Raw genomic sequence first — 144,179 nt, forward strand, 5'->3', positions numbered from 1 at the left:
GAGAGACAGAGAGACAGAGACAGAGACAGAGACAGAGAATCTTAAGTAGGCTCCATGCTCAGCACAGAGCCAGACACGGGGCTTGATCCCATGAGCTTTCCCATTTTGGTCTTCTTCAAACTTGTTTTTCCTTTGCTCTTCCATATGACTTTATGGATCATCTTGTCAAGTATACAAAAAAAAAAATCATTTGGCATTTTGATTGGGATTGTTTTGAATTTATTAACTAATTTGGAGAGAACTGGAATTTTTTATAATATTTAATTTTTTTAATTATTTATTGATATTGTACAGGAATATAAATTCTTTTTATACTAATCTTGTATCTAGTAACATGCTGATATCTTATACTCACTCCAATAGCTTGTTTGTATTTTTTCTTAGATTCTATAAATGCAGTAATATTCCTATCAGTAGTGATACTTTTGTTTTTGTTTTCTTTTCCAATCCTCAAGGCTTTTCTTTTCTTCTCTTTAGTGCTCTGGTTGGGATCTTCAAATAGTGACTGGATGGAAACAGTGATAATGGGCAGCTTTTTTATTCCTGATATTAGAAGGGATAATTCCAAACTTTCACCAGTAAATATAATGTTTGCTACAAGTTTCTGACAGATATATTTATTCAATTAAGATAATTCTCCCTAGAGGTGCCTGGGTGGCTCATTTGGTTTGGCATCCAACTCTTGGTTTTGGCTCAGGTCATGCTCTTGCAGTCATGGGATCAAGACCAACATAGATTCTCCATAGAGCATGGATTCTCTCCCTCACTCTTCTCTCTCTCTCCCTCTCTCTGCCCCTCTCCTGCCCATGCATACTCTCTCTCTCTCTCTGTCTGTCTCTTAAAATAAATAAATAAACATTAAAAAAAGAAATACCCCTACTCAATACCAAAACAATAAAATCCCCAATAACCCAATTAAAAAATGGGCAAAGATTTGAATAGATATTTCTCCAAAGAAGAAATACAAACAGCTAGCAGGTATATGAAAAGGTGTTCAACATCACCAATCATCAGGGAAATACAAATAAAAACCATAAGGAGATATCATCTCACACCTATTAGGATAGCTGTTATTAAAGAATCAAAGGTAACAAGTGTTGGCAAGGATGTTGAGAAATTGGAACCCACCATACACTGTTGGTGGAAATATGAAGATGCAACCACATGGAAAACACTATGGAAGTGCCCCAGTTACTCAAAAACTTAGAAGTGGAACTACCACACGATCCAGCAATCCCACTCCTGGGAGCATCCAGAAGAAATGAAATCAGGATCTCAAAGAGATCCATGTACTCCCACATTCATTCTAGCATTATTCACAACAGCCAACATATGGAACAACCCAAATGTCTATTGACAGAAGAATGGATAAATAAAATGTGGTATATACATACAGAGGCACATTATCCAGCCTTAAAAAAGAAGTAGATCCTACAATTTGCAGCAACATAAATGGACCTGGAAGATATTATACTAAGTGAATAAGTCAGTCACAGCAGGACAAATAGTCCCATGATTCTACTCATATAGAAAACAGAAAGGCACCTGGGTGGCTCAGTCAGTTGAGCGTCCAACTTCAGCTCTGGCCATGATCTTGCAGGCCGTGGGTTTGAGCCCCGCGTCTGGCTCTGTTCCGACAGCTCGGAGCCTGGAGCCTACTTCAGATTCTGTGTCTCCCTCTCTCTCTGCCCCTCCCCTGTTCACGCTCTGTCTCTCTCAAAATAATAAACATTAAAAATTTTTTTTTTTTAAGAAAATAGAATGGTGGTTTCCAGGAGATGGAGGAAAAGGGAAATGAGATGTTCAATGAGCATAATATTACACTTATATGAAATGCTGAAGTTCTGGAGATCTGTTTACAACATAGTTTTTATAGTTAACAGTATGGTCTCGTGCACTTAAAAACTTGCTAAGAGGGAAGATCTCATGTTGCGTTTTTACCACACACACAGAAAAACAGCAAAGGGACTCAAGGAAACTTTTGGAGGTGATGGATATGTATATTACCATGATTGTGGTGCTATCAGAAGTGAACGTTTATGTCCAAACTCATAAAATTATATAAATATGTGCAGCTTTTTGGTATATTTATTACATATACTTCAATAAAGCTGTAAAACTAACTTTTTTTAAATGTCAGGCTCAAGTAACAGTGAAAGGGTATGTTCTTGCCTTTACCAAGGAGAATCTGGGATGAGATTTCCATTCCAAAATTGTTCCCTGAAATGGAAAATCTACATTTGCTAGATCAAATAGTGCCCAATATTCAGAATAATTTCCAGTTTTGTGACATAAATATATACAAAATAAAATTCCTTACTATTTGTATTTCCTGTTTTTTTTAATATGAAAGAGTATCCTATTTTAACAAAAGATTTTTCTGCCTCTATTAAGATAATTATGTGCTTTTTCCTTTGCTCTTTCCCTTTTCAATTTGTTAATCTGGTAAATTATAGTAATAGATTTTCCTAACATTAAACAATCCTTGCTTTCCTGGGATAAACCCAATAGCGTATTATTTTCATTAAGTCACTGATTTTGCTGAATTTTATCAGAATTTATACCTTTATATTTAGAAGTAAGGTTGGCAGGAAGCAAAAGCAAAAATGAACTACTGGGACTCGATCAAGATAAAAAGCTTCTGCACAGCAAAGAAACAATCAAGAAAACTAAAAGCAGCCTATGGAATGGAAGAAGATATTTGCAAATGACACATCAGATTAAGGGTTAGTATCCAAAACTGATAAAGAACTTTTCGAACTCAACACCCAAAAAACAAACAATACGCTTAAGAAATTGGCAAGAGACATGAATAAACATTTTTCTAAAGAAGACATCCAGATGTCCAAAGGATACATGAAAAGATGCTCAACATCACTCATCATCAGGGAAATAAAAATCCAAGCCACAATGAGATACGACCTCACACCAGTCAGAATGGCTAACATTAACAACTCAGGCAACAACAGATGTTGGCCAGGATATGAAAAAAGAGGAACCCTCTTGCACTGCTGGTGGGAATGCAAACTGGTGCAGCCACTCTGGAAAACAGTACAGAGGCTCCTCAAATAATAGGAATACCTATGACCCAGCAATTGCACTACTAGGTATTTACCCAAAGGATACAGAAATGCTGATTCAAAGGGGCACATGCACACCAATGTTTATAGCAGCACTATCAACAATAGCCAAAGTATGGAAAGAGCTCAGGTGTCCATCGACTGAAGAATGGATAAAGAAGATGTGGTGTATACATACAGTGGAATATTACTCAGCCATCAAAAAGAATGAAATCTTGTCTTTTGCAATGATGTGGATAGAGCTAGAGTGTATTATGCTAACTGAAATAAGTCAGTCGGAGAAAGACACATACCATATGATTTTACTCATATGTGGAATTTAAGAAACAAAACAGATGAATAGAGGGGAAGGGGGAAATAAAAAGAGACAGAAGCAAACCATAAGAGACTCTTAACTATAAAGAACAAACTGAGGGTTGATGGAGGGGAGGTGGGCAGGGGGATGGGCTAAATGGGCAATGGGTATTAATGAGGGTACTTGTGATGAGCACTGGATATTATATGTAAGTGATGAATCATTCAATTCTACTTCTGAAACTGATATTACACTATATATTAACTAACTAGAGTTTAAATAAAAATTTTAAACAACAACAACAACAACAACAAAAGAAATAGAAGTAAGGTTGGCTTACAATTTTCCCTATTATCCTTGTCTTATTTTGGATTCAGGTTTGTTCCAGTCTAATAAAATGAGTTTTAAGGTACTGTTTATTTTCATGCTCTATTTATATTCTCTGGACTGTTCATAGAAGATTGGGATTATATGTTCTTATAAATTTGGTAAAATTTGCCTGTAAGAAACTATATCTTAATTCATAATGTAAGTAGATTTAGTCACTGATTTAATGTCTTTCAAGGTCATAGGATTTTTTTTTAATTTTAATGTTTATTTATTTACTTTTGAGAGAGAGAGAGCACAATGGTGGAAGGACCAGAGGGAGAGAGGGAGACACAGAATCCAAAGCAGGATCCAGGCTCTGAGCTGTCAGCACAGAGCCCAATGCTGGGCTCAAACCCATGAACCACAAGATCATACATGACCTGAGCTGAAGTCACTGACTCAGTCAATCGACAGAGCCACCCAGACACCCCAAGGTCATTGGACTTAGGTCATTTATTTCCTCTTGAGTCAGTTTTAATTAATTATAGTTTTCTAGAAAATTGACCATTTTGCATATTTCAAATTAATTGACCTAAAGCTGTATGTGATTGTCCCTTGTTACCTGTTTTATTTTTTTTATTTTTTTTTTTTTATGAAATTTATTGACAAATTGGTTTCCATACAATACCCAGTGCTCATCCCAAAAGGTGCCCTCCTCAATACCCATCACCCACCCCCTCCTCCCTCCCACCCCCCATCAACCCTCAGTTTGTTCTCAGTTTTTAAGTCTCTTATGCTTTGGCTCTCTCCCATTCTAACCTCTTTTTTTTTTTTTTTCCTTCCCCTCCCCCATGGGTTCCTGTGAAGTTTCTCAGGATCCACATAAGAGTGAAACCATATGGTATCTGTCTTTCTCTGTATGGCTTATTTCACTTAGCATCACACTCTCCAGTTCCATCCACGTTGCTACGAAAGGCCATATTTCATTTTTTCTCATTGCCACGTAATATTCCATTGTGTATATAAACCACAATTTCTTTATCCATTCATCAGTTGATGGACATTTAGGCTCTTTCCATAATTTGGCTATTGTTGAGAGTGCTGCTATGAACATTGGGGTACACGTGGCCCTATGCATCAGTGCTCCTGTATCCCTTGGATAAATTCCTAGCAGTGCTATTGCTGGGTCATAGGGTAGGTCTATTTTTAATTTTCTGAGGAACCTCCACACTGCTTTCCAGAGCGGCTGCACCAATTTGCATTCCCACCAACAGTGCAAGAGGGTTCCCGTTTCTCCACATCCTCTCCAGCATCTATAGTCTCCGGATTTGTTCATTTTGGCCACTCTGACTGGCGTGAGGTGATACCTGAGTGTGGTTTTGATTTGTATTTCCCTGATAAGGAGCGACGCTGAACATCTTTTCATGTGCCTGTTGGCCATCCGGATGTCTTCTTTAGAGAAGTGTCTATTCATGTTTTCTGCCCATTTCTTCACTGGGTTATTTGTTTTTCGGGTGTGGAGTTTGGTGAGCTCTTTATAGATTTTGGATACTAGCCCTTTGTCCGATATGTCATTTGCGAATATCTTTTCCCATTCCGTTGGTTGCCTTTTAGTTTTGTTGGTTGTTTCCTTGGCTGTGCAGAAGCTTTTTATCTTCATAAGGTCCCAGTAATTCACTTTTGCTTTTAATTCCCTTGCCTTTGGGGATGTGTCGAGTAAGAGATTGCTACGGCTGAGGTCAGAGAGGTCTTTTCCTGCTTTCTCCTCTAAGGTTTTGATGGTTTCCTGTCTCACATTTAGGTCCTTTATCCATTTTGAGTTTATTTTTGTGAATGGTGTGAGAAAGTGGTCTAGTTTCAACCTTCTGCATGTTGCTGTCCAGTTCTCCCAGCACCATTTGTTAAAGAGGCTGTCTTTTTTCCATTGGATGTTCTTTCCTGCTTTGTCAAAGATGAGTTGGCCATACGTTTGTGGGTCTAGTTCTGGGGTTTCTATTCTATTCCATTGGTCTATGTGTCTGTTTTGGTGCCAATACCATGCTGTCTTGATGATGACAGCTTTGTAGTAGAGGCTAAAGTCTGGGATTGTGATGCCTCCTGCTTTGGTCTTCTTCTTCAAAATTCCTTTGGCTATTCGGGGCCTTTTGTGGTTCCATATGAATTTTAGGATTGCTTGTTCTAGTTTCGAGAAGAGTGCTGGTGCACCTTGTTACCTGTTTTAATTTCCATTATATTTGTGGTTATGTTGCTTTTCAATTCCTAATTTCAATATTGTTTTGAGTATCTTTTGAATGTAATACCATGCTGAGACTGGCCACCAGGAAGCCCAGTTTTAAATGAGTTGTAATGGCCCATTTCTACAATAGCCCAGAGTTTGAAGTAGGAATAGAAATAGAAAGACCACTAGAACTATTCCCCAACAACTTTTGTCTACTGTCCCTAATTCCTTCCTGTGAAACCACATAACCTCAAATGCATGCTTATATATACTCCTTAGAAATTTGTACTGTTGCATAAATGCAAAGTGGTGGTGATCTATTTCCTCTAATTGCTCAGTCCATTCAAAGAACAGAAGACAATGACATATCTCTCCTGAAATATATCTTCTGCAGCTTAAGTATCCTCAGTCTTTCTAATAGTTACTCACATATCTTGGATCACAAGCCCTTTGTTATCCTCCCCCCACCCCTTCTAGTGATCCATCCCAGTGTACCAACCTGCTAAACTGAATCCTTTACCCCAGGTATGGTCTGACCTACACAAGTAGGATGGGTCCTTACTGTGCTTCCTAAAATACACTGATGTTCTGCTCACTCCATCACACCACTGACTCGTGTTAATTTTGCAGTCAACCAAACATTTGGGGTTTTTTCACACAGGCTGTTGAGGAATCTTTATTCCCAAGTAATATAGGAGCAAAACTCCATTATGTAACTCCTTAGCTGACTGACTTACAAAGAGAATTTAAAGATGTCTGGGCTATGAGCAAGCATCCTTGTAAGTGAGGATGGAAGGGCTAGCAGACGGTCCTGTCCTCCTGTCCTCAGCCATCTAGGGGAAGAGCCCTTCCTTTATAAAGGAAGGCATGTCACCTGGGTCATACTATAGTACAATTGCCAAGAGCAGGGAGGGAAAAAGAATTGTCATTTGTTGAGGACCTACTGGGGACCAAATCTACGTTAGGGGCTTTACATCTGTTATCTAAACTTTAGTCCTCATAACAACACCGAGTCAAGGTGTAAAGGGGTAAATAAATGAATGCCAGATAAAAATGTCCCCAGTTTATTTATGAGGGACCAAGACTCAGAGTATGACTTGCCCCAAAGGATAAAGCTAAAAAGCAACGGAGCCTTATTTGACTCTAGAATTTAATTTCTTCTCCACTGCCAGGCAGGACTGGATAAATGTGGGTGGAGATATCAAGCAGCAGGCATCAAGGGCACTTGCGTGATGTTTTATAGTTTAGTGAAGGACTTTCACCTACATTAATGCTTTTAAGTTGATCTTCATAACATCCTCATGTGGGAGGCAAAGCAGATGATACAATCTTTATTTTACAAGTAAAGATATTAGCTCTCAGAGAATCAAGTGACCTACAGAAGGTCACCCAGCTAACCAATGAGGTTGCAGGGCAGATCTTAACCCGAGCCTCTCTGTTAGCAAGCGCCTGGGAAGCACCCCTCCTGGCGGCTGGAATAGGGCAAGGAGGCCATGGGGGGGCTGGGGCACATGCTCATGACAGATGTGGATGTGGGAAAGGGAACAGCTCGAAACCCTAACCTTACCAAGAAAATGTAATGCTCTGTTATTATTTTGAGGCTTCAGGAGTCACAGGAGAAGGAAATCCTGGACTAATGGCCAAGAAGCAGAGCAGCCTAGGACAGATAACATCGCTGTTTCTTCCACAGCAAAGGCAAGGTCGCCTTTTACTACCAACAGCATTGGTGTGTTAGCTCCTTGTGGAGAACAGGACCATGAGCTGGTGAAACTACTGACCTTCATTTAATTTCTTCAGCAAAGCTAGAATCTTAAAATAATAATAATAATAATAATAATAATAATTATTATTATTATTATAATGAAAAACAAAACAAAACCTCAAAATGAATCCAATGTGTTCATTTCACAATCCACTGAAGACATGTAGATTTAACATCAATCAAGTATCCACAGAACATTTGGTTTAACCAGTTACTTAAACTCCACTTAAGTTAAGCACTGTCTTATTCAAGCACTCAAAACGGAGGCTTTGCCAGTTCATTGGCAATTTGCCTGCTGGTAACTGGTTTCCACATGATCCCGACTGAAACCAAATTCCCCCCAGCTGGGAGATTCTCGTTTTCTCTAGGCCACCAATTCACGTCTATTGTCCTTTCTCAAGCCTGGCTGAGAAACTGTGCTCCTGGAGCCCCTAAATTACTCAGGAGAGTCTACCCGCCCTGAACATGCAAGCTGGCACTCTTTACCTGTCTACAGATGGTGGACAATCGAAAGTTCCTGAGAGTTTTGTTTCTCAAGCCAAAACGTTCAAAAATTGAGGAGAGGACACTGAGCATTTTTTTTCTAGTCCTTTCCAAGCCTCACTGTGGCTCAAGTTCACCCAAGAATATACAGATACCTGGACTACTGTCAGAAAGGACTCTGCTACGGAGAAATGTGTTAAGCTATATTGTGAGGACGTCATATCCACACAACAGCAAAATACAAGCTGTAGAAAAATGAGATGAAGGGAGAGCTTATAGATTCCAAGAGACTTAAGAGGTATGACAACCAATGTGACGTTAGAACTCAGTTGATTCCCATTTCAAACAAACACGAGGTGAAAACAACAAACAAAAAAACAGAAGAAAATTTGGAACACTTGGAAGACAACTGAAAATTTGAACATCAGTTGGGTGTATGACAACATCAAGGACTTACTGCTATTTCTGTTTGAATGTAATAATGGTATTGTGGTTTAAAAAAAAACAGTTTACATCTGGTAGAGAAATGTACTGAAATATTTTGATAATATTTGAGAATAATGTGATGATAAAATGATATGATGTTTAGAATTTGCTTCAAAAAGGAGGCGTAAATAGAAACAGAGAGGAAGCAAGGCTGGCCTTTAGTTGATAATTATTGCATCTGGGTGTTAGGTTCATGGGGGTAAGTGGGGTTCATTATGCCGTTTTGGTCTACTTTCAGAACATTTGTGAAAATTTCCATAAGAAAATTTAAATCTCCCTAGGTTCGCAAACTGTTGTATTTCTCCCCCCACCAACCTTAACACACTCATGTGCATACTCATACATATCAACCACCTGTTCCAGTGTGAACTCAAGGTTTATTCCCCAGAGAAGAAGAAAAAGAAAGTGGGAGTAGAGCACTTTTGTACTGTGTACAAATACAAACAAGTTTCAGAGTTTCTCATGAGTTGTACTAGTTCTAGACTGAGGCATGTAGAAGAACTGTTACTAACATCAAATCAGTCTAGTTACTTTTAGTAAAAGACTAAAAGACTAGTTCCCTAACCTTTTAAATTAAAGCAATTTGTTTCTTTCTTCATAAACTTCCCCTGCCTGCAGTTCATGAGGTTTATGTGTTTGTGTATGTGTGCAAAGGGCCACCATGTACATTCGTGCAGGTTGTGCATAGCACAAGGGCTTCACATCTAAGGGGGCACCCTTCAAGTTGTCAACACTGTACATTTGCATTTTTATGATGATAACTGTCTTGCAAGTGGAAATAAAATGTCTTGTTCTAACAAGACGAGTGTTTAATTAACTTTCCAACAGACGGAAGCAAATGTGGTCTGAAGATACAGGCTCCTTTTCTAATTATGGACTTACCATCTGGAGTAGCAGTGGACCTGATCTGCCTAACTACCTGAGTTTGAATTCCCTCCCCCAAAACCACTCACTGACTTTATTATAATCTTCATAAGTTACTTAATAGCCCAGAGCTCAAGTTTCTTCATCTGTAAAATGGGATTGTAAAATTGAGAGCATTGGTCAAAGCCCTAAATGTATACGAAACAGTTGCCTGGCAAATCATAAGCCTTCAACCAGTGTTAGAGATTAGCTATTATCATAGCTACTCGTACACATCTAATTTGGGGGGGGGGGGGGGGGGGAGCGTGCATGTGTGTGTTGTGTCGTTTATAAATTCATTGAATAAATTATTGCAATGGACTTCAAAAAGACTATATCCACTAATTCAGACTATTTTAAAAACAGAACATCTTTTCGTAACCAAGTTTTGAAGGATGTGGCAAAGCTCAAGGTCCAGGTAAGCAGCAGGGGTGTATCAGCCTTCCTGCACACAGGAGCTATGTGCATATGCTGATCAAGAGCTCTGTGACCAAATATTCTGGGGTTTTTCCATCCTAACTACTTGGCCAGGAAGTCTGTAATGGGAAAAGATCCAGTGGGAGTTGCCAGCCACAAAGGGGTATTACCCCACAGGCAGAATAGAGTCAAAACGTTTCAAGAGGTTAAAAGTCTATTTTTAAAAGGAAAGAACACAGAGTATGCCTTTAACTTGGTGTTAAAAATAAACTCAGCTGCCTCCTTTACACTTCCCACCCCCTCCCCCTGTCCTCCCATACCCTGCGATGCCCATAGGGAAGAAAGACTGCTAGTGTTTCATTTTGTTTTTTCGCATGAGTTTTTCTTTTTCTTTTCTTTTTTTTTCATCTTTGGCCAAACATGAGCTACTTGGTGTTCAGTTCACAAAACAAGTTGCATTCTCTCTCAAAATTTCCTCAGGGATCCCCAGGAAGTAGGTTGGATTATAATTTAGAATTAACCCATGTCAGGGACTAAGGAAAAAATCCACACTGAGATAAACAAAATGGATCCCTGCCAGCTTTCTCCCATGCCTGCGAAGTGTCTGCAGGGGAGGTCATTCAGGCAAGACGGCCTTTCACAGAATGCTATTTAATATCGGGGTTTAAGCACAGGCTTTTCCTGAGGCATGGTTACCCATAGAAACACGGCTTTGCTGAGTTGCTTTCAATAAATTCCATTAAACAACCACAAAAATCCTATAGATCAGATGTGCCAGTCTTTGTTCACACACACAAAAAAAGCTAATCTGTAGAGCCGAGAAGCTGCTGTCTGGAGTGAATAATCTTGATTTCTTAATGTATGTAGATGGTAGCGGGATTTCAAGACCCCCCCAGTGGGAGGCAAAGATGTTGAAGAATAAAGAGGCACAGGTCTGTGCACAGTCCTGCTACTTCACTGGGGTGGGGGAGAGATGAAGGGTCACTGGGAACTTGTTTACTTAAAAAGAGCTTTTTTAAATGTCTATTTATTTATTTTGAGAGAGAAAAAGGATGTGTGCATGCGGGGGAGGGGCAGAGAGAGGGAGACACAGAATCCAAAGCAGGCTCCAGATTCTGAGCTGTCACCACAGAGCCCAATGCAGGGCTCGAACCCACAAACCGTGGGATCATGACCTGAGCTGAAGTCGGACACTTAACCAACTGAGCCACCCAAGCGGCCCAAAAGATTTTTTAAAAAAGAGACCGCCCTGGGGCGCCTGGGTGGCGCAGTCGGTTAGGCGTCCGACTTCAGCCAGGTCACGATCTCGCGGTCCGTGAGTTCGAGCCCCGCGTCAGGCTCTGGGCTGATGGCTCGGAGCCTGGAGCCTGTTTCCGATTCTGTGTCTCCCTCTCTCTCTGCCCCTCCCCCGTTCATGCTCTGTCTCTCTCTGTCCCAAAAATAAATAAACGTTGAAAAAAAAAAAATTAAAAAAAAAAAAAAAAAAAGAGACAGCCCTTAGTTAACATAAGATAAGGGAGAAAGCAACAGAATTCATTTTAAGAAATAAAGTTCTAGTCTCAGGTCAGCCTCTGACTTGAAATGTGACCTCAGTCAAGCCATTCATTTTCCTACAGTTTCCTTTCAGAACTATTCTTTAATAGGAATATGTAATTGTTAAATTATATGTAATTGACAAAAACGAAATATTGCATCAAAGCACTTAAACAAGTTTAAAATCTCGTTCAGATTTAATGAAGTGATTTTTAATGAAGTGCATGTCTAGAAAGGTAGAAGGGAAATTTCTTCAATAAAGGTTGAGGTCTGGCCAATGGTCCATTTTTCATGAAAAGAAAACACTCTAGTATATATTGGGGACACTAGCACCTAACCGAATATGCCTTGAAAATGGAATAAAGGCAAAATGATGGGTTCCTAGCTGGCAAGGATCAGCTTCTGGGGCACTCTGAAGTTGTGGCAAGTTCCATATGTATATGCAACTATTTTTCAAATGTATATAGATTGGTTGTGATTAAAAAGATATAATTGATAAATTATAAATTCCTTAATTTTATTTCTGTATATGTGTTAATAAAAACTCATTTTAAAACATTAGCAAAATCAAGTAAATTTTCAGCATGTGTTTTTTCATTGTTTTTCAGCACTGACCATTGTGGATTTATTTGTATTAATCTGTACTAATTAATTTGTATTAAATTGTATTTATTTGTATTAATCTACTTGCTCAAATGATTTCCTTTCCTTGATCTATACTGTATACCGTGTTTAAATTTTACAAAATCAAATGCCAAAACACAATAAGTGTAATGGATAGGAATGTGCATAGCAAGCCAGTACTAAAACATTAGGACTGCCTCATCTCTGGTCCTTACCATTTCAGCAAACACTCCTTCCTGGTCACTCGCTATCATTTCTGATGACTCAATTATTGTTGAAATGTGTATCTGATTTTTTTGGGGGGGTCATTTGTGTATTTTTTATTGAGATATAATTGACATATAACATTGTATTAGTTTTAGGAGTACAACATAATGAGATTTGATGCTTGTATATCCTATGAAATGATCACCACAATAAGTTTAGTTAACATCCATCACCTCACATAATTACACATTTTTTTCTTATGATGAGAACTTTTAAGATCTACTTCCTTGGCAACTTACAAATATATAGTCCACTATCATTAACCCTCGTTGCCATGCTGCACATTACAGTCCCAGAACTTAATTTCTCTTATAACTGGAAGTTTGTGCCTTGCGACCACCTTCATCCATTTCACCTGCCCCCCACTCCCTGCCTCCAGCAACCACTCAACGTATATTTCTTGATCAATCAATTCTAAATTACAACTTCTCTCAGCTAGGAATCCTGAAACTTAATATTTAAGTTTTTGCCTTAAAAAGGCCTCTGCTACATGAGTTCATTAAGAAAGCAATGGGACAATGATGCTTGTCAGTAACTCAAAGAACTGCACTAAAACAAGGGGAAGAATCAAGTCTACAATAAAAACGTTTGAGTCAGTATCTATTTATTTGTGTTGTTCCAGGAAGGACTGAGGGTGGCTTATGAAGATGCATACAATTAAGCAAGATGCAATCTACTACAATATAAATGAGGAGGGAAAAAGACCAAGAAAATAGGATAGAAAGCGCATGGCAGTGGTGAAGTGAGGACATAAAAGGCGTGCCTTGAAATTCTAGGTGCTTCTAAGCACTGAGCAGTTTGACTCTCCCTTTGTACACAGCGAAAGGGAAAAGGGAACCATTATCAGACACCTAATTCATACTGCTTCTTAAACAAATACACACTGGCTTCTCACAAGAAGACTGACTCTTTCAGCTGGCAAGATGAGAGAAAATTCAGGAAGGACAGCATCCCCAAAGCATACTGTTGCAAAGGATCAAACGCCGAGTTTAGCCAAAACTCGAGTCAGTAATTAATCCAGTACGGCTCTTCCAACATTTGGCGTAAATTACTTTGCCTTCCTAAACAGGCAGAAAAGAGTGATTTGCTTCCATTTCATACACCAAGTCAATTACACAGATAAAAATAGAAATAACGTGTCCTAGCAAGTGTAATTCTCTGTCCCATCTTACGTCCAGATGTGCTTCCAAATTAGGATCTTTCAGTGCTCTCTAGAACTCTCCCATGGTGACCTTTTACCCCATTTTATTTTCTCTTACATTGTCCTGTGGCAATTTCCCCCATTGTAACTGTTAGCCTTGGCACCCCTGGAGCCCTCAGCGAGGTAGAAAAACAGATGGCCTGTAGGAGCAGGCAGTCAGGAGAAGACAGCACAGAACTAGATGAAATGGCCAAGCTGGGACTCTCGGGGATACATTGTGGAGACAGTGTCCAATCAGTTTCTGAAGAGAGGCTGTGCCTGCAGCCCATGACTGGACTGGTCAGCTCACTGCTGACTGAGAAGTCCAGAAACAAGTCTGGGAACATCCCCTCTCCCTGGGCACCAGCAAACTCATGAAGCAGGTGAGTACCTTCTAGGCACCGGGCACTGAGCTAGAGCTAGGGAAAGACAGGCGCAAGGTACAGACTGAGCCACCGCCTTGAGGTTAGCTCGTCTATTATACAGGAATTTCAATATGGTAGTTACACACACCTGCTCTGGATCGAGGTCCTGAATCCTACTTCCATTTTTGCTGTGTCACCCAGGACAAGTCAAATTCCTGGGGCTTCAGTTTTAGCATCTGTGGAATGGAGACAGCAACTACATTATAGTGAAAACGCTTGGAACAGTAGTGGGCATAGCTTCCACCCCCAGACCACTGCCTCCTCCTGAGATCCCTGTCTCTGCAAGAGTGACCAAAATTGACTGTGTATGTGTTATTCCAGGCACTGTTCAAAGTATGTGACATATTTGAATTCATTTAATCTTTTTCATAGCCTTATACAGAGGGTACTATTATCCACATTTTATACATCGGAGGCAGAGGGATTCAGTGCCTTGCCTAAGGTTCTCAGAGAGGCAAGACATACTAGTCATTAAGGGTGCACACTCTGGGAACAAACTACCTGGGCTCTAGCTAGAAGTCGTGCGACCTTGGGCTAATTACTTCACTTCTCTGGGTCTGCCTCCTGCCTGTTTGCTCTCAACCCAGTCCCCATCTTCCCTGTGACTTCTGAGAACGACATTTCTGCCATCGAGTGTCGGGTTAGCTAGGCCAACGGGATGTAGTGGTAGAGCTTAACACGTAAAGAGGAGAGAAATGTCAAGGCGTTTCGTCCCCTCTCTGGGGTGGCCGCTCTGGAAGTGGCCGCATCTCCTCCTGGGCTCCAATTCCTGTTGGGCAGCCCCAGAACCTCAGCTCTGGTGACATCCCCTCCACGCCAGCCACCCCACCCCCACCCCTGTAACTTGCAAAAGCAGCTTCCTACTGTTGCTCATTCCCAGGTTGCCTTGCCGCCCGTCCTCTGCCTTTTGTGTTCTTGCCATACCCTCGTAGTAGAGCCCTGTATCAAGTTTCCTCTGGTGAGCTACTAGAGTAGCATCATTTTCCTGGTGGACTATGACAGACACATTTTGTACTTCCACTTCTTCATCTGCTAAATGCTAATTGTACCTACCTCACAGGGTTGCTGTGAAATTTAACAAGTGAATATATTTGAAGTACTCAGAACAGAACCAGCACAAAGCAAGTAGCAGCTATTCTGGAACACGCAGCCAAGGCACCAAATTCCCTTTAGGCTCTTAGGGAGGCGATCCTGAAGCTTAAAGGATGAGAAGCAGCAAACGAGGTAAAGCAAAAGGTAAAAGTGTTTCAGGCAAAGGGATTGGACAACCCGTGGCCAAGGAGTAACAGGGAGCAGGTGCCCTTCTAAGAATCAGGAAAGGAAAGAGATTCAGAAACACTGGAGCTTGTGGACAGCACAAGGTGAGAGGAGAGTCCGGAAAGAATGATGCTGGAAAGGAGAACGGGGCCAAATCGTGCCTTTTTCGTAATGTTAAGGGTGTTAAATTAATTTTAAAAAGGAGGCCTTTAGACAGAAGTGGCTCTAAATGCCAGGGTGACTGACATAAGCAAACCAAAATCTAAGCCTGTAAATGCCTCCAAGTTAAGAAAGCGAAACTTAAGGGTAACCAATTACAAACAAGCTTATAACTAGGCTTAAAGTTACAGCCAATCAAATAATTTCCTTTCTTGGCTTCTACATCCACTCTATGTAAGTCTTTCCCCTGGCTCCTGTTAAGGAAGCGCTCCTAACCACTTCCAGTTTGGGATTCTATTCCAATTAGAACAGATTTTTGCTCAAATAAACTTGAAAAACTTTTAATATGCCTCAGTTTATTTCTTAACAACTTGGACCCGAGGACAACAGGAAACCATTGGAGCATTTTAATTATCAGAGTGAATTTACACAGTGAATTTACAATTTAGAGAGATTTCTTTGGTTGTAATGTCAGCAGTATATGGGGTGGGAAGCAGAAAAGAGATGAAGGCAGGAAGAGCTGTTGGGAGCCCATTGTGTGTATCCAGTTAGGGGGCAATCGCTTGGACTCAGTGGTGACAGTGAAGTTATTCAGGAGGTAAGAGTGATGGGATGGGCATTGGATTGGAAGAGGCAGCCCAGGGAGAAGAGGGATCAAAAATGATGACCGGGTTTCTGACCTGGGTGAATGCAAACAGCAAGTAGCACAGCAGAGTTGTTCAAAAGATGGGCTCTGGCTTACACAGCTTGCAGCCAAACCCTAGCTCTACCTACAGCTAGCTGTTGAACCTGTGGCAAGGCACCGTATCACTCTGTGCTTCAGATGTGTGGAATGGGGAAAATATCTGTACCCTCTGTACCAGGTTTTCGAAAAGGTGAAATGAGGTAAAGCATGTCAGATGCTTGGAACAGAGCCGGTAATATCATGAGCACCATGAATCCCCATCACTATTAGAGATGAGGATCTCAGGAGAAGGCACAATCTCAGGGGTGGGAGCATCATGAATTCAGATCACTCAGTACTGACTATGAGACATCTATGGAACCAGAGAAAGAGCTCTGGTCTGCACATAAAGTGAGCACAGATAGGTTTATAGGGCACACCCCGGGGAATGTCAACATTTAAGTGACAGTTTCAGGAAGTGGTTTATAATAAGAAATATATATTTGGCCATTGTCCCGTTCCTGACAGACCTCCTAAAACCCTTCAAATTTCCTGTGATGAGAGCCATCAAGGTGTCTTTTGTGATGTTAATAGTGACAGTTGGAAAGCACCTAAGGGTGGGGGCTGGTTTCCAGTGGAACCAACAGTATAATTTGAAGGTTAGAACTTTCATTCCTACCTCTCCCCAATCCTGACCTCTTGGGGGGGGGGGGGCGTGGTGTGCGGGCTGAATGTGAATCAGTCACCAGCGATCAATGATTTAATCAATCATGCCTGGGTAATGAAGCCTCCATAAAAGCCCAAAAGGACAGGGTTTGAGAGAACTGAACCCTTTCCTATAGGGTCTGGCACTGTCTGCAAGTACATGATGTCAGAATTGAATTGAATTGTAGGACATCTAGTTGGGGTCAGAGAACTGCTTGGAAGCATGGGGGCAAAAAATCCACCCACTGGAATTGGAATCAAGAGTCATAGAGGCCCAGGAGGAAAGCAGAGAAAAGCCGGCAGAGAAATAGGAGGGGAGCCAGCAGTGGCTGCAGTCCAGTTGTGAGCAGAAAACAAAGACCCCATAAAAATAGCAGGAGCCGGGCCTGAGAATTACTGGTGTAACTTGGGGTCTGCACTTATCATCCTCTCCAACCAGGGGTCATAGGACATGGTAGCAAGAAGTGTGTCTCAGCTGACCTGTGAATGAGCAAACACCAGACGTCCACCCATGTCTGATCTTCTGTGCTGACCTTGGTGACTGGAAATGACACAACCCAATTTTTCTGGCAACTCCACTGAACCCCTGATCTTTTCCTTCATGTGACAAATCACACAGCAGATATTTCTTCTGAGTACAGATAGCTGCTCTGATTGAGAACAAGCATGAATTTGGTTATCTGCCTTCTCCTGTACATAAGGCCATTTATAGGTTCCTCATCTCCCTTCCAAGGTCCAAATAAACCTTCGAGTAATTGTAGCCTCAGACTTTTGTCTTGTTTTGTTAAAGACTCTGATTCCAGAAGGTTGTTCATCTGCTATGTTTATTAAAATCCCAAGACCTGGTCCAAGGCCTCGCTCCCAGGATTCTGATGACAATGCCAGCATTCTGTTCACCCAGAAGAGGTCTTTGCCAGAGGGCACCAGGAGGATTACTCTGATTCCATGCAGAAAGCTTGTGAAATGGCTTTCTATTCTGTCCAGCACAAGCAAGGGGAGTTGTTATTTTTATAAATGTCAGCAGAGCTTTCCACTATATAGTTTTGGGAGATGGTGATAAAACAAAGAGTACTTTTCTCTTGAATTCTGCTACCCCCAAACTTTCATTAACACTCAACTGATTTTAGGAAAGTTCAGCATTAAGCTTTCCACAGCACTTTGGCACAGTAGTACCTGTACATTTGGGATAACACAATAATTTCTTACTTTAGAAAAAAAAGAATTACTCTGGCAAAATGAACCTTTTAGCTGAGGATGGACTGGTTCCATTTTTCATTCTTCCATTCTCAAGGTTAATTGGGCTGCTGAGCTCTCCCAAGCTGCAAAGGAGGTACTAACCAGCATCCAAACCAGCTTGGAAGGGACATGGAGAGAAACCAGAACTAAGGCTGGCCAGTCTGAAAACTAGTAAATGTTATCAAGTTAACAACTTCCCATTCATCAATAGGTACCCAATAAAAAGGGAATATGCATGAGTTTTTTTAAAAGCTTCACAAAAAATAAGGTGTATTAGCATAATTGACTTTACTATGCAGCAGTAATATAAATGGCAATCCACTCTTGTGGAATATTTGTGTTGAAATTAGGACATGGTAGCACATTCAAACACAAGAGCTAATGGAAGCTCTAAATATAGATTATATTCCATCTGGCTGACAAGAGCCTGCCTCAACACATTAACCAGAGGACCAAACCAGAGAAGGGAAATAGCTCTCAAAAATGCAAAAGAGAAAAGAGATTCACTTGGAATTTTATCTGGTAAAATATCAAGTCACAGAATCAAGTCATCTGTTTCATGGACTATTTTTATAACTCAGATGTTAATTTTGATGCTGCCTTTAGATGCATAAAAAGAGATTCTTCTCCCTTTAAACTTGAAAGAGTTTTGTTGAAGTAGGTACCTCACAGCTCATAAATGGCATTCAGTTGTTGAAAATAATTTTGACGATTAGGCTTTGACATTCCTTACATTTGCACAATAAACAGAGCTGCTGTTTCTTTTCTTCCAAAGCCATTTTAAACGTTCGCCCATGGGGACCATGTCCCCTTAGCATTTTGCAAGAGTTATGCTTTGCACTAACCAAACAACAAACTTTTGTTTACATAACAAAATTATTTTTTCCAGTTTCAGCTCTGCTTATTAACAACTTAAAGTAGGTATTCTCAAGCCAACATTTCCTCTTTGTTTATGGTTGGAGATCTTGACCCATATGACAAAACAAAATCCACTGAGGAGCACAGAAAAGTACCAGCACACAGAAATGTGTCTTTATAACAATCCCACGGCACACAAGCCATCGTGATAGCCAATGTACTCATAGAAAGTCAACAATGGCTATTTGCAGTTGATCCAGTCCCTCTATTGAGGAGGTTTTTGTGCCATAAATAGATCAGAGAGTCTTGCAAAATGTGTATTTATGGTTAAGCTTTTATGCATTTCAGAATTTGTTTGGAATATTGAGGCATACTATCCTGAGTGTGTTGTTTTCTTTTTGTGCAAACTCTGCTGAAAAACAAGAACAGTGAACAGGATGAAGAAAATGTAATCCAGGCCCTGGGTTGATAGAGAAGATCACCTCTGGGCTTGAGGCCAGTGGGGTTTTAGTTCCCCTTGCTGGGATCTCCAGAGAAACTAACTCCCAAATATTAATCAGACACTGCCCCCTCCCCGCTTTAAAGCTTCCAATGGTTCCTAATCACTCTGAAATAAAACTTCTGACCCTGGCCAACAAAACCCTACACAATCTAGCCACTTCTCAGACTTTACCAGCCCTGCTATGAGCTGAATTGTGTCCCCCCAAATTTATATATTGAAGTCCTAACCCCCAGTACCTCAGAAATTGTGATTGGTTTGGAGATAGGGTATTTAAAGAAGTAATTAAGGTAAAATGGGGTGATATGAGTGGGCCTTGATCCAGTGTGACTGGTGTCCTTACAAGGAGAAGAGATTAGACACGGGCAGGGATAGAGGAAAGACCATGTGAAGACAGTGGGAGAAGGCAGCCATCTAAAAGGAAGTGAGAGAGGCCCGAGAAGAAATAAAACCTGCTGACACCTTGATCTTGCACTTCTAGCCTTCAGAACCTTGAGAATATAAATTTCTGTTACTTAAGCCACTCAGGCTGTGGTCGTTACAGCTGCCCTAACAAACAAATACAAGCCCATTCCCTCTCCACTCCTCCTCTGAGGATTTGCCTCCTTTCTGTTTCTTTCCATATGCCTGACTCGTTCCCACCACAGGTCCTCTGCACTAGCTGTGTGGTCCATCCAATATCTGCATGGCTCTTTTTTGTTTTTCAGGTCTCAAATATCACATCTTCAAAGACTAGATAATGTAGAGTGGTTCCCCTGACCTGACTTTCTTATCTTCTGTACCCCCCAATTAGCTCCCTGAGGACAGACATTATGTCTCTCTTGTTCACGACATTATCCCCCAGTCTTAGAACAGAGCTCGTCACTTGGTAGGAAACTCAGGAAATACTTTTTTAATAAGTGAATTAACAACCAAACTTTTTGTTAAGTCACTAAAATCAATTAATTGACATGAAAGGCCTGCCACAAGGTAAAGATAACAGAATTGGTTGGGGCAAATTGAACTGAACTGAATGGAATTGAATCAGGTAAATGAATACCAACCAATCTATAGAATTTGATCTTTAAAATTTCATCTTAACTCTCTGTGATCTAGTCTTGACAATGAAGTCTCTGTCTCTCAAAAATAAAGCAAAGAGGGATCTATTAAGAGAGAAGACTATCTGAAGATAGTTCCCTCTGGAGAGGACAATTAGAAGAAAGGGTGTCCAAGGAAGATAACTATCCACTGTGTTCCCTCTTGATCTGTTCAAAACTTTAGCCAGTGCATATATAACCTTTAGAAAGAAGCTTTACAAAAGACAAAACTAAGGGTCACCGAAGCTCAGTCAGTTAGGTGACACACTCTTGGTTTGGGCTCAGGTCATGATCTCATGGTTGGTGAGCTTGAGCCCTGGGCTGGACTCTGCAGCTGTCAGCACAGAGCCTGCTTGGGATTCTCTCTCTCCCCCTTTCTGTCTGTCCCTACCCCATGTGCTCTGTCTCTCTCTCAAAATTAATAAATAAACTAAAAAAAAAAAAAAAAGATAAAGTTAAGAGTTGAGTAATTACTTGCCTTAAGGATGTCAATGAAATGCTGGCCATTTCCCCATCTGTCCCAAGCACACCATCATTCCTAGTTTCTCCCCTTTGTTCCTGTTGATAAGGCTGGGACGACCCTCCCACCCCCCAATGTCTTCCACAAGCTCTCCTGTCAACTGTACATTCCTGTAGTAGGTAGATCACTTTGAATTATGATTGTTTGCTTAACACATTTGTCTTAGCCTGACCTTCATGAAGGTGGAGACTGGTCTTACTCATGTTAGTAATCACACAAGATTCAGCCCATCAAAGGGCTCTGGGGACACTTGTCGACGGAGTAAATGGAGAGTACTGCTCTTCCCCAAAGACTGCAGCTGACCCATCCAGCTCTCATCCGTGCTCTCCTGCACACCTCTGGATTCTTAGTATCTGCTCCTCCAGCTCCATAGAGCATATCAAGAAGGGCAAAAGAGAGCCCTCAGCCTAATAAACACTTCACCAGAGGCCCAAGTTGAGATGCATTCTACTTACCTGTCTTAATCCAAAAGGAAAAAAATAAAGTGGCAGAGCCCTGTTAAGGCTTTAAAAAAAAAAAGAGATATAATTCACATACCATAAAATTCATTATTTTAAGGTTGTAATTCAGGAGTATTTAGTATAGTCTTATTGTGCGGCCATCATCACTATATAATTCCAGAATATTTCCATCACCCCAAAATGGAGCCCATAGCCATTAGCAGTTCCTCCCCATTTCTCCTCTCCCATTAGGCCCTGGCAACTACTACTCTACTTTTTATCTCCATGGATTCGCCTATTCTGGACATTTCATATAAATATAGTCATACAGTGTGCAGCCCTTTGTCTCTGACTTCTTTTATTTAGCATAATGCTTTCAAGGCCCATTTGTGTCATAGCATGTGTCAATACATCATTCCTTTTTATGGTTGAATAATATTCCATTGTGTGGGTACATTTGTTTTTCTTTTCCTCAGTTGATGAACATTTGGGTTGTTACCACTTTTTGTCTATCATAAATAACGTTGCTATGAACACCCATGTACAAGTTTTTGTATGAACATATGTTTTAAATTATCTTAGACTATATATCTGGGAGTGGAATATTCTGGGTTATAAACACGCATAATAACTTTGTTTTTAACTTACTGAGGAATCGCCAAAGTGTTTCCACAGCAGCTGCACCATTTGACGCTCCCGCCAGCAATATAGGAGGGCAAGGCATTTTCTCTTAGAGATTAGATAATCCCAAAGGAAGGACATTGTCCTTTATAGACTGCCCAAGGTCAAAAGAGAGAGACAAGAGATGTTTTATTAGGGAGGAAGGTGTTTTATTAGGGGAATGAATGGCTCACAAAGTCCTGCTGACTCATTTTCAGGCAACTTTACCATGGCCTTATAGTTCACATTGAAACTATCTGCTCAATCTTAACACGAAGTGCCTGGGTGTCTACAGCACCTTTGTTCCAAGCAGCATAGCACCTTGGAGACATCATTTAATATGTGCAGTTTTGTTTCCTATTCAGCAGGGAGAGACAGGTCTTCCTTTGCCCACTTAGCTTTATTTCTGGGAATAAGCTTTTCAAGACGTAGGAAGTTCAGCCTTGCTTTAAGCCATCAAGCTGCTTGAATGGATATCATCCATTATTTCGGAATTTTTATTCAAACTTTAGGTTAAGGCAAATTTTATATGTCTAATGGCTTTGGGAAGTTAAAAAGACATAAGAGGTTCTGTGTGTGTGTGTGTGTGTGTGTGTGTGTGTGTGCATATGTGTATGCATATGTGTGCCTGTGTGTGTGGGCACCACAGAATGAGGGGTACATGCTGTCCATCAGTAACTATCAACTAACAGAAGCCACAACCTACCCTGTGTATGGCAGCCAGAACCTACCGTCACACGGCAGATACTAAGTTTCTGTGCCTCCTTGAAAGAAAGCAACACTGACTGTGAATAAAAAAAGATTTTAGGGGTGCCTGGGTGGCTCAGTCGGTTGAGCGTCCGGCTTCCGCTCAGGTCATGATCTCGTGGTTTGTGGGTTCAAGCCCCGCATCGGGCTGTGTGCTGACAGCTCGGAGCCCGGAGCCTGTTTCAGATTCTGTGTTTCCCTCTCTCTCTCTGACCCTCCCCCATTCATGCTCTGTCTCTCTCTGTCTCTCAAAAATAAATACGTGTAAAAAAAAATTTTTTTAAAAAGAATCTGAATCTAAGGTTTATATGCATGCAACTTATGAATGGAGTAACAACAAATGGAAGAAATATATTTACAAATGAAAGTGAACCTACATTTACTTCGCTAAAATTGATTTTTTTTCCTCTCATCACAGTTTTCTCTATCACACTACTCAACTTCCCTGAAAGAATCAGCACAAAGGTAAAAACACAACAAAACTCCCTCCCTGTTCATAAAACTCCTGTCCTGACTCCCAGTCCACACCCTAAATAAACAGGCAAGACTGCCCATGTCCTAAGTGGATATCTCCCAAAGGCCTTGAACCTAAAGAGAACCTGCTTCCAAGGAGAGGCCATTCCATCCACCCAACTTCCTCGGGCCCCACAGCTCCTCTCTAACGACAGGCAGCCACAGTGGCTCAGCTGATCTCGGCAGGTGCAACAGCAGAGAGAGGGGAACAGAGGTTAAGAGGGGAGCCAGGAGGGCGAGGTAGCAGATGAGGCCAGCTGTCAATCAGCTGTCACTCAACAGCCTGCCCAGCGCTGCTCTCCTGCCTGAGGCTGTGGGGAAGTGTTCTGAGTGGTGTTCCAGGATAGCTCCCTTCCGGCGTGCCAGCAGAGGCAGAGGCATCCTGTGAGATAAGCTCTGAAACGCAGAGGAGAAAGAAAAACTACAGGAGCAGAGTAGGCTGGACCCTCCCCATCACATCTCTAAGCCTCCACTTCTCCAGCCCTAAAGCAGAGGTGGGTCAACATGACATCTGAGAGAATACATGTAAGAGCGTTGCTACTAAATGAATGAAAAACTCACTAACTCAAAGTTAGAGGTTTGAAGGCTTGAGGTTCTGTCAGCACCACCTGGAGCACCTGTCGGAACGCAGACCACAGGCTTCACCCCCAGAGGTTCCATTCATTAGGGTAAGGCCTGCAAATTTGCATTTCTACCTTCCCAGGCAGGGGATGTTGCTGCAGCTGGTCAGGGACCACACCGTGAGAACCATATAAAAGCATAGTGCTAAATGTCAGCTAGTGTTATAACGGGTGATCACACGGTATGTCCATACTGAGTGGTAAGAAGGAAACAAAGTCACTGTCCAGAAAAAGGAAGAAAATAATAAAACATATATAAATACAAAACATATAGTGCTACGTTGACAGTACTCAAGTACTGCAGTTTAGTCTTTCAAGCCAGAAAGACTAGGAATTAATCAGACAGACATTTTTGACCAACCCCCGTCCTCCAACTTAACAGAAGCAGACCAAGCCCCCCAGTCTGGGCCTGGAGCCCCACTCTCCTACCAAAGGGAGAGGAATCTGAGGGAAATGCTTCTCTCCAAGTCTCAGTCCGGGGGCCGCAACCTTGAACTCAACCACCCTCTTCCCTTCCAGATGTCAGAGGGAGAAGCCTCTCAAGGCAGAGGGTACCCTGGAACCCATTTCCTCCTCTTCCATGTTCTTTGCCTTCTTGCCTGGGGAGCTAAGAAGCTGGGCTGAGTGCAAAGTGACTTTCACTGCAAAGCTCACCAGACCCTGATAACAAGGTCATGAAAACCTACACAAACTACTTAATGCATGTGGGACTTGTGCATGTGGTACAGCACATCCCGTGTTGGAAGCGATACTTTTCTGTTGCTGGTAATCCCTCTTTTGACCTTGGAGCTCACCGAACAGCTCAAATCAGGTGGTATTTATATGTGGAACATGTGACATATTATGCCCTTTGGCTTAGTGACCCACACAGGAACCAAATGGAAGCCAGACTAGACATCAACGTTGTTCACACAAAGCAAATTGTTCAAATAAATTCCACTTAAAGAATGGTGATTTGGGGGAAGTGAAAGGATTCTCCCTAGATTTGTTTACTGTGAAGTAGAAGGGAAGAGCTTCTTTACTGGTTTGAAATGACATCTGATAAAATTACATGGAAGGTGATGAAACATCATCCTCTGAGCAATGAATGGTTCTGATCCAGTTCAGTACCTCCTCCTCTCTCTTGCCACCTTCCCATTTTACCCACTAAAGAGCTTCTCATATGAAAGGCTAAGAAAACCAACCGATATAAAGTACAGTTGAAACTGAGTGCTAAAAACTTATCCATAATTAAGCTAGGCAATTGCCTCCTGAAAATTAATTGGGACCAACTCTGAGCATACAATTTGTAAAATCTATAAAGTTATAAAGTTAAAAATCTATGAAGTTATAAAATGTCCAATATCTCATTTTTCTATGTCCCTCCATCCAATTTCCTCTCAAACATCTGCCTCCCTCTCTCTCTGTCTCTCCCTCCCTCTCCTTCTCTCTGAGTCTCCTGCCTTCTCTCTCACTATATGTATTTCATAAACCTGTTTGCAAGAAAGGAAAGAATCCTGGGTTAGTCATTCACACTTTAGTGTGAATTAAGTCAGTGAGTCAACTCTCACAGGAATGAGGTTTCAAGCCATAGCTCTAATTGTGGAATGACTGTTTTGAACCCCTTTAAGGATATTTCATGGAACAGCTAAATTTGGGGAAGAGGAGAGGAACTGCTCAAATCTGCCTGTGCATAAAGGCAGCCCTGAGTCCAGTTTTGAGAAATGAGAGCCTTTAGCTCACTCCAAACTGAAAGTGAATTCAGATTAATTCACAGACATTGAGTGATAGTTACCATTTGTCCTTTGGGGATTTATTGGTTTCAAACCCTTCTCTTCTCTAGGCTTCAGAAACATCATTTCTTTTGTTTTTTTTTTAAGTTTATTTATTTTTATTTTGAGAGAAAGAGAGAGAGAAAGAAAAAGAGAAAGGAGGGGCAGAGAGAGAAGGAGAGAGAAAGAATCCCAAGCAGGCTCCATGCCATCAGAGATGAGCCTGATGCGAGGCTTGAACTTACAAACCGTGAGATCATGACTGGAGCTGAAACCAAGTCTGACGCTTAACTGACTGAGCCACCCAGGTGCCCCGAAACATCATTTCTGATGGCCCGTGTCAGCCTGGTAGGATCTATTCTCACTCGACACCTGGTCTCTCTACTCCAGAAGCCCTTTCCACCAGCAAGTTTTTTTTTTAAAAGACCCAACATGAGCTGCTTGGGCCAAATGTGGCTGCGAATCCTTCAACAAATGTTCTGCTCTGGTGAGCATGACCCTCAGAGTAGAAAGTTGATAGTGCTCTGACATATGGCTGGTCCCCTGGAGTTTCTCACTCTTCCCTCAGCCGGAAGAACTTCAAAACTCTGAGCCAGTGGAAAGTTCAGTTTGTTCCAAGCAGGAGAGACAAGTGTGCTCCCAAAATGAGTACTGGCATTTGGAAATACCCGAGGGTATTATAAATATAATCTTTCTGAGGTGTGAGTGTGTGTCAGAGAGAAAGAGATAGAGAGAGAGAGTGTGTGTGTGTGTGTGTGTGTGTGTGTGTGTATGTGATGACAGAAAAGGGTGCGAGCACAGGCCCAAGGCCAACAAGTATCAGTGTCAAGAACATGAGGTCAGGCATAGAGAAGAATGTCCACTATGTGCTCAACACTAAATTCAGAATTTTCTACTGCTTCTTCCCTGTAGAAGTGGGGGAAAGGGAATGAGGGAGGAGGAGAAAAAATGAGGGAAGGAAATAGAGAGAGAAGCAGAGACAAGATGGAGAAAGAGACATGAGTAGGGATGAGGAGAGAGAGGAATAGGAAGTATGGAGTTTTGCCTGACGTAGAACAAAAGGCCTGGACTGAGAGAGGCACTGGGTGGCTCAGTCGGTTGAGCGTCCGACCCTTGATTTTGGCTCAGGTCATGATCTCACAGTTTGTGAGTTTGAGCCCCACATGGGGCTCCTCTCTGACAGTGCAGAGCCTGCTTAGGATTCTCTCCCCCTCTCTCTGCTCCTCCCCTGCTCTCTCTCAAAATAAATAATTTTTTTTAAAAAAGGCCTAGACTAAGAGAGAGAGAGTCAGAATGAAGGACTGCTGATCAATCACAGGTCCCGCCACCAGTTACAAGTGAGTTATTCTGCCTTTATTGCTTTGCCAACTATCAGCTTTCATATCCAAATGGTCCGCCTCTCCCATAATGCTATGCCAAAGCTAATCCACCATCCACAAGGCATTCTATTTCCTGCCAGAGACGGGCTTGTTCGGGTGGGTCTTAGTCCCTTCTGTGTCTCTGGAAATGCTGCCAGTCTCTGGGGCTGAGGCATAGAGTGAAGGGAGGTGAAGTGATCTTGACCTTACAAGAGAGCCCCTATGACCTTCACTGCTCTTTAACGAACTGAGCTGACCGGCACAGGGGCACTTAATCCTTTATGTGCCATGGCTCCCAGTGGCAAGCTGGTAAAGCCTATAGACAACTTCTCAGAATAATGTTTTAAATACATAAAATTACAAAAGAAAACAATTATACTCTTATGGTCATCAAATATTTAAGTAATGTACCAGAGTAATATGTGTACTCCTTTAGCAATGCTTTATTTCTAAAAAAAAAAAAAAATTTTTTAAGGTTTATTCTTGAGGCAGAGAGTATGAGCAGGAGAGGGCCAGAGAGAGAGGGAGACAGAGAATTCAAAGTAGGCTTGGCACTGACAGCAGAGAGCCCCACGTGGGGCTCAAACTCACGAACCGTGAGATTATGACCCGAGCCCAAGTTGGATACTCAGCTGTCCAAGCCACCCAGGCACCCCAATCAATGCTTTACATACTAAGACCTGATGAAGGGTCAAAAAGCTACTGTCATTTCAAACAGTGATGGGATGGGGCGCCCGGGTGGCTCAGTCGGTTAAGCGTCCGACTTCGGCTCAGGTCATGATCTCATGGTTTGTGAGTTTGAGCCCCACATCGGGCTCTGTGCTGACAGCTCGGAGCCTGGAGCCTGCTTCGGATTCTGTGTTTCTTCCTCTCTGCCTCTCCCCCGCTCATGCTCTGTCTCTCTCTGTCTCTCAATAATAAATAAAAACAGTAAAAAAAAAAAAAAAAAATTAAAAACAAGAAAAAAACAGAGTGATGGGAGATGTTTTGAGATGTCTGCAATAACTATCAGGTTATGTGAAAAGATCTGTGATTTCAATGGCGACAAAGTCACAGTGCTAATACCACTGCAGTCAAGTTGCCTGCACTCTTACCAGAAGGAAAAGCTAGATTTCAAAGAAAGGTTAAATAAAATAGAGATATGATTTCTTCCCGTTCAAATTCATGAACCAGAATAAAGGAAATAAAGGAGTGTCTGATGATAATAGTAACAGGAACTATACTAACAAAGCACCATCTCCTACAAGAACAACAGCAGACACGGCTGCCATGTATGGAGACTCTTCTCTTTACTAGGCTCTGGGATAAGTGCTTTCTGCATTTCATTTCCCTTCATTCTCACTCTGAGGAAGGCATCATTTTGCCCACTTAACAGATGAGGAAACTGAGGCTTAGGGATTTTAGGGAACTTGTCCAGGATCACAAGTGATAAGCAGCCAAGAATGGGAGTCAGGCTGTGGCTGTCTGTCAGCCAAGCCCACATTCACCAACAGTCCTTGAGAAAAAGGGGTGTGGAGGTGGGGAAAGAGAGAGAGATGAATGCCCAGAAGCACTGCTTCCTTTTTCTCATCCATACATAGTTCCTGTTGGTGTGTAATGGGGAGATAGGTGCCAGAGAGGATAGGAGCCTGTCGATCATGGACACCATCAAAAATCTTCTCAAAAACACTAAAAAGGAAGGGCTACGAAGGAGGACCAGCTCTATAAAGTCTCTATAAATAATACAGCATGGTAATGGCACATGAATAGACAGACAGATCACCTGAACCTGGGTGGGCCCTACTCTCCATGCAGCCACCAACGTGATTCATAAGCAGGTACTACCCCTGACTGAATCACACACACTGGTGTCTCCATAAGAAGACTCTGCCAGGTTTGAGGGAGGAAGGAGAACTAATTTTTCAAAATGCTGTTCAAACAGGATCTGTTTCTGTTTAGGTCATCAGGTAAGACTTGCACATCAATCAGTAAGTCACAAGACCAGACTAAGCTTAATTTAATGCAACCCAGGATTGTATTGGCTTTCTTCATGGTCACATTACATAGGTGACTCAAACTGGATTGATTTTCAAGTATAATCTCTCCACCTTTGTTGTACATATTACGGCTAAGCCAAGTCACATCCTGACAGTGTGCCATTGGTGTTTTGGACGCAAATACAGTATCTTTCATTTATCCCCATTAAATTTAACTCTATGGCCATGTCATATCATGCAAACCCTTGGCTGTCCATTTTTGCTTTTTGGTTTTTTGATTTTGTTATTAATGAGCATATCCTGGTGAACACTGCTTCTTCTCCTTCACTAGTATTTCAAAAATCTCTTTTATTTATTTATTTATTTATTTATTTATTTATTTATTTATTCATTTATTTATTTTAATGTTTATTTATTTTTGAGAGAAACAGACACAGAGTGTGAGTGGGGCAGGGGCAGAGAGAAAGAGAGACGGAATCTGGAGCAGGTCAGCACAGAGCCTGACGTGGGCCTCGAACTCACAAACTGCGAGATCATGACCTGAGACGAAGTCAGTCGCCCAACCAACTGAGCCACCCAGGCGCTCCTCAACAATCTGTTCTAGAACCTGATGTGAGATAACCAGGAAACTACACAGCTTGCAGAATTTGCTTTCTTTCTTCTTAAAAAACCAGATGGGCATTTGCCTATCTTTCATCTTCTCTCCCACATCCACAATTTGTCATAATTCTCTCAACTCTGGAATGTCATTTCTTTAGGCCAACAAAATGGACAGGTTTGAACACCTGCACTTTCACTCATCTTAAATGTCTGTTACCTTTTTATCAGTGCTTGTTCGATCCTTTTCAGTTCAAGGATCATTCTACTTTGTGTATTCAATGTATGTGGGATACTGACTATGTTCTAGGCACTGAAAATTCAAAGAAAAATATGTTCCCTGACTTTTGGGAAGCTTTCAGCTTATTGGAGAAAACGAAAGTACAAATTGATAAACAATAATATGTGGTAATTAGAAGTCAAAACAGGTTATATTATAAAGAGAATCTATTGACTCCTGGAACTGTAAAGTCTTGTCATGTAACAGGACATGCTTCAGGCATGGTTTGATTAGGGCTCCACTAGTGGTTTGCTGGAAAGTGTGTACAACAACTAATTGACTCTCTGGAGAACAAAGCCTTGACTTACAGTGCTTGCCGATTTCCATGTTGTAAATACCCCCACCATGGCCTATTTCAAGCTAAGAGTATAAAATCACGAAACACAGAATTGGAAAGAGAGGTGCACAATCACCTGTGGCCTGATGATTGATGTAGCTCCAGTCCACTATTACCACCCTCATTTCTCTACAAGTTTCTCCATTCTTCCATGGTCTATATGCTGGTTTTGTCCTGATGATGCAACCAGCAGCTGAGCTATACACTTTATTCTGGCATCTAATGGAGAACATGCTTCTCTACCCTTAAGTACCAAAAAATTCCTGAGATACCTGAAATAATCACTGTACCCAAAGAACACTCCCAACTGGGCTGGCCTTGAGCAATGTGTTTAAAAAAGTAATAGTAACTGCTTTGCAAGGCTCTCCATTTCACCTACCAAGTGCTCCTTGTTGGATAGAATTGGCACCAAAATCATGTCTTCTAGAAGGTGAAATTATCAGTAGGACGAGAAAATAGCTTATTCACATTTGTCCATTTTAGTGGCTACACCAACCAGATTTTCCTTTCAGGACTGAAACTCCCATCCTCCATCGCTGGGATGGGTGATTGTTGATGGTTCATAAGTGAGTTCCTCTACAGGCATTGCTCTAGCCAATAGGAGCTGCCTGCCCCTTTTGGGAAGAAACTGCTGGTCAATGGGCAGGTACAAAAGCCTCGCCCTGCCTCAATTCAGACCTCTCTGAAGGGATATCCCAGCTCCAGAGCTCCCCTGGAGGATCAGATGAGGCCTTTACTGCAACCGCACAGCAGGTCAACTTTCCCTACTGCTCCATTGGATTTCCCTCTCTGTTAACGTCCTTCCCATGAGCCTTCCCCACTAACTCTCTTGCATGCAAATCTCTGTGTCTATTTCCAGGCAACATCATTGCAATGCCCATCCCTGAACCAGTCACTGGGTTGTTTTAGACAAATCAAGTCTCATCACTGAAGCTGGAGGTGGGGTCAGTCCCACTGACATTCCATGCTTGCCCCACTGTCGCGGGAGGGGGGGAGGATTTGGATGGACAGCACTATCTGTGTCACAATACAACATGCTGAGTGATGTAAAAGACACACAAACAATATCCAAGTCCAATAACTGTTGTACTGTAGGTGCTAAGAAAAAGGAAAGCAGCCCCTGACACCCACAAATAATCACAGTTAGACCCCAATAGAATTACAAGCTGGTCTGACACTCATAGCCAGGCCATCTTGTTCTCCGGTTGGACATAAATAATCTCATAGTACACCAACCTCAGATAAACTTACTCTGAACCATGATAAAGAACAACAAAACAAGTTCACAGTAAATTTGTAATTTGTAAATTTTTACAAATTTGTAATTTATAATTTTGTCTATGCCAAGACAAAAACAAGGTCACTGTGCCACCCATAAAACACCAAAGCATAGAACTGCCCTTTGCTCTTTGGTGGTTCCCAATCTAGAGAAGATTTTTGAGTTAATAGACCCTCCCCAAATCACCCAACCAAAGCCCAAATCTTAAAAGTTCTCTGTGACACTCTGTTATGCCCCATGGAGTATGTTTTCCCTCCATCAATGAGTAATAAACCTACCTTGTCTCATTGTTGGTGTGTTCTTGGTGGTCTTTGGCTGAAGGGCACTGACAGTATTCAATCAGCATGTGGGGATGAGTAAGTCCTATTTCAGGGGAGCCTTCACAGAGGAGGTGAACTTTGAGCTGGTTCTTGAATGATGATTGGGCTTTTCCAGGCAAGCAGGGTCAGAAAGAAACCTTTCCCAGGCAAAGGTTGGCAGTACAAAAACGAGGATGAGGAGTCCACGTGGGTGGGATATGGGGTGAACTGGGAGGGTACTGGGACCAAATGTGCAGATCCTTGTAGGTCCACTTAATCCTGTCAACAAAGAGGACAGAAGTTGGAGGTAAAGAGCTCTAAATTTGAAATCTGGTTGAAAGAATAATTACCTGAGTAACCATAATTTTTTTTTCCTAGCCCTTTTTCCTTTTTTTTTTTTTTTTTTAATATGGAGTGGGGTAGGAAGAGAGGGAAAGACACTTGATTTTATTAAATCAAAATTGCATATTTTGAGTTTCTCCAGTTTTCTTAATCTTAAATTTAAGGCATATGTCTGGCAACACCAAGCCCTTTACTCCCTAGTTATCATGAATTCTGAGAAGATCTAAAAAATTGGGGCCAGTGGTGTAAGTCCTGGTATGAATCCAAAAGCCAAGAACCAGGAGCACAAATGTCTGAGGGCAGGAGAAGGTGGAGGTCTCAGCTCAACAGAAGAGCAAATTTGCCCTTGCTTTTCGCTCTATGAGGGCACTCAATGGATTGGATGATGCCCATTTGCATTGGGTAAAGTGATCTTATTCAGTCTCCTGATTCAAATGCTAATCTCTTCCAGAGACACTTTCACAGATACAACCAAAAAATAATGTTTTACCAGCTATCTAGACACCTTTTAGCCCAGTCAAGTTGGCATATAAAATTAATCATCACCCCTTGGTAACTGGTTGTAAGAGTACAGTTCTATATAAATGTTTGTTAATTACAGGTCTTTAGAAAATGACAGGTTTCTGATAAACTGAAGCAGACTGAAATGCCCCCAGTTTTATAAGTCCTCCCTGGTGCTACCCTGGATCACAATTATAGAGAATTTTGTGTATATTTGGGAAATCCATGTTTTCATATTTTTACTACATGTGTATTGATAAATCATTTAAGTATTATTTTGTGCTTTTAGACATAAGTAGTATCACAATGTGTATCATTTTGTGATGTCTTTTTTTAACTCAGTATTATGTTTTGGGGTCCAGACTTTTTGTTAATATATGCAGAACTCTTAGTGCCAGTAAACATGTGAGTATTAACCATTATTTTCATAATTATTAATATGAGGCTTTATATCATTCCTTGTAATCACTTTATAGTAATGAGCACTTTATTATACTACATTTTATTTATTCATTCTTCTATTGGTGAATATTTAGGTTATTTCCAATTTTCTGCAATTATAAACAAACAATACCCCATAGAATATCCTTAAGCAAGTCATGTTCATGTGTTCAAGAGTTTGTACTTACTTAAAATGGGTTGTAAAGAGAATGTATTTTAAGTTTTGTTAGCTATTGTCAAAGTGCTCCCCAAAATGTCTGTAACCATTGGTTTTCATAATCAATGTATGAGAATCCCTACTTTTCTAGATCTTTGCCAAACACTGTGTCAGATTTTTCAATCTGTTCACTAATTTTTTTAGTTCCTGTTCACTAATAAGTGAGACGGAACTTTTTTTCCCTACATTTATCGACCATTTAGACCCTTAACCTTTTCCAGGGTCACAGAACTCCTTGAAAATCTCCCTTAGAAAAACACACCTGTGGGGCACCTGGGTGGCTCAGTTGGTTGAGCGGCTGACTTCGGGTCAGGTCATGATCTCACGGTTATGAGTTCAAGCCCCGCATCAGGCTCTGTGCTGACAGCTCAGAGCCAGGTGCCTGTTTTGGATTCTGTCTCCCTCTCTCTCTGACCCTCCTCCACTCACGCTTTGTCTCACTGTCTCTGAAAAATGAATAAACTTAAAAGAATTTTTTTTTAAGAAAAAGAAAACCACACCTGTGCACCTGCACCATACTTTGTATACATATTGAGGGGCTTCATAAAGCCCTTAAAGACCATCCATGAACTCCTCAGAGCAGAGACTCTCCAACTGTTAATGGATATAAGAACCATCTGGGAAGTTTGTTGAAAAGAAGATTCCCATGACCCATCTTCAGGGATCCTGACTCAGGGTGTCTGGGTAGAGCCCAAAGGGTAGTTGCAGGTGATAATTATAAGAAAGACAGTTTTAAGGGTTCCTGGACTCCAAGTAAGAAATCCTATTTCCGCTTTCCAAAATTTTCCTTTTCCCATAGCTATGAAACAAAGGATAGTCACTAAGCTTAATATTCAAACTCTAACTTGCCTTCACACTGACGTTGTTTCTACTTTTAAATCCAGAGTTACTACTGCAGGCACACTTTGTGCCTTTCATCAAGTTGGCTAGGAGGGTGCGTGAAAGGATGAAGAAACAGGATTACATGTGATGCAAAGAAAAACACAAGGAAGGGGAAAAAATTAAGAAATTCTAAGCTATGCCAACAATGCTACATAAAAAGCATCTCCCTACTAAATATGAACAGCTTGTGTTTGGAATGGCTTGTGTACTAATTTTAATACATGAGCAAGCTCATTTTTTCTCTGTTAGATACTTTCTTTTAAATTTATTCTTGTTGCTGTTGTTGTTGTTGTTGTTAGATACTTTAAAGATCCTCTTGTGAAAAGAAGGAAATAAATAGTTTCCTCCCAGATCTAAATTCACGTATGTGACTATTGTAAGAGGAAGAAAATTGATCTCCTCAACTGCAAATAAGACATATTCTGTTTAAAAACCTAGTACTTAGGAAGCCATGAACCAAAGAGCTTGCAGTGCATTTTCAGAGCAGTTAAGCATCTTTTTGGTATGAAGATGATTTTACATTGATACATTTCTCCCCTTTCTTTTTCAGGCCAGCAGTTTTCAATAGAGAGTTAATCCTTGTTTTTAACTAAGTCACACGCAAATGCATTCCTCACTGAGCTGTTCAAAGGCCACCATCCTCTTGAACCTTCGGTGTAATTCAGTTTGGCAAATGATTCCAGGAACAAGAATTAGGATCCGGTTCTAGGACTTTAGAATGACTCACTAGTTAACTTTGGTCTAGTAACAATAGAAAAATGACCGTTGCTCTATCTATGAAACTGGGACAGTGATGCCAGCTGCTTGTCTCACACAAAGGGATGAAGGAGGGCCAGGCTTGTGAGATAACAGGCATCATGTGGGTGGGAAAGAGGAGGGTGCCAAGAAAGAGTCAGAAGACCACAAAGGAGGCAACCTGACACAGAACTGAAGGAAAGCTATGAGTAGGGTGTTCTATAAACAATGGGGAAAGCTAAATGAAGTCAAATCCCATCCCTTGTCCTTCTGGAGACTAGCTTTCTACTTTCATTGGTAATTCATTGGGTTCAGAGTAAAAATGATGGCCCAGGCTTTCTGAAACTTTCTGAGCTCATTATCTTGTTCATTTGGCAATATATTACTTCTCATATTATATAGATTTTCCAGTCTAGACTGTATGCTTATTAAACATGATAATTGTGATTGATATATAAGTGTACATATGTGTGTGCGTGTGTGTGTGTGTGTGTGTGTGTGCACGCACGCACATGCACACATTCAAAGTAAAATGCCTGGAACTCTCAATATAAATACTGTGTATGTTCAGTGAATGAATTCTTACATACAGAGTAAAACAATACACACACGCACACACATCAGCATTTCCCCCCAGGATTCAAGCCAGCAAAAAAAGAGCAATGGTGAGGGGGAGGTGTTGAGGAGACACTTCTACTTTCATATTCATTCCTGCCTGTATTATTTATGATCTAGATACAACTGCAGTTAATGGAGACTGAGTAGTCATGACTTAAACAAAATAGAATTATATTTCTCTCTAATATAATGTGGCTGCCCCATAGTGTCCAAACTCAAGTTCCTTCCACCTTTCTTAGGGTGTTATTCTCATCTGCATGGTCCAGGTAGCTCACCACAACATCCACATCCTGGCTCAGTTGGAAAAGAAAGGAGAGCACATCTTTCCTTGCAAGAACACATCTCTTCACAGCCCTTTGGCTAGAACTTAGTCACATGATCACATGCCTAGCTGCAAGGGAGTTTGGGAAATGTAGTCCATATTCTGGGTAGCCAAAAGTCCAACTAACAATCAGTGTCCTCTAACGAAAAAGAAGGGAGAAATGAATATTGAGACAATCAGCCATCTCTGTCACACTGTCCAGCATTAAAAAAACAAAAGTAATAAAGATGTGGATTTCCCAAAGTTGCTAGAAAAAAAGCTCCAATGGACTCAGAAGTAGCGGGCACTTGCTGGTATCATGAGTGTACTAATCTACATACAGTCATTCCAGATGTTCATTCAGGGAAAAGATCATTCTCAACTTTGCATATTTGCCTTTGAAAAGCCTGATCCTTCTTGTATTAATTTCTGCTACTTTCCAACTTCCTTTCCTATGTCAGCTTTGGGTTTTTATACTACAGATAAAATTTTATGGTTTTTGACCTCTAGGACAGTAAAAGCCCACTTTGATTACTGTGCATACAAGACTAGAAGTGAATGCATTTGGTGTGAAATCAGGGACCTGACTACATTCAACTTGAAAAATAAGGACAAAAAGCCAGTGAGCATGTTCAGAGTGGGGATGATCAGACAATTGACTAGTCATAAAAATTAAAGCAACCATATAATAGTTAAAATCTAAGGAGCTCCCCTCTTTTTGCTAGATGGGATGCTGCCTGATTCCTGGATTGCTTAATAAAAAAAATTAGATTTTCAAATAAAAAAAATGTTTAAAATCTATTGAAGACTTACTTTCTGCCAAGTGCTTTATCTGCATTATCTTATTTAGGATGCTAAAAGAAAAAAAAAAAAAGAGTTGGGGAGGGTGGTACTACGACTATCTTCATTTTCAGCTGAGGAAACTGAGCTTGAGTGAGTAATTTGCCCATACTACCCAGCTACCAAGTGGCAGAGCCTGGACTTGAACTCAAGAAGTTAGCACTAGTATTGGTACCTTTAACCACTGGCTATATGCTGCCATGCTGGTGGCATGGAGGACTGTGAGCATTGTCCCAGCAGCCTTCCTGCCGACAGTCACATGCATAGCTATTGACCCCATCAATCACTCTATCTGCAAGCATGATGGTGGGGGACATAAACAAGAGAACAAAAATCCCAACCTTCAGGATTTAAAGTTGTCTTAGAAAATTAAAGCCTCAGGGCACCAGGGTGGCTCAATCCTTAAGCATCTGACTTTGCCTCAGGTCATGATCTCACAGTTTGTGAGTTCGAGTCCCACATCGGGTGAGCTTGAGCCCTGCACTGGGTGAGCTTGAGCCCAGCTTTGGGTGAGCTCGAGCCCTGCTTTGAGTAAACATGAGCTGGGCTTTGGGTGAGCCTGCTTTTCTCTCTCTCTCTCTCCTTCTTTTCCTCTCTGCCCCTCACTAACTTGCGCCCTCTCTCTCTCAAAAAGAAGAAGAAGAAGAAGAAGAAGAAGAAGAAGAAAATTAAAGTCTTTTTACGATGAAAAAATTTCAGAAAAACTTTAAATATATTAAAAATAGTTCTACAGGGGCACCTGGGTGGCTCAGTCCCTTAAGCAACCGACTTCGGCTAGGGTCATGATCTCGCGGTTCATGAGTTTGAGCCCCACATTGGGTTCTGTGCTGATAGTTCAGAGCCTGGAGCCTGCTTCGGATACTGTCTATCCCTCTCTCTCTGCTCTTCCCCACTCACACACACACACACACACTCTCTCTCTCTCTCTCAAATAAATTAACATTAAAAAATAGTTCTACATTTGATAATTTTCTTCTGTGATGATTAGCATTCATAAAATCTAAGCTATTCCAGATGACAGATCTACAAACTACTCTTTTGTAGCCTTTGTTACTATTGTAACTCACCACATATTAAATCTACCTCACTGGTGGAGCGTGGACTCCAGGAAGACGTGTCCCTGGCTTTATTCCCAAATGCAGAACAGAAAGTGTGTCCAATAATTATTTATTGAGTGAATCAATGTTTTCCTTCAATATAGCCCTTTAGTATTATTTGCAACCTATTAGAAATAGTTAATATAGGGGTGCCTAGGTGGCTCAGTCAATTAAGCAACCAACTCTTGATTTTGGCTGATGTCATGATCTCATGATTCATGGGTTCAAGCTCCATGTCTGGCTTTGTGCTGACAGCACAGAGCCTGCCTGGGATTCTTTCTCTCCCTCTCTCTCTGCCCCTCCCCTGCTCACTCTCTCTCTCAAAAGTAAATAAACATTAAAAAAAGAAATAGTTAATATATTATAATTATATTATTAGATGTTGCTGTGCTTCAAAATTTGATACTAAGAACTTGCACTATAAAAAGTTTTGCTTAATCCATGTTAACTTATCACAGGAATTTAATATCCCACTGACTTGTGTGTGCCTGTGTTCCCTGTGGAATTTCATTTCTATTAATAAGTTTGTTTACTGGACTACTTTTTGTCCCCAACATTTTGTGTGGTTGGTTTTAAATTTGACACCAGTGGATAGGAAGGAGTCAAGTCATTAAGATCTCAAACTGCTTCAGAACATGGTAATTAAGCTCTAAGAAGAATGACCCCAGGACCCATCTGTCCTTAATGAATCCATTCTTGAAAGGAAATTCTTTCTCCTAGTTCTATCAATTTCTCCCAGAAATTCCAGGTATAAATTCCTCAATTATTTTTACCCTGGAATTCTTATTCTTCATCACCTAGGCAGACAAGATTCCTACTAAATTTACACAGATGCTTAACGGGCCATATGCCTGCTGAAAACTGAAAGGACTTTACCTCCTAGGATCTTTTTAATGGTTGCCCCCTCAAATGCATGTTTGTTTTACTACTTCCTTTTCTGAACAAGCCTTCTCTCCACATCCATCTCCTACTCCAGATTTTCAGCTGCAGGACTGTAAAGAACAGAGGCTTTCCCAGGTGAGAATTGGCCAATGGTTCAAATCTATGATGTGAGCCCTTAGTCCCTGAAAGGATAAAAGCCCCAGTGTCTGTGAGGCTGGATAGAGGGCTCCTCAATGAGCATTCCCGGGAAGTAACTATGCAGATGGGCTAGCTGGTTTTCTCCCACAAACTTTTCTCCCCCAACTTTTTATTTTGCAAATTGTCAAACCTTTAGAAAAGTTGAAGGAACAGTTCATGGATACCTATGAACCTTTCATATAGGTTAAATAGTTAGTATTTTCCATGTTCCAAATATTTTCTTTCTCTTTATACATTTACCTATGGATATAGATGTACACTTTTACATCCTATTTGGTGGAACCATTTGAAATTGCAGAAATTGGGTGCCTGAGTGGCTCAGTCGGTTGAGCATCCGACCTCGGCTCAGGTCGTGATCCTACAGTTTGTGGGTTCAAGCTCTGCACTGGGCTCCGTGCTGATGTGTCCTCTCCCTCTCTCTCTGCCCCTCCCCTGTTTGCACTGTCTCTCTAAAATTAATAAACATTAAACAATTTTTAAGAAATTTCAGAAACTATAATATTTTACCCCTAAATATTTATATGTGTATTACCTGAAAAAAACAAGTATGTTCTCCTACATAGCCACACTACCATTGTCATACCCAAGAAACTTATCATAAAGTGAATAACATTTTATAATATATAGTCCATAGTCAAATTTCTCCAGTTGTCCCATAATATGTTTTATAGTTGGGTTTCTTTCTTTCTTTCTTTCCTTTTCTTGTATTTCTTTTTCTTTCCTTTCTTTCTTTTCTTTATTTCTCTTTCTTTCTTTTTCTTTTCTATCCTTCCTTCTTTCTTCCTTTCTTTCCTCTTTCTTTTTTTCTTTCCTTTCTTTTTCTTTTTCTTTCCTTTTCTTTTTCTTTTTTTTCCTTCTTTCTTCCTTCCTTCCTTTCCTTCTTTACTTCTTTCTTTTCTTTCTCTTTCTTTCTTTCTTTCTTTCTTCCTTTCTTTCGTTCTTTCCTTATTCCTTTCCTTCTCTCTTTCAGGTGGAGGGCTCTCTATACTCATTCAAGGTGCAGGCATTGCATCTGGTTATATATTTATTAGTCTCTTTTAATCTAACTTTACATACTTCCAATCCTGACCTTTTGGTTTCACTTTGTTTTTCAAGTTTTTTGCAGAGTCCAGGGTAGTTAGATGTCTTGTAGAATGTGCCATATTCTGAATTAATCTGATTGTTTCCTTGTGATTCAATTCCACTTAAGCAATTTTGACAAGAATAATACTTTGTGATGCTATTCCCATGAACTTTGAACAAACTCCAGAACAAGGATTTTATCAAGGCCTGAGTGATCAGATTCAAAAGAGTAAGAAAAAAAAAAGAGATTTAATATATACTGCTTTTAGCAGAAGGGTGAGATGTCCAAAGCAAAATGAAAGAACGGGTATCCAAGATTCATGTCCAAGATTATTATTAACTTCTATATATTTGAAAGGAGCCCTTGTCATGTCAAATCTAACAACCTTTGTGAAATAATCAGAATTGAGATTTGTGCAGGGTCAACCTCTGCCCTAGCAAAGTGGGTAATTACTAATTTGGTGCAATTTCAGGAATGCAGGAGGCCACTCTGTCTCACTCAACTACACTGCCTCTATTGTGTGAGTAATGATTACCATCTACTATTATTAATCATCAAAGCTCTTTAATGAATAGCTACTAAATGTCAGGCCTTATGCTTAGTGTTTTATTGATCTGTATCTTACAACAACCCAGTGGCAGAAATTATTATTCCCATGTTATAGATGGGAAACTGAGGCCTAGAGATGCAACTTCATCAAGGGTCCAAGCAGCACACTTGAGATGTTAATCAAAATCTTCCTCACAAACTCAAGTTCCATAATTCTGTTTTACCTGGTACTCTTCTATTCACCAGTCTCACCTCATTCACCAAATAGCTTTGTCTTCTTTCTCTAGATCATACACTGCACTGAGCATCCAATAATAGCATTTTATGCCAATAGGTCCTCCTAGAAATTAAACTATTTTTTTTTAATTTTTAAAATTTTATTTGAGAGAGAGAGCATGTGAACAGGGGAAAGGGATGAAGGGAGAGAGAGAGAATCTTAAGTAGGCTCCGTGCTCCATGCTCGGCTCCCCTCCCATGACTCTGGGATCATGACCTGAACTGAAATCAAGAGTCAGAGGCTCAGCCGACTGAGCCACCCAGGTGCTCCTGGAAATTAAACTATTATCATTTGTGCCATGCCTACTTTGTGCTAGGCTTCTCACTGAAGGCTCCTCACATGTTTCCCCTCCCCAAGAACCACATAAAGAAGGTATATTTTAAGACTGTCCCACGGTCACCAAGCGTGTAAATGGTAGAGTGGAGACCTAACCCATATCTGACTACAGGCCGGAGCTCCCAAACAAGGCATTTTTATGCCTGGCTATAGGAATAACCTGGCAACCCTGAAAACACAATGACACACAGACTTGCAAGTAGTAGGAAAGGCCAAAACACTGAATCACCGAACTCTAAACTCCTCTACCCCCATGCTGCAACCCCAAAGGAGGTTCCCCAGGACATTCCCTGAAATGGGCCACTGGCTCTTGTGAGCAAATCACCACACAAGACTCCTCCCCTACAGAAAAAAGGTTGGTCCTCCTGTATTCAGCAAGGAACAGGAGCCAAAATACCACTAATGGGAAGAACACACACACACACACACACACACACACTCTCACTCTCTCTCTCTCTCTCTCTCTCTCTCTCTCTCTCACATCTCTATTTGTAATTCCTCCTACACAAATTCTTTGAGATGATTGGGTCTAATAAAAGAAAATATTTCCCTGCAGCTATAGAGAGCAAATGTCCCAAACTAAAACTCAGAATACAGTCTGACTACGATTGCTATACCTATAACAAAGATCTCCCAAGAAACAAACGAACAAATAAACAAAAAATCAGCCAAATGCATCCAACCTATTCTCCAGCCCTTTTATTGGGCAGGAAGTCCAGAAGACCAGGTTGGAGTTATCTCCTGGGGTGTCTGCCTTACTATGTCCTCATCTTTTGACAGCTGTGCCTCATCCATGACCAACCTACCTACCACAGCTGATGGGACCAGTTGTCCCTGTTAGGGAACATTCCCAGAGACTAGAATTCAGGAACTCCTGTGCCTTCCCTTGAGGTTCTAGAACTGATAAGAAATGAAAAGTCAACCTTGGCAGGGAAGAGTGGGAACAAGAAAGCAGGCTCACTGAAAGAGACTGGCACCACCCAAAGGGACTTGTCCCAGCCACAACTCTCAATTTGCCCTTAACACTGCCAAGTGATCCTACCACACATCCCTGGCCTATTTGCCTCTCCATTCCCAAAATGCACATTCTCCCCTCTTCAAACATTAGTCCTCCCATGCCCGCCTACTTCTCATTTGAGCCCTTAAATACATTCGCTATGATGGTCTCACAGACTTCACTTTCACAGTCATGCTGCTCCCCCCTTATTCCCATGAACCTATAGTAATTATTGCCCTTCTTTAAAAAATGAAAATCCTTCCTCTTCCACAATCCTTTTCCAGCCACCACGTCGGTTCCCCTTCAAAGCAAAGGATGTCTCTATTTACTGTCTACACTTTTGAAAAATTTTTAATCTTCTATTCTCTTTTCAGTCCATTGTAGTCATGTTTCCTTCTCAATCATCCCATGAAAGCTGAGAAAGGTCTCAACAGGTTTACTAATGAGTGACCTCTGATTTTGCCAAATCTAAGGATCACCCTCCTAGTTTTCTCTTGAGCTGTCTGCAGCATTCAACAAAGATGAGCGTTACCTCCTTTGCAAGATTTACATGGCCCTCCTTTCTCCTAGATTTCCTTCTACTTTGCTGCCTCCTTTTCCATCTGCTTTACTGAATCTACCTTCTTTTGTTCTGCAAATGTCAAGGAAAGAAGAGTGAGGGAGGAAAGGAAGGAAAGCAAATACAATGGTACATTACAGAGCTGGCTTCTGCTTGGGATCAAGCATGACTGATTGCTCTAACTCCCTGGACCATCTTCCAAGAGGCCACATGAGTGAATGCATCTCAGGACTGGCTCCAAAGAGAGAAAGAGGGAATAATTTATCCACTGGCTCCCATTCCCCCTTGACCAAAGCTTGACTCCATGAGGCGTTAATTCTTCCTCACTTCCCAGTTGCTTTTATACAGTCACTAAGCAGGCTGGCTTCAATACGGAATCCCCTGGGAAACAGGGCTTTTACTTTGTCAGGTGGCACCTACAAAAAGCCAGTGGGAGCCCACACAGAACCAGCAACAGAGATAGAACAAATAAGCAAAGGCTTTTGGGTCAGGTGAGTCTGAAAGTGGCTGAAGTAGCTCATAAGACGTGTCTTATACAATATGTCCATCCTTTTGGCATGATTCCACACTTGCCCACTGGACATTTCCATGTGAATGTCTAATGTTAAGCTTAACATGCTCAAAAGAGAACTTTTCCTCCCTTCGCACTCAAACATGCTCCTCCTATGCCTTCACTTTTTTGGCCAATAGCATCTTAATCCAACCAGTCGCTAAGCTAAAAATCAGAGTTACCATTGGATCTTCTCATTTCCTCACCACCCCCCTACCAGTAGGTCCTGTTGGCTCTAGCTACAAAATATATCCCCAATCCACTCACTTCTCTGTGTCCACACTACAGCCAACCTGCCACAGCCAGAGTGGGCCTTTTTTTTTCTTTTTTACATTTCATTATTTAAAAAAAAAAAAAAAACTTCAAACATATACAAAAGTAGAAATAATAGTAAATCAAACCCCAATTCAACAAGCATCCAATCATGGCCAATCCTGTTTCATCTCTAATTTTTTTTTATGTTTGTTTATTTATTTTTGAAAGAGAGAGAGCAGGGAAAGGGCAGAGAGAGAGGGAGAGAGAGAATCCCAAGCAGGCTTCATGCTGCCAGCGCAAAGCCCAATGTGGGGCTTGAACTGACAACTAACTGCAAGATCATGACCTGAGCTGAAATGAAAAGCCAGCAGCTTAACCAACTGAGCCACCCAGGAACCCCTATCTCTAATTTTAAGGAAAATCTCAGATGTCATATCATTTGATATACAATGATATGGTTTTACATAAGTTTGCATCTCTTCAAAATAGGAACCTTAAAAGAAATAACTACAGAGGCACCTGGGTGGCTCAGTTGGTGGTTCGTGAGTTCGAGACCCACATGGGGCTCTGTGCTGTCAGCTTCAGATCCTCTGTCTCCCTCTCTCTCTGCCCCTCCCCCACTTGTGTGTGTGTGTGTGTGTGTGTGTGTGTGTGTGTGTTCTCTCTCAAAAATAAACATTCTTAAAATATCTTTTAAAAAAAATAAAGAAAAGAAAAAAAATAACTACATCAAAGAAAGATCAATAAAAATGCCAACAATTTTTTTTAAAACTCTAACTATATAACATTACAGGATGCTCTTTAGAAAGGTAAAGCAGGTTGTGTCACTTCCTTGCTGAAAACCTTTCAGCGGCTTCCCATCATGCTTTGTATAAACAAAGCCAAACTCTTTACTAATGCCCAGAAGGTTTGACCTCACATGACCCCTGCCAATGTCTCTGGTCCCCTTTCCAGCCAGGTTCTCTCCGTCCACTGCATGCTAACCACACTGGCCTTCTTTGTGTTCTGCAAATGCTCCATGCCTGTTCCTCCCTGAGAGCCCTTAGTTGATCTCTCTGCCTAGAAGGCTCATCCCTGTCATCTTCCTACACTTGGCTCCTTCTTGTCATTCAGGTCTCAGCTTACATAGAACTCCTCTTGTCACCAGTCTCAAGTAGCCACGCAGTCATTACAACATAACCCTCTTCTAATTCTCTCCATAGTCCTTTGCCCATGACATTTCTGGTGTGCCTTGGACAGGTTTACACTTATTGTCAACTGAGACTATTAATAGTACCCCGTTGGATCTCAGATGTGGGCAAGCAATTTATGGTCACTGGAATTATAAGAATCTTTTACAGTAAAACCTTGGATTGTTAGTAACTTGTTCTGTGAGTGTTCTGCAAGACAAGCAAACATTTCTAATAAATTTTAACTTGATAAATGAGCGATGTCTTGCAATACGAGTAGTACGTGACAACAAATGTCATATGATCACAAGCTAAGCCAAAGGTTCTTCCCCCCCCACCCCATCCCTCCCTGTGGGATTTTGGGTGATTGTCTCCCATGCTTGGATGCTCCGTCTCAGGCCATGGTGTTTGGCAGATATCAGTGATTTTTCAGCCAAGTTGGAAGGTGCCCACAACTGAAACTAGGGTATTTTTTCTCGCTTCAAAGCACCTATGGACAGTCCTTTGTTTTTCCATACAAGAGTAAGCTTAGGAATGCCTTGCTTCATTCTAGGTCAGGCTGCCTGCAGATATAGACCCTTTCCTCTGCTGCCTTATTGCCAGTTACATTAAATACAGTATATGACAACAGCTTACTACACTTATTGTCAAGTATACTATAGTCAACATCCGTGCGAGTGTATACAATGGCCCCCATGCAGAAAAAGTCTGAAAAGAAAGGCGGTAAGAAGGAGATGATTATGGTGGAAATTAAGAAAGAAATCATTGGGAAGTAAGAAAGAGGTATGCGAGTGGCTCAAATTGGAAGATTTTATAAGAAGTCTATGTCTACATCTAGTCTACAGAGGAGGAAGAGAAAAAGGCAGAGGAATCCCTCACTTCAAATGAGCTTAGGGGGATGTGTAAAATGTGAGAAACAGTGCAAAATTTTGTAGAAAAGCACCACACGAATAAGGCTGTAGCAGTGTGAGCAATGAATCTGTTTCATGACAATGCAGTATCACATTTCTGCAAAATCCTAAAAAGGAGGCAAAAACAAGTGTCATTAGATAGGCTCCTTGTTAAAGTTGCACGAAAAGAAAAAGATTCCATTGAGCCAACAGAGAGCAGTGATTTCGTTAGTGATAGTGACGCTGTCCTACACAATAATCCTACTCTCTCTTGTCTCCCTTACACCAGCCACGAAGGTTTTCAAAGGTAAGTGCAAGTTAATTTATTTTTCTTTATATTTTGTATTTTATTTATTTTTTGTATTATATTACAGTATTGTAATCATTTTTATATGAATAATTTTTGGTTGTGAAATGAATCATCTGAATTTCCATTATTTCTTATGGGGAACTTTGCTTTGATATACAAGTGCTTTGGATTACAAGCATGTTTCTGGAATGAATTATGCTCGCAAACCAAGGTTTTACTGTAATTGTTTGACTTTGGCTTATTGTCTATCTCCTCCTACAAGAATATATGCTCCTTAGCATATATTGTCCGTGCCTCTAAGCTCTCATCTAACTATTTCTCCACTGTATCCACAGTGCTTGGCACTTGGGAGGTCTGAAGAAGGCAAGAAAGCAGGCAGGCAGGGAGGGAGGGAACATGGGAGGGAGGGAAGAAGGAAGGAAGGAAGGGAAGAAGGGTGGGAAGGAGATCTCAGGCTCTCCAGCTGAGCTTGAGATCTTTCCAGCTCCTGGTTCAAATAATTCTTTGTATTCTCTGTCCTAGACTTCTATAATCTTCTATAAATGTTCCTATTTTAGTTAACATAGATAGAATGGGTTCCTGTGACTTATAACCAAGCAATTCCTGAGAGCTGCTAATTTCTTTTAAGAAATTGCTCATTTTTCCCTTGATAGTATACTTTCTTCCCATCAATTATTCTGTTTAATATATTTAAAAAAAAAACAACTATTATAAGAGCCACAGTTATGGATTGATTATGATTATATCCCTCCAAAGTTCCTATGGTGAAATCCTAATCCCCAAAGCAATAGTATTAGGAGGTGAGGGCTTCAGGAGATGAGTAGTTTATGAGGGTGGAGCCCTCACGAATGGGATTAGTGCCTGTATAAAAGGGACCTAGTGAGCTCTCCTGTCCCTCCTGCCATGTGAAAACACAACAAGAAGACAGTGGTCTATGAACCAAGAAGAGGGCTCTCACCAGAAACCTAATCTGCCAGCACTGTGATCTTGGACCTCCCAGCCTCCAGAACTGTGAGAAATACATATTTGTTGTTATAAGCCACCCAGTCTATGGTATTCTGTTATGGCAGACAGAGCTGACTAAGATAGCCATCCTTCTAAAACAGGGAAGGTCCACAGAAAGTATTTTCCTTAATCATAAGCCATTGAGAAGTTTGGAATTGCAAACAAGCAGTCTAAATAAAAGTAATCATTTCTACTCCACAGACTACCATAAATATTAGCAGCATTGGCAATAAAACTTCAGGTCCGGATTATGCATGGGCCCATTTTTACAAAAACATTTCAGTGGAAGATAGCACATTGTCAAAACAGCAATAAATCATTGAAATAAGACCCAGATTTTTTTTTCACTCAAGCATGTAAGAAGTCTGTGTATGCCCATTGCTTTCAAGTTACTCCATTTCAGGAAATTCATGCTTTAAATAATCATTGTAAAATTAAACCTATTCTGTAAGGGAAAGAATGGTACGAGTCTTCTTTCAGACAGAACAATATAAAAAAACAAGCCTTGGTCTTGGTTGTTTTTTGGTTTTTTTTTGTTTTTGTTTTTGTTTTTTCCTTTTAATGGGAATGGTGAGGGCTAGGGATTGCCTTGAACTTCAGATGATAGCTAATGATGGGAATGTGGATTCATTGCATACAATATTGAGAAAAATTTAACAAGCTCCCTTCCCAAGTAATAGCAGCTGTCTCTGCATAAAGAATGAGATAACCAACCACTGGAGGAGATGACAAAGTTCTACTGGAGAAATGTACCCCGGTCCACCTCTCCTTCAACCTCAGATCCACTTTCTTCCCCTGACAAAAAAGGAAAAGTGAGTTTTAGCACTCAAAAAAAAAAAAAGAGAGGGCATCAGTACAGGCACATACTACACCTTCCTTTAGTAACCCCACTCTCAGGAGAGGTAAATGCCTTTTCTGTATGAAGTTTATATTTTTCCTCATTTCGTGAATATTTATTGCCCTGATCTGTCATTTGGATATGCAATGGTGAGTAAAATAGGCAAACGCCCTGTCTTGTGGAACTAATATTGTCCAAATACCAGCCTATGTCATTTTTCTATTGAGGCAGCATTGCATAGGCGTTATGGTCAGTCAAAGAGCCTGAGTCCAAATCCTGGCTTCACAACTTAGTAGTTCTGTGATCTCAGGCAAGTTACTTAAATTCCCCGTGCCTCAGTTTCCTCTTCTGTAACCTCATAGCTTTGTTAGGAGGTTTAAATGATTAAAGCAATTACTACAGCAATGAACAGTGTAAAGCAATTAGATTAGTACATGACACAGAGTAAGCTATAGATGAGAGTTTACCATTTCTATTATTATTATGGCAAAGGGTGGGATTGATTTGAAACACTTAATCAATGAATTGTTATGCACCCAAACATGCCTGACCAGTTTCCTGGTAGTCAGGCCCTTTTTCCTCCAGACAGGAATTATGAAGTTTCTTATCTGGAAAAACTGAATGGCTCCAGAGAAAAGACCTCCATAGAATGGCATCTGGAAGTTTCCCAGCATTTGAGCTAACTCCCTGCCAATCACCCTAAAACAACTACCATCAGGCAGTGAGCCCCACCCAGGTCAGAAGCATTCCCCATTCTAATAATAGACAGACCTTTAACAATAGAGAGATGCCAAGAAAAACAGATAATGGCATCTCGGGGTAAATAAAGAAAAGACAGGGAACTGAAAAGAACTATAATCTGCTGAAAGATTAAGGAAGATAATTGCATCTATAAAACAGCATCAAAATGCTATGAAAAAAAATAACAGACAACAAGAAAGAGTTCTTGTAAAAATAAAAATAGAATTGCTAAAATTGAAAATTCAATAAAACTTTTATATATAATACATATTTTTTACTTTATTTTCCAACTGTTCTCAATCCTCTCTCCCTCCCCCCAACAGCGGCAGCATAGATTCTAACTTTCCTAACCCATTTTTGTTCCATGTCCCCTGCCCTGGGCTACCCTGGAGGTCTCCTGACCACTAAAGACATCTGTAATCTTAAATCCCATGGCACATGAGGCTGGCAAATATCCAATGAGTGAAGTAAAGATTGAGTGATTGATGGCAGCAGTGAAGCTCCCTCCAGTGTCATACCTTTGCCAGCCCCCTTGGCTCAGTTTATGCTGCCCCTTCCTGAATATTCTCTCTCCCTTCTGCATGGAAGAGATTCCTGGCAAAGTTTATGAGTACATGAACATTGGCCTCGGAATTACACAGACCAGGTTTTATATCCAGTCTGTAGTATGAAGTTTCCAGAGAATCATGTGTGTCAGAACACCTGTTGGCTTGTGGTCTTATTGCCACCATCAGCCAAAATGGTGACATCAGTTGTTTTTTTTTTTAATGGTCTTTGTCAATGCTAGTCTGAGAAAATGCTATGTAAAGTGATAATTAGTATTAAATTAATGATAATAATCAAAGGCATACACACACACTAAAATGTAAAAACAAAAGATAAAGATGTATAGTACGAGAGAAAAGATAAAATATATAAAAGATCAATCCAGATCACATATCTGATAGGGGTTTGAGGAAAAACAAGCAGATGGCATAAAATTATCAAAAAAAAAGAACTCAAGAAATTTTCCTAGAGCTTGAAGAACATGAATTTTCAGAGTGAGAGAATTTAGCATGAAAGAAAAAAGCTAGACCAAAAACAGTATCATGAAATTCCAGAACACCAGACACAAAGAGAAGAAATGTAATCCTTACCTCACACCATACACCAAAATTGATGCCAGGTGGATTATAGATTTAAGTATGTAAGTTAAAACGTAAAATCCTTTAGGAAAGAATACAGCATAATGTCTTTATATCCTTATGATAGAGAAGTATTTTTTAAATAAGTCACCAAGTGTACAACTTATTTAAAAACTGACACATTTGACTACTTTAAATATATAATTTCTGTCTCATCAGAGGAGACTGTATCAAAGGCTGCCTAGTTGTTCACTCGTCCTTTTGTGTTTACTTCTTGTACACATAGTCAGACTGCATTTCTCAGCCTTGTCAGCAACAAGATGTAGCCATGTGACTGCATACTGGTCAATGAAATGCATTCATTCAGGACAAGATACCCTCCATCACTTTGAATATAACTGGTTTATGATATTTTCGGTATTTCTGAGGGCTTTAGGCTCAGCATGGAGATAGAGGCAGCAGAGAGGCAATACTGCTTTGTGGTTAAGGACACCACTCTACAGTCTCTCTGTTCTGCCAGCTACTGGCTGTATGATCTTGGGCAAGTTACCTCAGTTTTCTGTGGCTCATTTCCCTCATTATAAAATGTGGGGCATGACAAGGACAGGGCCTGCCACATGTAGGCATTGTAAAGTTTCAATAATACATAGTAAGTGTTCAGATATCTTCTACTACATTTTTTAAAGAAGATTTAATCCACAATGTGAGTGCCAAAATGGTAGGGAAATAGTTATCAAAGCACTTAGATGACTTTTTCTCTGTCCAGTGAGGTACCTGACACATAATGGGTGCTCAACAAACATTTTTTAATGAGCAAGTAAATGAATCTGAGAGTAACAGTGAGAAATTTACTTACACAGGATAAGCACGAGCCCCTCAGCACTATTCAGCAATATTTGCAGTGTTTCTCAATTCCAGTTCACATTAGAATCACTTGGGAGCTTTATTTTTATTTTTTCTTTTTTTTTTACCTTCTATAATTTATTTGTTTTTTATAATTTACATCCAAGTGTAGCACATGGTGTAACAATGATTCCAGGAGTCGATTCCTTAAGCCCCTTACCCATTTAGCCCATCCCTCCCTCCCACAACCTCTCCAGCAACTCTCTGTTTGTTCTCTATATTTAAGAGTCTCTTGTGTTTTTGTCCCCCTCCCTGTTTTTATATTATTTTTGCTTCCCTTCCCTTAGGTTCACCTGTTTTGTATCTTAAAGTTCTCATATGAGTGAAGTCATATGATATTTGTCTTTCTCTGACTGACTTATTTAGCTTAGCATAATATAATCTAATTCCATCCACATAGTTGCAAATGGCAAGATTTCATTCTTTTGATTGCCAAGTAATACTCCATTGTGTGTGTGTGTGTGTGTGTGTGTGTGTGTGTGTGTGTATATATATATATATATATATATATATATATATATATATATACCACATCTTCTTTATCCATTCATCCATCGATGGACATTTGGACTCTTTCCATACTTTGACTATTGTCAATAGTGCTTCTATAAACATTGGGGTGCATGTGTCCCTTCAAAACAGCATACCTGTATCCCTTGGATAAATACCTAGTAGTGCAATTGCTGGGTCATAGGATAGTTCTATTATTTAATTTTTTAATTATTTGAGGAGCCTCCATACTGTTTTCCAGAGTGGCTGCACCAGTTTGCATTCCCACCAGCAATGCAAAAGAGATCCTCTTTCTCACTTGGGAGCTTTCTTAAACCATTAGTGACTGAACCCCGTCCACAATCTCAACTGAATTGGCAACTCTAGGATAGGAAACAAGCATTGGTATTTTTTTTAATCAGGTGATTCTATGGTGCACTAGGTTCAGAATGACTGCTATTACTAATTGTGAGCTGACTCCTTTCCTGTTCCCCAAGGTAACTGTTCCAAAACTCCCTTATTTCTTTAGGCTCCCAATTCTACCCCTGATCTTCTTATTCTTGGCAAATGGATATTCTTCATTTTCTCTTCTACCTCATCTTTTACTCTATTCTTCCTTGTTCTTCCTATTTCAGGAGAATATGTGTATCCTTAGACTCATTCACTGCCTCCATTTTGCAGTGATATGTGACATAGAGTGGACCATGCATCCGTCCACTATCCAACTAGACAGTGACCTTCCCAAAGGCAGGGTTCATTCATTTTTGTACTCTCATTGTGAAGAAAGGTGGTGGCATACTCCCTCAGGGGTCAGGGAAGAAAAGCTGATGCCCAGCATATAGCAGGCACTTCATAAACATCACTGAATGGGGAGGTGGGGCCTTTACCTGGGACTTGAAGGATCAGTAGGAATCAAAAAAGAAAAGGGGAAATTTTATAAGGGCATAGAAAATAAAAACTAAGATAAGGAATTCAGAAGAGCAGCATTTAACTCTTCCTAGAACTTTCTAGAAACTATCATCATTACACTTCAACCACACATACAAATAACTACTACTTCACACCAAAATTCCTCTGGTTGCAAATAAAATATGGCTTTTGAAAGTACTCTGTCAAGTATAAAAGACAATATAAATGAAAGAATGCTATTAAAAGAAAAAGGACACACTGGAAAGAGAAATCTGCAAAAAAACATCATTTTGTTTCAACAAGGAGATGCAAATGCAACTCCCTCTCTTGCTCCTCTATGTCTATATCTGTAAAATGGAGACAATAATAATCCCTCCCTTCATAGGATTGATGAGACGTTTAAATGGGTTAATAAATATGAAGAACATAGAATAGTGTCTAGCATATCATAAGCACAATAAATTGTTAGTTTTTAAATAATGTTGTAGACAAAATTCCATTATAATATGCTAAAGATCATTACAGCTATTCACTTCTAAATAGCAGAATCTAACTGTAATCAAACTGTCAAGGAGGCTTGGAAACTCATGGCTCTCAAGTTACCCTTATAGCCCCTGTTGCTAGGGAAACTATCAACTTTTCCTCATAGATGTTATCTTCCCTTCACTCATTGTCCCTTTCCTCCAAAGTCCTGAACCTCAAGGGACAAAAGAGGCTGCCTTGGATGGACCTGTTATTCCACATGTCCTGCCTTCTCTCCCTGGTCCTTTTGGCAACCCTGAGTAATATCACCAGGGGTTTGTCTAATTTTGTTAGTTTTCTTAAAGAAGTAAGTTGCCATGATTGATCACTTTTATCTTTGTCTTCTATCTTCTCAATGGCTATTTCTTTTTTTAAATTACTGAAGTGTAATTTACATATGGTAAAGTTTGCCCTTCTCAGTGCAGTCCTATGAGTTTTAGGAAATATGTACAATCGTGTAACCACCACCATGAAGATATACAGCATTGCAATGATCTCAAAACGTCCCCTTATGTCCCTTTGTTGTCTCCATTTTCTGTTTTCTGCCTTTTCCAGAAAGTCATATAAATGGCATCAGATGGTATGATTTTGAGCTTTTTGAATCTCATTTCTTTTACTCAGAATAACAATTGGAGATTCATCCATATTGTTGCATGTATCAGAAGTTAGTTCCTTTTTATTGCTCAGTGGTTTCATTGTTTGGATGAACTATAGTTTGTTTATCCATTAACCAGATGAAGGACATCAGGGTTATTTACAGTTTTTGGTGCTTAAGAATAAAGTTGCTATAAACATTTGCATGTAGGTTTTTGAATGAATATGTTTTCAATACACTTAGGTAAGTACCTAAAAGTAGGATTACTGGGTCATACAATAAGTGTATATTAACTGTGAAACTGTTTTCTAAAGTGGCTATACATTTTGCATTCCCACCAACAATGGATGAGAGTTCCAATTGCTCTGTACCCTCATCAGCATATGACAATTGTTATATTTTATTTTACTTTATTTTATTTTATTTTATTTTTATTTTTATTTTCAGCCACTCTTTTATGTGGATAGCATCTCACTATGGTTTTAATTTGCATTTCTCCAATGACGCTGAGCATCTTTTCATGTGCTTATTGGGCATTTGTAGATTTTTAAAGTTTTTTTTTTCAAGTCATTTTTAAATTCTGGGGGTTTTTTTCCTTATTTTTGAGCTTTGGGAGTTCTTTATATATTCTAGATACAAGGCCTAAGTCACATATGGACTTCCTGCTTAGTTTTTTATCCTCTCAAGGGGCTACATCTGATATTTTTGAGATGCTAATTGAGATGGTCCTTAGCCCATAGCCACTAGTCACAGGGGAGGCAGATGTTTATAGAAGAAGACGGGGAAGGCTTGATTGTATAGTAACCCAGAGATTTTCACTCTGTTCATTCTGTTCCATACAAGTTAGAACAATACCGAGGGTCTTTGGTAAGAGGGAAGAAAGACACAAAATAACACAAACATTTTCTAAAAGTGTGCCAAAGCCAGTAAGGGAAGAGTTAACTTGGTAGCTATTTCACTTTAAGATTGAATCAGGAGGTACCATTTTCATTTTGCCCTTACTCTTTAGAGTAAGGACACCCCCACCCTACTTCCCTTCTCTCCAGCTCCAATAGGACCCATCTGACTGGCTGAGCACCTGAGCCAGAAATCAGAAAGGAGAAAGAGGTTGGTCCTGAGAGAAGGAGAGCATGGAAAAAGGAGAAGAGTTCCTTGATGCCCATTAGGGAGACTCAGTGTGTACTGAGCAATGGCTTTCCATATTGCAATATCATTTGGACTCCCAGTGTACGTTTGATAGAAAGGTTTTTATGTAGGAAAGGTTTAGAGGTGGTAATCTCTTTGGGATTGCTGGAGGATCAGCATGGAGCAGGAGTATTGCAGGATTGTAGGAGGATTGCTGGAACATGAAGCTATGTTTTCAAAGTTCTTCACAAAGCATAGTAGATATAAATTCTCCACATTAAAGAAGAGAGCAAAAGTTAAGCTTTCTTCTAACACACTGCAACATCCCACCTTCTAGCCATTAAGGAAGAGTTAGGAAGACTATGAGCCCAACTCCATATTTGTGTTTCTACTATTCATTTTACACAAAGGAAAGATAGACAGATGATAGGTAGGTAGGTAGGTAGGTAGACAGATAATAGATAGGGAACTACAGGCTTTCAACTCTTAATCATATAATCCTAGGATTTCTGACTCTGTATTAAATATTTGACCTGAGAATATGTTATGATTCTGAAGCACTCATAGCATCTAAGAAATGAAAAAAGACAACTTCAAATTGCCTGACTTTTCTATGGCAAATGTAAGTAGTCAATCTACTTTGATTTCCTTTCTCTTATGTCAAAACAAACAATTAAACCCTAAAACCAGAAGTGTAAATTCCTGTTGGCACAAATGATACCAAATGTGCCCCAGTAAGTCACTAAATATCTTGACCTCTACAGCTCTTCTGTTGATCTCCATACTTTGGATTGAGTATTTCCCTAATTATCTGTATTTATGTAGGTCTGTTCCACATCATGGCACCCTGTGTAAGATGAGTGGTTCTGAAAATATATCACCATGGATCATCGGTTATAATGAGAAGTAGATTAACCCAGGGGCGTGCCATTGAATGATCTGCCAAAGGCACAGTTGACAAAGTCCTCATCAGTCAGTAGTGATATAAATACCATCCTCCTCAGTGGATCATTTGCAATGTGTCTCTCAGAGCTAAATCAGCGCTCTAATTGCAACATCAGTTATGGGCCCTGCTCAGTGATGAGAGGGGCAAAGATATGAGGATGTTCTCAGCCGAGGCTATTTATACATGCCACGTAGTCCTTAATTATCTAGTAAGGTGGGGATGGGAAGAGGCAGAAAGTTGACATATTCTAAAAATTGAATCTACCCACCCCCTCTATATACCATTCCCACAAGAGAGAAAATTCTAGGTACTTCCTTTCTAAGGAAAAAAAAAAATAAGGGAAGAAATTCAAATCCTATGAGGATGCATGTAGTCTACCCAGTTGTCAACTGGTATTTCACTGCTGATATTCTTTTTAATTAAATGAGTTCAAGTTTTATAAGCCCAAAATCAAATGATCAGTCTTGGTAGAATATTCCTTTCACCCTTCAAAGTGAAAGAAAGTTGTAGAATAAAACATTTATTTGGTTATTTTAGAACTTTGGTCAATAAAAAATCCAGACTTCATTATGAAAACTTCCTGGAACATAACATAGTAATCATTAATTACATATTCATAAATTAATATATTAAATGCCAGAGATTCAAAAATACAGTACAGGCAAAAATATAGCACAGGAAGAATATCAAATATAAGGTAAATATGGGAAGATATAGCTATAATAATGACTACATTTATTTAATGTTTCACCTATATTATCTCAGTAAATTCTTCCTACAACTCAATAACAGACATATTATTATCCTCATGTTACTGATAAGGAAACTATGGCTCAGAAGGTTAATTGATGCAAGTCACATACAATAAAGTGGGGTATCAAGATTCAAATTTTCATCTCCGGTCTTTACCCTGAAACCTAACTCTTTATTCTACGTATTTATATCAACCTGATAGCCTTTCTTACACATCCTGCTTCCCAATAATGTTAACTGATCTATTTTTGACTTTTCAAGGCAATTACTCTCCCTCATGGCTCTCCTTCATGCATCTTTAAGCCGTGAATTCACTGTGAACAGTTGAACGTTCTACTTATACCTCAACTCAAATCCAATAATGAGATCATGATTGATCCAGCTTCTCTGCATGAGCAAAGATTTTGCACCATGCCCCCTCAAAACAGAGTAATTGCCCATGGTCAGTACCTGGTCTTGCTCCAGTGAGCTGGTGGCTGGGAGGGCAGGAGCAGCAGAAGGGAGCCCCAACCTGTTAGTAGAGGCTGTCAGCCGGCATGTTCCCCTCCACAGAGGCTGCAGAAACTTGGATTGACCTGGGTAATACAAATATGGTGAAAGGATTCAGAAAATACCACTGTGAAGAGTTTTCTTTTCTGAACTTCCCCCCATCTGCCTAAAAGCAGAGCCTCACCCAAAGAATTAAGCTGTCCTAAGTGCCCTTCTATCACTGGAGATCAGCACCAGGATAAGAAATCACCTAAATAGACATTGTTGCTAAGCTGTTACATCTATCTATTCTTCTAAGGGCCCATTTATCTTCCCTAAAAGTCTTTTATTTTCCCCTACATGCCCTTTTCCCCCTCTTCTGACCCTATGATGATGGTATATAAGCCCCAAATTCTAACCACTTCCTTGATTCACATTTTTCTGTGAATTCCCATGCACATAGATAAATAAAAAAAATCTGTTTTTTCCTTTTATTAATCTGTCTCTTGTCAGTTTAATTCATAGACACCAAACCCTGAACCAAAGACAGTAGAGGAAAAGTTTTGCCACCACAATGCAATAGTTTGAAACCATCAAAAAATACTGTAAAAGAATATTTAATGACATGGAAAAAATCCACTATTTTCTAAGTTAAAAAGTTTGGGTTACCAAACTCAAATGTAGCATCGGATCTCATTTCTATAAATATGTATGTTTGCATACATGCACTGAAAGCCTAAAAGAATGTTCTCTAAATTGTTAACACAATTACCTTGAGGAAAAAGAGAAATTTTAACTCTTCTTGCTATTCTATTTTGTACTATTCAAGCCTGTAATAATAATAAATTTATATTACTTTTAATATTGAAAATATGCAGGGGTGCCCGGGTGGCTCAGTTGGTTATGCATCAGACTTCAGCTCAGGTCATGATCTTGCAGTTCATGTGTTTGAGACCCATGTCAGGCTCTATGCTGACCGCTCAGAGCCTGGAGTCTGCTTCAGATTCTGTGTCTCCCTCTCTCTCTGCCCCTCCCCAGTTTCTGCTCTCTCTCTCTCAAAAATAAAAATAATAAAAACATTTTTAAAAATATTGACAATATGCAAATATATTTTAAAAATATGCAAATATGAAAAAATAAGAATTGATGCATACATTTGCAAAAGCCATATTATTTTTAAGATTCATCCTAAAAAATCAAGGTTAAAAATTAACCTATGAAAAAAATATTCATTGTTGTATTCACAAAATAAAATTGCAAAGACAAAGTCCCATAATACAACATTAAACAAAGTGGTATCCATAAAACTGATATTTTACTTTTTAAATTTTTTTAACAATTTTTAAAATTTAAATCCAAATTAGTTAGCATATAGTATAAGAATGATTTCAGGAATAGAATTTAGTAATTCATCACTTACATATAACACCTAGTGCTCATCCCAACAAGGGCCCTCCTTAATGTCCATTGCCCCACCCAACACCCACCAGCAACCCTCAGTTTGTTCTCTATATTTAAGAGTCTCTTATGGCTTGTCTCCCTCTCTGTTTTTACCTTATTTTTGTTTCCCTTTCCCTATGTACCTCTGTTTTGTTCCTTAAATTCCACATATGAGTGAAATCATATGATATGTCTTTTTCTGACTGACCTATTTTGCATAGCATATACACTCTAGTTCCATCTATGTTGTTGCAAATGGCAAGATTTCACTCTTTTTGATCGCCACAGAATATTCCATTGTATATATATATATATATATACCACATCTTCTTTATCCATTCATCAGTCGAAGGACATTTGGGCTCTTTCCATACTTTGGCTATTGTTGATAGTGCTGCTATAAACATTGGGGTACACATGTCCCTCAGATCAGCACTCCTGTATCCTTTGGATAGATTCCTAGTAGTGCAATTTCTGGGTCACAGGGTAGTTCTATTTTTAATTATTTGAGGAACCTCCATACTATTTTCCAGAGTGGTTGCACCAGTTTGCATTCCCACCAGCAGTGCAAAAGGGTTCCTCTTTCTCCTCATCCTCGCAAACATCTGTTGTTGCCTGAGTTGTTAATGTTAGCCATTCTGACAGGTGTGAGGTGGTATCTCATTTTGATTTTGATTTGTATTTCCTTGATGATGAGTGATGTTGAGCATCTTTTCATGTGTCCTTTGGACATTTGGATGTCTTCTTTGGAAAAATGTTTATTCACGTCTTCTGCCCATCTCTTTTGTTTTTCACGTGTTGAGTTTGAAAAGTTCTAGATTTTGGATACTAACCCTTTATCAGATATGTCATTTGCAAATATCTTCTCCCATTCCATAGGCTGACTTTTATTTTTGTTGATTGTTTCCTTTGCTGTGCAGAAGCTTTTTATCTTGATCAAGTCCCAATAGTTCGTTTTCGCTTTTGTTTCCCTTACCTCTGGAGACATGTCAAGTAAGAAGTTGCTGCAGCCAAGGTCAAAAAGGTTGTTGCCTGTTCTCTCCTCTAGGATTTTGATGGCTTCCTGCCTTATGTTAGGTTTTTCATCCATTTTGAGTTTATTTTTGTGTGTGGTGTAAGAAAGTGGTCCAGGTTTGTTCTTCTGCATGTCGCTGTCCATCTTTCCCAATACCATTTGCTGAAGAGACTGTCTTTTTTCCATCAGATATTCTTTCCTGCTTTGTCGAAGATTAGTTGGCCATACATTTGTGGGTCCATTTCTGGGTTCTCTATTCTCTTCCATTGATCTATGTGTCTGTTTTTGTGCCAATACCATACTGTCTTGATGATTACAGCTTTGTAATACAGCTTGAAGTCTGGAGTTGTGATGCCTCCAGTTTTGGTTTTCTTTTTCAACATTACTTTGGCTATTTGGGGTCTTTTGTGGTTCCATACAAATTTTAGAATTGTTTTTTCTAGCTCTGTGAAGAATGCTGGTGATATTTTGATATGGATTGCACTGAACATGTAAATTGCTTTGGGTAGTGTTGACATTTTAACAATATTTATTCTTCCAATCCATGAACATGGAATATTTTTCCATTTTTTGTGTGTTCTTCAATTTCTTTCATAATGACCTTTCTATACTTTTCAGTATATAGATTTTTCACCTCTTTGGTTAGGTTTATTCCTAGGTATTTTACAATTTTTGATGCATTTGCAAATGGGATTGATTCCTTGATTTCTTTTTCTGCTGCTTCATTATTGATGTACAGAAACACAACCAATTTCTGTACACTTATTTTATGACCTGAGACTTTGCTGAATTCATGTATCAGTTCTAGAAATTTTTGGGTGGAGCTTTTTGGGTTTTCTACATAGAGTATCATGTCATCTGTGAAGAATGAAAGTTTGACTTTCTCCTTGCCAATTTGGATGCCTTTTATTTCTTTTTGTTGTTTGATTGCTGAGTCTAGGGCTTCCAACACTATGTTGAATAACAGTGGTGAGAGTGGACATCCATGGTGGTGGTGTATTCCACCATGATGTATTCCTAACCTTAGGAGGAAAGTTCTGTTTTCTTTCATTGAGGATGATTTTTCATATATGTCCTTTATGATCTTGAGGTATGTTCCTTCTATCCTTACTTTCTTGAGGGTTTTTATTAAGAAAGGATGCTGTATTTTGTCAAATGTTTTTTTCTACAAAAACTGATGTTTTTCTATCATAAATTTTATTTCATGAGAAAAGATATGGTATATAAATGTGTATATAACATACAAATTGGGGAAAAAGTCACAAAATAATAAATTATAGCATGACTTGTTTGATAAATTAAAATGTACACAAAATACATTTATGTCCAGAAAAATAATCAGGAAGAATTTAACAAAAAGTGGATGGGAACAGATGGTTTCCATTTCTATATTTTTATGTCTATTTTTTTTATTATCCTACAATGAACCTACATTGATACGTACCTCTTAGAAATAGAAGTTAGGGTTCTTGGTTTTATTTGGGGTTTCTATTTTGTTTCATGTAATATTGATGGCTTTGACTGGAATTTAGGACTTTTCTTCATTCCTTGCCATCTCACTTGAGGCTGCTTAGAGCCCATGGAGAAGAGCATAAGTTTTTAAGGTTGTATAGTCATGACACAAAACAGACTAGATTAATAAGCATATATTTCAACACAGAAAGCAGAGGCAATTTCTTGATCTCCATATGAAGTTTTCTTATTGGGTATTATTCATTCATCATTCAGTGGCAGGTTGTCTCCAGAGGTTGGTGCTACTCTGACACTGCCCCTACAAAGTCCTATGCTCCTCAGAACCACAATAACAAAATTTCTTTGAGAATTTTTTGCGAAATGGCAGCATACTGGAGAGTAATGGAGATGCAGATGAACATTCTAATGCAGTCCATTATTTCACAGTAGCTGTAATCTGAAAATCATCCTTATAAATATCATTGTCTTCCTCAAAATATTAAAAATAGATTTACCATGTAATCTAGCAATTCCACTTCTGGGTATATACCCAAACAACTGAAAGCAGAGACTTGGACAGTTATTTGTACATCCACATCCATAGTGGCATTTTTCACAATAGCCAAAAGGTAGAAGCAACTCAAGTGTCCACCCACAGATTAATGTACATGCATGTATGTGTGATGAAAAAGTATTCCATACTGTGGGTCTTGGGCAAAATTGTTTGAAAGCCTCTGCATTAAATCATATGTCCAGATATGGGAATTTGAAAAAACAGAATAAATTATAAATTAGTCCGTTAATTTTTATTAACATATATCTAATAGTAATCAGCAAAATCAGCAAAACATGGTGGCATGCAAGCCCTTAGAGTTCCTACTTTACTACTTCCCTTTTCTGAAGCATATTTCTTTCTGAATTCACTTCAACACCTTCACAGTCTCCACAGGATTTCCAACTCTCTAGTCCCTTTGTGATAATTACGTTTAGACATATACTTGAAATCTAAGTAGTAAAGGATATGTTTAGTCAATAAATAGTAAATTTCTCAGGGCACCTGGGTGGCTCAGTAGGTTGAGGGTTGGACCCTTGATAGCAGCTCAGGTCATGATCTCATGGTTGGTGAGATCAAGCCCTCTGCATCAGGCTCCATGATGACAGCTCAGAGCCTGCTTGGGATTCTCTCTCTCTCCCTCTCTCTCAAAGAGCCTGCTTGGGAGTCTCTCTCTCCCTCCCCTCTCCCCACTCGAAATAAATAAATACACTTAAAAAAATTTTTTAGGGGCACCTGGGTGACTCAGTCGGCTGAGCGACAGACTTCGGCTCAGGTCATGATCTCACGGTCTGTGGGTTCGAGCCCCGCGTCGGGCTCTGTGCTGACACCTCAGAGCCTGGAGCCTGCTTCGGATTCTGTGCCTCCCTCTCTCTCTGCCCCTCCCCCGCTCATGCTCTGTCTCTCTCTGTGTCAGAAATAAACATTTAAAAAAATTTTTTTTAATTTTTTTTAAAGATTTAAAACATAAATAAATAAATAGTAGATTTCCTGAATATTTTATTCTACTTAAGTAAAAAAAGATTTTCCTTACCCCACCAGCACTTCAAATTTTCAAGCTTCGTTGCTGAAAAATCTTATCTTTTCCATTTCTTGACCCTTGACAAAGGTCAAGAAGAAGCCCAGTGTGGACAATGGAAGTGGACAGCCAACTGACACCGAGTAGAATGATGAACAATCATGTTAAAACCTGATTTTCTAAGAGAAGCCAAAAATTTCTATTTTTACATGAAATGTCCTGTTTTTAAACGTTTGCAACCAATTCAAAATAATTTTAGGCACTTTAAAGGACAAATAAGGAGCACCTGGGTAGCTCAGTCAGTTAAGCCTCTTATTCTTGATTTCTACTTGGGTCATGATCTCACGATTCATGAGATTGAACCCTGCATCTGGCTCTGCACTGAGCATGGAGCCTGCCTAACATTCTCTCCCTCTTCCTTTGCCCCTCCCCTGCTCACTCTCACTCTTGCCCTCTCTCTCAAATAATAATAATAATAATAATAATAATAATAATAATAATAATAATGGACAAATAAAATGTCTCTGCAAGCAGCCCAGTTTATGACCACTTGTTTCAGAAGTCCACTAGATAAGGGTTAACAATTACTCTTCAGAGCCTCCCTAACTTCACCCCATCCTCACTTCCACCCATCCCTTACCCTGGAATTAACTGTTCTTTGATCTGATTTATTAGAGCAATTTGTACATATCTTTATAGTGCTCACTACATTTGGTGATAGTTTCATTGTTGTTGTTTTTACCCACCCATCTGCCTTGCTAAAGATAACTATCATTTAATGTTGAACCCTGAGATTTGTGCTCAGTCAGAATTTGAGGAAATCCAATTGAGGCCCACTCTGACAAAACACAACTTTGGTTGAATCACTTGAACTCTTTAGGCACAGTTTTCACATCTAAAATGTGAGTTAATAATAATCATGTATAAAATGGGGCTGTATTACTAGCTATGGCAATGAAGATACAGTGAGGTATCAGCAGTCCAACCTTTCCAGAAGCCTTGAGTGTAGAGGGATTTTTTTAAATAATTATGATAATAGGTGGAATATTGAGTGCTTACATGTGCCAGGCACTTCCTAGATGCTTTATATGGTCTCCAAATCTTCACGACAATTCTAAGTTGCTTATCATTATTTGCATGTTAGCTGTAAAGAAAATAAGGCTCAAGGTAGCTGAATAGCACTTCTACTAAGGGGCAGATCTGGAACTGATTTGCTCTACTTCAAAGCTACTATCCTGAGCATGCCCATAACTTGCAACAGTGTAAAGTCTCGGAATGGGGTCATTCCTTTAATTTCTTTGGTTCCTAAGGCAATAAGATGGACTTACACTCTCGTGTCTCTTATATTCTCTTTGCAGAGATGCATGTTGCATCTGTTTATGAAAAAACATATCCAGAGGCAGTGGCTAGACTGGATAGATGGTTGACTGTGAGGACACAGAAAGGGGTTGGCCAGAGATTGATTTTAAACAGATTTCTCTAAGGAGACCGAGTTTGAAAAGTTTTCAACAAGGACAGGAGAGGGCTGAGCAGATGTGGAACAGGGGTTGCTTGTGCCTCCTGGACCCCCATCCCCACCTATCCCAGCTGTGGACAGTAGGACTACAGATGCTGTGTCACCAGCCAGGCAAGAACTGAGGCCAAGGTGACAACTGTCCAGGAAAAGGTGGAGACTGCTCAAACTTCTGGCAAGTCCTTTATCTTGGTGATGGCAAGTCTTGCCTTTCATCGTGGAAAGGTAAATACAGGAACCTAATAGACGGTTCTCAGCTAATGAGGGTTTGCTTTAACTAACGAAGTTCTTACTCTGTTCTTACTTAAAGAGTAAGCTGGTGAGTAGTTGGTGTTTCTGTTGTACATTTTAAAAGGCCTTACCAGTATTATTCCCAAAGGAGGGGGTGGCACCATTCTGAACATAGTTTTTATCACATTGCCATTGTAAGTCCCTACCATTTATTTCTAAGTAACTGTATACAAGAAAAGGAAATAAAACACTCCCAGAGACCTTTACAAATTCAGATAAACTTGTCTGGGGCTTTTGGTGATTTAGTTGGTGAAAAGCTGTTTTCACAATCCAGAGCAATGATATGTGAATACAATGGTATGCCCACAATAACCTGGGAAGGCTTTAGGCAGATGACCTAGCTGAGGAAAAGCCAGCTCTTGTATCCAAGTTTCTATTTTCTAAAGATAGAAATAGTTGAGGAGGGAGGGTCCTGCAGGGACATTTTGAGCAATGTTAAGGAGATAAAAATGACAAGAGCCAGATTAAACCAGATTAAACCAGATGAGAATAGCAGGTGGGACTTCAAAGGGTGCCAGGGTGAAGAAGAAAGAATGTCCTCAGTCATAGGGCATGAGGTCAGAGGGACACCATGGGGTGGCCTGTTGGCCAGCCTTTGGTGTTCCGCAGAAAAAGCATGGGTTATTCCAAGCCAGTAAGCAGATCTGCCTCCCCTAGGGAGCAAATACTTGCCCAGTAGTCCATAGAGTGACCCACATTGTTTTTTTCATTTTTCCAGAAGGAGTGAACATATCAGTGCACTAACAACTTGAAACCCAGCCTAGCTGACTGGCATCATGGGAGTTGACCAGCCTGTTTTGTGGAGGACATCCAACTCTGAACTCAGATTTCCTTGCTTCCCACTGCGTCAGTCCAATGTGATGCCTATCCCTTGCATCTCCCATGGGTAAAAAATAAAAAAATAAAGTAATTTAAAAATCTGTTTCTGAACATAAGTGTGGCAGCAATTAGGAGAGACCCTGATGGCTTGGCTTACTTTATCCTCAAGACAATCCTATGAGGGACATACTATTCCTTTTACTTATAAATAAGAAAACCAAGGCACAAAAGGGTTAAGTAATCTGCCACAACAAATCAATGTTTTTTAAAAAATCCTATGTAGCTCTAGAATCCAGATGCTTAAACACTAAGCTGTACTCTCTTTCATGATATATGGAAAGTACTTTGACAGTGCTTGCCACATAGAAAGAGTTCAATAAATATTGGCTACTATTATTATTCTCCTTTTATGTACAGACATTTATATTTCAGCTAAATAATACCAGTTAAGGCTATCAGTTAACTAAAATCTATTTAAAATCACTGTTTATTAAAGTATATTTCTTGGGAACTTCTACTAGGGTTAGGTAATATCTATGGTAGCCAGTGTCCAAGATGGCTCCCAATGGTCCCTGCCTTACACCCTTGCATAGTCTTCTCCCATATTATATCAGAGTTGATCTGTATGATCAACAGAATAAGGAGGAAGTGAAGAATGTCACTCCTGAGGCTAGGTTATAAAAGACATTGTAGCTTTTGGCTTTCACTCACTTAGATCCCTCACTCTGGAATAGGTTAGAGACAATGTCATGAGTAGCCCTGTGAAGACACCCCTGTGGCAGAGAACTAAAGCCTCCTGCCAATAGCCATTTTGAAAATGGATTCTCCCCAGTCAAACCTTCAGATGACAGCAGCTCTGCCCAACATCATGATGACAACTTTACAAGAGACGCTGAGCCAGAACCATGAGCTAAGCCTCTCCAGGTTTCTCAACTATCAGAAACTATATGAGATGGTACAATTTTATTGTTTAAAGGTATTACATTTGGCATAATTGTTATACAGCAATACGTAACTAATACATTATCTCCTGTAGAAACCTTTCACTGACTCCCAGCATTTTGTGCCTTCTCTACCATAGCACCTGCTATATTCTGACTCACATGTTTTTATCTCAGCTTTCCCTTCTAGATAATGAGCTCAAGGCCAGGGACTGATACTGCCCCTGGGTTACCAGATTCCCAGGATCTAGCATATTGCTGTAATTGGTATGGACTTTAATAAGTATATATTATTGGACTGAACTATCTTCACTTACTATATGTCCTTTAAAAAAAATAAGATGATCTATGGGGCACCTGGGTGGCACAGTCGGTTAAGTGTCCGACTTCAGCCAGGTCACGATCTCGCGGTCCGGGAGTTCGAGCCCCGCGTCAGGCTGATGGCTCAGAGCCTGGAGCCTGTTTCCGATTCTGTGTCTCCCTCTCTCTCTGCCCCTCCCCCGTTCATGCTCTGTCTCTCTCTGTCCCAAAAATAAATAAACATTGAAAAAAAAAATTTATAAAAAAAAATTAAAAAAAAAATTAAAAAAATAAGATGATCTGTATTTCAGGTTTTTCATGAATTCAGGTAGTTCTTGCCATCTAAACTAGGCCTACGTTTATTCAACTAGTATTTGTCTATTAAAGTTAATACTAAATCTTTACTATCCAAGACCTTAGACATGTCTTTTTTGTTTATGCAGTAGAATTATATCAACTTTTTAAAAATAATTTTTTATTATTTTATTTATTTTAACTAGGCTCCAGGCCCAATATGGGGCTTGAACTCAAGACCCCGAGATTAAGAGTCACATGCTCTACCAATTGAGCCAGCCAAAAGCCCCAAATTATATCAACTTTTAACAGAGGAGATTAAGTAGCATGTAAGGTAGCAACATTCCTGTGCTTTCAAAGCCACTGTGCCATTAGCCCCAAATATTCCTTTTTTCAAAATAATATCAAATACCAGGAAATAAAAACAGCTTACCAATGGAAAAGGTAAAATAATTTCCTACAAAGTATTGCCTGAGTTGTAAATTAAATTGAGATTTGGGGTTGAATTGGAGATTGAATTTTTTTAACTCATATTTAATTCATAGAATATAACTTCATTGTTATTAAAGATATCAGTTCAATCTATGCTTAGTCTGCCCTCTGACCCTATGGAGAGCAAATTCATCATTTTTTCTTAAAATGTAATATAAACCTTGAGAGATCATAACACCTCTTATTTTCTATTTGTAAAATAAGAGATGTCTTAAAGACATGTGAATTTCCTAAGTAAATGGAAAGCAGTCCATGTCAATGCATCCTCCATCATGGTCATTATCAATAATTCAGCACTTCTAGGAGGTTCTATCCTCAGAAAACTAACAAAGGCCTACCTCATCATTTCAAAGTTGTCCTCTATCCTTGCTCTAAAATATGCTAAAATCCAACAAAGGAATGGATGCCATTCCTGTCAAATATGTCTCCAGATGTGACCATCCTGAAGAGAAGTTTCTCAGCTCTGAGTGATCTAAGGTTCATCTCTGTGCATTGACACAATACACATTCAAAAGTGTGTTGGGGAGGGAGGAGGCAGAAGGTGGGAATCTTGGCACACAATAGCAACTCAACAATGATGAAGTTATAGAATCCCACACAAATAATATCCCCAGGTTTATATCCTGTTGCAGTCTGGCCTGGAGGAAATATATAAAATAAAATAGGTAAGTATTCAAGATCAATGTAATAAGTTCAGGAATGAAGAGTGAGAGTGGAAACCATCTATCTCATGTACACAGCTTAGAAACTGAGGACTGAGGACTGGAACTATCTAACCCTCCTCCTCCCCCAAATACACCACACACATAAACACACACTTTCTACAATACATTAACAGGATTTTACTACTCCATTGTCTTCATTATGATATCTTTTCTAATCCAGGTGATTTTGTCCAGGCAAATAACTTGCTTGTTCATTATAGGAACTTCCACAAAAGACCCTTCACTTCTTCAATAAGAAGCATCAACAGACAGTTAACACCCTAAAGATCTTCAAATCCCTCAACTCAAAAATCTTTGTCTTGCTGTTTCTAATCCTAAACTATTGTACCATTATCCTTACCCAATCAAGGTCCCTCATTAGAAGATGACTTTAAACCAAAAATCCAATTTGCAATAACATCTAACCTTGCCCTTTCCCCTGGGAGACATTGCCCAGACTCTGTCTAGGTGGCCATCTGCCTTACCACAATAAACAATAAACACAGCTTTGTCACGTCAACAGATTGCGTTGGTGATATTTGGAGAGCCAGCACTTGACAAGGGCTTAGTACGGGTCTAGCAATAAACTAAAAGGGTAGAAGTCTAACATATGGCCTTTAACCTATTTTCCCAAGGGATCAGTAGCCCTCAATGTTTAAATAGTTTCACATCTAGACACTTAAATTTCTCCCTATTCCACAATTTAATTAATTAATTAATTAATTAATTAATTAGTTTATAATGTATATTTTATATTTTATAATTTATAATTTAATTTATTCCACATTTTAAGAGATGTTAAGAAATATTACTTGTTTAAAAGAAAAACGTTTCCATGGACAAACAATTTGAGAACTGCTGAGAATGAAACTCATTATTTTTTTACTGCAGGACTTCTCAAGGCCTTTAGTATACTATTTGGAATCAAAAACATCCAAAAGGGAGTTATTAATGTGCAGCCAAAACATATTTGAATGTTTTATCCTAAAGCAGCTCACTAAATTCTCACTGGATACAATAGGGATGGCGGACAATTTTATCTAACCTTCCACCCTGCCCTTTATCCATGGACCACTACAAGACAATATGGACGGAAAGTAAAATAAAAGGCTACAACCGTCTTAGAGCTCGGCAGTTAGCTCCAGAATGATTGCAGCGTTGCCTTGAGCTGTATAATGAAGACAAAGAAGTAAATGGATCAGGCTGAGTACCACCAGCCTGAAGTCTCTGTGTTCTGAGCCACACTTAGGTGGTTCCAGCCCTCAGAGGGAAATGGAATGCTAGCCATCCACCACCTTGCTGGGAGTGCCTCGAGCTTGCCCACACTTATGAGTGCCAGACATCAACTGGCTCCATCTCCCAAGCTGCTGATCTTTGTTCAAAGGAAGGTTCTACCGGCATAGACACCTTGAAATGAGGAGGCATCTGGCACATTCTGCTTCGCTAACAGCTAAAATCCTCATGCTGGTGTCTTTTTTTTTTTTTGGCCAGGCCTCCTACTGAGATCTCCACTTAGAGGACATTCTTTCAGTCAGCGCTTCCAGCTCTGACTTCCCTGTTTCGGTGTGAGGAGAGGAAATCGATTGACATTTACTGTGCATTTCCTATATGCCTGACATGACATTTGGCACCTCATATTCTGCATCTCCTGTAAGTCACACAACTACAAAAAGTGACAAGAGTGCATATTTTTATCACATTTACCATGTGCTAGTCACCGCTGTGACTCTTTTGACTTATTTTCACAAAGCTCACAGCAATTCTAGGTGGTCAACAGCTATGACCCTCACTTTCAGGGTGAACAAACTGAGGAATTCAAAGGTGAAGCAGTCTGTCTAAGGTCACACCAGTGGTCAGTGGCAGGTCCAGAGTTGAACACAGTCCATATATCTAACCACACTAGCATTATCCTCCATTATTTGCCCTACTAGATGAAAAGAAACAAAGCCTAAAGAAGTGTCTACTCAAAGGCACACAGAAAGTGGCAGAACTGGGACCAGAATCCCTGTCTGCCTACAAGTCCCTGTTTTTTCTCTAGACCAACCATTCTTAAAGCATGGTCCCCGGACCAGTGCATCAGTATCAGCTGAGAATCTGCAGAAATGTAAGTTCTGGAGCCATACCCCAGACCCACGGAATCTGAAACTGTGCTGTGGGGCCCAACAATCTCTGTTTAGGAAGCCCCCCAGACAACTGTGATGCAGGCTAAGTAAGATTTGAGAAGCCCTGCTTTACACCATGCTACCTTCTGTAAAGCATTGAAACTTGAGATCATCTTCAAGGGCTGGAAGGACTGTGCTATCTAGTGCTTAGAGGCTCTGAGAAGTTAAGAGAAACAGCAGGCACCCACTAACTGCCTTGCTAAGAAAGAACATGGGTTAAACCCAGCATATTTCATTGGCTTGTCAGTAGCCAGGCCAGTGGTTGTTCTTTTTCCCCTTAACTACTCATGGAGCAGGAAAAGAATAGCTTTGCTCCAGTCCATGGTCAAAAGGAAGACAAGTCCTCTCCTAGGCCATCTTCGACCCTGCTGTTTGCTTCTCAGATACAAAGATTCTCAGTGCATTTCAGGTCAATGGTTTGTCACTTTTGCCTGCCAGCTCTTTCTGTTCCTGTCTATAACACTTCTTGTCTTCCAGCTCCTTCCTCTTCGGCAGCAAATCCGTCTGTGTTGTTCACAGCTGTGAACCGCCCAGCTGATGTGCCGCTCAGCTGGTTGGTACACAGTACAATGAAAAAAATTCTTACAATTCTTAATTAAGACCCTCCCTTCTGAATGGAAAAGGTGGGAGCCCCCCGCCACCCTGCTGAGCCCAGGGCAGGTGCTGGTGAGATGCAGGCAGAGGGAGGGGCAGTTGTCTGAGGGAGGGAAACATTAGAAAAAAAAAAAAAAAAAAGTAATTCTTATAATTCTGAAACCAAACTTTTTTTTTCTTTTTTGCTCCAAGGGTCAATTCAGTGGCTATACTAATGCTTCCATCACTCTCTGAAATATTTAAGATCCCAGCTTTCCCCTGAATCAAGCTATACAAGAGATAGAACAATAAATTGATGTTTATAGAGGATAAAAGGAAATTAAGGAATCTTTGATGGTTCAGGATGAGTGCTTGAAAGGTCTTTGACACAAGACAAAGAATTTGTGGCCCATAGCTATACCAGAGGGGAAAGGGAAGGAGCCACAGATAAGACAGGAAGAGGTTAAGCTGGATTCAAGGTGCTTATTTGCAGTCAGGGATCAAAAGCATACTACCTTTAAAAAGCATTGTCCTTCTTTAGCACAAATGAATTTAAGACCATTGAGTTTCTTCAGGCCATACATTCCAATGTGGGCCATCGTGGAGTGTTCTATTTTCGTTTCCAGGCTAAGGGTGGGGGCTGCTGTGGGAGAATGTGCTGTATACTGACTACAGTTACAAGGAGGAGGGCTGTGCAAGAGCTACCCAAATCTCATTTATCTCTGTTCTTGCCTCTTGGTTGTTTCCAGGGATCTATCAGTTGGTTGGTTTGTTTTGTGTTTGATTTAGAATCCTGGTTTTTATTGGCCCACACTGGAACCAGTTAGTACCAGAAAGGGCACCACATTAAGAATCAGCAGGCCTGACCTCGTTAATCAAAAAAGAGTATGTGCAGTGTTGAGCATGGACATTAGACTCAGAGAGAGCATTCCCCAGCTTGTGAGTCTCTAGATCCTGGTGGGTTGTCTTGAGGGTTAAATGAGAAAACGCATGTAACTGTGGCCTGTTAGTGATGACTGCTCAATTCACACTCACTGAGAGTTTAGTGCGTGCTTGCTCCTGTGCTGGCAATAGAGGGGCTCTCGATGGGGGCAGGCCTGGTTTGCACCATCACCAGCCCCACCCTCCAACTTGGCCCAGTGAATCTGGACAGTCTCTGTGAGCCCCTAAACATCCATATCTTCTCATCTAAAGAAATACATATCTTCCAGGGTGGTCATGGGGAACAGGTAAAGGAGATCACCTAAAAGTTTCAAACTACTATGCCAGGCTAACAAAAGATAGCATCAAAAGCTTTAAACTTCTGATAGGAATATTGGTTGAATTTTACTGCTCTGGTATATAGAAAGAACCCCCTAATTAGGCATTAGAAGACCCGAATTTAGGTCCTGTTTTGCAATTCGGTCACTTATTAGCCATGCAACTTTGGGTTAGTCACTTAACTTCCCTGGGCTAGTCACTTACTTATCTAAGAACTAGGCTAACATCATCTACCCCACATGTTTTTGTATAAAAACATAAAATGTTGAGGGGGGGGAGGATAAAGTCTGTTATAAACTACAAATGGTTCCTGAATGGGATTGCTAGTAATAGAGATCAGAGGCACCTACTCCAGAATGGCTTCTGCCTCTGCTTCTCGAATCGCTGCACCCTTCTTGCCATCTAGAAACCACAATCTGGATTCCTCTCACCACCTTAAGGTTACTGCCCAGAAGTGTCAAGTATGGTTTGGACATAGGCAGGAATAATAATTACAATAAAATTCATCATTTATCTGACACTTAATGCATGTTAAGCACTTTACATATATCATAGCAAATAGTCCTTACAACTCTGCAAAGTGGAAATTACCCTTACCAGCTTGTAGAGAGGTAATTGTGTGGGAGTCGCATAGCTAACAACCTGAGGTTTTGACCGACACCTGAGTTGACACACTTAATCACTATTATTATCACTGTTCTTTTCTTTTGCGTGCTCCTTGCATGAAGAATGAAATCTATTTGGACTGAAGATCCCAGAGCCTGACTCCTAAAACTTCATATTAAACCACATGGAAAGTGTCTACCCACACAATTTACATTATGATCTGCTTTCCCATCCCCAGTCTTCCAAAATAACTGCCGTTAGAAAAAATGTGATGTAATCTCAACCTTAAAAGTTATAAAAAGTCTCCATTATAAATGACAGATAATGTTTCTAGAATAAAATCTATTTTGGTTAGTTCTAAGGTTTTTGAAAATATTTGACATATAATATGTAACACACACAGAGTCCTTAAATCTTTTTTTTTTTTTTTCTGCAAAAGCCACAGAGAAAAATTTTCCCAGGACCCGAGCTCAGGATATTCCTGATACCAGATGCCTCTACAAACTGGGCTGCTGTCAGTGGGACAGAGAAACTGCCAAGAAGCCAGGCCACTTCCACTCCACATTTGGTCTGAGGCCAGAGTGTTGTCTTTCAGCTTTTAGAAAGACCTCCCAGGGTGAGGTGGACCTAGCAATGACCATATGTGACCATCATGGCCTGTAGGGCATAGAAAAAAGGTAAAAGCCTTTTCAATGACCAAGATCTTATCTACAAAGGCTGGAAAATTCTTTTTCCAATGCAAAAACAGAACCAGTCCAAACTAATCTTTACTTGGGTAGGTAGGGAGTCCTACTTAATTCAGTGGTCCAAGTCATGCTAATCAGTTTCTGAGGAGTCCTCTGTCCTAATGCTGTGGGCCTCAAACAGCGAGCTCAGCCCTACAAAGTTGGTCATAGTATGCTTATCTTGCATTATTCCCAAGTGAATGCCAAGGAATATTATGATAAGCTTAGTAAAAGCTCCATGTCAGGGAGACACACGCATGTGCATGCAGAACATGTATCAACTGTGTTGATATAGAACATTGAAAAAGGAATACGTTGAAAGAATAAGAAAGGAGAGGCTATTTAGTGTCTTTTGCTTTGCTCTACTATTTTACATTAATATGCTTCCATAGATGGATAATGATGTATATCTTTGGCCCCTCTAGTATGAGATGGGGGTGGAGGCAGTAGAAAGGGCCTAAAGTCATTGAAAGTCCCAAGTCCATTCATTCAACAACTATTTAGGGTGGGCCCACCATGTACCAGGTAAGGTGCCATGTGCTACAGATACAAATTTCCAAGAACAGGCATCGCTCAAATCCTCTTGAAATTTGGTATCTAGTGGAGGAGACTGTCAACAATCAAATAACCACATAAGTACATGAAAAACTGAGGCTGTGACAAGTGCTAAGAAGGAGTGGTCACGGTGCTTTGATAAGTTAGGAAAAATCTGATTTAGAGAAGTCAGCGAGAGCTTCCCTGAGAAAGCAATGCTTCCACTGAGATCTAAAGGATGACTGAACGTTAGCTAGACAAAGCAATAGGGGTGAGAGGCAAAGTCTTGGCCAAAGGAACGGCAGATGCAAAGAGTTTGTGTTGAGAGGGAGCCATCTTGGTGGGAAGATAGAAGAGATCTGACCTAAGTGTCACCAGGAAGGTGGACCAACCTCTAACTACCTCTGCCTCTGATGTCTAAGTCCCACCATTATTCAGGCATGCTTTGGGTTAAGATTGTTTGCCCCTTAAAGTGCTCTTTTATGCCCAGAAGAATAACCCTATTACAGCAAGTGAATGATTTTATCTGATCAGTTTTCCTTCTAATAGCACAGGTCATGGCCACAAGTCCTTGAGATTTGTTCAGGGGTTTGAATAGGTGGTATAGATATATAAAAATATAATGACACTTTGCTGGATGGTGCTAGTAGTCAGGCATTTAATGAGGGGAGTTTCTAGGAAACTAAAGGAAAAACAGAGTTTGTTAGAAACCCAGTTTCTGAGTCCAGAGGGCAATCAGTTCAGATTTTAGGCTTGAGCTTGAAGCATCTCTAGAAGGTAGAGTAAGGATGGCAGTGGCCGTCTGATCAATATTCCTGATTTGCCGTTCGAATGCCTTTGGTGATGGCATCAGGTGTCCCAGTGAACTTTGTGAACGGTCCATACAACAGAAGGCATGGAGGCTGCCCATACATAATCTGTTGTGGCCATTTTTTTTTTTAAGTCTATATCAAGTGATCCAGCTTTAGCTTGAAGGACTTCTGGAAAACAGCGTTCTTTTTTCTTCTCCCCCCGCCCCCCCCCCTCCTCCTCCTGCATTTTAGTTTTTATTTTAATTCCAGAAAAGGGCAGTCTTAACTCCAAATCAGAAAGGAGAATAATTAGAAACTAATTTGGAGAGTTGTAATCAGATATTGGAGCAAAATGAAAGAATTCAGGACTTAGTTAAGATTTGGCAAAACGTGCAAGACAGAGCCCACAAGGGTACACTATAGTTCTCCACCGAAATAAAAAACAAATTCTTTCTATAATCACCCCATTTCTTGATTTCAAAGGTAATCAAAGCAAGACTAATTTGTTTGTGAAGTAAGTCTGGTCTGTGTAGTAATCTTGGCCTGATTATTTACACCAGTGAAGCAAGAGCCCACTTTTTGGTTTCCTTTGCTGGAACTTTTCACTGGAAATTATAGATTGGACTTTGAAAAGCCTCTCAAGGCTAGGAAGCCAAGCTACGACTTCACCACCATATTTTGCTTGCAATATCTACTGATTTGGGGGGATTCCTCTCTTCTCAGTATCTCCCAAATATCCTAAGATTCCTGGATCTGCCAAGAAGTGACCTTCCTTACTCATCTGTAAGGTGGGGAATGATGTAAGCCAGGTACAGTCCAGATTTTCTAAGGGGGAGCCTTATAAGCATTGGCTCCTTAGAGTCAACCTTATTTCCTTAAAGCTGTTGGGTCACACCTGATCTGATACATATCATTCTCAAATATAACATTCCAGTCAAAGCCTTGCTAATATAACCAATGTTTCTAATTGTGTCTTATTACAAGAACAGATTCTTATTAAACTTATGCAAATAACTATATTGTCATGAAAATAAGAATGCTAAGAGTTTCCACATTCTGAAGGGATCAAGTACAAAGAAAAGATAAATGTTTCAATTCTGTTTATGAAGGTGTAATTTACCAAACTTCTGCAAGTTTACTTTACAAGAAAAAGGGGGAAAGGCTTTTCTAAATCTGGAAAATATTAAAGAGCCAGCAGTGAATGTTTCAAACAAAAATTCATAGAAAACTTATAATCATCCTCATGAGTTGATATAATCCCATGAATTAATTCTTGTTCTGTTTGATCTTAGGTCAGCATTTTATGAATCCATCAGCTTTTTTTCATTAGATCTGTAAATTCTCAGTACAGTGGCATACTCTCAAAACTATTCAAGTGATGCCATCATTCAGCATTCTGACATACAGTTAATAGGTCAATAGCTACAGCTATAACTATAGCTATAGTTATAAATCCCTTCAAAGAATCAGAGTAAGACAGTAACTATCTATGAATAGTAAGACATAAAATAGCCATGGTTAAAGTTCTGATGACAGTTCATTTGATAAGGAAAAATAGTTATTTCTATGGCATACAACATTTTAACATAATAACTGGACAATGAGAGTACTGCAAATTTCTAAGACCTTCACACAATTTAGTAACATATATCCATACACATATAACCTATGAAGATTCATATGGAATCACTTCCAATTTGACAATGCTTCCCACATAATTTAACATACCAAATAATCCTAATTAGTTTAACATCTCTCTTTTACAAAGTAAGAGACAAATCCTTTGAGACTTTCCAGGAGTGCTCTAGGAAATCTCAAAGTTAGTTTGAAGTAACAAAGATTCCATTTAGCATTCGATTTTGGGAAATCGTCAAAAATGTCAAAAGGTTTGAACACATGACCACTCAGGATCACAAGTCACATTGAAACAATACTTAGTTACTCATTCAAACAAAGTGACAATTAAAAGATTTCAAAGGCAAATACAGAAAGTTACATAGTTATTTTTAAAAATCATACCTCTTTCTGGGGCACCTGGGTGGCTTAGTCGGTTAAGCGTCCAACTTCGGCTCAGGTAATGATCTCACGGCTGGTGAGTTCAAGCCCTGCATCAGGCTCTGTGCTGACAGCTCAGAGCCTGGAGCCTGCTTCGGATTCTGTGTCTCCCTCTCTCTCTGCCCCTCCCCCACTCATGCTCTGTCTCTGTCTCAGAAATAAATAAAACATAAAAAAAAATAAAAAATCATACCTCTTTTAATATTGAGAATACTTGGCTTTCTTAAGTAATCAAAGACCTGATAAAAACAACATGAAGCACGGGAAATTATTTTAAGACACAAAATCCTGATTTCCCAGGCAGATGACTTAACAAGTAAGGAAAAAAAAATTTTTTACAGTGTCTTATTAAGAGCAGACCAGTAATCTAAGACAATTTTGTTGTTTTAACAGAGAGAGAAAAACAAGTTCTAATTTTGTATTATTGTACTAGTTAGTAATGTTAAGCCTAATTAAAAATATATATAAATAAATCCAACCAATCTTGGCAAGTACTGATCACCCAAGAAAAAAATTCTTTTTCCAAGATTCCTTTTCCATAAACCTTCTTTAAAAATTTATTTTAATATTCATTCAGTTTTTGTCCTACTCTTTCCTATTTTAAGTCTGGAACAGTTAGTCATTCTACTTTAGAACAAAATTTCTCTCTTTTTCCTTTAACAAAAACACATACTTCATATTTTCACTTATCAAAAATACATCTTTCTTTGCACACAGAGTTTCTTTTTTCTTAACTTTTATTATTTCTAGTAGATTCATTTACACAGTATGGATTAGAATTTTCAACCATCAGTAACCCTAGTTTTCAGTGAAAACCAGGAATCAGACTGTTGTGAGCTGTCTGCCACATACTATCATTCTGTAGCAAATTTATGAATAAATTATTTCATAATTCTCTAGAGGCGTATCTTTCTCCCAGTACAATTTTTCAGGTTTATTGACAGACTCAAATATTTCTAGCTTTTGTATTCTGCATAAAAACAAGATGCCAAAAGTAGATAAACCTAGGTTTGGCAATTAACTGTTTTAATATTGTATCTTTCTTGGAAGTGATCTAGATATTCAATGAATGTCTATAATTTAACTAAACTTAGTATAGTGTTAAGGTTTCAAGTTATCAAAAAGATTTTTGCAACTATTTTTTTGTTTTGGTGGGGCGGGGGGAGGAAAAGAGAGAGACAGAATATGAGCAGGGAAGGGGCAGAGAGAGAGGGAGACACAGAATCGGAAGCAGCCTCCGGGCTCTAAACTGTCACCACAGAGCCCAACACAAGGCTTGAACTGACACCGAGACTGAGATCATGATGAGCCAAAGTTGGCCGCTTAAACAACTGAGCCACCCAGGCACCCCACAACTATGTTTTTTTAATTCCAGTATAGGAATCAAATTAGGGTTATATTAGTTTCAGGTGTACAATATAGTGATTCAACACTCGCATACCTGGTGCTCATCACAAGTGTACTCCCTAATCCCCATCACCTATTTAACCTCCCCCTCTCCCTGCCATAACCACCAGTTTTTTCTCGATAGTTAAGAGTCTGTTTCTTGGTTTGTCTCTCTCACTTTTTTTTCCTTTACTCGTTTGTTTTGTTTCTTATATTCCACATATGAGTGAAATCATATGGTATTTGTTTTTCTCTGACAGACTTATTTCACTTAGCATTATACTGTCTAGCTCCATCTATGTCATTGCAAATATCAGGATTTCATTCTTTTTTATTGTGGAATAATATACCATTATATATGCACATCTCATCTTCTTTATCCATTCATCTATCTATGGACACTTGGGCTGCTTTCATAATGTGGTTATTGTAAATAATGTTGCTATAAACATAGGGATGCATGTATCCCTTTAAATTCATGTTTTTGTGATTGGGGGAGGGGGGGAATACCCAGTAGTGCAATTACTGGATCATAAGATAGTTCTATTTCTAAATTTTTGAGGAACCTCCATTCTGTTTTCCACAGTGGCTACACCAGTTTGCATTCCCACCAACAGTGCAAGAGGGTTCCTTTTTCTCCATCCTCACCAACACTTCCTTCTTAGTTTAGCCATTCTGACAGGTGTGAGGTGATATCTCATTGTGGGTTTGATTTGCATTTCCCTGATGATGAGTAATGTTGAACATCTTTTCATGTGCTAGCCATCTGGATGTCTTTTTTGGAGAAATGTCTGTCTATGTCTTCTGCCCATTTCTTAATTGGATTATTTGTTTTGGGGTTGTTGAGTTGTATAATTTCTTTATACATTTTAGATACTAACCCTTTATTAGATATGTCATTTGCATGTATCTTCTCTATTCAGTAGGTTGCCTTTTAGTTCTGCTGATTGTTTCTTTTGCTGTGCAGAAACTTTTTATTTTGATATAGTCCCAAAAGTTTATTTTTGCTTTTGTTTCCCTTGCCTCAGAAGACATATATAGAAAAATGTTGCTATGGCTGATGTCAGAGACATTACTATCTGTGCTCTCTTCTAGGATTTCTATGGTTTCAGATCCACATTTAGGTCTTTAATCCATTTTGAGTTTATTTTTGTGTATGGTGTAAAAAACAGTCCAGTTTCATTTTTTGCATGTGGCTGACCAGTTTTCCCAAAACCATTTGCAGAAGAGACTGTCTTTTTCCCATTGGATATTGTTTTCTGCTTTGTCAAAGATTAACTGACCACATAATTGTGGGCTTATTTCTGAGTTTTCTATTCCATTGATCTATGTGTCTGTGTTTGTGTCAGTACCATACTGTTTTGATTACTATAGCTTTGCAATATAACTTGAAGTCTCAGACTGTGATACCTCCAGTTTTATTCTTTTTCAAGATTGCTTTGGCTATTTGGGGTCTTTTGTGGGTCCATACAATTTTAGGATTGTTTGTTCTAATTCTGTGAAAAATGCTGTTGGTATTTTGGTAGGGATTGAATTAGATCTGTAGATTGTTTTGGGTAGTACAGACATTCTACCAATATTTGTTCTCCCAATCCATGAGCATGGAAGGTCTTTCCATTTCTTTGTGCCATGTTCAACTTCTCTCATCAGTGTTTTAGAGTTTTGAGTGTACAGGTCTTCCACCTCTTTGGTTAGGATGTCTTATTATTTTTGGTGCAATTATAAATGGGATTGTTTTCTTAATTTCTCTTTCTGATGCTTCATGTTTAGTGTATAGAAATGCAACAGACTTCTGCACATTGATTTTGTATCCTGCAACTTCATTCATTTATCCATTCTAGTAGTTTGTTGGAGTCTTTCAGGTTTTCTATATATAGTATCATGTCATCCGCAAATAGCGAAACTACTACTTCTTTCTTACCAATTTGGATGCCTTTTATTTCTTTTAGTTGTCTGATTGCTGTGGCTAGGACTTCCAGTACTATGTTGAGTAAAAGTAGTAAGAGAGGACATCTTTGTCTTGTTCCTGATCTTAGGGGAAAAGCTTTCAGTTTCTCACCATTGAAGATGATGTTAAATGTGGGTTTTTCATGCAGGGACTTTATTATGTTGAGGTATGTTCCCTCTGAACCTACTTTGTTGAGGGTTTTTATCATACATGGATGCTGTACTTTGTCAAATAATTTTTCAGCACCTACTGAAATGATAATACGGTTTTTATCCTTTATTCTATTAATGTGATGTATCACCTCGATTGATTTGCAAATAATGAGCCACCCTTGCAACCCAGGAATAAATCCCACTTGAGTGTGATAAATGATTTTTTTAATGTATTGTTGGATTCAGTTTGCTAGTATTTTGTTGATCATTTCTGCATTTATGTTCATCAGAGATATTGTCCTGTAGTTCTCTTTTTTGTGTGTGTGTGTGATGTCTTTATCTGGTTTTGGTATCAGGGTGATATTGGCCTCATAGAATGAATTTGGAAATGTCTTTCTTCTATTTTTTGGAATAGTTTGAGAAGAGTAGGTATTAACTCTTATTTAAATATTTGGTAGAATTCACCCATGAAGCTGTCTGGTCCTGGACTTTTGTCTGTTGGGAATTTTTTTATTACTGATTCAATCTCTCCTAGTAATTGGTCTGCTCAGATTTTCTACTTCTTGCTTCAGTTTTGGTAGGTTATATGTTACTAAGAATGTATCTATCTTGTCTAGGTTGTCTAATTTGTTGGCATATCGTTTTTCATAATATTCTCTTACAATTGTTTGTATTTCTGTGGTATTGGTTGCTATTTTTCCTCTTTCATTTGTGATTTTGTTTGAGTCCTCTCTCTCTCTCTCTCTCTCTCTCTCTCTCTCTCTCTCTGATGAGTCTGGCTAGAGGTTTATCAACTTTGTTGATCTTTTCAAGAACCAGCTCCTGGTTTCATTGATCTGTTCTACTGATTTTTTAGTTTCTGTATCATTTATTTCTGCTCTAATCTTTATTTCTGCTCTAATTATTTCCTTCTTTCTGTTGGTTTGGGGTTTTGTTTGTTATTCTTTTTCTAGCTCCTTTTGGTGTAAGGTTTATTTGAGATTTTCCTGGCTTCTTAAGGTATGTCTGTATTGCTATAAACTTCCCTCATAGAACAGCTTTTGCTGCATCCTAAAGGTTCTGGACCACTGCATTTTCATTTTAATTTATTTCCATGTACTTTTTTATTTCTTCTTTGATTTCTTGGTGACCCATTCATTTTTTAGTAGCATGTCATTTAATCTCCATGTATTTATAGTCTTTCCAGATTTTTCCTTGTGGTTGATTTCTAGTTTCACAGCATTGTGGGCAGAAAAGATGCATGCCACGACTTTGATCTTTTTGAATTTGTTGAGGCTTGTTTTATGGCCTAATATGTGATCTATTCTGGTCAATGTTTCATGTGCACTTGAAAAGAATATGCAGTTTGCTGTTTTAGGTTACAATGCTCTGAATATATTTGTTAAATCTATCTGGCTCAGTGTGTCATTCAAAGACACTGTTTTCTTGTTGATTTTCTTTAATTTTTTAAAATATTTATTTTTGAGAGAGAGAGAAACAGAGCACAAGTGGGGGAGGGGCAGAGAGAGAGGGAGACTCAGAATCTGAAACAAGCTCTGAACTGTCAGCACAGGGCCCAACGCAGGGTTTGAACTCAGGAACCATGAGATTATGATCTGAGCAGAAATTGGACATTTAACTGACTGAGGCACCCAGGCACCCCTCTTATTAATTTTCTGTTTGGGTGATTTGTCCATCAACATAAGTGGGGTGTTAAAGTCTCCTACAATTATTTTACTACTATCAATTAATTTCTTTATGTTTGTTATTAACTGTTTTATGTACTTGGGTGTTTTCATGTTGGGTGCATAAATATTTATAATTGTTATATTTTCTTGGATTCTCCCCTTTATTATTATACAGTGTCCTTCTTTGTCTCTTTCTACAGTCTTTGTTTTAGAGTCTATCTTGTTCAATATAAATATTGATACTCTGGCTTTCTTTTGACATCCATTTGCATGATAAATGCTCTCCATCCCCTCAGTTTCAATTTGCAGGTGTCGTTATTTCTAAAATGAGTATCTTATAGGCGATCTATAAATGGATCTTGTTTTTTTTTTATCTACTCTGTCTGCCTATGTCTTTTGATTGAGTGTTTAGTCTATTTACATTCAAATTAAGTGTTGATAGACATGAATTTATCATCATTTGTTACTTGTTTTGTGGCTGTTTTTGTAGTTTTTCTCTGATCCTTTCTTCTCTTGCTCTCTTTCATGGTTTGCTGGGTTTTTTTAGTGATATACTTGGATTCCTTTCTCTTTATTATTTGCATATCTACTAGTGGTTTTTGATTTATGGTTACCATTAGGTTCATATATAAAATCTTAGATTTTTGCATCTATTTTTAAGTAGACATATTATAAAGCATAATTATTATTGAAGAGTTCATTAATAAACTTGTATCCCACTTACGTCGTTTTAATTCACCTGTTCTTATAATTATGCTTGAGTTGCTCATGAAAATTTCATGAGACATTAAACAAAGCTAGCCATCATTGTAAGTTATTTTTCTTGTTGGAAAATCAGGCAACTTTCAAACAAATCACAGAAGCAAAGAATCTAAAAGTTAAACATTTGGTTCTTCCCCCCTTTTTTCTTTTTTTTCTTTTTTGTTTTTTACTGCCATGTTGACATGCATCAAGCAATTTATTTTTATTGTACATTTTATTCTTAGGGTAAGTTTATAGTTTTATAATTTTAAACATATAGTAGAGGTAATATAAGCTTGTTTGACTGGTAAATCTAGGTAGGAAAAATTGTATATCCACATTATAATTAATCTTCAGAATTCTGAGGGCACACCTATTTAATTTTACCAACCATTTTTTAAGTAGCTTTATTTACCAAAGAATATCCCTGATCATGTGAACCTAAAACACACACACACACACACACACACACACACACACACACACACATTGGTTAGTATCTTTATATCTGAGAGTTTTAAGATAATTAATTTATGTAAGTACCCACTTGCCTCTAAACCAATTTGAGTAGAACTCATCTGGGGGATTTTATAAATTAATTTAGTAATACCAGCTGGAGATGGAAAAATACCACTTGTAAATAACATACAGACATACATACACATGTACATAAACATATATTCAAATAGAGATTTTTTTTTTAGCTTTCATTCTAAAATTTTAGGCTTAAAGTTAATAAAACATAGTAATACAAACTCACTGGTTTATCTCCACTTTATGTTTTTATCTGTATTGTATTTCCAGCAAATGGACAAGTTAAGGTTACCTGTATGTCAATATTTGTGGAGAAGACTTAACATTTTCTTTTGCTCTGAATGTAAACTAAACTTTAGGCTGGTGACTACAGAGACATCTAGCAGCTGTCTGGATATCTCCAGTGTACATATGAGTGGACAAAACAGCTATCTCTGGTTCCAGCTTTTTTTTTCTCTCTTTTCAGTCTCAGGTGGTTGCTTTTAGAGGTCCCAGAGTCTCCTGAGAGCCCCCGAGGGAGGATAGGTGGCCTAAAATTCAAGTGGCTGTAGGGAGTTGAGAGGATAAGGTGAGAAGGGAGAAGTCTGGCAAGGTTGGACAGAGGAATAAAGGAAGAAGGGGTGTGAGGGGGAACATATAAAAGGATTCAAGGATTCAGTGTTTTCTCTCCAGAAGATGGTAAGAGGAGGAAGGAGGAGAGACACAATGGAGGAGAGGCCTTAGAGGAACCAGTCTGGGGAGATCTCAGGTTTTCCAAAGAGGCCAGTGGAGCTCTACATTGTCCTCAGCAAAATCATGCTAACAAGAAAAGAAGCAGATGAGTTGGCAGAGCTCATAATTAATAGAGGTACAAGAAGGGGGGGGGTTTCAGTCAACTGAGACGTTCCCATGGGAGAAGCAGAATCCAATGAGGACAACAGAGAGGCCTCACAGAGAGCCAAGAAGAAAAAGACTTCCAGCCCATAGAGGTAGGAAATAATCCCCTCTCAGGAAAGAGATCCAGAAAGAAGAGACTTCCAGCTCAGCAGGTACCTTTCAAGGAAGCCTGGGACTCCAGCTCATCTTCTTACAAATAGAGAAATGTAGGACTATACCCCGGCATCTGTTTGTCTGGGACTCTAAATCAGCTTGTAGAGTATACTCAGAATCTTACAAGTCAAAATCTGTCCTTACCAGCTTTAACAACGTCTGTCTGTAGCACCGGTTCCAGAGTCAGACTCTCCATAGGATCCCCAACCTATCAGGCAGAAGGGAAGATAAAGACTTCAACATTGCATTCTTAAGGTCCTAAGTGGCCTTAAGATCACCCAGGGGCCCAGATGATGAATCTGATCCTATCTGAGTCACAGCACCATAACTGCTAAAGAAAAAAAATACTCGGGGCGCCTGGGTGGCGCAGTCGGTTAAGCGTCCGACTTCAGCCAGGTCATGATCTTGCGGTCCGTGAGTTCGAGCCCCGCGTCGGGCTCTGGGCTGATGGCTCGGAGCCTGGAGCCTGTTTCCGATTCTGTGTCTCCCTCTCTCTCTGCCCCTCCCCCATGCATGCTCTGTCTCTCTCTGTCCCAAAAATAAATAAATAAATAAATAAATAAATAAATAGGAAAAAAAAAAAAGAAAAAAATACTCAATGAGGCTTGCTAAAGAAGGGAAGGCAGACTTTATTCAGGACCATCATGATAGATACAGGGAATACCACAATGGGATTCTACAGTGGGGAAGAGAGACTGGGCTTGACTCCAAGTAGAGCATGGACAAGTGGGAATTTAAAGCCAAGGAGATAGTGGGGGGTAGTGGATGAAAACTTACTAAGGTATAAGAGGGGTTCTGGCTAAACCCACCTAATGGGATTCTTGCTGACAACAGGCCAGGATGATCAGACATCACCTGGGGGATGAAGAACCTGATCAGATAGCGAAGGTGATCAGATATCAAGAGTGAGTGGCTCTAGTTAAACTGACTTATCAAGGTTCTCACTAAAACTAGATTTTATAAGAACACACAAAGATGGGCCCAGAGGAAGGTCCAAGGGCCTGATTAACGTTTGCTCAAAGTACTTTTGTTAATGGGTTTATTTTAAAGAGGAAAAGAATAACAAAAATTGGAGATGGCATCCCAGATATAAAACTTTAGATTTTTCTAAATTTAACTCAAGGCCATCCCTGCTAGAATTCATTAAAAGTCTGGCCCCCTGAAAATCATGTAACTTTTTGTCTCCAGAGAGTTTAACAAGGCACCAGGATAGTCTCAGCCTTTGAGAGAAGTCCCAGAAAGGAAACAATCCAATAGAAAGAGGGAAGCATCACATTATAAGAATGTCAATAACCCATCATAATTTTCCTAACCCTAGTCCTCCACCCTAAATCACTTCTAGCAACTCAAGTGTCCTTAAAGTTGCATAAGTGACAAAATATACAGATTTGGCTGTTCTTTTCCTAGAATCTCATAAAAGAAGTTTCAGCCCTATGGCACATGATCAGGGAAGTCAATTATACTGGCTTTTCAGTCAGTGAAGCCTGGGTTCAAATCCTGACTCTTTAACTTAGCAGTGATCATGCACAGGTTTTCTAACTGTCCTTACATTGTTTTCTCAACTGTAAGCCTGGAGTCATTATTTTACCTAACCCACAGAGCTGCTTTGAAGGTGGGATAAAAATAATGCACCAAAGTGCTTAGCGAATTGCCTGTCATAGAGTCAGCACTTAGTAAATTGAAGATATGTGAGAAGAAGGGGTAGGTGAGGGGAACTGGGAAAGTCTAGAAAGAGTGTATAGCTCCTAAGAGATACAAGTGCCATGGGTTCCCAGGGATGAGTTAACTAGGCAAAGTAGCACACTTGCCAAGTCTCAAAAGAAATTAAGAAGCCTGGGGCACCTGGGTGGCTCAGTTGGTTAAGCCCTTAACCAACTGTGTGTCCATGATCACAGTGATCTCACAGTTTGTGAGATCAAGCCCCAAGTTGGACTCTGCACTGATAGCACAGAGCCTGCTTGGGATTCTCTCTCTCTCTCTCTCTCTCTCTCTCCCCCTCCCCCACTCATGCTTGCGTTCTCTCTCTTTCAAGAGAAATAAATCAATATTAAAAAAAAAAAAAAAAAGAGGGCACCTGGGTAGCTCAGTCAGTTAAGTATCAGACTTTGGCTCAGGTCATGATCTGAGTTTGTGAGTTTGAGCCCCACGTTGGGCTTTCTGCTGTCAGCTCAGAGCCTGCTTCAGATCCTCGGTTCCCGAACTCTCTCTTTGCCCCTCCCCTGCTTGCTCTCTCTCTCTCTCTCAAAATAAATAAATATTAAAAAGAAGAAGAAGAAGAAGAAGAAGAAGAAGAAGAAGAAGCAGCAGCAGCCTGAGAGAAGCCGGCCTGGGATTTACAGACAGAGTGGAAAGTGGCCCTATCCCCTTTGTGTTTTCTCTCCAGACATATGAGACAAGTTCACCAAGACAGAAGAAAGAAACATGGTGAGGGCCCCCTTGGCACTGCAGTGCGGGTTCTGCCTGAAGAGGCTGAGGGTGCTGAAACAATTCGAGATTGAGACTTTTGACTTGGGCAGGACATCTGCTCGTGAAACTTTCGGGCAGAGTGAAGCTTAGAAAACTGGTAAGAGGTTAAATAAGTGGGAATAAATCAAAAAACAGGACAGACAGACCAAAGGACACTTCACTGCCTTCCTGCCAGTTGTGAGCTACAGCCCATGAGACTGGCCTTGTTACAGATAGGATCATTTCTCACCGGAAAGTTCCCTGGCCTTGTTGAGCTTGGCCTCGGGTACTCAACATTCTCAGGCTTGGCATGGTTTTCTCCAGTAATATTTTCTCTTTCTGAAAAAAAAAAAAAAAATAGCAATACAGTAAAAAAAAAAAGTGGGGCGGGGGGGGATTATGTAGTGAGAATGCCAAAAAACGTCTGAGAATATGAATCACCAGAGAGAGAATTCCTGAATTTATTTTTCCTAACATTATTCTTATTAAGGAGAGATTTCCTTTTTGAGCCCCTGTATCTGTAATTCCTTAAAAACACTTTATTATGAAATTCTTGCTTGGGTTTCATTTTTTAATGTGTAGACATTTTGAATACCTGTTTCTGTCTCTGTGTGTTCTTTTCTCTCATGTGGCTGGGGGAAGAATTTCAATAGGCCCAGCCGGCGGAGATAGTAACAGCAACAAGTTATGCCCTTATACATTTTGGAGGCTGAGGTGTGAGGACTGCAGATCGTAAATACGATGCAGAAATTGGCCCATGTGTCCTATCTTGCAGCTTATGTAGTTGTAGCGACACATCTACCGAGGGCCCTGCTTTCCTGCCTCCACGAGGTGACCAAGAAGGAAAGAACAGAGAGCATCTGTAACATGCTCTATACATCTCCAGAGAGGGTAGTGCTGGCCTCAAGCATCCCAAAGGCCCACTAAGGAAACGTGGTCAAATCTCCCACTCAGTGTTACAGGAAACAGACCTAGAAAAGGGAGATGGGTATAAGTTTGCCAAGAAAGTAAATCATGCACATGAGATGTCAGGACCACTTAATGCACAGCAGATTTTCAGACCATTTCATTCACAGAATAAAATACACGGACTAACAATAGTATAGGAAAATGTTATATGTTTCAGTGGAAAACTATGCACGCCCTTCTACAGACTAATCTTTCAGGTTATGAGATTCTAGCTCTGTTCATTGTATTTTAATTATTTCGTAAAGCTTTGTAAGCTGTAGGTAACGGATAGATGTATAATTTTTATCCTGTCTGGTAGTGATTTAACTGACCAGCCCACCATCACCCCAACTGTCCTTAAAACTGGACAGAACAGTTTCGTCTCCATTTGCAATTCATCTCAACATTCCTTTACTTGTATCAATCCGTGTTTTGGTTTTTCCTTTGAAACAGTTGTTACAGGGTGAATAATGTCCCCCCTTCAAAAAAATGTTAAAGTCCTCACCCCCAGGATGTGTGAATGTGACCTCATTTGAAAATAAGGTCTTTACAGGGCACCTGGGTAGCTCAATCATGTTAAGTGTCTGACTCCTGATCTCAGCTCAGGTCTTGATCTCAGGGTCATGAGTTCAAGTCCTGCATTGGGTGTAAAGCCTACTGAAAAACAAAAAGAAAGAAAGAAAATAGGGTCTTTGCAAATGACTGAGTTAAGATGAGGTTATTAAAGTGGGCCTTAAACCAATATAACCGTGTCCCCTTATAAAAAGGGGAAATTTGGACAAAGACACAGACAGGCACATAAAATGGATGCCATATGAAAATGAGGGCAGATATGGGGATAATGCAACTCCCAAACTGGGGAAAAAGCACACCTTTTTTTGTTTTGTTTTGTTTTGTTTTAGTCTACATGTGATGCCTGGAACAACGGCAGCCATCTTGTGTTCATGGGAGCAGCTATTGTGACTAAAGACAAAATTTGCCACTCCAAACATGGAAGAGTAGAAAGAAGGTCAATTCCTGGGTTCTTGATAATATCCAAGGTAACCTACCCAGAGTCACACATAAGACAAAATCTGTACCAATTCAAACTCTAGACCTACTTTCTCTCCCATACCACTTACCTCCTCTGTGTTTATTAGTCAGTAAATGAAGGTTAATTTCTCCTACTTCTTACTGATGTTTGTTTTTATCCTTTAAAATGTCTTAGCTATAGAGCCTAGTGGTTAAGAGCAAACTTTGGTGTCAGGTGGACCTGGCTTTAAATTCTGCCTCTGTGTGGCCTCAACCAAGTCATTTAACCCCTTTATGTCTCAGTTTCCTGGAATACAGAATGGGGATAGATAGCAATTACTATGTTATATGGTTGTGATAGGACTAAGTGAAACTACACATTTAAAGTACTTATCACAGGTCCTGGCACATTATATTTGCACAGAAAAAATTGATGGTGTTTATGATTATTACTGTTATTGTGCCATGCATTATTACCCTACCTCTTCAATAGGCAGCCAGCATTTTCAATGTGAGGAAAGCACCTTGTTCCCCATACACAGAGTGGTTTCATCAATTCACACTCATTAGAGCCTCCCCTCTCCATGCTACAACTGGGAGCTCCTCCTTCTTCCTGCCCAGAGAGCCACCATCAAATGAGCCCAGCTCCCTGGGAGCATCTGTCATTCCTTGGTGGAGCCCAGCTTGGGTTTGTATAGACTCACATTACCCTCACACCCCACACCCCAGGGCCCTGACAGCTTTGATGCTCATGTGGCTGCCTGGCAGGAACAGAAAGATAAAACCCTACTTGTTTCCTCTCTCCACAATAAGACCTTTGGCAATTTAGAGGGACACAGATATAAAAGACTTGACTTTTTTTTTCTTTCTTTTCATTTTCCCCCCCAAAACAAATGGTGGTTTGTCCTTACCAGCAGCTCCTTCAGAGCCACATCAGCATCAAAGAGCATGAAATCAGCAGAAAGCCAAGGCAGGGTAGTTCTACCCTACCCACTAGGGAATTTGCTTGCTTACAGGACAAACAAAAAGGGAGGGGAAAGGGGAGCTTTGCGCAAAGAGCATCTCACTGGGGTGACCTAAGCTCACAGCCCCCACCCCATTTCCAAAAGCTTGTTTTTCTTAACATTTACTTTTTGCCACTTGAAGCTTGGCACACAGACCAGACAAGGACAATGAGGGACACAGAGAAAGGAAAGCTCAACTTGTCTCATGGATAAATCTTGAGTTGACTTGACATCTCATACTCCAGAGGGCTTACTGTGCCAACAATGGGTAGGCCTCTGTGCGTGGAGCATTCAGTTGGAACTGGCAAGTCTTGTGTCAAGCTCTGCTCTAAGTCCACATGACCATGTACGAATGGAGGAGGAATGAGAACAGTCTCCAGGGCCTATTGTTTCTGGAGTATGTCCTATGCGTTGGGTCTGTACCAAGTACCTAATATGTGGCAACCGTGGGGTAGGTAGGACTACTTTCCTCATTTACAGATGTGGACACCGAAGTGCAGAGAGATCAAGTCAGTTGTCCAAGGTCACATCCTAAGAGGCAGAGGCAGGACTCAAACTCAGATCCGCACCAAAGTATGTGTTCTTATCCAGATGTTGTAAAGCTGCTTTCCACAGGGATTGTGAGCAGACTGATAAATGCCAAGAAATATTCAGTTTTAGGGCATCTGTTATCTATTGAATTATGCCTCCAAAAAATGTTATGTTAAAGTCCTAACCCCTAGTACCTGGAAAGTACTATTTGTAAATAGGGTTTTTCAGATGCAAGCAAGTGAAAATGAGGACATACTGGATTAGGGGTAGGCCCTAATCCAGTGGCTGGAGTCCTTGTAAGGAAGAGAGATTTGGATGCAGATACTCATACAGGGAAGAGGCCATGTGAAGACGGAGGCAGAAATTGAAGAGATGCTACCACAAACCCAGGAACTTCAAGGATTGCTGGAAACCACCAGAAGCAAGGAAGGACCCTCCCCTAGAGCCTCTGAGAGAATGTGGTCTGGCCAACATCTTGATTTTGGACATCTGGTCCCCAGAACTGTGAGAATAAATCTCTGCTGTTTGAAGCCACTAGGTCTGGGACACCTTGTGAAGGCAGCCTTAGGAAATGAATATAGCATCAGTCTTTGTGAGTTTACAGAGAAAGAGGGGGAGGGTGACAGGAATTGTGGGGAGGGGAGAAAAAGGCAAGACAACTTTCAGACAAATTACATAAAGACTATATCTGGCATAGTGGCCTGTGGAACAGGGTGAGGATGCCAGCCACAAAAGGGAGACAGACAGAAGTGGGTGATGAAGGTATGGAAATGAGGGGTTTAAGGGAAGTGAAGGGGTGAAAAGGAGAGACAGAACCACAGCGAATTTGATGGGTCAGCTCCTTGAAAGGGAGAAGGGTCTGGCGATCTGGCATTCCCTGCCAGTAAGGGAAAGGATTGAGAAAGAACAGAATGCTGCCACACTGTCTGCCCCGTGACAATGACCTTGCCCCATGCCACTGCCCCAGCCTTCTCACACCTCAGTAGGGCTCTTACGTCAGACTGCTCTTCAGTTACTGCACTCAGGGAACATGTAGTTAGCACTCACTAAGTGACTGGCGCTGAAGAGGGTGTGGGCATGAAGACCAGAGAGCAGCACAAAGGAACAAGAAACTACGAGCCACATGATTTCTTCAACCTGGATTCCTCTTTGCCCCACTGTCAGCCTAGAAAGAATATACTTAGAACTCCTGCCCATCCCAACTTGGATGGGGGCATTAGCCCACCTCACTGGGCCCAAAACAACTTCCACACCCCTACAGTATAATGCTTAGACATTATACTGTATTTCTTTCTTTGTGTGTGTGTGTGTGTGTGTGTGTGTGTGTGTGTGTGTACACACACAGAAATATAGATAGATAGGGAGATAGATATAGACACATAGATATCTACCTATAGGTATAAATATAAAGATAGATGTAGAGATAGATAGATAGATAGATAGATAGATAGATAGATAGATAGGTAATTATAGATATAACGGCTGCTCCATTAGAATGTGAACTTCTGGAAGGCAATGCCCTATTCAACTCTATCGAGTCAGTGCACAACAGTTGGTCAGTAAATATTTGATCAATGAATGCCCAAGGTATTCTAGAACTCAAACAACAAAAAGTCTTAAGTAATAGGAAAACAGGCAAAGGACATAAACACACAATTTACAAAATAAAAGAAATATGAGTGGTTCTCAAGCACATGAAAAGATGCTTAAATACAGTCATAATAAGAGGCATACAAGTTAAAGCTATACTGAGGAAACATATTTCACCTCTTAGACCAGCAACAGTGTGACAAGATACTGGGTGGGAAGTTGTGGGGACACAAGCAGGCTCATACCTGCTCATAGAAATGACATAACCCATAAGAAGGTCCTTAGGCAATATCTACCCTCTGACTAGCAAGCATACTTCCAGTGGGTTCCTGTGGGATATCTCTCAGATAGACCTGCAAACTCAAAGCTGGAGTACAGACAAGCATTTTTGCAACAGCAAGAGATCTGAAGTAATTCAAAGGCCCTTCTCTAGAGAATTGGAAAAATAAACTGTGGTGCTTGAACAAGAATGAGAAAAATAAAAACTATATTTGTATTTGCCTAATTTGCATTAAGAAACACTGGCTGGAGAAACTAATGCCTGTGGCTACCTAAGTGGGAACAGGGGGCAAGGTCAATAGCTGGAGAGAGAGCAAGATTTTGCAAGCCATGGCTTTCACATCATGCTGATTCTTGAATTAGGCAAATGTATTAGATGATCAAAAAATAACAATAAATTAAATTTAAAGAGAGTATATGATATTAATAAACAACATGTAATAGAATATAAAATGTAATATGTGGAAGGCAGAGTTAGGAAGTTTCATGGCAGTACAGGAAATTTCATGGAAAAGAAACAAAAATGACTCAAAATTCAGAATAGATTAAAATTTCAAAATAGCATAAAATTTACCTATTACCAACTTCCCGGAAGACTAAAGAGGAGATCTATTTTCTGTAAGAACCAAAAACTGGGGTAAATAATACCAGTCAAAAACTCTTAAGCTACCTGAAGGAAAAGTCCACTGGTCACTGTGGGGAATTTCATATGCTCAGGACACAAGCTGCCTAACCACTCAATTCTCTCATTTTCCCTCTGACAATCTCATTGGAATTCCATTTATTTGCTAATTTCAGCCTCTCTCCCAAACCCAATATCCTCACATGTCTTGAACTTTTCTAGACTTTTCCATATCATCCATCAAAACCTTCCAAGATCTCTATCTCGATATACCTTTCACATTTTATTTAAAATCTAGATTGACTATCATAAGGATGTAATGTTCTGCCCAACCTAGGATACTATTACTCATTAAACCCCATAACAATCTCACAAGATAAAGACCATCATAATCCATTTTACTAGCATTTTACAGATGAGAAAAGGGAGCCTAGAGAGGTGGGGTGCTTTGTCCAAGGTTATCTGGTATGGAAAGGTGGGGCCAGAATAGAAGCCCTAGTAGTCTGACTTCAGAGCCTACTCACCAGTACTGCATCCCTAGATGCTCCCACAATAATTTGTGACCTATAGACCTTTTCTTCTGCTTCATATCCATCCATCCATGCATTCACATGTCCCTCAGACATCCATGGCCACTTATAGTGTACAAGGCACTATGCTAGGCTAAGGGGACACAGAGATTCCAGAGATGGTGGTCCTTGACTTTGAGAAGTTTATGGTCCAGAGAGAACACACACAGGTAAAAACACAACTCCATATACAGGAGGTTCTGCAATGTGAGCCTAGGAGAGGCCCCCACTCCCCACCCCGAATCCACTTCTATACCTCTTCTGTTTTACCTCCCCTGCTCAGGAAGTCTTCGTTTAGGGCCCTGTAACTATCACAACTGGAAAATCAAAACCATCAGGATTCTTCCAGGTAAAGTAAAGGGGTCCAAACAGACTTACATGCTAACAACTATAAGATTTGGTCTTGAGGTCTGCTTTCCTGTAGCCTACAGTTTTATGGATGTCATTTCATGTTGGAACAAGAATAAGAGAATTGTGTGTTGTTGCTTATAGCCACAAGAATCAGATTGAAAACAAAAGAGAAAGAAGATTTAATCTGATAATATTTCTCACAGTGTAATTCAGAGGACTGAGAAGTAAAGAAGAGCCCAGAAGTCTTACCTGTTGCCTTTAAATGTCTTCTTCCTTATCAGAGTCCAAAGGACTCATGTTCCTAAAATCATCATGCTAAGTTGAGAAAGGATAGCCTAATTACTAAACTTGCAGTTTTCCCTGTGATCTGCTCAGGCTCCACAGGGCAAGAGTGACTGCTCAAGTTCCATCCCCCAAACAAAACACCAAAACTAGTCACACAGACCTGGGTTCAAAGCCAGACTCTGCCACTTACCAAGAAATCATCAGCATCAACTTCCTCATCTGGAGAATGGGATTAATAATGAAGATTTGGTAAGATAATACATACAAAGTTTCTAGCCTTAGGCATGACACAAATTCAAAGCCTTCCTGGGACAGTCTCTTAACCAGAGTCACTGCCAACTTCCACATGCAAACCTCTCGAGGTCAGGTTGTGAGCATTAGCCCTGGCCCCCTCTGCCCAAGGGACCTGTACTTATTTGGCAGCCATAGCTTGGCCTCCAGAGCTGCAGAGACAAGGAGAACAGGTTCTAGGGCCTAAGAAGAGAAGGGCTCGAAAGAGACAGGGACTATCCAAGCTTACAGTCACACAGGCTAGGGTTGGGGTTACATTCTAGACTGGGGATGCAGAGAGAGTACAGAAAAACCTGGGTAAAGGAAAGTGGTGCAGGTTGGAGGCAACCTAGTGTCCTGAGACTAAGCAAGTCCATAGTTCAACACCAGCAAAGCAGTAGCATTAAAAACATTACTTTGGAAAGAAATCAGTATTTCTCAAAAAGTCTGAGGGGAAAAAAAGTCTGAATTTTATTGAACTGACCTACACTTTTGTATGGCTTGATATCATTTTCAGTTTTAAATAGTTAGAGGCAGAGTGAGGGTAGGGAATAGAAGATAGGCACCAGGGGCACTTGGGTGGCTCAGTCAGTTAAGTGTCTGACTTCGGCTCAGATCATGATCTCACAGTTTGTGAGTTTGAGCCCCACATCAGGCTCTTACTCTCAGTGCAGAATCTGCTTCGTATCCTTTGTCTCCCTCTCTTTCTGGCTCTCTCTCTCTCTCTCTCTCAAAAATAAAATAAACATTAAAAAAGAAGAAGAAGAAGAAGAAGAAGAAGAAGAAGAAGAAGAAGAAGAAGAAAGGCACCATATTCTTTCCCATGCTATTCTGACCTGGCCCATTAAATACCAAAAAGGCTTCATCTTATGTCTGTATTTTAAGGGTCAGTAACCCAAATACCTATAGAGGTCAAGCAGATCAGAGATATGAGTACCTGTACCACGTAAGGAAACTGGAACACAAATGCCCTAGTCAACTATTGCCAGAGAGAAGCAGAGTCAGTGTTACTAGACTGATTTTTTAAAAATAGAGAGAGAGATTTATTTTAAGTATTGGCTCATAATTATGGTGGCTGGAAGTCCAAAATCTATAGGGAAGGCCAAAAATTCAGGTAATAGTTGATGTTCCCATCTGGAGTCTGAATTCAGCAGGGCAGGAATTACCTGTTGACAATTATGATGTGAACACACTGCTAATGTTGCTCAATCACCTATAGACATATACAATAATGACAGGAGATTTCCTTTTCCTGCAGGTGGGACTGGATTTACCTTCCTCCTCTATGTTTTCATTATTGCTCATTCATGAGGTCATATAAGTATGTATGTCTTCCTTCACTAATAGACTAGGATATTTTTCAAAGTGTAGCTCACATATCAAAGACATCAAAATATTCTGGAGTTCCTGTTAAGTAGATTCCTGACATGCCTCATCCACTAACTCAGGAAATCTATGCTAAATTTTAACAAGCACTCTTGGGGTGCCTGGTGGGGTTCAGTTGGTTAAGCATCTGACTCTTGATTTCGACTCAGGTCATGATCTCATGGTGGTGAGATCCAGCCCCACATCAGGCTCTTCCCTGGACGTGAAGCCTGCATAAGATTCCCTCTCTCCCTCTTCCTCTGCCTCTCCCCAGCTTTCACGTGCGCTCTCAAAAACAAAACAAAAAAAAAGCATTTTTTTTTCTTGTGTATGCTAACATTTAAAACCCACTGGACAGAACTGTTTTCTCATTTTGTCCTTCAGTGACCAACAAAGTCCCTAACACCTAGTGGGAGCTTAACAAATGTTGTTGAACAAATTAATAAGTAGTGTCACTGGTTTGTCCCTAGGTTCTCCTGTGATGTGTGTAAAAATCATAATGCTAAACTTGTAATCTTGATCTCTTTGTTTTAGGTGATGACCAACTCTTGTATAACCCATCTATGTATGTGTCCGTTAACCCCACAGGAAAATTTCTTTGCATTTTTGCCATTCTTGTATTCACAGAGCCTAGCCCAGTTACTGGAATAAGTTAGGTGCTCAGTAAATATTTTTTGAATGAATAGGTTGATGGATGAAAGGACAGATAAATAACCTACCTTAACTTACACCACCCACTGTCTTACTAGGTTGTGAAAATGTTTTACTTGCTGGCCCCTGAGTTTCTCATCCTATCTTTCAGTAATTCATAATTGCAACAGGTTTTAAGAATGCACCTATAACTTTCACTTGTCATAGATTAAAGCATAGTTAAGAGTCTATCACATGTAATTTCTGTAACATTAACTGTATCTCTTTTATCGCTTTCAGAAAAAATATGTATCATGATACCCATAATTCAGAGGTATGCTATTTTGGAGATGACCTTGAATCCTCTTCAAAGTATAAACAAAACTATTCATAAGCTTGATTGCCTAAACTATTACTATTACTGCTTTTTAACAAATTTATCATGATACTTCAAAACCAATCCAGACCCAATACAGTGTCAAGACATTCAGGTTAAGTATAACTGCTATAAAGCATTTGATCTAAATTCCTGTATCTAGAATGACTAAAATTAGAAAGACTGACAATAACAAGTGTGGATGAAGATGTGGAGCAACCTCAAGTCTCATAAGTTGCTGGTGGGAAACTGGTATTTACCCAAGAGAAATGAAAATAACAAAACGACTTGTACCAGAATGTTTATAGCAGATCTACTCTTAATAGACCCAAACTGGAAGTGACAGACCCAAATGTCCATCAGCAAGAGAAGGGAAAAAGTATAATATCTTCACACAATGGGATAATACTTAGCAACACAAAAGAGCAAACTGATAAACTGTCCAACAACATGGACACATCTCAAAGTCATGATCTTAAATGAAACAAGAGTATATTCTATAGAATGTTTAGAAAAGGCAGAACTAATCTGTAGTGACAGAAATCAGAAGCATGATTACCTCTGCAAAGAGCAGGTATTGACTGGAAAGGGACAGAAAGGAACTTTCCAGGTGAGAAAAATGTTCTATATCTTGATTTGGCAATGGTTACATTTGTCAAAACCCACTGAATTATTTATTTAAGATCTGTACATTTTTCTGTATGTAAAATATATGTCATTTGAAAAATTTATACTTCTACATTGGCCAGAAATACCAAAGCATAATTGATCTTTTACACATCATGGATTCATTGTTGGGGCCATTTTTTAGAAATATAAGACTTTAAATAGTCTATGATTCCAGGAGAGGTGTTACCCTCATCTTAACATAACACCGTGTTTCATTCTACAAAGGTATTACAGGACAATCCAACACCATTTCAATATATAATTTCTATGAGGGCCTGGCACCATTGTGGCTTTTTATATTCATTAGTTGATTTAAATCTCACTTTTTAAAAATGTGCAATGTGAATATTTAACAGACTAGAATCAAGGTCCAGATAGGTCAAGTTTCTTGCCCAAGTTCACACAGCTAATGAGTGATGTCACCAGGACTCAACCCAGATCCTAGGCCCACACTCTTTCCTCTCCAGTAAACAGCATACACACACACACACACACACACACACACACACACACACACACATCTATGAATCACAATTCATAGATCTTTCCATTCTTTTATCATGAATCTGTGATAACAGTTCTTCCGGTGAAATTTTAAAATAAATAAATGAAGCCTTTATAAAGCACTCTAGAGCCCATGGGTGGAAAATTTTAAATCATTGCCTGATTCGTCCCGCCTGGCTCTCATTCTCAAATCTGTGTTTGCTTTGGAATCTAGGGACTGGAATAATCTACTGAGACTAAATGAAAGAAGCCACAGAGCATTTGTTGGCCAAAGGGCAAAGGGGGTGTTTCCTTCACTTTGTTTAAGTGTTAAAACGAAATTGTCCATTATTCTACACACTGAATTATTGTTAGCATCTTTAGAAGGGAAGCAGACACATTGATTGCATTTCAAATAAAAAATTGAAAGCAATTAGCAGAGGGAAGAGAGAAATGAGCTCTACTGTCTACAACCACTGTCTGCTCTTTCAAGCCATGGTCTTTAGGATATGACTTTTTTATTGAATTTTTCACTCTCATTAGTGGTTTTTAACAGTAGATTTCTAAATACCCAAGTCTAAACCAAAGCCAACATTATTTAATTCTGAACTGTTAGAAACCTCTAAGAACCCATCCAAAATGCCAGAAAAAGCTCACATAACCCTCATGTATATAGTGAGATTAATATCCCACAGAAATACCTCATTAAACTAATGTCAAAGTAATTCACTTAAAACTTTTCCTGGCAAAACCTAAAACTTCTATGACAGAGAATAATACTGCAGAGATACCAAGACTAAAACAAGCTGAAGAGCTTCGAATCAGATGACCAACTGATTAACTGATGAAGAAAAAAGAAAATATTATCACTGTTGGAAAAGCAGGTTTTTAGTCCAATATACTTCCAATGATACTGAAAAACATTTTGTATCATTCATAGGAAGCCTTCACATATTCGGTCAACAAAATTGGAAACTGGTTTCCAACCTGGTTTTAAGTCCTAATCCTATTTTCCATGAAAAATAGTTTGTACTTTAAAGAGCTCAGGATGATAATTCCTTTGGAAAAGATTTAATTCTGTGGCTGGCTTGTTATTGTAGATACAAACATCTTAGCTGTCAGCTACAAGCTGAAAAAATCTTATTTCTCTCTGGCTTATGGAGCAAGGAAACAATAACAAAAGCATCCCCCCTGATCTTAAAACCTTCTGACTTCCAACTAGAATATGATACCTAGCACCGTAAATAGTCTTATAAATCTTGCCTTTCCTAACAGACTTAACCTTTCCATTTTCTTAGATATTAGCAATAAAAGTACCATGTGAAAATGTTCTTAAGATTTGGGCAAGACTGGGGTACCTGGGTGGCTCAGTCAGTTGAGCATCCAACTCTTGATCTCAGCTCAGGTCTTGATCTCAGGGTTGTGAGTTTGAGTCCCATGTTGGGCTCTGCAATGAGCGTGATGCTTTAAAAAAAAAAAAAATTGGGGCAAGTTTGTCACAAGATTCAAAATACTTAGTCCCTATGGATAGTTGGCTTTTCATATGGTTAAAGGTAGTGAAACAATTTTGGGAGTACACAGGGAATAAAGAGGAAAAAGTCAGAATAATAGGGGAAAGACAGAATCAAAAAAATATGTTAGGTTTTAAAATATGTGATTTTTGTTATGCAAACAGTTTCAAATGGAGTAATTCAAGCTGAAGTGTTTTTTGACTTTGGTTTTCCTTAGGGAAACATGCACAGCAGCAAAGAATAATGGAAAAGGCTGGCGTGGACTCTGATACAGAAGGTTTCAATCCCAGTTCCATTTTTCCTAGCCCAGAAACTTGGGCAATAAAAAGAAATTGATAATAATAACGGCTAACAGTTATTGAAGCTTAAAGTGAGCCAGACACTGGTCAAAGTTTTATGTGTATTAGCTCATTTAATTCTATGAGGTAGTAAAGTGTTTAAAACTCTCCCATTTACTAGCTACATAATCCTGGACAAATTCCTCTTCTGCAGAATCATCACGCAGTCGCATCTATCTCCTAGACTGCTTATGAGAATTAATGAGCTAATACTAAAGTTAAGCACATAAAACACTGTTTGTTTGGCACAAGGCAGACACTCAACCAACGTTTGCTATTGTTACTCCCATTTTACATCTAGGAAACTGAGACAGAGAAAGTCTATTTGCTAAAGAAATGGTAATTAACATCTAACTAATGAACCTATAATATTTGGCCTTTGTAAATATTCATACATGGTAGCTATTTTTCATCCTATAATAAACAGATCACTGTGAAAACAACTCTCTGTTATTCAAAATGGTGCTTTGCCTAAACTGAACACAAAGAGTTCCAAGTGTAGATTTCTAATACAAAATGTTTAGCTGTCAATTATTATTTGATCCTTCCTCTTACATTACTGATTGTATCCAAAGCACATCAATAAATTACGCAGATTGAATGGAGACCTACATTCTGCAATAACTATTATACTAAGGCACCTTTCCAATAAGAATCAATGTACTGATCTGTAAAATGGGCAACCCAAACTGACACCGCCCCCCCCAACAGCAGGGCACTTTCAGGGTGAATTCTCCAGTCTCCAGGTCCTGGTCTACTGGCTAGGCAGCCTCAGGAGCTTGCCCCTGAGAAGAACGCAGCCATCTCTTTTGGACAAATTCCCCCTAACCAAGCTTATCAGCAAAACCCATGTACAAAACCAGAATGCCAAATGATTAATTACAAGGACATATAACACATCAAACAGATCTGAGACTAGATTAGTTGATGGCCGTATTCACTGCCTGTGAACCAATCTGCATGGGAAACTGGATTATAATTAGAAGGCTACTTGGTGAATGTAGAACCAGTAAGAAGGTACATCGAGTCATCTCCAGGGTAATCAGAACTGAAGAGTTCATACTGGGGCTTGATAGGTCCAATCCTTTGCTCTGCAGATAATCCCTCACAGACAATTTAATTTAGTTTATCTTCGAATCTCTGAGGCTATTAATCCCCTCAGAACTCATTCTTTCTTCATCTCTGAGAATAACTTCAAGCTTGTTGCAGTCAAGGCCATGGAGCCTGGAAATTATTCCATCCTTTCAGGTAATCCACCTCTATAATCGGACTCCTTTTACACTTCTTTCACAATTTACCTTTCTTAGAAGACAATCTCGTTTCCAAAGCTCAAAGCACAACGGTAGGTACATCTCCATTTCTCCCAAATACCAATAGTAAGATAATTACCTGATCTAGCACAAAATAAATCCTTCCCAAATGTAATGACTTTCTTAATGCCTCCTTTCCAGAGGTCAGCAACAGTTTACCCCGCTGTGGCAGGTACAAGTGTTCATGGAGGATACTGGCAGATCTAAGGGTCAGTTCTTTCATTCACTCCTTTAACTTCTATTTACTTGGTGTCTGTTATGTGCCAAGCACTGAGCAGTACAGTGAGTCAGCAGGAGACCCTGACTGCCCAGATCTCTGAGCACTGTGAAACAGATACTAATCATTTGCTGCAATGCCACCAGAGAAGGGAAAACTACAAACTGAGAAAGTATCCTGGAGGGAGAAAAGAATTACAATTCTTTGAGAAAACTAATGAGTTGACCCAACCAGAAGGGTTAAAAAGCTTTCCCTGAAGAAACAAGATTTGAGTGGAAGTTGAAAGGAGAGTAGTAGGCACTAATGGGGGGGATCAGAGAGCTGCCAGGAGGGGTTGAAGAAAGAAAAACAATTTCAGATGAAGGAAACTGCACTGCAGAAGCCTTGAGGCTTTTGTGAGCAGCAAGCAGCATGGGCAAAAGAGGAATCTAAAGAAGGTCAAAGATCCCCAGAGGGCAATGAGCCATTGGGCAAAGCAGTCACAAGAACAGTGGGGCAGGTAGGAAGGGGCTGGGCCGTGTAGGACCTTGCCAGCCAAAATACAGATTTTGATCTTTATCCTGGGTTGAAGAATTTTAGAGGCAGTTGATGATTCTTGATCAGATTTGCCTCTCAAAAGATCACTCTCCTACAGAGTGGAGAATCAGCTGAAGACGCTATGGAGGAGGCTGGGGCATCAGCTGAAGAGGCAATCACGGTAGTCCAGGCAAGAGATGCTGGTTCCTTAGTGATTAGCACAGATGAAGAGAAACAGACAGGACTGAGATACTGCAAAAGTAAATGTCCATTAACAGGCAAGGGGTAAGAAAAAACTCATTCCACTCGGTGGACAGACTACTCAGCAATGAAAAGGAACAGACCATTCAGAGGACAGAAATTCAGAGGTTCAGCAAAAGGGAACTGATCAGAAATGCACAGAAGGGAACTTCTAGAGATGAAATCTAAATTGTGTTGGTAATTACACAAGCATACAAATTGGTCAAAATTCATCAAAATAGGTGTTTTAATGGCTAAATTTTATTGTATGTAAAGTATATCTCAAAAAGGTTAATTTTTTTTAGAAATCAGTACATCTTAATTATTAATAACATAGATTTTGGAATCGTACATACATGAATTTAAATCCTAGCTCTACCACTGGTAACTGTGTCACTCTAGAAAAGTCAATAAAATGGGGAGAGAGGATGGCTGTTTTAAGGATCAAATCACCCAGTTTAGCACACTGCCAAATACAAAGGCAGGAGGGTCTACCATTCAAGTTTCATTGACTCAGTAACAGGAGTAGGTAAAGCAATGAACATTATTTGAGTGTGTAGGGGTTAGAACAAATCACCCCAAGATGTGCTACTTTGGCATGGGGATTATTTTGAGCTGAAAACAATAAAGGCCCAAAAGATGCAAGAAGAAACTGTGATCTTTCTCTAACTGCCTAAAAGAATTTAGAGGATCTGCTTCAGGAAGAGAGTTATTACCATAGATAACTATAGAATAATACAAACTAGGTATGGTAGACAGGGAGAACCTAGCAAAGCCTATTTGATCAAAGTCCTCTCTGTTCCATTGCTTCCGTATGGCCCAGCAAACATTTGTTTACCAAACATTTAGTCTTTTTTACCTTCCTATGAATTGCTGTCCTTCCCATTTAAGTCTCAGACTCCCACCCCTTTCCCTTTAGTTCAGGATGACATAAATACCTCATTTTGCCTCTCTTTAGAACCTCATGTTTATATGGATTCCCCATATGTATGTAATTAAATTTGATTTTCTCTTATTAATCTGTCTCTTGTCAATTTCATTCTTAGACCAGCCAGAAGAATCTTAAAAGGTGAAAGAAAAGCTTTCCTTCCCAACAAATGCGTCCTGTTCTTAGGTATGTGGTAGGCCCTACAGATGTTTCTCATTTGATCCTAATAAAAATTCTAAGAGATGGCCATTGTTTCTATAGCTCTGAAACATAGAAATCTCCCAGGAGATAGTAACTTGCCCAAAGTCATTCAAAGAGTGAACATGGAGCCCAAGGTCCTTGCAGGTGGTGAGAGAATGCCACCTTAGCCCCCACTTCAGTGTTCTAGGAGGAAACCTATGGGTCTTCACAGGAAATTTTCCAAAAGGCAATACTAAAACACAGGTAGTCTAAGAAATTCTTTTAAATGCGTACAGTTGGACACTTATTTTTTGCTTTTATTGTATTTGTTTTTAAGGTTACTATCTTGGTCTGTCCAGGCTACTATAACAACATATCACAGACTGGGTAACTTACAAACAACATAAATTTATTTCTCACAGTATTGGAGGCTGGAAGTCTGAGATCAGGGTGTCCCCATGGTCAAGCAAGGGCCCTTATTCATGTTGCAAACTTCTCCATATATCCCGACAAGGTGATAGTGGACAAGAGAGCTCTCTTTAGCATTAATCTCATTCATGACAGCTCTACCCTCACAATCTAACCACTTCCCAAAGACTCCACCTCCTAATACCATCACACTGGGCTTTAGAACAGTGATAGTGGTTTTCTATTTAGAGTGATGAATTAAATTTCCTTTCTAAGATAAGTTTAAGTTTTCTTTTTTTTTTTTTTTCCAACGTTTATTTATTTTTGGGACAGAGAGAGACAGAGCATGAACGGGGGAGGGGCAGAGAGAGAGGGAGACACAGAATCGGAAACAGGCTCCAGGCTCTGAGCCATCAGCCCAGAGCCCGACGCGGGGCTCGAACTCACGAACCTCGAGATCGTGACCTGGCTGAAGTCGGACGCTTAACCGACTGCGCCACCCAGGTGCCCCAAGTTTAAGTTTTTTAAGTAAATCAAATTAAAACCATGAAGGAATTGACAGTATGGGCACTACTTAGATATCTCAAAGTTGTGAAGAGGATTTGGAAATGACTGAAGTTGAGAAAGGCTGGATCAGCTCAAGTAGACAAGTACAGGGCCCCAAGATGCCAGGAAGGTGGGCCAGCGAGGCAGAGAGGATGCACGCTGGTGCTAAGCAACCTTAGGACAGCCTGAGAAGAGAGTTTATACTCATGTCACTACTGCCTCCCATTTGAGTGGTGTCATGACATTTAGGACAAAACCTGGGCCTTGGAGAAGGAATAAAAATAGGGAAAGGAGAATGGCAAAAGGGGGAAGAATGGGGGGAAGATAGGAAGGGAGCTGGAGCAATGATACAGGTAGGGTATCTGTCAATACCAGTCCAGGTACAGTGCTATTATTTTTCCACTCCAGCTAGACAGCCTTTTGGGGAAAGCCAAAACAGCTCAAAGCTTTTCTTAGAATCTTTTCTCCTCTATGAACTAAGGAGAATCCATGTGTAAAATGATCATTTTCAGAAACAAAAGAATTAAAATAATGAATCCTCTTATACTTTTGACTTCACTCTGTCGCTGCCACAGGTAGCTTTTGAAAATGAGGCAAGAGACAATAATTATTCCTAGAAAAAAACAATGATGCTCTGCAAATTGAAATCCACTGCCTCTTACGTTGTATTTCTTAAGCAAAGCTTTTGCAGAGCAGCTGGATGACACAAATGATATATTCTTCTTAAAAGTCAGGCCTGGTTGGTTGGTTTTCCTAGTCTGATATCCAAACTAATCTATATGGGATTTTAAAAATGCTTATGGAATGTATTCTATGCCATGTTTTCTCTCCTGTTTCTCTCAGTGATCCTAGCATGTTCTAACTTAAGATTTGGTCAAATTAACTTCTAAGCAAAACCCCTAATTTCTACTCTGATATCTATACCACCATCATCCCCCAAACACACACTGTCTGTGCCCAGGTTCTCAGTAGACATGTCCTAGAAAGTCACCTTTGGAGTGAAAGTTCCTATATTCTTATAGAAATTCTCATATTACTATATTCACCTATGGAAGAAATAAGACGAAGTGAAATTAAAAAGACTTTTTAGACCTGCAAATCAGTCTGAAGGCTAGAAAGGCAGGAGAATAGAGATAAAACAACGAGAGGTGGCCAAACTTCATGGTCAGACAAGGACAGAACCCAGGAGAAAGAAGCAAACAACCCACACCTGATGGGTGAAATCACTTGGGGAAGAAAGAAGAGTTTATAAAGCAGGGACCTATAGCATCACATGAGGTAATTCTAGAGAATGCTTGATTCAAAATGGACGCTGAATGAAGGTTTGCTGATTGAATCAGTAAACATATGAATGATTGCCTAAGCTAGAGGGGCCATGGCAGGCTCAAGAGAGAGAAAATAGGGAGTTGACCACCCAGAAGCTTATCTTTATGCTTCTCCAGCCTCAGTCAAATGTGTGTTGAAGGACAGAGGATATATCAGATATCTTAGCCCCATTGTCCGGACCCATGTATTAGATCAATATGAGACACAGCACGTCTCCTCCTACATTGTACAATAAAGACCATGCCAAAGTGCCTTCTAATATTAAAGAATCTGAAACTCACTAAGAGTAAGAGAGTCGTGAGAACGTGATATATGATAACTTCCAAAAGAACTCTTAGGGTAAAAATACCCTAAGAATTGGTCTGGTTATTACCATAGCATTCATTGTTTCAGGGAACGTTTATTGAGAGGCTACTACCCACCTTATGGTTGAAGCAGGACAGGTGTTTGGTCCTGAACTATGGTATGGCAGACACAAAAAACTGTGGGGGGGGGGGGGGGCGGGGAAGAGCCAGGAAATATGAATCTGAACCCTGGCTCAGATACTCAGTGACTTTGGGAAAGGGCATTCCAAATGGAAAATAACTTGTGAGCCAACCCAGAGAGATAAGAAACAGCATGAGTTCAAGAAATTACAAGAAGCATGGTGTTCAGCAAAAGTGTCGGTCAGGGATGGCAACACCTTAGGCTAATATATAGTAAGTGCTCAGTAAATATTTGTTGAATGCATGAAGGAGAAATAGGTAGAAACAGATCACAGAGGACCTTATATTCATTCTATGCTAAAAACTTAGGTTTCTCTTGTAGGCAGTGGAGAATCACCAACGGGACAGAACTTTACTCAGATTTAAGTTGTAGCTAGGTGCTATGCTGTATGGAAAATTAATGTAGGGGGAATGAGAAATAAGATGGAAAGACTAGCTGATAGGCAATGGTCCTAGAAAGGGAGAAGAGCAAATGACTTAGAGAAATCAGAGCTAAAAGAGATAGCATTATACCTTGGGGTCAAACACTGGTTCCTGATCTTTTGTACTTAAACCCATTTCATAGTAGTATTTAATTTCATGAACCCTCTTAGGAATTTTTAAAAAATCATTGTATTATTTTTGCAAAGTAATTAGAAAGTAAAGAAGTAATTTTAAACTAAAAAATCAATTTTAGAGGTATATTATTAAAGATTCTATTGACATACATTTTACTATTTTCTGAATAGGCCTGTAGAAAATTTAACATGAGGCAGTGAACAAAAAACTTATCACAAAGCCCGGCTCATAATACAATATTCTGTAAACGCTCACTTTTATCATTGTTGTTGTTATCATTGATCTCTAATAATCATCCAGATGTTTAGCCAAAGAGTGCCTCAAAACAAATGCTAGTTACGTATGGTTCACTAGCATCTCATGACCAGATAAGGCAACCTCATTTTCCAAAATAAAAATAGGAACTTAAGATCAGATATAGGGGTTTTTCTAACATTTTTAGTTTATTCACATGAAAACTCACATTTTTTAGTTTACGGATTTTTTTAATTTAAAATAATTGCCTGAAACTCAGACTTCCCTGGAATATTCAGGGTGTGAAGTTTACTCCCCTAAAATATTGGTTAACAATATCTCAAAGAACACAAACTAGCAGTCCTCCATTTAGATTCAATTTTGAAGACTAAAGTTTCATTTATATCCATTTCTTGGCCAGGATAAAAGACTAAATAAATAATCTAGATACACATTTGGAACTTGTGCTTCCAGAAAGATGGAGATGTGCTTTTCCCTATTCCTCCTGCTAAGTACAACTAAAAACTCTGGACCTTATATATAAGACAAACCTAAGACTCTGAAAGGTAGAAAGAAGAAAGACCACTAGGGACCTTGCTAAGACATACAGTCAAACTTCTGAAAACTAAAGACAAAGAAAAAATCTTGAAAGCAGAAATATATGACACTTTACCTATATGTGAAAAAGTGATTATAATGAGAGCAGATTATTCATCAGAAATCACAGCAGTCAAGGAAGTAGCTCAACATCTTTCTGTCAGCCCACAATTCTGTACCCAGTGAAAATATCCTTCAAGAATGCAGGAAAAATGTATCCATTCTCAAATGAAGGAAAACTAAGAAAATTTGTCACCATCAGACATACCCTAAAAGAACAGCTAAAGGAAGTTCTCTAAACAGAAAGGAAATGATAAAAGAAGTAATCTGGAAGGAAGGAAGGAAGGAAGGAAGGAAGGAAGGAAAGAAGGAAGGAAAGAAGGAAGGAAAGAAGGAAGGAAGGAAGGAAGGAAGGAAGGAAGGAAGGAAGGAAGAGAGAAGGAGGGAGGGAGAAAGGGACGGAGGGAGGGAGAAGAACAACAAAAACAGTAAAAATATGAATGAATAAATCCTCCTGAGTTTTCTAAATTGTTTGACAATTGAAGCTAAAATGATAACACCATCTGATGTGGTTCTAAATGTATGCAGATAGATTACCTAAGGCACTTATAAACAGGTAGAATAAAAGGAGAGAAGGGGAGGTTAAGATTTCTACACTGTGCTTGAACTGGTAAAATGTCTATACCAGTAGACTGTGCTAAGTTATGTATATATAATGTAATACAGTAACCACTAAAAAAGCTATACAGAGAGATATACTCAAATATACTCAGTAAGAAAGTAAAATTCCAAAAATATGTTCAATAACCCATAGGAGAATGGGAAAAAGAAAACAGAGAAACAAACAAAAAAACAGAGGGGAAACAAAACAAATGGAAAACAAATACCAAAATAGCAGACATAAGCTGTAACACATCAATAATGACATATATATAAATGGTCTAATACATCAATTAAAAGACAGATTGGCAGAGTGGATTAAAATGCATGACTCAACTATATGCTATCTGTAAGAAACTCATTTCACATATAATTATGTAGGCAGTTTGAAAGTAAAAAGATAGGGACATATCATGCAAACATTAATCAAAAGAAAGTGGGAGTGGCTATATTAGTATCATAAAAAGTAAACTTCACAGCAAAGAAAATTATCAGAGATAAAGATATTACATAATGATAAAAGGGTCAATCCGCCAAGAAGACATAACTATCCTAAATGTGTATACAGCAAAGAGAGTTACAAAATATATAAAGCAAAAACTGATAGAAATGAAAGAATAGGCAAACCCAGAATTATACTTTTAGACTTCAACACCCTTTCTCTGAACAACAAATGAAACAACGAGGCACAAAATCATCAACGATATAGAACTCAATTACACTATTAACCAGAAGAATCCAATTGACATTTATAGAATAATCCACCCACCAAAAGCAAAATACATGCATGGAACATATACTAAAAGAGACCATACCCTGAGTCATAAAACCTAGATCAACAAATGTGAAAGAACTGAAATTATACAGAATATGTTCTCTAGCCACATGCAATCAAATTAGAAACCAAACACTTGGCAACTAAATAACACATTTCCAAATACTCCATAGGTCATAAAAAGTCTCAAGGGAAATTAAAAAAAAAATACATTGAACTCAATGAAAATGAAAATACAATATAACAAAATTTGTGGGACACAGCTAATGCAGTCTTAAGGGGGAAATTTGTAGCACTTATGCTAACATTAATAAAGAAGAAAAGTCTCAAATCAATAACCTAAGCTCCCACTTAAAGAAATGTTTTAAAAAAGCAAAATAAACCCAGGGGCACCTGAGTGGCTCAGTTAGTTAAGCGTCCAACTTCGGCTCAGGTCATGATCACATGGTTCCTGAGTTCAAGCCCTGCATCGTGCTGTCTGCTATCAGCACAGAGCCACTTTCTTTTTTTTTTTTTTTTTTTTTAATTTACATCCAAGTTAGTTAGCATATAGTGCAGTAATGATTTCAGGAGTAAAATCCAGTGATTCATTCCCTACATATAACACCCAGTGCTCATTCCGACAAGTGTCCTCCTTAATGCCCATTGCCCATTTAGCCCACAACCCCTCCAGCAACCCTCAGTTTGTTCTCTATATTTAAAAGTCTCTTATATTTTGTCCCCCCTCCCTGTTTTTATATTATTTTTGCTTCCCTTCCCTCATGTTCATCTGTTTTGTATCTTAAATTCCACATGAGTGAAGTCATATGATACTTGTCTTTTGCACAGAGCCCACTTTTGATCCCGCCCCCCTTTCCTCTCTCCTGCTCACGCTCTCTCTCAAAAATAAATAAACATTTTTTTAAAAGGGCAAAATAAACACAAAGAAAGCATAAAGAAGTAAATAATAACTGACAAACCTCTAGCAGTGCTGACAAAGAACAGAAAGAGAAAAAAACACAAATTACCAATATCAGGAACAAAATGGGATATTGCTATAGGCACTGTATACATCAAAATGACAGAATGTTACAAACAACTCTACACACATAAATTTGAGGACCTGGATAAGATGGACCAATCCTACAAAAAGTGCACACTACCACAACTCGTCCAATATGAAACCAATCATTTGATTAGCCCTGTAACTGTTAAAGAAATTGTATTTATAGCTTTAAAACTAATGAAAGGAAGGACAGCTGGGTGGCTCAGTCGGTTTAGCAGTTAAACTCTTGATAACAGCTCAGGTCATGATCTTATGGTTCATGAGGTAGAGCCCCATATGGGGCTCTGCGCTGGCAGTGTGGAGCCTGTTTAGGATTCTCTCTCTCCCTCTCTCTCTGTCCCTCCCCCACTCTTGTTCTCTCTGTGTCTCTCAAAATAGGTAGATAGATAGATAGATAGATAGATAGATAGACAGATAGATAAACTTAAAAAAAAAAACTGCTGAAAAGAAATCTCCAGGCTCAGAATTTTCACTGGAGAATTTTATCCAATATTTAAAGAAAAATAAACACCAATTCTACACAATCTCTTCCAAAAAATAGTAGATGAGGGAATAAATGGCTTATTCATTCATTTAATGTGTACCTCTTTGCTCCACTGCAGCTGCCTTCTTTCAGTTCTGAAACTTATAAGGCACCTTGTCCGCTCAAAAGAATGAACACATGCTGTTGCCTTTGCCCGGGATGCTTCCCCTCACACTTCCTTTCATGCTCCCAGATTCATGCCCACTCACCCCTCACATCTCAGCTTATACAGTTCATGCGTTATTTCCTCAGGGAAGCCCAAAGTGGGGGAGGGCCCTGCCTTGTGCACATACAGACCCTGCTATGTTTTCTCTGTGGCACTTACTGCAATTTTAGTTCATTATTTGCAATTAAATATGTAAGGTCTCTAAGGCTTCTCCAACTAGCCTAGGCTGTAAACTTAAACTATATGAGGACAAGATACCAGACTGCTTCATTCACTCTCTACCTCTGACTTGGAGTCAATTGCCTGGGATCCAGACATCACTAGATCAATATTTATTGAGTGAATATATACTCAGGGTCCTGCAGAGAAACATAACAGAACTTAGGATGTGTGTGTGTGTGTGTGTGTGTGTGTGTGTGTGTATACACACACATATATACATATACATATCTATCTATCTAGAGAGAGATTGATAAGGAATTGGCACAGATAATCATGAAGACTGATAAATCCCAAGATCTTCAGAGTGAGTCAACAAGATAGAGACCCAGAAAAGACAATGGTAAAGTTCCAGTGCCAGTCCAAAGGCCAGCAGAATCAACCCAGAAAGAGTTGATGTTTCAGTTCAAGTCTAAAGTCAGGAAAAAGCCAATGTCCCAGTCCAAAGGCAGCCAGGCAGAAAGAATTCTTTCTTACTCAGGTCAGCCTTTTTGTTCTATTCAGGCCTTCAGCTGACTGGATGAAGCCCACCTAAATTAAGAAGGGCAAACTTACTGGTCTACCAATTTAAATGTTAATCTCATCCCAAAACACTTGCACAGGAACACCCAGAATAATGTTTGACCAAGTATCTGGACACCCTGTCACCCAGTCAAGTTGACACACAATTAACTATCAATTGAGTTAATAATAAGTGAATATTGAAAAAAAGATTTGTCTGTGCAATTAATTTACCAAGTGTCACAGCCTGTGGTCAAAGTTTACTTTTTTCTTTTGGCTGAAAAGTATATAGCAGCTAACTCATCAATGAACTCATAGTCATTAGCTAGGCTTTGGTCCTGAATGATAGATAACAACCATCATCAAGTATTTTTCTTTGTGTCTATTATCTCTAACCCTTCCAACAACTCCATCAGGCTCAGAGAGGCTTTATAACACATCCTAGACCACACAACCAGATACTGGCAAAGACATAACAGAAACCCAAATTTGTCTTCTTAGCTCAAGACTTTACCTACTTATAAGTGCTTCCCATTAAGAAAATACAGCCAATAGAATTTCCCAAAATTGATAAACAATGTGTAGCTTAGCCATTTTTGAGCAAGTTATTTAACCTCAAGCTCCAATTTTCTCATTTGTTAAAAAAGAGTAAAAGTACCCTCCTTAAGGAGTTGCTGGAGGATTAGTGGAGCTAATGACTGTAGAATTTAGCATGGCACTTGCACATAGTAGATGCTCAGTAAATGTTAACTTGTAACAAATGTTGTTCAAATTCCATTGGCTCTTACTGGTATCTGCTCTTGTAGGCTTCCCAATTCCTGTCAAATCTTCCTTGAGTATTTCAGCTCACATGTGTTCACAATTCAGTCCACTAGCCACAACTGCCTCATGGCATCCACAGTGCTCTTCCTCTCCATTGTTGCTGGCTCCCAACACAACCCACACACATACATACATACACATTTCCCGCCCCTTATGTTCCAGGAATCCCCAGGACCTAGCCAGGGGTCATTATCTGACACTGGCACCAGGCCATCCTTTTTTCCTTTCTTCCTCCTCTGAGCAGACCCTTTCAATCCAAGCAAATCAGTTCATGCTAATAAATGCTTGCAGGTTACCAGGCCCACCAGCTCATCAGAAATGCCCAAAGCATCTGAATCCAGACTAAAACCCAACTTAGACACAAGAGTAGGCACAATAGAATTTGTCATCAATTAAATTCCAGCTAAGTGCTGCTCTGGAACATGTGTTTATTTCAAATGTCAACATCTCCCTGTCCTATCATTTTCCATTTCGATTTTAGTAACTTCTATTTTATTTTTTCTGTGGATACTTATTTTTAAACAGTAATTTATTAAAACACTATTAAAATGCTCATAAAATTCTTTCTAATTAGTCTAATTCCACCCCTCTAATAGGATTATTTTTACTTTAGGAAAATAATCCTCCCAAACTTTGTCAGTGTTCATACGTTAGACAGAAAGATATAAAACATACATACATACAATAATGAAATATATACAAATTCTCATTACTTTCCAATACTTACATTGAATTTTCACTAATTCTGACTATTCCTCCCTCTCTGCCCACTCATTTTCAAAAACATCAAAGTTCTCAATAAATTTGCAATCATCAGCTCACAAAACCTAACAAAATATTTAAGCCAAAGACATTTTTAATGCTAGTTTCTATTTCTGCCTTACTCATTGCTCCTCCTTATTGGTAAACAACCTCAGCCCCTTCTCTGTGACAACTATCAGTTCATTCTCTGTATTTATAGATCTGATTTTGCTTGTTTATTCATTCATTTTGTTTTTTAGGTTCCACATGCGTGAAATAATATGGTATTTGCCTCTCTCAGACTGACTTGTTTCACTTACCTTTAATGTCCTTTAGATTTACCCATGCTGTTGCAAATGGCAAGATCTCATCCTTTTTTAAGGCTCTGTAATATTCCATTTATATATACTACATCTTATTTATCCATTGGTCTATCAGTGGATACTTAGGCTGTTTCCATATCTTGGTTATTACAAATAAAAGTGCAATAAACATAGTCTTTTCAAATTAGTCTTGTGGGTTTTTTCCACAAGTAGTGGAATACCCAGTAGTGGAACTACTGGATCACACATTATTTCTATTTTTAATTTTTTAAGAAACCTCTAATTGCTATACCAATTTATATTACCACCAATAGTGCACGAGATTTCCTTTTTTCCACATCTTCACCAATACTTGTTATTTCTTGTCCTTTTTATTTTAGCCATTCTGACATGTGTCAGGTGATATCTCATTGTGGTTTTGATTTGCATTTCCCTGATGATGAGTGATGTTTAGCAACTTTTCATGTCTGTTAGCCACCTGTAGGTCTTCTTTGGAAAAATGTCTCATTTTTTAATCAGATTGTTTTGTTGTTGTTGAGTTGTAGAAATTCTTTATATATTTTGGATACTAACCCCTTTTTTGATCTATTGTTTGCAAATATCTCCTCCTACTCAGTAGGTTGCTTTTTGTTTTGTTGATGGTTTCCTTTGATGTGCAAAGCTTTTTTTTTTTTGGTTTATTTATTTATCTTGAGAGAGGGAGAGAGAGCATGCAAGTGGGGAGGGGGCAGAGGGAGAGAGGGCAAGAAAGAGAATCCCAAGCAGGCTCCACACCACCAGTGCACAGCACGATGTGGCACTTGAACTCATGGACTGCAAGATCATGACCTGAGCTGAAGTTGGACACTTAACCAACTGAGCCACCCAGGCACTCCAAAAGCTTTTTTTTTTAATTTTTATTTATTTTTATTTATTTTTCTGTTTTTTTATTTTTGAGAAAGAGAGAGAGGGAGCACGCATGAGCAAGTGAGCAGGGGAGGGGAAGAGAGAGAGGGAGACAGAATCTGAAGCAGGCTCCAGGTTCTGAGCTGTCAGCAGAGAGCCCAAAACAGGGCTTGAATTCACGAACCGTGAGATCATGACCTGAGCCGAGGTCAGACGCCTAACCGACTGCGCCACCCAGGAGCCCCTCAAAAGCTTTTTATTTTGATGTAGTCCCAGTAGTTTATTTTTGCTTTTGTTTCCTTTACCTTAAGAGACATATCTGGAAAAATGCTGCTACAGCCCAAGTCAAAGAAATTACCACCTATATTCTCTTCTAGGATGTTTTATGGTTTCAGCTCTCACATTTAGGTCTTTAATCCATTTTTAGTTTATTTTTGTGTATGGTGTTAGAAAGTGGTCCAGTTTCATTCTTTTGCAGGTGACTGCCCAATTTCCAAAAACCATTTATAAGAGACTATCTTTTCCCCATTGTATATTCTTGCCTCCTTTGTCCTAGATTAATTGACCATATAAGCATGGGTTTATTTCTGGGCTCTCTATTCTGTTCCATTGATCTATGCGTTTATTTTTGTGTCAAAATTGTGTTTATTTTAAATTTGAAAAAAACAAATTGTGGAAACCTACTCTCTTATCTTTTGGGGAAAAATTCCAAACTGGCTTCTCCTGGGTTGATCTTGATAAATGTTCTGCTTTCCATACATGGGAGGGCAGGTGCTGGGAATTGTTTTTCCAGCCACGGTGACAGATTTGCAGTGGTTATTCACATCGTATCACCTGTTCCAAGGTCAGGTCAAGAGAACAGTTTTACTATGACTGGCCAGGTTAGAGTACAGCTTGAGGCCAGGAAACCATGGAAAACAGACCAATCAATAAGGAGAGTGAACTTTTGATCTTTCTCAACAGGACCCCTGGTCTTAGACTTGCACCTCTGCCATATGGCCACACTCTGTGGTTGGCAGTCAATTCAAACATGATGACCAAAACTTCAGGCCTAACCAACTGAGCTTCCTCACTGCTATTTTGTTCAAATGGATTTCAAAGTGTTTTCAATTCTTACATGCCCTTTGCATACACAGAAAAAAAAATGTCCATACAAATAAAGTCTCTGAAAAGCACTACATATCAATTCCTGAAATTAAAATGTGAATTTATCTCTTAACAGTTATCCATATGAGAAATAAAACAATAGCCATTTAAGGGAAACTATTGCTGGCAGGTTGAGCTCCCTGGGAAACAGAATCAGAGATGGAGAACTGCATGCAAGAGGTTTATTGGGGAAGGATCTGGGCATCAACACCTGTGTGGAAACAAAAGCTGCCAGTTCAGGCAAAAGCAGAAAATAAGCTGCAATACAATTACAGCAAAGACCTCAGTTAATCTCATGGGGAGCTCTGGAGCTGGGATGGCTCTACAGCTCTACAGAAATGTCCCAAAATAAGGCAATGAGGCTAAAACTTTCTACCCCCACATCAGCCAGTCATGGGATTCTAGCTGCTCCTAGGAAAAGGTCATGATCTTGAAATACATGGCTCCTCTTCACCAGGGTTGGGGGAGCATGAGAACATGGGTGTGAGCTGTTAGCCAGTCCCAACTCCAGCTGCAGTCCTGACGTGGGCCATCTGGGCAGCACACTAGAGTGACACACTCTAGTGCCTACCATAAGTGTGAACTACATATTCTTTCATTCTCACCAGGAAAATGTCTATGTAGACCCAGGAAGTAAAGGCTACTTCCTAAACAAAGAGCAGACTAGTAAAAAAAAGAAAGAAAACAAATCATGGGCCATGGAACTTTTTACCAGAGGTAAGATTTCATGACACTGACAAGACAATGCAGCATCTTATATTCAGCACAAGACTGATCCCAGGTTTTCCTCTGCCCCAAATTGAAAACAGCCCAGCATTGAACCTCATGCAAGTTACACACTCTTCTCAGCCCCTTACCCAGCATTTGACAATACCTTCACAAATGCCAATGGCTGCAAAATGAACTGCATTTCATATAAAAGAGCCTACTACACTTACTCCATGGGACTCCTGCAATTAGTTTTTATATGAATGCCAACAGACAGAATGAACAGAGGAAGAAAAATCTTATATGGAAATCTTTATGACAGACAAATGGTCTATTATTGGGTATGTCCTTTCCGCAGAGCTCAAAGGTCAAATTGTTGTTTTGATCATGCAATCTTCACGCTTTTTGTATGCCACAGACTCCCCAGAAGGATTATCCAATGGGAGAAAGAAATGATTAGGACCTGGAAGAACTTCTGCATCTCATACTGAATGCTTAAAAAAACAAAACAAAATAAAACAAAACAAAACAAAAACATGTGTCTCTTCATTTAAAACGAGTAAAGTCAATCTTCTACTCAGTTATGGTATATTCATTTTAAATGATGTTTTAAAAAACACACAGTATAAATTTGGAGGGTGAGGGTGGGGAAAAAGGAGCAGGCCTCGCTTCTCATAAGCAGTTTCCAAAAGTAGACAGATAAAATGTTGACCTGTCTAATGTCCACCCCAGGATAATGGCTTCAGAGGAAGCCCTGGGGAAAGCAAGTTCTGTATGTATATCTATCTGTCTTTCTGTTGTGACATCAATGGTTAAACCCTAGAAAGGGGGCTAGACAGCAGAAACTATTTGAGGTGTTTTCTCAAATTCTGTGACTCACTTATCCATCCAGCCCTCAGTTAATCTGGCCACACTTCTAAGTCTAAATCTCCAGGGAAATTTTTTAAAAACAAATAAATAAAATGCAGATGAAACTCAAAGGTAGGGGCGGTCAACCCATTCAGCAAATAATCAAGGTACCATCAGGGCCCTGCATTTCTTTTTTCCTTAGGTGCAAGTGTAAATATTCTTGTCCCTTGCTCTGTGGGCTGAAAACGGCCAGGCTCTTCTGGCCTTCCAACCAATTTCTTCCAGAGGCTCCATGTGATCCCTTGCCTGTAGTCCCAGGTGTCTGGCTTCCTGAGGTAAACACATTCCTAAAAGGTTATATGTGAATGCGGTGTTTGTAGAACAAATAATACTTTTCCACTGACTTTCATTCTGATCTGAAAAACACTGATCCATAGTGTTTTTATCATCGCTTCTAATCTCTCGTGACAAGTGAGTCACTTGTAAAGTGGAGAATTCTTTTTAAAGTGAGCGATCACCCCACCTATTTTGTTTTCATCAAAAGAGGCATCTCAGAATGGCTTTCACCTTGCTGTCTCAAAGGAGTCCAAACCCAAACTCACTTCCTTGCCTGTAACTGCCAGCCCCGATTATGCAAACCTCATTCTCTACTTTGCTTAGGGCCCCACTGTGGCCCTATCAGTGTGCTAGGACTGCCAGAATAATGCAGACTGTGTGGCTTAAACAACAGAAATGTATTATCTCACAATTCTGGAAGCTAGACATCCAAGATCAAGGTGTAGGCAGGACCGGAGTCTTTGGAAGCCTCTCTCTGTCACTTATAGATGGTCATCTTCCCCCATGTCTTCACATGGTCTTCCTTCTATGCCTCTCTATATCTAAATTTCTTATAAGGACACCAGTCAAATTGGATTAGGGCCCACCCACATGACCTCATTTTACCTTAATCACCTCTTTAAATACAGTCACATCCTAAGGTTAGGCATTCAACATATGAATTCTGGTGGAACACAGTTTAGCCCATAACATTGGCTAAATAAAAAATATTTTTGAATATCCTTCTGCGTAAGAAGGGAGATGGGAAAGATCATTTACAAATATCTTCCAAAGTTAAGAATTACTCAGTAAAAAGTTAGTTTTTTTGTGGGCATCTCATCCCTTCCCTTCTCTGGATAACCATAATGCAGGGGTTCCCAAACTGAAGGGTACAGCAGAATCACCTGGAGTGCCAGGTAAATACAGATCACCTGCCCCACCCCCAGAGTTTCTGGTCTACAGGGCCTGAGGTGACCCCGAGAATTTGCATTTCTAAGAGGGGGTGCTGTGGTCCACACGTAGAGAACCACCATAGGACGGCCATGTAATTACAGATATTATCTTACATCTCCCCTCCCCATGTAGCCTTGCATTGTCTCTTGTGCACCTTCAAGGACACTGGTAGTCTACTAAGTGGAAGCCTGACCGTTGTCCTTATTTCAGAGAGGAGGCAACTCTGGCTCAACGTGGTTCCAGGCTTGCTCAATGTTGCACCGTTAATTAATGGCAGAGCCATCTGTTGGTCTTGTTCTCTCCACCAGCCCGCAACCATCAGGATCAGGGAGGAAACAGATAATGGATTTTACCCAGTATGTAAAAATATCACCACTAAGAATGATAATGGCTATCCTCTGCTACGTGTTCATTATTTTCCAGTCGCTGTTGTGTTTCACTTGTATTATGTAATTTAATTCACTCAACCACAAGAAGTAGGTACTATTATTAATGCCCACTTTACAGATAAGGAAACTGAGGCTCGAGGAGGTTAAGAAATATATCTAAACTCACATAGCAAATAAGCAGTGGAGCCAGATGAGTCTGATTGTGGAGCCTATGTCCTTAAACACTACTCTTGAAGAAGGGGAATCAACAGCCTTTTCTAAATTTTTTTTTTAATGTTCATTTACTTTTTAGAGAGAGAGAAACAGAGCATGAGTGGGGAGGGGCAGAGAGAGAGGGAGACACAGAATCCAAAGCAGCCTCCCCGCTCTGAACTGTTAGCTTAGAGACTGACAGGGGCTGGAACTCACAAACCACAAGATCATGACCTGAGCCAAAGTCGGATGCTTAACAGACTGAGCCACCCAGGCACCCCTCAACAGCCTTTTCTAAACTCTCATTGCCCTTTGGTTCCTGATAATCTGGGCTTTGGTCATGGGCTTTGTGATGAGAATGGGGATTTGCAGAGAGTGAGCAGCTAACCCAGTGTCAAAGCTAGTGGTGGAGGAAGGCACCTGGGCTGCCCAGGTAAATGATGGATGGGAGCCAGGGGACACAGAAGGTCTGGAAACTTCCTTGTCTCACACAGCACTAACCAGGTGGGTAAGTTTTGTTCCAATTTTAACAAATCAAGTTTCCCTTGCTTCCGAATACTTGCTTCATATTAGCCCCTTCTTCCTTGTGTGTGTCTAGTATGCCTTTTTCCATAAGCTGTTTTCCTTTACCAACTACTCCCAGTTCTTTTAAAGTTTCTGAGGGATGAGGGTGTTGAGAGCTACAAGGGCTACAGGCACAGTTCACCTGTAGTGGGTTTTCTTCATTTCTCTCCTTCCCTCCCCACAAGAGACACCCAAGAGCTCTTTGTGTTCGGCTAATAGATAACCCCAGGCTTTGTGGGTGGCCTCCAAGGTAAACACTTCTATTTGGTTCCCATGACATATCCCTTTTAGGTCATCTACCAACTTCAGATTCTATGCGTCTGTGACTCACGTGCACATGGCATTCCCATATCTGCTCTCTTGGCTGCCCACATCCTACCGAAAGCTTCATTTGGCACAGATAAAGGGCAATTTAATAAGAGGAAACATTTTCTGGTGCCCCCTCTGAGCTAGGAGTTGTACTAGTGATTTATACATGCTGTTCCACCCCTCCCTCCCAGCACATCCATGAGACTGGTATCATCCCACTTTACAGAAGAGCAAGGACAGGGCTTACCTGACCTGCCCAGGCTGCAGAGCCTCTCCAGGGCAGCAACAAGATGCACACCTGGGGCTTCATCACTCTGACACCCATCTCTTTCCTCTATTTACCTTAAAGAGAAGTGGCTTCACCAGACACTGCAAAGGTGACTCTGACCCCCACCCCTATTCCTCTTGGGCACTTTGGCAGTTTCAGTATATTCTGCGGTCCCTCTTCTGGGCGGAAAGGAAAGCCCAAATCTTCAAGGACTTTACAATACCAGGCATCATTCAACTCCTTCCACTTCGACAAGTGCTTACTATCTATCCACTCAGTGCCTCGCTTTGCACTGGTATCAATAGCACGAGGGACCACGGTCCCCCAAATTTCATATATTGAAGCCCTAACCAAAATGAAGATATCTGAAGAGCAGGCCTTCGGGAATACAGGTGTAGATGAAGTCATGAGGGTGGGCCATCATTACGTCATTAGTGGGCTTATAAGAAGAGGAGCTCTCTCTCTTCTTGAACACATAGGAGCACACAGGAGGAGGGCACATCTGTGAGAAGGCAGACGTCTGCAAGCCAGAGGGGAGCCCTTGTCAAGAAATGAATCTGCGGGCAGCCTGATCTGGAGCTTCCTAAACTCCAGAACCATGAGAAATAAATGTTTTGTTTAAGCCACCCAGTCTATGGTATTTTGTTATAACAGCCCTTGGCTAAAACAAAGGGAGAGTGGAAATGTCGGTTCCCGGGCTGGGTCGTTGTGGAAGATATGAGAGCGACAGGTGAAGGCAAGTGTGCTACCTCTGGTAAAGGCCACTCAATTAAAGTAGCCAATTGTGTCACTTTCTCTGGGGAAGTCGCACTTCTCCCAGCTTTTTGCTATTAAAGAGGAAGTTCACAGAAGGGAAATAGTTGCTGACTACTCAGGAAAGCTCTCTCAGAGGGGTTGCAAGACCTTCTGAAATCTCTGTGATGTGTTTGTTTAACAACTAACATAGTGTTTTCTATGTTAATTCTAGATTAGAAAGTGAAAGACTGCATCAAAATAAGGAATCAGTTGTTAAGTGTGATGTGTAAGATATCAGAGCCCGTCTCCTGGGTTCAAATCCTACCATTTACCAGCTGTGTCCTTGGGTAGCCTGCCCAATCTCTCTGTGCCAAAGTGTCCTTATCCCTAAAACAGGGATCATAAAAGTATCTACCCTCATGGGTTATCATGAGGATTAAATGAGTTAATACACATAAAGCTTGTAAAATAATGCCTGAGGGCACCTGAGTGGTGGAGTCAGTTGACTATTTCGGCTCAGGCCATGATCCCAGGGTCATGGGATAGAGCCCCAAGTCAGGCTCCACATTCAGTGTGGAGCCTGCTTAAGGTTCTCTCCTCTCTCTCTCTCTCTCTCTCTCTCTCTCTCTCTCTGTCTCCCCGCCCCCCCCCCACTCTCTCCCCTACTTGTGCTCTCTCTCAAATTTAAATACATGCATACATACAATGCCTGATACAAAGGTAAATCTCAATAAATAATATATAACATATAAATATATATATATGCATACAAAGATATGTGCAAAGAATCTTCACAGTTACAGAAACCAAATGAGACAATGTTGTCCTTCTTGTACCTATAGTCCCTTGACCCTACTTTCTATGTAATGTGACATAGTTCCCATGTTTGACAATTTGAGTGAGGTAATGTTAGATTAACACCCTTCAGGTGTTATTAACTCCTTGTGTCATGAAATAATCTTTGAAATGAAGGACCTAAAAGGCAGAAAAGCAAGTTTGGGAAATGAGGACATGTTCCTCTTGTTTCTTTCTGCCCGTTCCCTACTGGAGTTGGGCACAAAGAAAGATAATTCAGTTTCTTGCCAAGTTCCTGCTTCCTTTCAGTGCCCCAGTCAGTGTGGTGGGCCTTGACTATTAGGGATGCATCAAGCCAGACTCTGGCCCCAAGGAGCTCCTGACCTGGCAGGTGGCAACACGGTACCCAGCAACTGTAAGCTGTCTGGACTGGTCCTAGGTGACCTGGGAACAGATGCATCCCCACGAGGAAAGATCAAAGTGGAGGATCAGGCAAAATCATATTTATATCCCTCTATATCCTTTTTTGACAGAGTACATATTTTCAAGCACATGTCTAACCCATATTCACCCATATTAACTCACTTTAGCTGACAAGAAACCTATGAGAAGATGTCAGTGTTCATCACTAAGTACAATGTAAAATGTAAACTACAAAATGTGATGAAAATATTTAGGTTTAAGTTATAGTTAAAAGACAGAGGAACTGAATTCAGGCACAATACTCTCATCCAAGCTCAGAATTATGAGGGGAAAAAAAAAAGTCAGAATCTCACAAAAATGCCTCAAAGTCTCACTCCACTTTGGAAGCAGATCATGGAAGCCATGAAAGCCAGGACCGTTAAAAATAACAATAATAGGATTAACAGACAGAATTTCTTGAATATCTACTGTGTTCCAAATTTGCATGTGTTTAATATTTATGCATAGCCTAGTGCTTAGGAAAAGACTTGACTTCTACTGCTTTAGTATCTCAGGCCTGCATTTAGTAGCTTTGGAACATTGGGAAAATGACTTAACCTCTCCATGTCTCAGTTTCCTCATCTGTAAAATGGGGATGCTAATTGTACCTACCTCATAGTGTTGTTGTAGGACTCATTAAGTTAATATATGTAAAACACTCAAAACAGTGCCTAACACTTAGGAAGAGCAATAGAAGTGCTTGTTGTTAATAAAATCTCACAACAGCCTTATTCTTACTACATAATTTTATACATGAGGAAATAGAGCTTAGATGGCTAAGGGTTAAGTCAATTTGCGCCAGGTGACCCACCCAGAACTTGGTGTGGTAGGGATTCAAACCTAGGTGTGTCAAATTCCAGAGCCTGGGCTCAGAATGAGCCCACAGTGACCTTTACCCCCAATTGTAGCAGAGGAAAGTCAAACACAGGCTGACAAAGGCTGTTGTCTCCTGGTGCACAGTAAGCCCAAACAAGGCCACTGCCCCGGGCATGCAACTCTCCGACCCTGACCTTTGCCCACTTAAAGAGCCAATCCCAAGGCAGCCCAGAGTAAAGGGGCAAGACAAAGGCCTTTTGGTTGTGAGAGCAATGGAAAGGGGTTAAAGCAACTTACCTGGTGGGGGGGGGGGGGGGGGGGGGGGTTGTTTATCACTAAGAATCAATGCTAAAGGCTACTACAGTCAAGAACCAGAGCCCCCCTGGGGCACCTGGGTGGCTCAGTTGGTTGAGTGCCTGACTTCAGCTCAGGTCATGATGTCACCCTTGCTGGGTTCTAGCCCTGTGTTGGGCTCTGTGCTGCTGACAGCTTAGAGCCTGGAGCCTGCTTCTGATTCTGTGTCTCCCTCTCTCTCTCCCATCCCCTGCTCACACTTGGTCTCTCTCTCTCTCTCAAAAATAAACATTTTTTTAAAACTTTGGCGGGAGGTGGGGGGTACACCTGGGTGGCTCAGTCAGTTAAGTGTCCGACTTCAGCTTAGGTCATGATGTTGTAGTTTGTGAGTTCGAGCCCTGCAATGGGCTCTGTGCTGCTGACAGCTCAGAGCCTGGAGCCTACTTTGGGTTCTGTGTCTCCCTCTCTCTCTGTCCCTGCCCCACATGCTCTGTCTCTCTCTCTTTCTCTCTCTCAAAAATAATAAACGTTAGAAAAATAATGAAAAAAAAAAAAAAAAAAGAACCAGAGTCCCCCAGCCTTTATAATCAAACAACCTTGGTCACTGCTGGGATCAGAGTTCACTGCAGGTTGGTCAGATGTCCTAGCAACAAACTTCCACAGGCCATAAACATCCCCTTTAGGCTGAAGGAAAGATAAGCCTGGATACCTAGGACACAGTCTCCTTAGGAAGTGAACAAACACAGGAAGATGGATTTAGCACCTGACATTTCCCTCTCTTTGATGTTTGTATTCCATCGCCTCTTAGAAGAGTTAGTAATGTCTTATGAACTCCAAGTACCATCTTCCAAACAACCTTGGATTCTAGCCAAACACCAAAATGGAAGAGACTCTCACATGACACCAATTAAAATATATACACTAGTAGGCGAGAGCTTCATTGGTATATTTCCTAGGTGTACAACTTCTGGTCTCATGATGACTTTAAAACAGAACATGGGGCGCCTGGGTGGCGCAGTCGGTTAAGCGTCCGACTTCAGCCAGGTCACGATCTCACGGCCCGGGAGTTCGAGCCCCGCGTCAGGCTCTGGGCTGATGGCTCAGAGCCTGGAGCCTGTTTCCGATTCTGTGTCTCCCTCTCTCTCTGCCCCTCCCCCGTTCATGCTCTGTTTCTCTCTGTCCCAAAAATAAATAAACGTTGGAAAAAAAAAAAAAAACAGAACAAAAGTCATTAGGCATATCTTTATCCTTAAATATATCTGGTACCTTTGTTGAAAAAACTCATTCTGCGATTTCGTATGCATTTAAAAGTATGTTATTGTAACTTTAACAAATAATAAATTTTAGGTTAAAAAAAAAAAAACAACTCCCCTGGAAAGCAGTGGGTAGGGAGTAGGAGAGAGGTGCAGCAAACAGAAATAAAACAATTGGTACGAATCACGCTTTCATTAATCCCAAGGAATACCACTTGGGTGGCCTTGGGCCCACTCAGAGGGACCTCTGTCCATTGTCTGTGACCTTGGGTGGGTTCCATAAGCCACCAGATCTTATCTACAAAATGAAGATAACAATATTCAGTTCTGAGAGTTTTTTGAGGAATAGATGAGATAGTGTATGACAAGTGCCTAATTTTAAGTATAGCCCAGTCTTGGCTTAAAAATGTTACTTTTCTTCCTCCTATACCCCCCTCTTAAATATCCTTCCCCAGGGCTGCGTTAGTTTCCCATCCTTTTTTTTTTTTTTTTTTTTAATTTATTTTTTTTTTCAACGTTTATTTATTTTTGGGACAGAGAGAGACAGAGCATGAACGGGGGAGGGGCAGAGAGAGAGGGAGACACAGAATCGGAAACAGGCTCCAGGCTCTGAGCCATCAGCCCAGAGCCCGACGCGGGGCTCGAACTCACGGGCCGCGAGATCGTGACCCGGCCGAAGTCGGACGCCTAAACGACTGCGCCACCCAGGCGCCCCTAGTTTCCCATCCTTTTATTGTATCCACAGTTGATTTGTTCCTCTTAATTTTTAGCCCTGGAATTTGGAGCAGCCATCAGGTGCTTGGTAAACACTTGTTCATATAGACTTGGTTATGGTATAACTTATATGCTTGCCTTGAGCTCCTGGGGACAGGAACCATATCAGCTAGCATCAGGCATGGTTGTATTACTAAGTGTTGCCTCTCCCATTTTAGAAGGTATACCAACACATCAGTCTTCAGCAGCCAGGCAAGTAACACCAATCAGCTGAATTAAGGTAACAAGAGTAGTAAAGTCTGTGACAAACAGAGTTATCCTCTTGCAGACACTCTGATACAAATAAATAAAACACACTTTTCTAGCCAAACAAAACCATCTGCCCACAGGATCTACCCCCTCTGGCCATAAATTTGCCACCATAAACAGAGCTTCACATTCACAAGTATTTTCTTATACATTATCTCATTTGATATATCAACAACCCTCTGAAGTAAGCATTGTTGCATTCACCTTGCAGGCATCTGACAGAAAGAGAAACTGAGGCTCAAATACAGTGATCTGTCCACATCAAACATAGCTAGTTAGTGGCTGACCAGGGATTTGAATCCATTTTCTGACATCAAACTACAACCCCTACTTCTCTCTACATCCACATACTGTTTGTGATATGCTGCTGTTTTTATGCCCCCATAGTCTTTCTGAAACAAAACCCAAATCCCATCAAAAGGTTAAACCTGTGTCAGATTTACACTCCAATGACCACCATGAGTCATAGTCTACCTAGAACGGAGACAGGTGTCCTTGGAAATGGTACCTTCTTTACAAAAACAGGGACATATTTTACCCAGGCTGTTCATACTGGGAGTTATGGTTAGGGGTGCCAGGCAGAAAGGTGCCAGGAAGAACGGTGAGCAGGCTGATATGAGGAACCGTGCACCCGAACAGCAACAAGGAACCAGGCTCCTTGAATCAATGTGAAGAATCCCCTTTAAAGGAACTTGAATTTGTCAAGAGAGCAAGAAAAACAAGGTAGAATCTTAGCAACCAAAGTAAACAAGCATCTGATGTCTCCAGGCTAGTGTTGTCCAAGGGAAATAAAATGTGATCCACATATACAACTTTATATTTTCGAAGTAGTCACATTAAAAAAGTGGAAAGAAACAAGAGAAAATAATTTGAATATATATTTTGTTTAACTCAATATACCCAAAGTATTATTATTTTAGCATGTAACCAGTATAAAATTATTAAGGAGCTATTTTACATTCTTTTTTTCCATAATTTTTGGATATCCAATATATATTTTACATTTGCAGCTTGCCTCAGTTGCACTGGCCGTATTTCAAGTGCTCAATAGCCATGTGGCTAGTGGCTGCCATATTGGACAGCACATATCTAGACCAAAGAAACTCCTAAAAGTCTCTATTTCTTTCTTTCTTTTTTTTTTTTTTTACTTTTTCATTTGTTTATTTTTTATTCTAGAGAGAGAGCATGCAGTGGGGGAAAGGGACAGAGAGAGAGAGAATCTTTTTTTTTTTTTTTTACTGTTTATTTAGAGGGAGAGAGAGAGACAGAGTATGAGCAGGGGAGGGGCAGAGAACCAGGGAGACACAAAATCCGAAGCAGACTCCAGGCTCTGAGTTGTCAGCACAGAGCCCAACGCAGGGCTCAGACTCACGGACCATGCGATCATGACCTGAGCCAAAGTCAGATGCTTAACCGACTGAGCCACCCAGGTGCCCCGAGAGAGAGAGAATCTTAAGCAGATTCCACACTCAGCGTGGACCCCGACATGGAGCTCAGTCCCATGACAGTGAGATCATGACCTGAGCCAAAACCAAGAGTTGGACACTCAACAGACTGAGCGACCCAGGTGCCCCAAAAGTCCCTGTTGCTAGTGTAGTGGAAGCAAGTAATGTAGTTGAGGACAAGATCTTACAGCATTCTTCAAAGACGCAGACAGCCCCCATTTCTAACCTTGCTAGTTCAATTTTAAAATAAGTCTCTCAGAGCCACCTTCAAACTTTGCCACTATTTGGGGGACAGCTGTGTCAGTTTCCAGCTAGCTGCTCTGTAAAGCCAATCAGAGGTCATTGTGTTTGGCAACCTGTTTTTGCCTTGCAACAGTGCAATCCTCAGCATGTCCCTCTTCAAATACCTATTATTCTGGCTCTTTCTTCAGTATTGCCATGACTGGCAGTGATTAGGGTGACATTTTTTATGTGCCTGAGTTCACAGAGCAATTACATAGTGTGAGCAGCATGGTGATTCAGAGGCTGTATGTAAAGACTAGAATTGCTACATTTGCATGTCTCTGAATAATGAGATTCCTATCTCCATTATATGGCAATGAGGTAGAAATTGATAGCATTATTAACTGTTTACACAGTAAGCACAATTTTCTATTCTCTCTCTCTTTCCCTCCAGCTGGTTTCAAAGATGCTAAAAGCTAGAAGAGGTAACCAGAGGCCATAAAGTCACCTGCATTGAGTCCCTCAGCAGTTCTACCAAATAGAAGTTTTCCATAGCAAGAGATTTCCACACCTTGTCAATAAATCTTCTGGCTGCCTCCCAGAAGGGAGTCCACACACAATCCAATCCAACCTCGTGGCTTCATAGAGGAAGATATGGCTGCATAGAGGTGAGGTTTGTCCAAGGTCACACAGACAACAGAGAAAGAAGGCTAGAAGACAGAGGACTCCGAAGACAGCCATTCTTCCTCCGATTCTCATCCTCTGGTGCCTGACTGTAGCTTTGGAATAACAGAGTCCCATCTTCCAGTCTAATTACATATTGCACATTCTGGTCACACACCCATTTTTCTGTTGAAGTGATGGAGAAACTGGCTAAAATTATAACTTGATTCCCCAAACACAAAGACCTTTTCAGTCGACTAGAAATGAGCCCTAACTAGGCACTGAATCAACAAACATCAATTTTTGCAGCAATGAAATAAATATATGGGGAGATAGTTATGGTTATGGTGGGTTATAAAACAGAGAAAGGGAGAGCTGTGATTGAGTGTTTATGTGGCTCTGCTCCCAGCAATGAAACATTTTTCTATCAACCATGTGGCAGTGACATTTTTGATATCAAGGGCAAAATCAAGGTAATAATATCCAAAGGGACGCTTTAATAAAATAGATCATCAGAGTAACAACCCACAAATGCGTACCAGACAGTCCTTCACTGCACTGTTGTGGTGTGTAAGGGAGAAAAACTCTCTTCAGTTAAATCCTAACACAACAGTGCTGTTGTAGTGGAATAAACAATCGCAGACAGCATGAAGGTTAACTGCCTCTGCATACGAGGAGACACATGAAGGAAGATCTGTCAAGTGTGTGGTGGCATCAGCTTAATTCTTGTGATACTTAAATGAATTAATAAACAGCTGAAACACTGAATTCCACTAATAAACATTATAGTGAAATGGGTGGCTCAGTCGGTTAAGGGTCTGACTTCGGCTCAGGTCATGATCTTGCTGTCTCCGAGTTTGAGCCCTGCATGGGCTCTGTGCTGACAGCTCAAAGCCTGGAGACACAGCTTTGGATTCTGTGTCTCCCTCTCTCTCTGCCCTTCCCCCACTCATGCTCTGGCTCTCTCTCTCAAAAAAAATAAATAAACATTAAAAAGTACTGAGTGTCTTAAAATAGCTTGAAGGGTCCATTATATGGAACTTACCCCATCAATAATCAAAGGTCTTGTCCTAGGAGTCAAAGCTGAAAGAGCTTCTGGGTAGCAGAAAGCACAAGAAAATTGGGACATACTGAATAGTGTGTAAAAGAGGTTGTGAAGACCTTTGCATCTCCACTTAAACTTCACCGCGTTCAGGAGCCTTTCTCTGAACCCAGGGTCTCAATGAATTCCCCCTGTTATAAGTTACCATACTTCTATATGCACTGTTTTGTAAGGTATATTCATTACAAGTATATACTTAAAGCCCATCTTCTCCATGAAGAAGGTAGGTGCCTAGTTGCCTAACACAGCTGATTCATTAATTCAAAAGGTACCCACAGAACACCTACCAGGAGCTAGGCACCATGCTAAGTGCACAGGTTACACAGGGAACAAAACAATACTGCCCTCCTGTAGCTTACATCCAAATAGGAAGAAATAGACCATAAACAACTAAACAAACAAGCTGATTTTTTATAAAAATATGTGCTCTACACAAAGAAAAGGATAATGAGATTGAGAGCAGATGCATGGGAGGCTAGTCTCTTTGAGGATGTGAGATTAAGGAAACCTGAGTATTGGAAAGTTCTGGAGGAGGGCACTCCGGGCAGCCAGAAGACAGGTGGAAAGGCCTTGAGATGGGAATGAGTCTCTATGATTGCAACTGAGTGAGGGGAAGAGGGAGTCAGGATGTAGTTTGGGCAGGATCACATACTTGGCTCTTAGTAAATACTCAATAAACATTTGTTGAATGAATGAATGAATGAATGAATGAATGAATAGGTAAATGTCAGTTATAAGAGCAGGTAATTCCTATTGCCTTATGCAAAAGTGCAGCTAACCAATGCTCATATATTGGAAGAACAAATATTGTTAAAATGTCAATACCACCCAAAGCAATATACACATTCAATGCAATCTCTATCAAATAAAACCAGAGTAAGAACAAACAATTCTAAACTTTGTATGGAAGCAAAAAAGACCCCAAATAGCCAAAGTAATGTTGAAAAGCAAAGCAAGGCAGGAGGCATCACAATTCTGGACTTCAAGCTGTATTACAAAGCTGTATTCATTGAGACAGTATGGTACTGGCACAAAAACAGACACACAGATCAATGGAACAGAATAGAGAACCCAGAAATGGACCCACAATTATTTCATCAACCCATCTTCAACAAAGCAAGAAAGAATAGCCAATGGGAAAAATACAGTCTCTTCAAAAAATGGTGCTGGGAAAACTGGACAGTGACATGCAGAAGAATGAAACTGGACCACTTTCTTACACCATTCACAAAAATTAATTCAAAACGGATGAATGACCTAAATGTGAGACAGAAAACCATCGAAATCCTAGAAGAGAACACAGGCAGTAACTTCCTTGACCTCGGCCCTAGCACCTTCTTACTAGACACGTCTCCAGAGGCAAGGGAAACAAAAGCAAAAATGAACTACTGGGACTTCATCAAGATAAAAAGCTTCTGCACAGTGAAGGAAATAATCAAAACTAAAAGGCAACCTACAGAATGGGAGAAGATACTTGCAGATGACCTATCACATAAAGGGCTAGTATCCAAAATCTCTAAAGAACTTATCAAATTCAACACCAAAAAAATAAATAATCCAGTTAAGAAATGGGCAGAAGAGGGGCACCTTGGGTGGCTCAGTTGGTTAAGTGTATGACTCTTCATTTTGGCTCAGGTCATGATCTCGTGGGTCATGGGATCAAGTCCCACATGGGGCTCAGTGCTGATAGCACGGAGCCTGCTAGGAATTCTCTCTCTCCCTCTCTCTGCCCCTTCCCACCTCTCAAAATAATAAATATTAAAAAAAAAAAAAAAAAGGAAATGGGCAGAAGACACGAACAAACATTTCTTCAAAAAAGACATACAAATGGCTAAGAGATATGTGAAAAAATGCTCAACATCACTCATCATCAGGGAAATACAAATCAAAAACACAATGAGATACCACCCCACTCCTGTCAGAATGGCTAAAATTAACAACTCAGGAAACAACAGCTGTTGTCAGGATGTAGGAGGGAATACAAACTGGTGCAATCACTCTGGAAAACAGTATGGAGGTTCCTCAAAGAGTTAAAAATAGAACTACCTTAGGATCCAGCAATTGCACTACTAGGTTTTTATCCAAAGGACACAAAATTAGTGATTTAAAGGGACACATGCACCCCAATGTTGATAGTAGCACTATCAACAATAGCCAAACTGGAAAAAGCCCAAATATGTCTACTGATTGATCAATGGATAAAGAAGAGGTGAGATATTACTCAGCAGTCAAAAAGTATAAAATCTTGCCATTTGCAACAACATGGATGGAACTAGAGTGTATTATGCTAAGCAAAATAAGTCAGCCAGAGAAAGACAAATACTATATGATTTCACTCATATGAAATATAAGTGGAATTTAAGAGACAAAACAGGTGAACATAGGGGAAAGGAAGGAAAAATAAAATAAGATAAAAACAGAGAGGGAAGCAAACTGTAAGAGACTCTTAACTATAGAGAACAAACTGAGGGTTACTGAAGGGGAGGTCGTGGGGATGGGATGGGCTAAATGGGTGATGGACATTAAGGAGGGCACTTGTTGTGATGAGCACTGGGTGTTGTATGCACGTGATGAATCACTAAATTCTACTCCTGAAACCAATACTACATGGCATGTTAACTAACGTGAATTTAAATAAAAACTTGGGAGGAAAAAAAAAGTGCAGATTAATCAGTATACAAAGGTAGGGACTAGAAATTTGAAACTTCAAGAAAAACACAGAGGGTAAATAAGATGAGGGCTGTGGACTCACAGAATAGATAAATGAGATGTTCGTGGCAATGTATAATAAACTCCAAAGTGCTGCAAAGGAATATGGGGACAAGCAAGTTAATTGCAGGCTGACATCATTTGGGGTAGGTTCCTGAAAGCAGGAAGTTAACTGGGGTTAGAATCATACACATTAGGTGGAATGAACAGGGAAGGGAGGGCAACACAGGAAAATCAGTCTTATCGTGTTATCCCAAAGGAACAACCACATTTTTTTTTCTAGGACATGGTGTCAGTTCATACTATGCTTTGTTACACAGGCAGTGGGGACAATTACATACATGGAATAGACAAGCTGGCATCACTTCATTACTTTAGGCTCAGGTTGCCCCCTTGGAATTCACAGGCTTCAGCTTGAGTGGGAAATTAACTATCTTCAATGTAGAGTGAAGCTGATAAGAGCTGTGGATCTATAACGTATGTTTTAATTCTCTCATTTTCCAGAACCTCACTAGCCTGCTATTCTTGTTGTTGTGGCTTAGTTCCGTTTTAGCACTTTGTTAATTAAACCCTTTTGGAAGTTGTCCAGGATAATCCAACATCATAAAATCTGTAATGGATGAGTCACAGTGCCACCACCCAACCAATAGGACTAAGCCAGAAGCTAGGTGCCATCCTTTACTCCACCCTTGCTGCCATTACCCCCACCTTGTATCTAATCCACGAGGTCCCATAAATACCCCTCTCAACTCTCAAAGCTATTCTCCTGCCCCTTCCTCACCACCACTACCTTATGCAGCCCTTTGTCATCTCTTGCCTGAACCCCACCTGCTTCCAACTCTTTCTAAACATTCCTCTCCACTCCCCACCACCTCTGAGTGACTGCTCACATATTCACCATTATACATATACAAACCCTTCATGATTTGCCTTCTTTCCCCTTCCCATCTCCCTCCATGCCTCCCAAACGTCCTGAGTTTAAGAAAACCAAGTTGTTTACAGTTTTCCCAAAGCCCCGTGCTGTTGGAAGTCTCTACGCCTTTGTGCTTACAGGTCTCTCTGCCTAGAATGCCCCCACCCAACCCTGTATAGATGACTCTGATTCATCCTTTAAGACTTAGCTCAAATATCACCTATTCTGTGAAGCTTTCTCTGATCCCTTTGTATTATTCAGGGTTCTCCAGAGAAACAGAAGCAATGGGATGTGAATATAGGGGTAAAGAGATTAATTTTAAGGAATGAGTTCATGCAATTGTGGAAGCTGGCAAACTCAAAACATGTAGGATTGGCTGGCAGGCTACAGATCTAGGGAAGGGCAGGTGCCATAGTTCAAGTCCAAAGGCTGTCAGGCTGGAGACCCAGGAAGAGCCAATGTTACAATTTGGGATGAAGGTCATCTGCTGCAAAATTCCTTTTTGCTTGGAAAAAGTCAGCCAGTCTTTTGTTCTATTGATGCCTTCAACTGATTGGATGAGGCCCACCCACATTATGGAGAGCAATCTGCTTTACTCAAAAGTCCACTAATCTCATCTAATTTAATGATTTAAATGCTAATCTCATCTAAAATCCCCTCACTGAAACCCCCAGAATAATATTTGACCATGTATCTGGGCACCATGGCAGAGGCAAAAGGACACATAAAATTAACCATCACAACCATGAACAAGATTAGAATTTTTCCTTCTCTGATCCTGTAGCATCTCAAACAGAACTCTATGCTAGCATTTACTGTTTTGCTTCAATTATTAGTAAACACAACCATCTCACCCCTCATGGGTAGGAACCATGTACTAGTAATATTTATATCCCATTCTTATTACAGCATCAGTAAATACTTGTGAAAGTAATTGACTGAGTTCATTAACTGCTTTTATATTGTTAGGACAATACTATACAAGCCTAGTTCTTACAGCAATCACCAGATCAGGGAATTATTGTTAGCTTTCCATGAAAGAAAATAAAAAGTACAAACAAGTCATTAACCCAACTTCCCACCGAGAAACCACAAATTCCAAGGTTCACTTGAAACCTTTGTCCCTTTATTAACAAGGCACAAAGGATGCCCTCGCTTCCTTCAGCTTTCTTGAGTAGTGGACATTTGGCCATGAGGATGACTCTATCCAGACAATCCCAGCTCTCACAGCCACTGACCAACAGGAAGTTCCCTACAGCAGTCTGGACTTGTATACTACTCCATGACTCACCTGCTCATAAATGTCCTAGGTTCTTGGCTCAGAGCATTTGTGGCATAATAACAGTCAAGAGACCATAATGCTAAGCATGTGTCATAAAGCAATTAGAACAAATTCTTACCATTATTTTGAAACCCAGGATGCAAGGTATGAAAGACAAGAAATCTTCAACAGCCAAAAACAATGTCATTTCATTCTAGAACAAAGAGGTCCTAGGATTTGGTGAGATGGGCTTCACAATAAGGATTTTGTTAATAGCTACACTTTTGTGAGGATGTATTATGTTGTAGGCATTCCTCCAGAGCAGTTTATATGCATAATCGTATTTCATACTCACAAAATCCCTCTGAGGTAGGTACTATTTTAGCTGCATTTTACAGATGAGGGAGGGCACTGAAACACAGAGATTAGGTAATGAGGTTAAGAAGCTCTAAGGCCCACAGTCACAATACAGCCTCCTTGGAGAACTTCAGAATCGTAGAAGCAGACCAAGAGTAAATAAGGAGCTCTCGGAATATGCTCCTTTTTCTATCATATCTCAAGAGGTCTTTAGGACCTGCACCCCCACACCCCACCCATCATCCCCACCCCACCTACTCTTGCAGCCTCCCCTATGTTCCCTCCTTATCTGCATGCTACACTTCAGCCAAAGTGAATGTGTTTTGGTCCCATCAACATCTCTTGCCTGCAAGCCATATACGTGGTATTTCCTTCACCAGGACACCCCCACCCCCATCCCCACCCCCATCCATCTTCTCCTGAATCCTATTTATTTTCAGGTCTCAGCCTTGCCCTCATGCCTCTTCGGAAAGCTCTCCTGATCAGTCTGCATGACTTGGGTGCCCTTCTCCCTGTAGGCTCCTATGATCCACTCTGACGTTCTCTATTACAGACCTTATCAGACTGTATGGTAATCACTTGTTTAATGGCCTGTCTCCTAACTGTGGCCTCCATGTGATCATTATTAAATCACCTAGCACACGCTTGACATATGGTAGACACTTAATAAACATTTGGTGGAAGGAGGAATATAAAAGTGAATGAATTAAATTAATAATAATCATTTATAATTTGCTTCTAAACAGGACACTTTTAAGACACTGTCAAAAGAATCTGTAAGATTTCATCAAAAATTGATGCCCTCATGACATCTTCTCCCCGGCAATTTAAGAAGCCCCTAAATTTCTCTAGCTAAGAAAAGAGGCTCCAAAAACCAAGCACTAATGACCTCTGAACAGGCCCAAATACCTGTTATCAGAGAGCTGAAGCCTCTAAGAGAGACTCTTTTTTTTTTTAATTTTTTTAATATTTTATTTATTTTTGAAACAGAGTATGACAGAGCATGAATGGAGGGGCAGAGAGAGAGGGAGACATAGAAACCTTAGAAATCTCCAGGCTCTGTCAGCTGGCAGAGCCCGATGTGGGGCTCAAACCCACAAACTGTGAGATCATGACCTGAGCTAAAGTTGGACACTTAACCAACTGAGCCACCCAGGCAACCCAGGTGAGAATCTTGATGCTAATCTAAGGTGAACTTAATCCTGAAGCACTTTTTAAAACTATGTATGGGTGTGGTCTAGCTTTGGGGTTATAAAGATGTTGTCTGTTGTTCATTATTTTTTCATAAGTAATGTTCCATCATTGCTAAACTATGCAAACAAGATTTTCATGATTCCCAAAGAGCACTCCTTTAGTTACAGAACAGGATGTCATTTATGACAACAAATACTGAAGGATATTGTTTCCTCTTGAATATAGACTTTTCTTCTGTCCTGGGACAGAAAGCTGAAAGTCAGAGACATGTGCTTTGTGTAATGTTGCATCCATTCCTCTTTCTGATAGAAAGATGACATCTGAGGTTTCCAATTCTTAACTCTCAAGGAGTCTTTGAAGTCATAAAGTGCGTATATGCACTATTACCAAATAAATGTTATGAGCTGAAGTGTGCACCCCACAAATTCATATGTTGAAGTCCTAACCTCCAGTACCTCAGAATGTGACGTTTTTTGGTGATAGGGCCTTTAAAGAAGTGATTAAGTTAAAATAAGGCTGTTAGGGTGTGCCCTAATCCAATGTGACTGGTGTTCTTATAAGAAGAGGAAATTTGGACACATAAATGCATATGAACAGAGGAAACACCATGTGAGGACACAGGAAGAAGGCGGCTATCTGCAACCTAAGGAGAGAGGTCTCAGAAGAAGCCAATTCTGCCCATACCTTGATCTTGGACTTCCAGGCTCCGGAACTGTGAGAAAAGCAATATCTGTTGTTTAAGCCATCCAGTCTGTGGTATTTTGTTATGGCGACCCTAGCAAACAAATACACCAAATTTTATAGCAATATTAGAATCCCAATGCACGATGTGTTTTATCTGCCATTTTTTAAAAATATTTATTTAGTTTTGAGAGAGAGAGAGTGAGCAGCAGAGGGGCAAAAGAGATGGAGAGAGAGAATCCCAAGCAGGCTCCACACTGTTAGTGCACACCCCAACGTGGGGGCTCAAACTAAGGGACAATGAGATCATATCAAGAGCCAGACACTTAACTGTGTGGGCCACCCACGTGCCCCATGTCTGCCATTTTGACTCAGGATATTTTGATTCTGCATTTGTAATACAAATATTATAATTGAGTAGTACTAATATTTATTCATTTTGGTTAAGAAATAATTTGGGGGGTGAATGCCATTAAATCCAGTTTATTTCTTAGTCCATTCTCCATGGAAATGGGCTAAACCACTTCCAGGGTTTTTTGTTTTTGTTTTTTTGTTTTGTTTTAATTTTGTTCAGCTCAAGTCATTTTCATTGAATCAATTTTTATCAATAGTAGATAAAAATGTGTTGAACCACATCTCATCAACAAAGATTTATCAATCAATGTTTTATTTAAATAAAATGTTATCAATTATAGCCTTTTATAAAGTTTTTGCTATGGCTATTATTTTTACTGAGGTCAATTTTTTCCAGGTCAAATGTTGTTGATAAAATTTTATTCTTTTTGTTAAGTTTTGGAAAAATAACAACCTTATGATGAGCAATGTATAGAATTGTTGAACCACTGTATTATATATCTGAAACTAATATAATACTGTATATAAATTTTAAAAATTAAAAAATGAAGTTTTTCAGTAAAAAAATAATACCTCCATGTTTAATTTTTAAAAATTAGCTTTATTTATATATAATTCATGTACATAAAATTTATAAAGTATATAATTCATTGGGTTTTAGTGTATTTACAGGTTATACTCATCATTACTATCAAATTCCAGAACATTTTCATCATCTCAAAAATACACTCCCCATTCCCATCTCCATGCCCCTAGCCTCTCGCAACCAGTATCTACTTTCTGTCTCCAAGGATTTGCCTTTTCTGGACATTTTGCATAAATGGAAATCATGCAATACATGACCTTTTGTATCTGGTTTCTTTCACTTAATATTTTCAAGGTTCATCCATCCTAAAATATGTATTGTTACTCCATTCCTTTTTGTGGCCAAACAATATCTCATTATATGGATATACCATATTTTGTTTATTCATCATTTAATGGCATTTGGGTAATTTCTACTTTTGGGCTATTATGAATAATGCTACTCTGAACCTTCATATACAAGTATTTGACTCTCTTGTGTATGTACCTATGAGTGAAATTATTAATCATATGGTAACTCTGGGCTTAACTTTGTGAGGCACTGCCAGACTGTATTCCAAATTGGCTGCATCATCTTACATTCCCATTAGCAATCCATGAGGGTTCTAACCTTCTCTTAATTTTTATTATCATTTACAACGTGCGGTTTTGGCTTTTTAAGCTGTTTTGTGTTTACAGATAGATATTACCAGGAATAGTCATTAGAAAGTACAACAATATAATAGCTTGCATTTATTCCTTAGCAAAATCAAGGAAATTAGATATTCTAGGATATTTCTGTTGTCCAGAATTGGCTTATTGCAAGGATGAGAAAACTATAACCCATAGGCCAAGTCCAGCCTGCTGACTGTTTTTGTGTGACCCACATGCTAAGAATGTCTTTTACACTTACAATAATCAAAAAAAGAATAATATTTTGTGGTACATAAAAATTATATAGAATCCATATAGCATTGACTATAAATAAAGCTTTATTGGAACATAGCCACACTCATGTATTTACATATCATCCATGACTCCTGGAAAGCTAGATAGTAGAGGTGAGTGAATGAGACAGAGATTGGCCCATGGAGCCTAAAATATTTACTATCTGGCCCTTTAGAGAAAAAAGTCTACTGTATTGCCAATCCATCTTTATTTTTCAGATCACATGGTGTTATGGGCAGCAACTGTCCAGATAGTTGTCAAAGATAGAGCATATGGCAGCTATCCCAAATGTGGGCCTTAGCCTGTTGCCAGTTGGTGAGCTATCATGATCCATAATAAGATAAGCAGAGGATTGAGAGTAAGCCTTAGACATTTATAGAAAACTGACAAAGTAAATTTATATCTATGGGATCTAATACTGTAAAAACGGGCTGCATTTTATATGTCTTTGGGGTTTTTTAATTTCATTTGTCTAGTCATTGCTTTTTTTTTTGGACTTCATTAAAGTCTGTTCAAAAGTTGAAATTTTAAAAAAAGAAAACTGGTCCTTTAACACATAGCTTGGAACACAGTCAAACAGAGAATCAATGTCTTTAGAATCAAAGGAGTAGACATATTGGGACATAAGCATCCTGAGGGCAGGGTTTCATCTGCTTTGTGTACTTCTCCGTGTCCCAGCACATTCCCAGTGTCTCACACAATGCAATAAGTGCTCAATAAATACTGGAAAACATACAAATCCAACACAACCCACTCCAATATCATAACATTTACCATTTTCTTAATTTGTTCTTTTTTCACTTTTCAGAGGCATTATATACAGCACAGAATCTGGAGCCAGGCCTGGGTTGAGATCCCAGCCTCACCTTTACTAGCCAGGCTACCTTGGGCAAGTTATCCAACCTCCCTGTAATTCTTCCTCTGTAAAATGGGGATAATAATAGTGTCAAAAGAGTTATCAGGATAGTCATCTGAGTTAATATATGCAAATTATTTAGAAGGATACCTAGCACCTAGTAAGAACTACACAAATGTTAGCTATTATTATTACTGTACATATATGTAAAGTGTATATGCCTGAAGTGGTCACAAAATTTTCTTCTATTAGCTGCCCAAAATGGTACATAGCACACTTTATCTTTTTTAAAGTAAATGCATTTTATATTCTTGCCAAATTACTAGGTTAAGGTCACCAGATACTTCTGGAATCACTTACTATAATCCACAAGTATATTAAGTGTAGCCCATGAAACGGTGCAAATACTATGCAGAAGTTTCAATTCTGTCATCTCGCACATGACAACTACCCATCCCCAATCATAAATACACTTTACAAAATACAAAATTTTTTCAGCGTGAATCTTAGGCCTGTGGCAGCCTCTTCTCAGCAGGTCTCCAGGCACTGCGGTGAGAGAGGCTACCCCTAGGAATGACTCTCTCTATAATTATATCTCAGTACAATATTTAGGCTTACTGGAAGAAATACAGCCCAACCAGCTCCACAGAAAGTCTTGCTCTCCACAAACATTCTTACCATTCCATACTTCCTGCCTCTGGCTCTGTTCCACCTTCAGCCTGCAATAAATCTCTCAGCCTCTGCCTACTAAGAACATAGACATCCTCTAAGACCAGATACTAATACCACTTCTGTGGCAACTTCCCAGATTCCTTGCAGTCAAAACAAATAAAAAATACAAAACTCTATGTTACCATTCTTGTTCAATGCCTGTCTTGTCCACTAAACTGACTCCAGAACATCTACTAAAGTGCCTTGTACATAGTGAGTGGAAAAAGGAAACCAAATAATTTCCTCTAGGAAATTATTGATCAGACATCAGCAAGCTATTATTTAGTTGTCTGTCTTTCCCCACTATCGAAATTGCACAAGGGCAGGAATCTTAACTGTCTTGCTTATTAGCCAGGGACTGGCACAAGTAGATGCTGAACAAATATTGGTAGAATAAATGGATGAATGAACAAGTGAGGGACAAAGGCAGGGATAATCTTCCTAAAGTAGAACCGTCTGATATTTTATTTGAGCTGATCTTATTTTTCTCCACATAAAGGGATGGGGGCAACTTCCAAAATTACTTTACTCCAGACTTCCAATAATAAAGTTGTTTTTTCCCAGGATCAAAAATAGAGTTGCATATCATGGTGTCACACACTACATACACAGCATACTGATATTGAACTAGGAGGGCTGTTTAAGGAACAGATCTATTTTTTCTTTGCTTCCTTCAGACATTTTTAAATCATCTTCTTTTTCTAGAAGCAAATATTCCAGTTGTCTAGGTTATTTCTCTCATCATTTTCTCATGCCATTAGGGGCATCCATTTTGTAATATTTAAGGATTTCGTCTATCTTGGTGACAACAGTCTCCCCTGGATCAAGGTACCAGCAAGCCACAGCACCCTGAGTCACACTAGAGGCTTAGACTTGGAGCAGAAACCCCCACCAGGGACTGGGGTTATCCAAAGGTCAAGGAGCAACTAAACAAATGTTACTAGCTAAATGTTTTTACTGCACATTATAGGCATGGGTGTTAACCTTCCCAAGGACCTGAGAGAAGAGATGCCAAGAAGGTAACTTGAATGGCACTTTGCCTGCATTTTCACTCACCGCGTTTATTTACAGAGTGTTCCTAATGACTAAGATTCTAGAATCATACATATTAGTGCTAGAAAGGACCATAGAGATAGTTTAGTCCACGGGTGACAAATCCAAAGGCCTCTAGTGGCCAGATTACTTAATTGAAAGAAGACAGCATGTGGGGGCCTAAGGAGAGTAGCAAAGAGGTGCATCTGAAGAGCAGAGCACCATGTCAGCTCAAGCTGGCTGTTGCCAGTTGGTATCTAAGGCCCAAGGTGCCTAATCTTCTGTTATTTCTTTCACCAAAAAAAGATGACTATTCAGATTTTCATGAGTCATCTGTCAATTTTTTTAATTATGGTAAAATACACATACTATAAAATGTATTACCTTAAGCATTTTTAAATATTCAAGTTGTAGTACATTCGTGTTGTGCAACCAGTGTGCAAAAGTTTTTTCATCTTGTAAAGCTGAAACTCTGTACTCATGAAACAATTCACCATTCCCCCACTTCCCTTAGCCCCTGGCATCCACCAGTCCACTTTCTGTATCTATGAATTTGACAGCTCTAGGTATCTCATATACGTGGAATCATACAATATTTTCATTTTGCAACTGGTTTATTTCACCTAACATGATATCCTCTAGGCTCATCCATAGTGTAGTGTGTGTCAGAATTTCCTTCTTTTTTAAAGTTGAATGATATTCCATGTATGTATATACCACAATTCTTTATCCATTCATCTACCAGTGGACCCTTGGATTGCTTTCTCCTTTTAACTAGAGTGAATAACATTGCCATGAACATGGGTGTACAAATACCTCATCAAGACTTTGCTTTTAATTCTTTTGGGTTTACACCCAGAAACGGAGTTACTGGATCATATGCTAGTTCTAGTTTGGGTTTTTTGAGGAATACCATCCTGTTTTCCATAGTGGCTACACCAGTTTACACTCCCACCAACAGTGTGCAAGGGTTCCAAATTCTCTACATCCTTATCAACACCTGTTATTTTCTTTTCTTTAGACAGTAGCCACCTTAAATGAGTATGAGGTGGTATCTCGCAGTGGGTTTTATTTGCATTTCTCTAATGATTTCTTCTTTAGAGAAACATCTATTCAAGTCTTTTGCTCATTTTTAAAATCAGATCGTTTTATGGTTGCTTAGGCAAATTTTAAATGGCTGAAATGAATTCAAATTTTGTAAAACAAACAAAAAAACAAAAACACTATACAACAAAATACATACTTTCAAGAAGTATATGACCCAGAGAACACCTTCATCTTGCAGATGAGGAAACTAAAACCTGTATCATAAAGTCAACATGCCCACGATTGCAAATGGCTATGTGGTGCCTGAGAAAGAAGTAGTATAACATACAGAACTGGAGGATATGGTCCTATAATGCAGATTGTTAAAATATTTCTTAGAACACTCATCAGAGCCAAAAACTGATCTGTAAGCAGTTCCAACTTGCTAAAAATTCCTGACTGGTCTTGGTGACTTGTGGAGGAAAGGGGAAAAGGCAATAACCCCAAACGTTCCTACAGATAAAGAATAAAAAAGAAAGACAAGATAAATATGTGAGTCTATAGATGTGTTAATTAACTAAATAAGAGGAATCCCAGGGCGCCTGGATGGCTCATCCAGTTGAGCATCCGACTTCAGCTCAGCACATGATCTTGCCATTAGTGAGTTTGAGCCCCATGAAGGGCTGTCAGCACAGATCCTGCTTCGGATCCTCTGTTCCCCTCTCTCTCTGCCCCTCCTCTGCTGGTTCTCTCTCTCTCTCTCAAAATAAATATATAAACTGAAAAAAACAATTAAGCTTAAAAAAATAAGAATTCTTTCATAAGGCATACATATGTCAAATCTTCACAATGAACACTTTATCTTATATTTAATTTGTCCCTTATACCTCAAAAAGCTGGAGGAAAAAAGGCAATAACTCAAAGGCAGAGTCAAACTGAAAGAAATTTTCTCTGCCCACTGCCTCCTTCTTTCTCCAGAGGTAGAAGAAATAGGAGGTTGGAGGTCTATTCATTATCAGTTAACAATGGACAAAGAGAAGCCTGTCTGTTGCATTAGTCATTGCTTAGAGGTCCCCAACTTCTAGTTACACTCCTGCTCTCTACCCCCAACTCTTTGATGCTATTTCTGAAAAGGAATGTGACCCTCCAGCTGGGGAGGGTTGAGGGCATGTAGGGAGCATGAATAGGATATTAGAGCTGTAATTCCACTTGGGTCTGATGTGTGGATTCTCAAGAATAAGTATGGCAATGAGAATTTGGAAAGGGTTGTTATCTGGGGAGGAAAAATGAGGCACATTCTTTTTTCCTTTTTTAAATATTTTTAATGTTTATTTATTCTTGAGAGACAGAGTGCAAGTGGGGGACGGGCAGAGAGAAAGGGAGACACAGAATCTGGAGCAGGCTCCAGACTCTGAGCTGTCAGCATAGAGCCCCACATGGGGCTCGAACCCATGAACCACGGGGCAAGGACCTGAGCTGAAGTTAGATGCTCAACTGACTGAGCCACCCATTCACCCCAAAATAAGGCACATTCTTCTTTTTTTTTTTAATTTTTTCATCTACTTTTGAGAAAAAAAGAGCACAAGCAGGGGAGGGGCATAGAGAGAGGGAGACACAGAATCTGAAACAGGTTCCAGGCTCTGAGCTGTCAGCACAGAGCCCGATGCAGGGCTTGAACCCATGAACCATAAGATCATGAAGTGGGCCAAAGTCAGACACTTAATGACAGAGCCAACCAGGCACCCCAAAACGAGGCACATTCTTAAGAAGAAATAGCAAAGATGTGAAGATGTCCAAATTAGAAAAGGGAATGGCCTTTCTCTTTCTGAGACAGACATGCAATCTGACTTGCTTATTCAAAGAGAGTAGCACTTCTGCCCCTAACTTGCTGTATGCCCTGAGACAAAGTCCATACCTCCCTCCACCCCAGATTGTCTTTTCATAATATTGGAGAGGTTTCCTGTCTTGCTGATTGTAGCACTTAGACATAGTAAATTGACATCAATCTCACATCCATGCCTCTTATCTTGCCTGGTGTCCCCTGTTCTACTAGCTTCTCTACCAACGTCAGCTGCCTTCGATGGTTCAGGAATCTAGGGTTTGAGTAGACTTAGAGCAGAGGCAGTTGAGGGACCTCATTCAAACTTTTGTTCCTAGAGACCAGCTTGAAATTGCTGGTTACCTGGAGCAAACCACCAGCCAACAACTCCAAACCTGGATAGTATTTGATATTGTTATGAGAGTTACTACTTGCCACATCTCTGCTGGTTAGAGGTGGGGGTAGTGCAGAGAAAAGTTCCAAAGGGTAGTCAATATTTGAAAAAGCACTTGTGAGATCCTCAGATGAAACTGCTTGCTATCCCCAATGGCCTGCTGGCCAGCTGTATTATCCACACTCTGTGGTTGAGCACTGATGGTTTCCTGACACAACCATGATTCAAGTCAGTCCGAGTGAGGTCTTTTTAATACCACGGCTGGAGCTGGCCTTGATCAATCTCCTGCTCCCTAACCATCTACTGTCCTCCATGGAATAAGCTCAAGAGAGTATGTTTGACAAGAATTTGCCCTAACCAGTAAATGGTCCAGTGTGAAGCACCATTTATTAGAAAGGCATGCCTATGTTTGCAGATGGTTTCATTTATACTGCCTAGCATGTTATCAGGATTCAGCCAGAAATGAGACTTTATTATAATCTCCTACATCAGGGAAAAGGCTGAATCTCACTCATCTTTGCATTCCCAGGATCTCATACAGGGCCTGACCCCTGGTTACTCCTTGTCATCCTGTAGTTCATTCACTCATTATAAAGCTGATTGGGCTCACAATGTGAACAAGGCACTGTCCCGGGAAGGGGAGGGGCAGCAAAAGCAAAGCACCAGACAATTCAGGCCCTGCCCTCAGGGCACTTCCAGCCTAGCAGAGCCTCACCTCTTGCAGGAAGCTTCCCTTTCCCCACCACCTCTCACTGATGCTCACTGAAGACCCAGTGCCCATCCAAAAGACCGCACTCACTACATTCTATCATAATTACTTGTATGGATTTCTCAAGTATAGGATTGGAAATTACTCATCTTTGTAACCCTGCTACCTAAAGAAGCATTTGGTACTCTGCAAGTGCCCTACAGATGCTTGTTAATCATCGAACCCACGCTTCTGCTGACTTCCACTAAAATGCACAGGAGAAGACTTGCAGTATGGAATGTGGGATGTTGCCCTCTTGGCTTGTTTATCCCTTGTGCTAACCAGCTGCTTGGTATTGCCCATTTACTAACCTGGTTACCCTACCAGACTATAAGTTCCCCAAGAGCAAGGAGCAGACCTTAAGCAAGGACCATACTTTGTCCCAACATACAGGAAAAAACCACGTCATAAATGTAAGATTGTTGAACACATAAGTTGAATTAGGAATAGAATGAGAGATGTTTAGATATAAAAGTAATGCCCAATTATATATAATGATAGCATCCTGAAGAGTGATTACCATCGTCCTAACATCTGTAATCCATTGTTAGAGTGATGGTAGTGGTGCTCCTAATTTACAGCAAAACCTCACCGGAGAGATGTAGAAACCTGTCAACAGTTGAACCACTATGGTTCCCATTATCACCTTATGCAGTGAAACACTTCAACCCATCTTTACTTAACCAACTTGTCAGATTAAAACAGGTTGTAGTTTCCTCTCTAAAATACACTGATGTTTCACCATAGACCCACTGAAGGAGTACAGTTGGAAGGACCTCCATTTGTCTGAATGCTTCTACTCCTTTGAGCTCAGCTGTGTGCTTTCCAAGACTTAGTTGACCTTGTTCTTGCTCCCGTTTATGTCCAATGTATTTGCTATTGTAATTTTGTATTTTAACTAAATATTGCTGATAAAAATAGGAATGCAAAATGAGTTATTTTCATAAAAATTATGTTGAATGTATTGGGAAAAGGTGATAAAATCCATCGTTAAAAATATTCTCAGATTAGATGTGAGTTGGTAAACTCTAAAAGTTTGGGGAGAGAAAAATCTACTAAGATTCCACCCTCAAAATTAGGAACTATAAATAATGCCTTATGGAAACAGTTTGTGCAAAAAGGATGAAGTAAAACTTGAATCAGATGACCCATACTGAGAGAAATCCTTAGTTTTGAGGTCTACAAAACTAGACAAATGAATGTACATGCTATATTGTGAATTACATAAAAAAATATTTAAGGTTTGAAGGCATTTTTTTAATGTTTATTTATTTTTGAGAGAGAGAGAGATAGAGTGCAAGTGGGGGAGGGGCAGGGAGAAAGGGAGACATAGAATCCAAAGCAGGCTCCAGGCTCTGAGCCATCAGCACAGAGCCCGACACAGGGCTCAA

General features: G+C 39.9%; 1 long non-coding RNA gene across 1 annotated transcript; it reads right to left on the reverse strand.

Annotated features, from left to right (window-relative positions):
* Nucleotides 1-31,797: 31,797 nt before the first annotated feature.
* Nucleotides 31,798-85,991, reverse strand: LOC125169474 (uncharacterized). Its single transcript, XR_007153694.1, has 4 exons — nucleotides 85,931-85,991; nucleotides 83,380-83,443; nucleotides 56,223-56,347; nucleotides 31,798-32,092 (listed from the first exon to the last, which is right to left on the reverse strand). It is a non-coding gene; the product is annotated as an uncharacterized LOC125169474 (long non-coding RNA).
* Nucleotides 85,992-144,179: the final 58,188 nt, after the last annotated feature.

This window comes from Prionailurus viverrinus, chromosome B4 (assembly GCF_022837055.1).
Source record: "Prionailurus viverrinus isolate Anna chromosome B4, UM_Priviv_1.0, whole genome shotgun sequence".
Classification (NCBI taxonomy): Eukaryota; Metazoa; Chordata; class Mammalia; order Carnivora; family Felidae; genus Prionailurus; species Prionailurus viverrinus.